We start from the raw sequence: 144,179 nt of genomic DNA, 5'->3' as shown, positions 1-144,179 counted from the left end.
TCTCCAACAGATCGAACCGGCAAATGTCTGCAACTTCTTGGGAATAAAAATGGATTCTGGATTGAAATGGGATGACCACATTCACAACTTAATGAAGAAACTCAGTAAGGCCACATTTGCAATCTCTAGACTGTCAAAAACAATGCACCAGCAAATAGTATTTTCGGCGTACTACGGTTACTTCCAGCCTCTCCTTACCTATGGGTTGCTGTTTTGGGGCACGTCACCAGAAATGATCAGAGTGTTCAGAGCGCAAAAAAGAGTACTTAGAATAATGCTGAAGAAACCACCTAGAACATCATGCAGAGCATTATTCCGAGCAACAGGGATACTCAACTCCCTGCCTCAACACCTTAAACATATGGACAATTCAGTGAATTTGAAAAGTAGACTGAAAGAATGGTTGAAAGAAAAATGCTTCTATAATTAAAATGAACTAATAGCTTTAAACAATGTATAAAATTTTATTATGTAATTGACGATTGCCATACAATTTTATTGTACATGCAGTGATGGAATAAATTCAATTCAATTCAATTCAACCGGCTGCTATGTAACTGTCACTGACTGTTCATTCTTGTTTGAAATGATTAATTATATTTTTTTTAAGTGAGAAGTCATATTTTTCAATTACTTCATGATGGATTTTCATAATTAGGATAAAATATCTTGTTAATTAAGTTAATTATCAATTCTACATTGTTAATAGACCATCTGGCAACAGAGCAATGTGAGAAAGAGATAGCGCTATCTGCTTTGTTGCATGATAGACAAGGTGGCCCAGTCAATGAAAGTCCAAAAAAGCAATTTCGAACCAAAAATTGAATAAAATTGAATGAAAGTTGAATTTCTAAACCATCGACAGAACCCTCCCAGAGGGTCATTCTCCCAAAAGCCCAAGGAATACCCCTGGAGTACCCCCCCAAGCCCCCTAAAACATGAAAAATTCAGGTAATCATGGAAAAGCAAATATCTCTGTAACCATTGATTGGATAGGGCTCTATTATATGTCATTCGATTCATTACCTATATAATGGACTACAATATTAGTGACATTCATCTTTTCAATAAAACTAACAGTTTTCTTGATAAAATAATATATTTGTAAAAATTTAGGGGGGTAGCGATTTTTTTTCTTTTCTCCAATTTAACTTCGAAGCAAGAGATTTAAAAGGAAAATAAGCCCTATATTGATGTAGCCACTTCCATTGCGAATCTATTGATGTATATTGTTTCGTATTTGTGATTTGATTTGACGCCTTGGAAGAGGAAACAGCCGACGCGGTACAGCGTGGCTGACTCTCTTTGCCATAGTAAACAGGAAACAGGAAATCAATTATCTCTATAACCATTAATTGGAAAGAAGATTGTGCCGTGCTATGAATTTAGAAAGTTAATTTTGAATTTAGAATTTAGAAGCACACACAATATAACTTAATAAAAGGGATGCTTGATAAACATACCTAGTGCTAGAGAACGGGAAACCAGAAATGACAAGAGAGACAACGAAATAGAGAGAAGGTATCAATTATATTGTCACCTCTTACAGTTAAATTCAACAATTAATAAAACAAAAGGAAGTTACATTTTGAAAACCGAACATAAAATTACTAAAATTAAAAGTTATCTCTGAAATAGTTAATACGGTAATAACCTACTCCGTATGCTCTACATTTGAAAACGTTTTAGATTGAATCATAAAAGCTTAAAGGACTCTAATTTCAAAAGAGCAATTATTGAAAATTATCATAGATATGTCTCAGAAGTTAATCATAAATGACAATTAATATTTTAAGAAAAGATCCACATAAAATTCACAAAATTCTTAGAACATTAAATTTTGAACACACTTGGAAACTTTAAAACACTATCAAAACATTATCAAATATTAATGATCCCCCCCAATAATAACTATTCAGTATCTTTATATCATGAACGCTGCAAGGACAAACATTCCTCAAGTATCACATCATGGTATACTACCTTAAGAAAAAAAAACTAATCAAAAATATATGTCATCAAAACAAATTTAGGAAAGGTTAGGGTCCTTGAAACTTCATTTGATCCTTTACAACTTTAAGATGAGAATTATTTTAAAACATTAAATTTAATCAATAAGGGACATTTAAAATTCATGTACTCATTCAACTTTTAGTAGTTTAGAAGATTATAATTATTTATAAATTTAAAGAAAACTGAAATTCCCAGCTGGATCCTTACAGAGAAAATATGGCCTCACTTTTCAATGTAAAGATACAACCGAAAATCTATTACTCAAACCAATTAATAAAATTAATAACTATCTATCCCCAATAATATCTCAAAATTATGATTTAACAAAAGTCTAATTCCGCACGTTTTACTTGATTGAAAGTCTGTCGTCACTAAAACCCATTTTGTCACATCCGGAGTTCCTGGACGTTCGTTTAATTTGGAAAAAGTTGTTACCTCATAGCTGTTTCTTCAAATTGAATCTAGGCTCGGTGATCGAGCTCTACACGTCCAGATGGACAGGAGACAGCATACCCCAAGCTAGGACGGCCATCGATTCAGAGGCGTCTCAGCGGCTTAAAGACACACGTTCATGAACCATGAAATGATGGATTCGTACGTTGATCCCCGTACTTACACCGCTGTTAGAATAAAAATAAACTAGGATAAAACCAATTAACTTAACTTCAGTTACATAATAAAAACAACCTACTTTAGGTTATATAGCTCAATTACTTTAAAACATAAGTAGGCATTACCTACTTCAATCTCTTGATTTAAAAGAATAGAATTTATTTGTAATAAGGGTTACGCCCTATACACAAAGCGATGAGTACATAGTATTCCATAATAGGCCTACATAGTACATAATTCACAAGTTGATTGAACAACCTTCCATATCAACTTTCGAGTATAGTTGTTTAATATCAAAAAGATTCTCTTGAAAAATTATATGATATTTAGGTGATTTCTCCCTAATCAAAATCATTGAAATGATTTCAAATATGACAAATAAAGATGATAAAATTACTAATAGAATTAATCATAAAATACAGTCTCTGAAAATCTCACAAATTGACAGATCTATTTTTATAAATAATAATAGCTTTCTCTTCAGAAATAATACAAGCCAAAAATATCTTAATTCCTTCTAATAGGCACTCTATATTTCTACAAAACATATACCGTTCATTTTCTTACAACATTTTTCAGTTTGAATTACGATTTCCATCTTCCATTCAAATCAAAAGGACTATTCTCAATTTTTACACTTTAATTACGGTACATTACAATAAATACTTTGATGGAAGCTTTCATTGAAGATAATTTCCTTAATTAAATTATAAATCTATGACGTACCTTTAGTAGCGGTTATAGGAGAAAAATCTCCATTGTGAGGTGACAATTTGATACTCTCTCTCTTCTTAATTAAAGCGACTACATAGGCAAAAGACTAAAAATGCTGCTGGAACAAAAGGTTCCAGAGCCAAATACTAAAAAAAGCCTAAAGCTGGCATGGAAGCCATGGTTAACACCAAGTTCTGATCAGACTACATTATTTAGTACTGCTTATGTCGGAGGACAGACGCTGAGTGAAGCCACTTCGCTTTTCTCGTCTTGAGGTGGACAGCTGTGAGATCGTCCATACTAAATAGATCTAACCAACACCAACTGTGATTGGCAGTTACTATTCTCTAGAAAAATTTCCACCAATAGAAAGGGACGTTACAACTACAATTTAAGATACATTCTCCCACCAAGTGACAGCTATTTTTCCTAGGCAGCTATAAATTCCTTGCCTTATAAGGTTGTGAACCAGACTTATATTCTAGGAAAATCGTTGATCTTCCCACAACTTCTACACACACACCTATAGAGTCGACACTACACAACGCAAAAAGCAAGGTTCATGAACTAGACTGTTGCTCCAGGAAAACTGATGTTATTCCTAGGATCCTAGCTTCTACGCACACACTTACAGAGTCAACACAACACAACACAGAAAAGCAGAACAGCAAAATCCATTTTTATAACAGCTAACTTCTCAGGCTAATTTGCATAATTCTCCAAATTTTAAATATTATAATTTTCGAGATTCAACCAAGTTGATTACAGCAATTCAGCTGTCATTGCTGGTTCAGGAAATCAATATACTTTCTACGTGAATTAATTATTATAATGCCACTATTAATTTCAATACAGTCATCATTATTGGTGTCTATGTTTTGATTGAAATGTGATAATTAACAAATCATTATGTTGTTAAATACCGTATGTGCTTAATCATGCATTCTATGACAGACAATGATATTGTTTGCAACCGATAAGATATTCATACTATTACATACCGTAATATGATAAATATTTATATATATGTGTGTATGATCATAAATCTATGTTACTATTCATCATAAGTTATGAATGTCAAAAACAGAGATAAATTATAGATTACAATAGTGTTAACAGTGGCAATTTCCTGAAAAATCATAGCGTGCAGTGTTTGCTGTTTTCCACAGTTAATATTCTCCAAAAGCCAAGTTGATAATATACCAACAGTTGAGACAAAATATATATGACGGCTCAGGCATAAAACTTATACATTGGACTTGGTGAGTTGAAACTTTCTATGATTCTCTCTGTTAAAGTAGCTTATCTTCCGTTCTTACTAGTTGAATCTACATATCTTAACAGTCCAATATGAAAATTCAGTATATTCTAAAGATGAAAGCCATGCAAACATACAAATTTAGGAAGAGTAAGCATTTATAAGAAGTAGAAAAATCATGAAAGTGTTTTACATTCTACTCTCGTAATCAAAAGTTGAACATATAGGATAAAAAATTGAATATTCAATTTATTGAAAACTAAATGTACAGTCCATTGGAGATTGAAAATTCGTAAAGAGTCATGAACCAAGTAGCAAGTACAAAGTAGCCTACCCCCTATCGTATTGGATGCATTGAAAGATGATTCATCATATTCTATTATTTTGTTAACACATCAATGCCTCAACTCCACTCATCTTGTCATTCATTATAGAAGGGCCTCAATGAGAACTTAATAATAATGGAAGTAAAGCATGAGCAGAATCATACTGGAATAACAAGGTTGGCAGAAGCTATTTTTTATGTCGATTTATATTGGTTTTGCTTCGGGAACCAAAAAAATAGACCAATTTTTATTTATATGTTGAAACAATCAAATTGAATCTATTAAACATGATTTCTTATGACTTGGTATTCACAGATTTAGTTAGTTAGGTGAAGATATTTGAAAAATGTACGGTATCTGATTATCAATATTATAGTTTTTACAGCATTCTAGTTCATTGTGATCGTTGAAGGGTTGAAGTTAGTTAGATCAAGTACATTTTATTACAAGTATTTTGTGGTTATGATGGGCTCTTCTTCATTTTCGATGGATGTTTTGCTCTAGTAGAAAAAATTAAAAATGTTAGTTTCACATTTTAAAAGCTTTGAAGGTACGGTAATATAAATTTGATAAGCCCAGATTAAATTAATCGATGTTGTTTTTCATTGTATCGCTTGTATCAATGTTACATGCACTGTTTGCAATTCATCACTATTCTCTCAAAATTTAGTTTGTTATGAGTTTCATGATCTGAAAATTCAAATTCAAATGCTATTTGAATGACGTTCACATTCCATTTGTTTTTTTTTTTTTTTACAATAATTGTTACATTGGAGACTCAAGCAATTTAATCAATTTGGAAGTAAAAGGAAATCACAGTGCAAATTGAACAGTGGATAGTCACTTTAAAATTCAGTTGCTCAATTAATTTCGGCTTGATACTATAATTTTTAATTTGAGTTGATCAGAGATATGCATTGTATATAATGTTTATATTTCAGTTTGACTGATCTCTTATCACAGTCTCGCTTTCATTCATAAACATACTAATAATCCTAAATAAGTTGATTACCTTTAAGGATGTAGCTTATCTTTCGTCTAACAATGAACAATACGAACAATTATTGTCATTAAATTACTATTATGATGATCATTGGAATATCTGCTTGTGATTGGGAAAAAGTCATTTTGAGAGCCTTGAAATTCGTACCTATTGGAAAAAGTTGCATTATTACTAGAAATGTTGTTATTTGTTTCAAATGCCTTTTACTTTTATTTTCTAAAATCTTTACTTTAGTTCTATTACCTAAATACCTACCGCTACCCTTTTATTTTCTTTGTTCACCCGATCCGATGATATTCATTCCATTATCTAGTGTTTGAATTATAAAGAGTAATCAAACAAGAAGAAACACAAAAAGGCTATGAAAAGAAATTTTGAATCCCCATTTTTCACAAAATAAGGATAAGATGAGGAAGTCGGACACGTAATAATCTGCAAACTTCATTGAAGAACACCAATATCTAAAACTAGAGTTATCATATTGTGATACGTCTGACTCGTATTGAAAAGGCACACTTCAAATTAATAAATTCTGTGAGCATACAACGAAAGCCTGATTTTTATCATCAGCGTAGTTGAATCAAGAAAATTATAATATTCTGTAGATAATTGAAAAGTGAAAATCTTGATTCAGAACATGTCAAAACAATATACAAAATTGATTATTTCGTGCGCCAAAGTGTAAAAATACGATGCAATGTAGAAAGAAGTACTATTACTGTTTACTATGGTGAAGGGAGTCAGCCGCATCGGCTGCTTCCCCTTCCAAAGCGTCAAATTGTATCACAAATACATAACAATACACATCAATGGATTTGCAATGGAAAATTAATAATTTGCCGAAATTAATAGTTTGGCTCAGTTGATTCCAATGATGTATAATTTAAGTAAAGGCCTGATTCTGAATAATATTGACAACACAAAATTAGTAAGTTGTAGCCCGACCAAGCACCGTCACCACAAAATAACAAATTAAATCAAACATTTAATATTTTAATGTGAATAATACATAAGTTTACCTCAGTTTATTATTGTCTTTTTGTTCATCTACAAATTATAAGTGTGTTTCTGGTTTATTTCTTTATGCTGGGACTCCCATATAGGCCTTTGCCTCGGGAGTACCTAATTATTTCCTTTCAGATGTTTGTGTGTGTAGAAGTGATATTTTGTTTTTTTTCACGACATTAGCTATATACAGACTTTTGTATCACTTAACTATTCATACAGTGTAATTAATATTATTTTATATAATATTGTTTTTTGTTATTTTGTACACATCTTAATGAAAATAAAAATTATTATTATTCTCTTTTTCACGCAGTTGCGGATAGCTTATGCGAAGAGGGGCAAAATTTATGCAACCTCTTGGCATTATTTTCTATTATTGATAAAGTATTTTACCAAGTATGTTGGAACGTTTGGCGTACTATACGAGCTGTATCAAGCAGAACAGACTTCTGCATTTTCCCTACCAGAGTTTCTGAGACATCAATAACATTACAGCTCTCCACTGTTGAATCAAGAATCAGACCATTCACAGATATTACGATTGGGATTATTCTAACATTCTTGAGCCCATACCTATCTTTGAGCTCAAATGCTAGCTCTTGATACTTCCTCAATTTCTCACCTCTTGTTCTCTGACAATTTTCATCTGCTGCTATGGCTACATCAATTATCAAGGCTTCTTCTTGATTCATGTTCAACATTAGGATATCAGGCTTGTTATGAATGACTTGCCTGTCAGTGATCATTTGAACATCCCAATAGATCTTAATCTGGTTTCTCTCAATAAATGCAGGAAGAGAGTAAGAATAGTATGGGGGCATTTCTTCAAAGAAGTCAAATTCCTGCTGCAATTTCAGGTGCACTATCTTTGCAACATTATTATGTCGCCTCAAATACTCTTTTGGTGCCAATATTGAGCAGCCTGAAACTATGTGCTGAATACTTTCTATTGCAGCGTTACAAAGCCTGCATTTATCACTTATGCTCAGATCTCTGATGATATGTTATTATTATTATTATTATTATTGTCATTTCATTCATCACATGACAAGTGAGTGTTTATTGCAGTCAAAGTCGGCCTTTGGCAAGACTTTGGTGCATTACTAAACTGAAATGTTCGAAAATGATCTCACAATGGATGCTGTGCTGAGAACAACTGCTTTTTCCATGGCATATTTTGCACTTTTCGATATTCCCATCTGACAAAGATTTGCTAACACTTTTCTAGTTACAACTCCAACCGTGGAGATAATATATTTTTTTTCTTTAAAATCATTTGCTTCAAAGTTAATCAGAGAAAACAAAAAATCAAATCGAAAAACCCCTGAATTTTCTCATAATGTAACGAATCGAATGACATATGATAGATCTTTCCCCGATTAATGGTTACAGAGATTGATTTCCTGTTTATTGTTTACTATGGAGAAGAGAGTCAGCGGCGGCTGTTTCCCCTTCCACGGCGTCAAATCAAATCACAAATACGTAACAATATACATCAATGGATTCGCAATGGAAGTGGCTACATTAATTATGGGGCTCATTTTTCTTTTCAATCACTTGCTTCGAAGCTAATCGGAGAAAACAAAAAAATAAAATCGCTACCCCCCCTGAATTTTTACAAATATATTATTTTATCAAGGAAACTGTTAGCTTTATTGAAAAAATGAATGGTACTAATATTGTAGTCCATTATATAGGTAACGAATCGAATGACATATAATAGAACCCTATCCAATCAATGGTTACAGAGATATTTGCTTTTATTTATTTATTTATTTATTTATTTATTATTTATTTATTATTTATTTATTCATTTATCTATTTATTTATTTATTATTTATTATTTATTTATTATTTATTCATTATTCATTTATTCATTTTTCATTTATTCATTTATTCATTTATTCATTTATTCATTTATTCATTTATTCATTATTCATTTATTCATTATTCATTTATTCATTTATTATTTATTCATTTATCATTTATTCATTTATTCATTTATTCATTTATTCATTTATTCATTTATTCATTTATTCATTATTCATTTATTCATTTATTCATTTATTCATTTATTCATTTATTCATTTATTCATTTATTCATTTATTCATTTATTCATTTATCCATTTATTCATTTATTATTATTCATTTATTCATTGATTCATTTTATTCATTATTCATTTATTCATTTATTCATTTATTATTTATTTATTATTTATTCATTTATCATTTATCATTTATTCATTTATTCATTTATTTTATTCATTTATTCATTTATTCATTTATTCATTTATTCATTTATTCATTCATTTATTCATTTTTCATTTATTCATTTATTCATTTATTCATTTATTCATTTATTCATTTATTCATTTATTCATTTATTCATTTATTCATTATTCATTTATTCATTTATTCATTTATTCATTTATTCATTTATTCATTTATTCATATTCATTTATTCATTTATTCATTTATTCATTTATTCATTTATTCATTTATTCATTTATTCATTTATTATTTATTTATTTATTCATTTATTCATTATTCATTTATTCATTTATTTCATTGAAAATTACAAATCATAATTATAATAAATATAATATGATTGGGAGAAGACAACAGGCATAGCCCAAAACTGTCTTCTCCCAAATTTTTACAAATAAAAGTTTCAAAAGAAAATAAGGTTAAGATTTCACTTTCACTTCAAAAAGTCCAATTTCCACTTCAAAACTAATGACTAAACTGAAAGTTTTGAATTTTGATATTTAAAAACTGATTAAAAACAAAAATATTTCACTCAAGTCTCTACAAATTGGATTTTTTTGAGTAATTTTGCAAAATTTTGAGCCAGAAAAGAAACCGTGATTACCTGCATTTTTCAACTTCGAGGGTGGCTAGGGGGGAAAACTCAAGGGAGATTTCTTGGGACTTTTAGGAGAATGACCCTCTGGGAGAGTTTTATCGATGGTGAGAGATTCAGCTTTTATTTAATTTTTGGATGGAAAAACCCTTTTCCTACAACTGCGCGTAAAAAAAGAATTTACATACTCAATTCTCCTCGTAAAACAGCTTATTTCTGAGGAGAATCTACTTTTTCGCTCGCTAACCATCCACGCATGCGCAGTAAATTTTTTTATGCTCGCAAATCATTTGCGCATGTGCAGAAGAGTTTCTTTACGCTCGCTAATCAGCTGATGGTAAGCAGCTCGCCAAAAGGTCAGATCTTAACCTAAAAAGTCGATAATTGTAACTCCGCTGATATAAGTAATTTAACAGGTTTGGGCAGTTGTAGATTTGCGTGTAATGCTTCTTTATCGCTCTTGCAAAATTATCACGCTTTGCTTCGTGTCGTGTGATAACTGTTTTGCGCGAGCGATAAAGTCGCGCATTACGCTCTTAATACATAAATAGCTATTATTGACTGGGCTAAGGATAACAAAACTATTGTCAATCAAATTATACGTTATAACGTGGACCTCACTATAGTTCTCTAATTTTCTTGTGTGAGAAATTGAATAAATATATCCTAAAAGGTTCTGTTCAATTATGTTCAAAAGTGAAAAGAAATATTATAAAGGTGAAGCTTCGACGTTTAAATGGATACAATTTGATAAATAGTTTGATATGATATTGATAGGTTGATAAGTTATTTCCACATATTCCAAACCAAACTCCAAACAGCACAATGGGCGTAGTTTTGAAGTCCTCTTAAGACAAGATTTTCACACCCTTGCTGAATTTCTGTATCAAATTTGAATATTTATGATCTATCAACTGACCCTCTGGGTTGGATAACTCGCTCAAGAAGTGGTGTATTATAACCTTTGAAATCCGCAACAGACTGACAACGACTCTGGCCTTCAGTAAGTTAAAAGTGAGAACTCTCTAAAGCTCGTTCATTGAGCAGCAAGATTCATTATTACTGAGAAAGCTGCTACTGTGCTTGCAGGTCAAATGCAGAAAGCTGTCATCCTGTGTTAATTACGTCTACTCAGAGCGAACGATTTGATGGTTATGAACACAGTATGATTGTTTACCACATGGACGTGTGGAGTAGTCACTCTGGTAGAATCGCTTGTCACCCTCCTGTGGAGGTCGGAACCCAGGGGAAGAGTGGTCAAGCAAACCATAGAGAAGATAATAATGAAGCATAAGCCAAGATGCTGAAAGCATAATACAGACTCTACGCAGCAAGTATAAGAGGATTCTGCTTCGGCAGCTTTGGTCATGGTTATCTGCTGAGTTGTCTGGAAAGAGAAAAGTGAATGCCACCAATAGGCCTATGCTCGCGGTGCCAGTAATCACAATCTCTTTGGAGTTGTGAAATGGGACAGGAATGAGCTGCAGGAACTGGATCAGATCAGATAGTTCTTTATCTATGTATGTTACAATATTATTACTGGCTTATACACTAATTTACATCAAATGACGATATTGCTTATTATTCAACGAATTTCACAGAGTATAAAAAATAAACAATGAGAATAAAGATTGTTTGCAATAAGAATAGCGATAATGTAATATTGTGATGTAACTTCATAAATCGGTGATGTTTCAACAAATAGTTCATGATTCATTTATTTATATGCAAATACAATCCAGGTAAAAACAACAGGTATTCGCCCAAAACTGCTTCAAACCTTAATTTGGAATACACAGTCTAAAGGTTATGTTACTTGTTACGTAACATAAATGATAACTAAATTCGCACACAATTTTGAGTTCGAAAAATGTATTTACTACAATTTTGAATTTATCAGATTGATCAATTTCCAAATACGAATCCAAACAATGATGTTCCTTCACAATTGCAAAAAATATCGAAAATTCCACTCAAATCCACAGTTATACTCATGAAATATAAGATAATAATTAATTAGTATCAATTGTTATAAAATAATATCCTTCCCATCAACACACGACCGGGAAAGAGAGACCAGGAAGAGAATGGACATAGAAAGAAGCTTGCATCTCCGCTCTTCTGTGCCTCGTACTTATCTGCTAAGACATCAAGGTGGTAGGGGCCTTTTGGGCTCCGAGTGTCTTTATAATGGAGTTGTATTACAGTTCGCTTGTAGCTTATGAAAAACGTGCTCTAATCCCCTAATGCAACTGGTTCATGACCATGAAGTTGCTGTAATAACATTATACCTCGCGAATTTCTCTGTAACTATCTGTTAATCTGTTACAGTAATCTGTATTCTACTGTATTTCTTCTGCGGTTCCGGAGGAGTGGGGGCTTTTCTATGTAAGGCAGCACAGCATGCTGCCAGTGTCCTTAGTCTCAATTTCAATATGGTTCGGGAAGATCTGCCTCCTAATTTAAGGGCTCAAGTCAAGAGTGCTGGAAACTACTATGCTGCTACTTCAGCAGCATAAGGATGTACCTATACATGACTTGTTCTACAAGCTATTATATTAAGCGAGCAATTTCTGTATACATCTGGTTATTTTTAAATCTGGTTATTTATGTTCTAAGGATCTCGAAAAAGGCTCTAACGATTTTCATGAAATTTGGAACATAGTGGGTTTATGATATAAAACTTCGATTGCACTAAGTCTCATTCTTTGGAAAACCCGCTGAACGACATTAAAAGGATAATTCATCCTTGGAAAACAGACGATAATTCCGTCGTCTCTCGATAACAGAAGATTCGAGTGCCTGTGTGGGAGAGATACAGAATTATTTCCAGCTTTGTAATCATAATCAATCAGCGAGAAATTTTATCTAGCTTGACAATTTAATCGACTTGACCAACATAATCTGATTTGTTGACATGACATGATAATCCTCCTAAACTAGAGTATATCATAATTTTCAAAGTTAATCATTATTTGACAATTTTAAGTGATTAGTAAGTGTTATTTTGATATTCAATTTGGTTTATATATAATCTAAATTATATATTTTTTGTTTTCAAATGTTTGAACAGATAATTGAACTTGAGTTCAAGTGTATGGAGCATAACCTAATTTCTGGACTACTTATAGTGTATAAATCAAAATTCGGGAAAGAAACAGTTTTGGGCTGCGCCTGTTAGTACTTCCCCAATCATTTTAAAGAATTGTGTTCGGTTTATCGAAAGTCAATAAATAAATAACGAGCGAAGCTTGGTGCCCCGATATTATTTTGTGAAGTGAACAACTACAAGATTCAACCTATTTCGGACTATGTGTAACAAGTAACAGGTAGGCAGACCGTCCCTTTACTCACACACACAAAAGGAGACTGCGCTTGTGTGTGTGAGAAGTAGCATAGAGAGACAATAGCATAAGTAGATATCCCATGGTATAGAGCGTTTATGTCGCAACTTTTACTGTTATCTCAAGCCTATAGTCCACGTAGTTCTTTCCCGTAAAGCTTTATGAAGCTGGTAGTCTATCATATTGTGCCGTTCATACAGTAATCAAAACAGTAAAAATCGACAATAATCAGCTTGAGATAGCAGTAAAAGTTGCGACATAAACGCCCTATACCATGGGGTATCTACTTACGCTATTGTTTCTCTTTGGTAGTAGTAGTAGGGGGGTCGGGCTAATCCTTCAGATCTCATGCCTGTTTGGACAGAGTAGGCCTATAAATTTGGGAGAGGAATAGCACAAGGTTACCCTATTTTTTTCTCTCCCTATCATTTTTGATGTTGTACTTGTATGAATCAATACGGTAACGAATACAGAAAAAAAGAAAGAATATAGAGATAAGATATATAGAGATAAGAGGTAATAAAGAATAAAAGGACCATGGGTTGTCAAACCAGTTGTTAATACGGCGCTGATCAGGCAACCCGCTAAACAGGCAACCCGCAATCAGACAACCCCCTCTTTATGAGGTCTGAGATCTGTGGTGCGAGTACCAAGATGGTGGAGGGCTGAACGAGGGATCCATGCAACACTGGATGCAAAAACTGAAATATTGCCATTCCAAATTACTAACAGAGAGTGTCGCAGATAGAAGACGATCAGGAAGACCATCAACGTCAAGGACATCAGAGAATGTTGACAAAGTTCGTGAAATGTTCATGAGGTGCCCTAAGAAATCACTGCATCGAGGATCTCGTGAAAGTGGTCTTTCACGTTACTTTGTTGCAACGACTCTTAAGAATGATCTCAATGTTCCATGGATCCCTCGTTTAGCCCTCTGCCACATTTTTTACTCGCACCATAGATCCCCAGAACTCATGAAGAACTGCTATTTCAGCTCGTTCTTCTACATTCAAGAGAGGGGGCATTTTAAAACTGAAACAAATAAAAATTGGTGTTGAACACAACCTCAAGGAGTGCTCTCTCTCTAACAAATGTAGTTCTAACAAAATTGGTTCATAAATAGAGAAATTATAGCTGTATAAAAATAGGGATTGCTTATAAGACATTCTGTAGATAAGAACTTGGAAGGGTGAATGTAAATCTTTTGTAAGATCTGAACATTATTTGTTCCAAGAAACTGAATTGGAATACAATAAATTATCATATCAGATACACTTCTCTATGTGGAAAATTATATTCATATTTAAAATAGACATACATTTTTTAACCCTGAGCTGCATAGTTAATCTCAATTTTTCGAGAACTGATTGATAGGAAATGTTCATATTCGGTTCAGAGGCTCAGCTAGGGTCAAAAAGTTCTTCCAGAAAGAGCTTCAAAACTTCGTCAACGTAACGACCAGAATCGGCAAATTTTCATTTATCTACTCAGTAATGTACAATTATTACACTCAGGCTCAACTCACACTCACGTGACTCAGGTCGAGAAGAGACTCGACTCTAGTCGAGAGCATGTGTTTCCAAATGGTGACGTCGCGGAGACTAGAATCGACTGGTCTGAGTGTCACCATTTGGAAACACATGCTGTCAACTAGAGTCAAGTCTCTTCTCGACCCAAGTCTCTTAAGTGTCAGTTGAGCCTTATGTGAGAAGGTACAACAGGCTTATACCCAAAACTGTCCCTTCTCAAATTTTTACTACACTTCAAATTGAATCGTAATTGAATTATATTTCAGCATTTTCTGCGTTGTCTCATTCAACTGGTAATTGAATCGAGCCTGAAAGTCTGTATTTGTTTATTCAACGGTAAGAAGCAAACACAGATTGAGAATGCAGGTGATCGAAGCGAGTCTGCTGTTCGAATTCCTGGATAATTCAGCCGGGGGTCCAGGAGGCGGAACCCCCTGGCTTGACAGACTGAAAAAGCGAGCGAAGTGAGCCTGCCATGAGCAGGTCTCTCATGCTATATTTTCTCCATGCTGCCGGCTAGTAATTTATAGATGTATGTTTTATGTAAAAGATATTATGAAGAAGCGGCTTTCTTAGATTGAAAACATTAGGTGAATAATGAGGATTGAACCTTGTGCAGACAGGTGCGATTATGACTGTGAGGTATCAATATATTGTCACGCATGGATTCAGAACATTTATTGGCTCACAAAAAATCAACACATGAACATTACTTGCTGTAATGTGTAAACACATAAAACATTTATCAGGTAACATATATATTTTTATTTATAAATTCCAATGGAATATAGAGACAATATCAATAATATGTAGAGACACTTAAGAGATACTAACAATATTATATGAATTATATTTATATAATTAGACATCCATTCAAGAATTCACAATACATTACAATAGTGAATAATAGACGATTGATTGTTGATCAATTTAGTACCATGATGAGAATTATTATTCTAGTATTTACCAATTATAGTAATTATTATAGTAATTACCTACAGGTACTTATTACAAAAAGTACCAATAATTATTGAGCGAACACAGTCTTCATTAGTTGTCCTATTAGTGCCTACCAATATTTAGATAGGTACTATTAGAGCCATTTGTTATTTCATTTGAGCAATTTACGGTTAAAATGAGTTGAGTTAATGTCCAGACAAGAAAACGACAGTAAGGTATAGCTTATTAGGTGTAGAAGTGAACGAATGATACCCATAAGAGAGACTCATAAACAGTTTACGGTACAGGAAAAATACGTCGGAAATTATATTTCGCTCTGAAAATTAGTATTCACTCATGCTGCTCAATAATTTATGATCCTTACAATATATATTATGGTTCACATAAACATTGAACATTTACCCTGAAAATACTTTATGCTAAATTTAAGGACATTTTCCTCAATGGATGCAGCAGTTTGGTCAGCAATTACCGAATTTACTGAACACTATTTCTAACACTATATACATAGATGTTTGATGAACATTGCAAAATTGGAAAGAAAAATTTTGTGAATCACATGGAATGAAAATTATATGCATGAACCACATAGAATATGGAACAACACTAAAACGTAGACTACTTGAGACAAGTTAGGTATGATTGCCTAGCGATCACATTTTACATAAAGTAGGCCTCTAGTTTTTATTGGTTTCAACTGCAGTACCGTAACTATAACTGGTAATATTCAGTTACTGTAGCTTCTACCAGTAACCAGACGGGAGTTCCTCAAGTTAGCTCTTCAGGGTCGTATACTAAAAGCTATTAAATAGCTAAAATCGTTAAATTTTAACGATATGATACTGAAATTCATTGCAATGTAACAATAACAAACAAGTGTCATTATTATCATAAATATTTCGAGAAGTAGGTACAAGAAATATAAAATATTCATGTAACGGAATGTTCGGTTTGAAAATTCATAAAAAATATGGAAGTGACTTTTAGGAACTTAGTAATATATAAAAGAATTTAATTCGTACTGAGTTATGAATAATATTATTCAATATTACATGTAAATTATTCATTAGAAATAATCGATGAATTCTAAATACGTACAAAAATGAAGCCTCAAGCTGAAAATACATCACGTGGAGAAATCCTACCATAACAAATTAAATCATTTACAAAAACTATTCAATAGAATCTATTAAAGTTAAGCGTAATTCAGTATTATTATATTTATTATAATGTTTTAAATACCTGTGTATACAAATAGAGTTTGATTGAAAAATATTCAATCAAATTTTGCTTTCATCTAAGATACTATTTTGAAGGATATCTCATATAAATTTGGTAAGTTTCAAATATTTTATTAAAATAAAATTGATATTGAATATTCATAAAGCTTTTAAATAGACATATTTTTTCAGTTCATGAAAATATTCTCTTCAATATAGAATTATATGTGATAACTTATATTATTTTAAAAATAATATCTATAGTTATACTTTCAAACCTAATAGAATATAATATAATATCCAAATTTAACGTTTTTCAAGAAATATTAAGAATACTTAAAAATCAAAATCTGCACTAGAATTTTGAGATCAGTCAGTCAATTATTTTAATTCACCTCATTTCAGGTGAATACGGTACATTAATAGGGTTTTAAATTAAGAATAGTACTCACACACAAATTCTCCAACACTACATTAAACATCAACTTTAATTTTATGATTCACCATGTATGAATGTTACAATAAATCACTTGGGAATAGGTAATGCACAACCACCAGTTTGGTTTTGATATAAGGGGGTTTCTCTACATGTTATGTCACACTGATTATCCTAGTTCTATACTACATATTCAGATGGGAATTGATATTACAATATCACATTTCCACACAGCCTTGATAATATATTGATGTAACAAAACTCAACAGATACAGGTAACAGATACCCTCGAAGGTTAGTTACATCAATTTTATGTTATTTGGGGATATGAGCTACAGTGGAAATGATATTTACAATAGTGCAACAACTGTATGGAGAATAATTTCTCAAGGAATGTAATCTATTTAAGCTCCAACAATATAACTCTTTCTGAACAGAGACAATGGAGAATACAAGACCTGACCGTTCAGGTCAGTAATGGTCACTGAAAATCCGTCAAAAGTACCCTGCACATAGGGACAATATTTGGCTGCCGTGGAAATGTCATGTACATTATTTGAGTTTCGGACATGTCTTGGACAGTTCCGGACTATAGTGAGGTCTACGTTATATGGCAGTGTTTGATTAGCAAATAGTACTGTATTGCTGTACTTGTCTTTCATTCAAGAAAGCGTATAGCGCTATCTCATCCTTCTTGCTTTGCTCTGTTGCCAGATCGTCTTTTAGCAATGTAGAATAATTTAATTAATTGATAAAATATTTCATCTTAATTATATAAATTGGTTATTAAAATTATTAAAAAATATAATTTATTATTTTAAACGGGAATGGACAATTAATATTACACCAAAATAAGCCTGTATCAGCTAACGTCTGTAGAATGCATTGACAAGACAAGGTTCGGCAACGTTTTTCTCCTATGTTTCTCCACTGCCATTATAACGAGGACTTTACTATAGTGGTAGCTACTACGTTCAGGCAACTATTTAATATACAAATAATTTTACCATACAAATTTACATTTATACAAATAATATAATAAACAAATAATTTACCTACTCATCTAATGGCAACAACTGCATAAAAGCGGCTGATAGTAGATGCCCATGTGTGTAATATGTACTCACAGGTATACTGTATCAGTGAATATATCAAATCAAATCAAATAATTTTTATTTTGCATCAAAACGAATACAACATAGTACAAGTTCCTTCTCTTGAGTATAATAACATACTGTAATTTAAAACTAAAAAATATATAGGCTATAATAAGAGAAAAGGAAAAAAACAAACTTATGATATATATGAATGTATATATATATATATATATATATATATATATATATATATATATATATATATATATATATATATTATATCTTAGAGTCAACTCAAATTTTCAAATGAGTTACAAGGGAAATTGATACTTTTATTATTTATTCTTAATACAGTACGGTAATGTAGCGGACAATTCTTCCACCTAACCTATACAGTGTGACTCTTGATTTAATATTATGTCGTCGCATTTCTTAGACATGGGCTACTGTATCGAAGTGACCCTTCATAATGGTCCCAGTAGAAAAATATCAAAATACCCTGTCATTCAACGATATTGATGATAATATTGATGTTGTTTCCAATATTATTTTCGAAGATGTAGTTTCCGTACAGTATAATATAAAACTACGAGTTAGATTATACACACTAGAAAGTAAGAAATACTTGACATATTTTCTTTTCGTTCCCTGTATCTTCTACTGCTCTTCAACCCCCCTTGATGCATTCACAATATTATTCATTGCTATCATGTGATTAAGTAGGGGATGGTAGGCCTATTGGACTCACCATTGGTCGACGGTGAAGCGGTGAGCCCACTTTTGGTATTTTTTGCTCTGATCATTATTTACAACTCAGCACTATTGCTGGAAACTCCATAATAGCCATCAGTTACAGGGTACTCTGGAGGGGATATTAAGAGATATCCTTCACCGTCAAAGCTCAGATAATATTTGGTTTCATAACTAAACATAATCTATTTTCGCATCTTGTATCAAAGATTCTCTGTGATAGGAGAATTGCCAAACGCCAATATGTCATTCTTAACTTTCAGCTCAGATAATATCTGGTTGTATATATGACTCAGCATGATCCAATTTTGCATCTTGTCCCAATGATTCTCTGTGATAGAAGAATCACCAAACGCCAATATGTCATTCTTAACTTTCAGCTCAGATAATATTTGGTTGTATATGACTAAGCATGATCTATTTTTGCATCTTGTCCCAGAGATTCTCTGTAATAGAAGGATCGCCAAACGTCAATATGCAATTTTCCACTTTCAGGTCCGATAATATTTGGTTTTATATGACAGCATGATCTTTCTCATTATTTCAACTTGTGGTCATTACGACTGCGGCTTTAGAAAACTTATGTATTCGTACTTGCATGAGCAAACATGCATACCCTCTAACCCTCTCATTGATTCTATCGAAAATTGTGTACCGTGCAGTCAATAATCGAATTCCTGACTAATCAAATCTCAGTAATATAGAGTTATTTTAATATTCTAGAATGGCATGATAAAGAGTTGATATTATAACAAAATTCATAGGTAACCCTATTATTTTCTATTAATGATCAAAGTACAGTGATCTGCTATAGGATGAGAAATTTGCAGCTACAGGAATTATTCGAAATCAGCAGCCAGTAAGCTCAACCATAGATAAACAATAGCGTAAGTTTGCTATTAGTTTATTATGCTATTGTTTCTCTATGGCTCAACCAAGTGATCAAACTATTTCTTATAATAAATTGATTCAGATTTCATATAATTGAATTTCTTATGTTATCGAGAATGCATATTCTGATTTTTTATATTGGGAATGTTTCAATCATGGCAATGAAATGTTAAACTTGGGTCTCACCTATTTTATAGCTTCATCTCTATTTTAAATGTAATATGAAGAAAGTCTTTCTTGAAATAATAAAATAATCATTTAGTAATTTCTTTCAATTAGGTATATATATTTAGTCTCTTTCGTTTCATATGACAAAGTGTTTCAACCCTATCCTATTATGATTTTTATTTCCCATTTATTCATTCATTTTTACATTAAACAATACACACTCATCAAATACATGATTAGAAAAGGATCAACAATTTCCATTGTGATACTCGTCAAAATCCAGACAGCTTTATTTTTATACTGATTCCTCAACGATTTATTCATGCCTCAACATGTATTTAGAGCAATATTATCGAAATAATAGTATCAGACTAAGCTTCATCTGGATAATATCAATTCAATATCGTCGGTTTATATCATAGCTTATAATATCAGTGATTAATTTATAATTATTATCATTATTACGATACTTTCAAAATCATTTATCCAAGTGATTTGCAAGTTATGGGACGGCAATTATGTATGGTAGCCTATTTACAATACAATTTAAATGACAACGATAACCTACAACAATAAAAGCTATTTACAAACAAGAGACAGTATTGAGACATTCTACAGTAAAATATCACAAGTACATCTATACTAAATACATTCAGTCACATGCAGTTCTACAATAGACATATAAATATCACATCGATTGAATAAAATTAAATTTGAATTGAGCTGAGCAACTCACTCACATTACACAAAACATTCGAAGATTCAATATTCATGAAAAATTATGTTGAAATAACATTAGAGAAAGTTTTTAACTTCATGCAAAATGATAACTGTTTGAGCACCAGTTAGGTAGATAGACACTCAAAAATGCACAGGTTGTCGAATTTTATAGAACACACATATATCACATATAGATAGAACAAATATATCAAATATATATGAATATTATTTAAGGAGACAACAATGGATAGAGTTATAAGTGATTTTTAAAGTCATAGGAGACTTTCTGTACAGTTCAATAAGAGTTTTGTCACAATTGATTATTATTAAATAATTGTGTGAACAATTTTGGCCTCTGATGAAAAACCTGACCTTCAACCTGGAAAACACTATTCTAAACATTGCAAACCAAAAAAATGTTTCCCGAGAAAACTTTTTCATTTTTAGCTTGATGATATACAAATCGAAAAACTTAGAAAAATATCACGAGTAGAAAGTTTATTTTTAGCCTTTGCACAACCTTAATAGGAAATGACATTGGGTAATATGGCAAGGCAGAACATCCAAAAGGATCTCTCTGCCGATAAAAGCTATATGAATGAATAAAAAAAGTTAATTCATCAGCATATTTATTATTTGCCGATCACTATTATGATACTTAATGTCAGAAACTATCCCTACACATATTTCATTCTTTAATTTCAATTTTCATTACTAGCTGCTAGTTAATGAATCACACCAACCACTTTCATAACGACATATGAAAATCCCGAATAACTGGAAAATGTTTATAAGTGACAGAAGGTATTTATATAATATACAATAGCACAATTAATATGGATTACAAGTGATAGTTATATATGAATTATTCATAACATACATTTACAAAATATATAAGGTACACGGATGCCTTTATTATACATTCGGATGCCTTTATTGTACTTCCAGTCGGATTGGAAGTTCACGTTGAAAAAAATATTTTTTTGATTATTTATATACATTATTTATCTCTATGCTTACATTGTTTTCTCGTGATATTCTCAAAAAGGAAGATAACTCGACAACTAAAGCCTTGATTGGTCCAACTAGAGTTGTAAATGGAGTTACTAAGTTAAAATATGCTTGGGAAAGCATCAGTCTTTAGGGGAAATGCTTCTAATAGTTGGCAATCATGGGATACATCATATTGGAATTACAGTACTATACATTAAAGAAAAATTAGAAGAAGTAGATGTATGATTCCATTCTGAAGAGAAATGAATCCTGTATTATGTTTCCAAAATATCAAACCTATGTATAATATAATAATATTCCAATACTCTATACACGGTTGGTACATGATACAACATAACGGAAAGAATCTTAGTTATGGGGGAGTATTGAAAGCTACTATAAGATAATAGATTGATAGCACAGCCATCTATAATGGGACCCCACATCCTAGGTAGAATGAAAACATTGCACATGTCGGTTCACTGAACTTGTCAGCCCGAGTTGAAAGCAGTGGAAAGCAAGTTAAAAGTTCAAGATAGGTTGAAACGCACAAGGTCTATAGATACAAGGTTTCTGCAGACCTTGGAAATGCATTGAATTTTGTGCATTGCTTGTAGCAGCTGACATCTAAGTTTACAGTGTTGTCAAGTGCATTTATTAAGCTGCACCAAAGTTATTAACAAAATGTTTATTTTTCCATCCTTATAGATTCTATTAGATTAAAGGTGCTTGACAAACACATATGCACATCATGTGTAGGCCTATATAGGCCTATGATAAGTTATGTCATAGCCACCCAAAGACCTTAAAGATGCATCTCTTTAAGGTCTTTATAGCCACCAATTCAAGGCCCTGACCTACTATATTGCAACGTCGCAGTGTAGACCAATAGTGTGAAAAAGTGTGATCAATACATGATTGGTGAAAAAGATCAGCTGGTATTTTTTCAAATCTTTTTTATTACTATTAAAATTTTACAAAATTTAATAGTAATGCAACATCAAAGAATGTGAGTGTTTTTTCACTTTAAAGTTTCACAAAATTTAATACTAATAATAATAGTGAAAACAAGATGGATAACCAACAACAGAAATCTTTTTTACCAATCATGTATTAGATTCTAGGCCTACACTGCGACGTTGCAATATCAAAGGCCAGGGCCTTGTATTAGAGGTGGCTATGATTATGTTCAATCCAATAGTATATAAGGACGAAAAAATAAACATTTTGTTGATGTGACTAAGGAAGTGAAGTGTTGATGATACGAATTATAGAATAATTTTGAATATGTTTATTTATATAAGCATAATAGAATAAAGAAATCATTTCAGTTATGAATTAACTTTCTCATGGAGGTTGGCGGAATTATTTTATGCACAGGTATGAGCCTAGCAAGCTGAGCCTACCTTGTGTGGGACCGTCTTCAATTAACGAGGAGAACGTGTGACTATGATCATAACAATTTAAAAAACGAATATGAATGAAGAGAAATATATACATTTCCAAAAAAAATTAATTGTAATAGGGCAATTCAAATATACTAACAGCTAGATTTGATAGATCCAAAAATTATTTACAAAACTTGTCATATAACTAAAGCTGCATTTACACCAAAGTTATTAACAAAATGTTAATTAACCCTTATCGATTCTATTAGATTGAACATCACTTATCATGCACATGATTAACATATGTTAATCATATATAATTAAACATATATATGTTAATCATGTGCATGATAAGTTATGTTCAATCCAATAGAATGTATAAGGATTGAGTTATCAAAATTTTGTTAATAACTTTGGTGTAAACGCAGCTTTACCGTACCGTATACAATATTTAATTGATCTACAACAAATCCGAATACCATACTGATTCGTCTACCCTCTCTGTCAACTATTGATCTATTCCTAAGCAATGATTTGTGCGTGATTGACAACGACGATAAAATTATTTATACAAAATTATAAGCTCATCTGACACACATTTATTCAATAAGTTGTATGAACTGTAGCTACAATGACAACAATAATATTCACAAGTTTGCTTGAATAGCCTATGTATGAATAGAGATGATAATTTATACAAAATTATAATCTCATCTGACACAGATCTATGGCCGATAAGTTGTATGGAACGGTAGACAATGAAAGGTCTATGTATAAAGGGTATGTGAGTGGTGAAATGGTGAAAATAAGGAAGTGAAGTGTTGATGATACGAATTATAGAATAATTTTGAATATGTTTATTTATATAAGCATAATAGAATAAAGAAATCATTTCAGTTATGAATTAACTTTCTCATGGAGGTTGGCGGAATTATTTTATGCACAGGTATGAGCCTAGCAAGCTGAGCCTACCTTGTGTGGGACCGTCTTCAATTAACGAGGAGAACTGGAATCATGGAGCATTTGAAGAGAAATTGGAAATTCAGTTTTGTGGTGAGAAAAAAGGGTTATCAATGAGTAAGAGCCGACCCTGGGAGTTCGAGTAGAGCAAGGTGTGGTCCATTATTGAACTAATTTAATTAAATAAAATAGTTTAAACTAAAAATAAATATATAAAAAATCTATTGTGAAAATTATAGCATCTAAAAAATTTTTATTTTTCATTTTAATAACAATTTCGGAAAAATGTCACGTTTTTCGGAAAAAATGCCACGTTCTTCGGAAAAAAATGTCACGTTGGAATAGTTCATCCTATTGGCTCACTGGTAACATTTTTAAAGAAATCAAAGCACTATCTATTCAATTTCGATTTTGATGAGATTGAGGAGTTCTTTTTCACATGAATTCTTTTTTACATTCCTTAAGGAATTTCTTCTATTGCTTCCTAGGGTTCTAACAAGATTTTTAATAGGATTTTTATTTATTATTTTTTTCTTCATTAATTTATTATGACTTTAGTTCATATATTAATATATAAATGTATATATCCTCAAATTCTTCTTAATTTTCCTAGAATTGTATTATACTTTTTGGTTTCTATAAATAACTTCTGTAATGTTCACTCCTTTCAATTCATTTTCTGTGAATAGACAAAGATTTTCTTTAAAAAGTTTTTTCGAGGCTTCTGTCTCTTGCAAAGGTCAAATAGTTCAATTTTCAAAGTAGGTAACTTCAACTCAGCTAATCGCTTATGAAGTTCCTTAACATAACTCTGACGTTACATAATGTTTTTGTTAGTTTTTAATTATTTTTATTAATATAAATGGAACTAGAAGATAATATTTCATTATGTATTTTAGTTTCTTTTTCAAAATTACTGTACTGATTTGTTAAGTTTATTTATTTTTGTTTGTGGATTGTCAGTGTTATGAATAAATTTCAATTTCAATTTCAAAAAAATTTCAATTATTGTGAGTAGTTGAAATAGTGAGGTAATTGAAGAAATGGAAGTTATGATCTATTGTAAAAACTAGAACATCTGTAATAACTAACACAGTTTAGTGAGAGAGACATTCAGAGTTATTTTAATGACCGATTCTGATAAATCTGATGAAATAAAATATATCAGATTCCGATATTTATTTGATATGTACTGTATTTACATAAGTACCTATTTGTGGAATCACAGGTGTAGCCTGATGAGCTATATACAGAATGTTTGTGTGAGTAAACATCATACGGTACCTACTTCAGAACCTGATAATGTAAAGCTGCGTCTACACCAAAGTTATTGACAATAATGTAAATAACTATATCCTTATAGATTCTATCAGATTGAATGGAACTTGACAAACACATATGTTCATCATGTCTATGATAAGTTATGTTCAATCTAATAGAATCTATACAGAGTAAGTTATTAACAAACTGTTTATTGCTCCGTCCTTATAGAATCTTTTAGATTGAACCATAACTTATCATATACTGGAATGTTTTTTTTTATAAACAGGGTTCCGGTCTGGTCTATCTGATCATTTTCGAAGTACCTTATGATACTCTCCTACGGGAACAAACTGTATATCTTCAATAGTGAATGACATATATTTGTAGAGAATAACAGCTATTGTACAATATTATTGTAATTTTTGATGGATTATTTAGTATGGATTTTGTTGAGTCTTGATATCTAATATGCAGTTGATATAAATAGTAATCAGATTTCATTCTATTATGGGGTTTATCATGAACCAGTTTACTATAAAACTTTTAATATGAAGAATTAATATGAACCAGAAGAAGATTATTATCTAGCCTACTGTGATTTTTATTCACAGTTTATTATAGAGTGATGCACACTTATTATTAAACGAAAATCCCAATTGAATGCTGTAAATCTCCCCGAAGACTTCTGCTTCTGCAAATATTGACAACAGGGTAAACAGCTAGATGGAAACTCGATTAATTGAGATTTTTGTTTAATAATAATTATTCATTAATTAGCATTTGTCCAAATGCAACTTCCAATTTATTCCCATCTGATGCACAATTATTTGCCGAATTCTTAATCTTATCGACTCTGCCATATTAGATTAGATAATTCATGCAGGTTAGAAGGGATATACCTGTATATTATGGTCGTATACAATGCATGCACATGACATTTTTTTTCAATACAGTCATGCAATGGAAAACATGATGAATGAGTTGGATAAATGCAATAGTTATAAACGTACTGCCTGTTTGGTCTGATTTCAATGTCATTACATGTATTATTATCTATATAAATAAAAATCGAGCCTCAAATTTTGACATTCAATAACTTTTTTATGTGTGCACCGAATTTGATGATTTTTGTTTAGTTGTGTTCGTTATGTTAAGGACCAGGTTTATGGCCTATCAAATTTATAATCCGACTTCAGGACTCTTTCCTACGGTCCTTCAAAGTTTACATGACAATCCTTATGGGAGAAGATTTCTGAGCTAGCCACACACAGAAATAAAAATCAGCTGTTATAATCATTACGTGATCCAACAGCCTTCGGTAGATCTGTTTTTCTACTTTCTTTCTGCTGATTCATAAAACTTTAATTCTCAATAATGCCACGGTAAGAACGACATCCAAACTTGGGTCGTAGAGCTCGGAATGCTGTAAATTTAAAATATTCACGGGAAAATCAGCTGCACGGAGATATACTATTCGATTCCAAGCAAGCTACATTCAACTATGATTGAACTATAATTCAACTATACAAACTGCTGCACAACTAACTAAGCATATAGGTAGTCCATATTGAGATATGAATGGATAATTTTCATAAAAATATTGTGCATCAGATTAAGCTAAGGCTAAGCACATCTGAGGAGGCGCAGCTTGGTGATACAAAGTGTTGATCTTATGGAGATTGCCTTATCACACCGTTCCACGACATGTCCTATTCAGTGTGTGTGAGTTCTTCCATTCAAACCAATGAGTAAGAAACACCTGGATGCAAAATGCCGCATCGCGCCTCCTCAGGTGTGCATCCAGCTAAAGTTTGTCATGAGATTTATTACCGGTACCGGTAGGTACTAACTATTTGGCGGTACGAAGATCGCCGGGCCAGCTAGTACAAAATAGATTTTATCTGTAAAATCGGTGTGTTTAATTCGAAACCCAGATCAGTATGTTTGTGATTAATTAGTTTGTCTGTTTAATGATACGATTATGAGTGCATTCAGACTGTTCCTACACATTTTTTACAAAAATTATTCTCCTATTATAATTGAAAATAGATATAATTCATCACCTAAATAATCTCATCCAACTCTAGAAATCACGTTCTCTTATTACTTTCTAAAATATTTTTGTAATCACAGCAGATAAATAAATTTCAACCCTCACAACTTGAAAAATGTAAATAATTCCATTCATTCATAAACTTTTCCATTTAATTTTTCAAGAATTTATTCATTTACTTAGTTTGATTACGGTATGGTTTTGATTCAATCCTTACAGATCGGAAAAGTGTCAACGTTCATTAAATTAAAGATTTTTTTATTTTAAATTTTCGTGAATTTATTCTTACTCAGTTTAAATAAAGTCGATTGGGTATGATTATCAAACCGATTCAAATCCGTGTGCTTTTAGGGGATCCATTATTAAATTATCGATTCATTGGTTTTATAATTTTTCTATGTTGTTAGCAAGATTTTCTGTGCGTGAGTTAGTAATAAAATGCGTAATGGAATAAGATGATAAAATTTTTCACTTTGAGCCCACACTGCTATATTCCACCAACAGTTAAGTACGGTAGTGTAAGTTATTGGAACTTTATCCAACTGAGCTATCCAAGTCCGCACTTGATTAATAGGAATATTGTTATAAAACTGAAATTTTAAAGGTTTATAGGAAAATTATCATCAACAAAAATTATAGAACTACTGAATAACAAGAGAAATGACTAAAGTTGTTCTCAGTTTTGTGCAATAACACATTATCGAACTATACTGTATCTATTTACAATCAAATGTCTGAAATAGTGGATTTATGTCTATCAATTATGTACATAATTATTTACCAACCAAAAAATAGTATTCCAAGTTTTTCAAAATAATTAAGAAAATGATTTGCTTTTTACAAAATAATTTAGTTTTTACTTTGAGAACAGGCAACAATCCTACATTCACTTCATCCAAAAAAGTGCAAGCTATATACACATGAATGATATTGCAACCAATAAACCATATTATCAAATATGAAATCAGTCCCAAAATGCGCATATAACCTGGATATATTTATAGGCTATTCTGTATATTCATGTGCTGTACAGTATTACTGAACAACAGTAGAGTATATTTCAAAGATTACTATTACGAACCAGTAGTCATGCATTGGTACTGTATCTATACTATTTACAAAAGTTTGGATAACAGAATGATATTATGGTGGTAAGTTACTAATGGAATGAGTGTTGAGAAAGATTGACTTTTATGAAAAATATCTTATCAATTGAGGTAAACATCCAATATATAAATATTAGCTTGTAACTATTAACATGTATAAAAACTAGTACTGCACCATACATAAAAATGGCAATGCATTTATCAATGTGCGAGATCTTTTATTTATTTGATTTACATAAGTGGGACAACAGTTTGTTGCCTAATGTAGGATGAATTTATTTTATGATTATTCTTTTTTACTGGAGTATCTCATGTTATTCAGGCGTTGCAAATTATTTTTTTTTCTAAATACCGTATATGAAAAATTGTGGAAAGTTAATTGTCTGTCACTTGGTAGATAAAGCTTACTGGCTGCTTTTACTGGCTCCTAGTTGATGAGCTATACTCATTAGCTTTGAATGTAGCCAGCTATGTGTATGTGCTTTGGATGAAAATAGTTTTCAAAATCAAAGCAGACTTCTGTAGTGTTGGACTCATTCTAAGCAGTTTAACAATATTGCAATATTGCGTTTAAAAATTACCGTACTTAAATATTATTTATCGAATTAATATGGCATCAGAATCAGAAGTATTAATGTTCAAAGTCAGAGGCTACCAAAAATTTCAATTTAATTTAGTGTAGCTTCAGTTGATTTCAACACAAGTGAGTAAAGAGTTTGTTCTACTCAAGGTAGAAAAATCCATCAAATGAATTGTAATAGCAATATTATCAAAGTAATCTAAGGACAAATTACATAACATTGAAAAGACGCTGCTCAAGTGCTCCGTCGCGCAATGGAATTCAATTGATTTGACCATTCACTGAATCACAGGACCCAAAATCATTTAATTCAGGCCCATGCTTTCATTATATCTTCATAGAAATTAATAATTTCAATAACATCATCAACAATTATTATGTTACTCTGGTCATCTCAAAAGTAAGTTGCACTAGTTTTTTATATCCGCGCAGTTGGCAGGATACGTCTGGCATTCGCAGTGGACTTTTGTCTGGGTGTTGTGATAGCACTGTAGAATTCCTAAGAGGCCGCCATGACTTATTTGTCAGTTGCGATCAAACCACTATGGAGCTACCACTTACTCCACCATACTCCCCTGATCAGGCTTCAAGCGACTTTCGCATCTGATTCCATAGCTGAAACAACACCTTGGGGGAAGACACTTTGCGAACGAAGGGAATCTCATACATGAAGTTCCGACATGGCTAACCAGTTTGGAGGCAGAATGGTATGACACTGAATTAAAAAAACTTATACCACGATACCAAAAATGTTTTGAAATTAAAGGAGATTATGTAGAAAAATAACTGATACAATCATGTAGTTTCTCAAAATATCCTCTTAAACGAACTATGTGCGTTATTATATTTTTTATTTAATAGTGCAACTTACTTTTTAGAATTTGATAGTTGTTCTGTTCAAACAAAGTTGTTCTACTCTCTCAGCTATAGCAGCAGCTAATCCTGCTTTATGATTTCAGATGCAATCAACTGATGAGTGTTGTAGATTTGATCAATAGGATAGGCTTCATCAATATGGAATTACGGCTTCAGATACTGATTGCCACACAATTTTTTTTAACATTTTGAGCCACAGATGCCAGTGAACATCTATAACATTTTCAACTAATTAATGACAACACGGTAGGCTACTAAAAATATCAATCCCAAGATACAAGGTTTCAGGATTTCATTCAATGTAGAACAACCTTCCGACCTATGATGCATGATAGGATGGATTGGAAGTTTCAATTGAGACTGAAAATAAATTCAATAAAGGATTATTATCCACTCTGAATTGTTATCAGTCTGTTTTCTCACAATTTTAATGGAGTTGGGTATAATTGTTTTGTAGGGCAGTGCACATAAGAAAAGTGCAGTTCTTTCCTCATCATGACTGTGATCATAAACTCCAGCTTCTTTACATTCGCCTGCAGATTTTGTTATTAATTTCCCCGAGTCTGTTAAACAAGTAACATAGGCATACGATTTTGAATTGTCAAATTCTGCAGGGAACATTTTGTCAAATATTGAGGGCTGTCTTGCTTGATCAGCACTGGATGAGGTATTTTTCGTCACCCCTTCATACCTCCAAGTAGTCTCGTTCCTTATTAACACATCAGTTTCTCCTGTGTATTCCATGGCAAATTCTCCATTTTCCGATTGTAAAATTATTCCAGGACTTGGTTTAGTGGAGTTGACTCCATTCTCTTGATTTAACTTTTCAATTACTTTATCCTCCTCAATTGTTTTTGATGTTTTGTTAGAATTTTGTTGCCCTACCTCTTTTTCATATTTAAAAAAACTACAGTCTTTCTTATTCATCGATGAATCTTCTTTTGCTCTTTTCCAAGAAATAGGACTATCCGTGGAGAAGTTTGCCTTCATTTTTTCTTGTTCTTGAATTTTCGGTTTAGCTAAATATTTAGCTTTTCGCTGGGCTGATTTGAATATGTAATCTATTGCAGTTTTCTGAGAGAACTTTTGTAAATGTTCACTTGAATCTTCACTTGAACTCATTTGATCTGATTCGTCATCTCTTTGTCTCAAATTTCTGGCAGTGTTACCAACGTGATACTTTTTTCTTGTCCCTTCACATACATTATTGTTTTGACTTATTTCTGAAGATCTGCTCTTAACTTGTTCAACAGTATCAACTGACAATCTTCTAGCATTTATTTCAACTGGGGTATTCTTGATATCAAAATATCTCATCCGCTTCCAATTGGACATTGCTGAATCATTTTCAAAAGAAGAAGCTCTCTTTCTACCAAGTATAGTTGAAATTTTTGTATTGACTACACCATTCATAGATGTATTGTCAAAATATGTGCTTGATTTCTTCTCAGCTCCATGTTTTGCTGAATTCACATTTTGGTCTGGTTTTTCAGTGAATGATTTGTGAGCAAAGGATCTTTTAGCTCCATGTTTAGTCAAATTTTCATTTTTTGAAACATATTTTGTATAACTTGAACTTGAGGGTTCTTGTGACTTTCTGCCTGTGGCTGAACGTTTCATGGATGATTTGTCAAAATTTGAAATTAAGGATGTTCCAGCTGTACATTCTACATTCTGTACTGACTGCTTATAATTTCTTGTAGCTAATTCCAAAGAATCTTTAGATGAGCTATTCTTAGCTTTATCTTTTCCATATTTGACCACATTGTCTGTTGCTGATTTTTCAAAATCAGTAACCAATGTTTTGACCAGATGTTTTCGGTTTGTTATCTTATCAACAATAGTTTTACCACTTTTCATTGTTGATGAGCCTACAACTCTGTTCCCAATTTGCTTCGGTAGTTTGACTAAAGATGCTTCTTGTTGTACTGACTTGTTGTCGGTTCTTGTTGAACTGACTTTATGCGAACTCTTTCTTGGCAGTTGAGCAGTTTTAGCATGTTTAACACTGGTAACTCTCAACCGAACATTGTCTGGATTCTTTTTTGTCGTTTTTTCCCCAGTATTATCAGCCAGTTTGCTGACACTCAGTATACCTCCACCCTCTATTTTAGCTTGACTTGAATATTGTCTTGAAGTAGTACTTCGCATTTCAGCCACTATATCCCCTTCAACATTTATTGATGGTATTTTCACAGAAAATTTTTTCCTATTCATATAAGCCTCGATTGTACCTAACTTGATGAGCTTATTCAGATCTATTTTCACCATTATTCTTAAATTATTTATATCAGTAAGTTCCACATTTGATGTAACAAAGTCAGTGTGTTTGTTTGAATGCTTTACACTACTGATGGCCCATTCTCTACCTGTGATCATTCTTTGTGTTTCTTCAGACTCGATAGCAACAACATTTTTGTTCATGTTTTTCTGAAACGTTTCTCCTTGTCTGTCACCATGTTTATCACCATTATAATTCATACTATCCGCTTCAGTTTCAATATCCTGAACAATATCCTCCATCTTGTTCTGAAAGCATTCCATTGTTTTGTCTGAAGATGTTCTTGTATTTTTTTCATCAAAATTGGAAATACTTGCCTCAATATCCTTGTCAATTGATGGCTCAACATGTTCAACAACATTATCTGTTTCATCTTCAACATCTATTGGATTTTTCCCAACTTCATCACACTTTTCACTCCCAATGTTTCTTTTTAGTTCGAAATCATCTATATTTTCCTGATCATCAGACATCACAACATTTTTCACTGACTCTTCAACATCCTCACAATCATTATCTGCTCCGAATTCAATAACATTGGAATTTTCCTCGTGAAAACCTTTCATGGAATCATCAGCATGTTCTTCTTCACTCAAAAAAACTACAGGAACACCATTATTTTCCTCAAAGATTCTTCCAACATGATCATCATTACAACATGGCTCCATTTTAAGAGAATTCTCATCATCATCATATTCATTTTTCTGTGACTCTTTAACATGATCATTATCATTCATATTGGCTTCAACCTTAGTATCTTTGATATTTTTCTCATGACCATCATTACTACATAGTTCTAATTTAAGAGAATTCTCATCATCATATTCATTCTTCTGTGACTCTTTAGCATGATCATTATCATCTACATTGGCTTCAACCTTAGTATCTTTGATATTTTTATTAATATCTTCGTCATGATGTTCTGTCCAATCAACATCCCCACAATCACCATTTTCTTCAACCAAAACTTTATTCATACTCTTGTCAACATGCTGATCATTATCACGAGTCATTTTTGAGGAAGTATTATCATTTTCTTCAATTTCAACGTTATTGATATCTCTCACTATACTCCTGTCAAAATTGTTCACTGCTGATTCCTCACCAAGCTTGCAATCACTATTTACATCAATACCAATTTCATCAATAGTTTTCTCAATGTGTTCTGGATTACTACTTATGATTACTTCAATCCCAATACCACTGATAACTGCTTCAATGTTCCCATCAAGATTTGTATTTTCTTTATTGATTCTACTATCAACATCACTGATGGGTTTTTCAATTTTCTTGACAAGATGGCTATCACTTTTGATATTCTCCTCAATCTCAACTTCATTTGTATTTCTCTCAAAATCCTTCTCCTCAACAATTTTACAATCATCATTTTCTTCAATTTCTATGATACAATCAGTGTTTTGTTCAATTTTTTTCCGCTCCTGTTCATCATCATCTCCAAGTTGTTCAATCTCAACGACATAACTATTTTTATCAATGATCTTGTAAGAATTCTTCATTGTCAAATTGGGATAATTTTCATCAGTAATGCTCAGATCAACAACTGTGTTATTCATCGTTTTTTCATAACCACCTACCTTATTCACAGTCCCACGTATTTTATTCTTTGTATCATCAGTAGTTTCATTTCCTTCTTTCCCCAAGTCTCCATTACTAGGCCTATTGCCATCACCTACAATCCTATCAATAGCTTTTTCAGTAATAGCCACGAATTTCACCACGTTTTCATAAACAATACTTATATCGTTGTCATTTTCTTCTACTGCTTCCACAATCACGTTGGGATGACTCAATTTTTGGTCTAAAGTAGTCACAGTTTTCTCAGTGCTGTTATCATCCTCCCCAGAGTTGCTCAGAATTCTTACAGTGCTTTCTGCAGTTTTCTCATTGAAGATTGCAGTGTCCTTAGAATTCTTAGCTATATCAGAGTTTTTAGTGTTGTTGTTGGAAGTGTTGTCACTAATGTAGGAGCTGTTAGCAATGTTTTTAGTATTGCTAGTAGGATTGGAAGTGTTGCTGGAGCTTTCAGCAGTTACGCTTGAACAGTTTGCAGTATTTTCAAAACTGTTGCTGATAATGTTAGAACTGTTGTCAGTATGGGTGTCAGTGTTCTCAGTGATGTTAGCAGTTTGGTCAGAACCATTGTCTGGATTCTTTATTGTGCTGTCAACAGTATTTTTAGAATATTTGTCAACATTGTTTGCAGTCTTAGTACTTTCAATGTTAACCACATCGTTTTCTGCATTTCTCGAGCTGCTATTGCGACTTTTTGCACTCTTCCCTGAATTATGTTCAATTTCACCAGAATGGTCTACCATCGTCCGAATATCCCCTCCAGAATAAAAGCGTTTCTCAACAACCTTCATATTTTTTTCTAAAGGCTTTGTTCTCATTGATTTGTTGGAAAATTTATTTTCCTCATCAGCATTGTCATTATAATCTTCTTCATTATCATCATAATCTTCATCATTGAATGATCTTCTGAAGAAAGAGCCATATCCCATATCCTTTTGCTCATGTAAATTACTATCCATTTTGAGCTGATTAAGATGTCTTTCAAAAGCAAGTGCATCGTTAGTTTTGTAACCACACTTGCAGACACGCATGTTCCAATTGGTATGCTGCTTGATATGTGCATCCATTTGTCTCAGCTCGGCACACTGATATTCACAAACTGCACAGTAGAATGACTTGCGCATGTAATGTTTCCTGATGTGAATATCCAGTTCACGCCTTCTTGATGTCTTGAAGCCACAGAAAATGCAACAGATCTGCGAACTGTCTGTGAGGTTGTGGCTTTCTTTTGCATGCTGAATCAATTGTGCTTGATTGGGATACACGCGGCCACACTTATCACATGAAAACTGAATTTGTTCATCACTGGAAGGCGTGACATTCATGTTACCAGTACATACCCTGCATTTATCCTGGGTTGTTTTGTCATTTTCACCAATGTTTCGATGTTTCAACATGTGAGAAATCATATCAAGAACTGGTAAACATTCAAAATCACATTTTCCACATTTCAGTATTTCGTACATGTGCTGGTTAAGATGTTGCTCCAACGAATCCAGCTGATCGAATCCCAAATTGCAAAGGCCACAAATATAAGGGATATTTTTGTCGATGTGCAATCTAATGTGCCCTTCCATGGTTGACTGATCAGTGCAACGGAACAAACAAAACATACAGCTATATGACGGCACAACTCCATTGATAAAGTGGTCATACATTGGATAGATATAATTACTAGGAAGAGGGCAACGCAGGTTTACCACTGTTTGGAATGTTCTGTTGAGATTCGGTTGCTGATTCAGTTGCAGTAAGGATGGAGAGGAAGAGAAGTTGCCAGGTGCTGAAGGTGTCACATCAGGTAGCACTAAGATTGGAGGGCGGAGAAGAGGGGTTGAAGTAGAGGGGGGTCGGACCATCTCTGATGTTGGAGCGTTTCCATTACCACTTCCTAATTGCTGTTCACTGGAATTTCCCCTTGGTGATTCTGGAAAAATTACAATGAATTAAATAAAAAGAATACATCTATAAACATTTGATGATACAATTCCATTTGATGTGACAAAAACAATCCCTATAGAATAAAGTGTTTTGAATACTAAAAAAGTCATGTCAAATTACTCCTCATCAATGTATTTGACTGATTTCAATCTACTATTGTATATAGTTTACGTTTTGTACTTTTAAAACTGGATTGGTAAGGTGATAGAACTGGCTTTGTGGTCTTGAAGCATCTATAGTTGATAAGACCATAAGGGACCTTCAAATTTAATCACGGTATCTGACAGAAAAATGAAACTACAGTTTTGAGAAGAGGGATGCTACAAAGTAGGCTACTGCGTGCTGGTTTCCGAGCTAAGGATTCAGCCAAGTTCTAGGCTGGAGTCAGAAAAATGGCTTTCCAAAACGGGACGTAGTCGCAGTCCACATTTGAATTAAATTTCGAAAAACTAGAAAATTGAACAAAAAATAAAATAAAGAGAAAATGGTGTAACGTTTCAGCTATTTCGATTTATTTAGGAATGTTTTATTTCGTCAAGGAAAGACGTTTCCAATTATAGAAATGAGAAAATAAAGATTAGGTAGGTACCATGAAAACTGGGACTACGCCCCGTTTCGGGAAGCCAATTTCCTGACTCCAGCTGTTTAAAGTCTAGAACTTAGCTGAATCGCGAGCTCAGAAGGTTTGAAATACGAGGGTACTGTGCTATAGTGAGGTCCATGTTATAATGGAAGTGCAGTAGCCTAATAATATAACAGCTTTGCTGATTCTATTCCTTGCTTTCTATAGAGGATATTTGATACCGGTATATCTGATGTGATATATTTATTCATTAATTATTATTCATTTATACATTCATTCATTTATTCGTTTATACAATTACAATTAAATTATGAAAATATGATAAGGAAGGAACAATAGGCTTGGCCCAAAACTATACCATTTATACATTCATTCATTTATACTGTAACATTACATTTTTTCTCGATTGGAATCGAATCTTCAATTCGAGATCTATAAAACTTTATAGTAAATATCAGAGTAATCGATATATGGACAACTTTTTGACTGAGAATTTATCGTAAATGATTGTGTTGCATGTTCCATGGTGTCACCGAGGCTGAGTTGACAGAATTAACAGATACATGGATTATTTAAATAGAGATGATATATAAATTTAAAATAACAGTTTCAAAATAAAGTTTTATTGAGAACAAATGTAAAATGTGAATTCTAAACTTGTAATTTATAATTTTTTGGTGACGTGTCCGTGAAGTCGTCACTGGTTTGAGGTGTCTTTTGCTCTTTGCTAGGAGGCTTGCTTCTTCTCTAAAAATGATGGCTGGCTGTGTGTTCTAATTTTGTGCTCTCTGAATATTTTTCTGTTTAAGTGAATTTTTAATGTTTTAAATTGAGTTTTGAACAGTTTATAGTGTTCTATTTTTGTCTATAATTATTTCTTGTGTTTACAAGCCTATAGCCATTGTTTTTTCAACTACATAAGTGGATAAGTATTTAGCTCGTAATGATTTTAGATGCTTAAGTGTGTAAGGTATTGTTCTTTGTGTATTTGTGTAGTATATTGCCAAAATTCTTCTGAAGATTATAAGTTGGTTTGCTCTGAAAACTGGATTTCTCATTCATAGGCGATAGATCCATTCATAGTTTATCAAGAATCTATTACATTGGAGCCGATAACTTTCCTTAGGTTAATAGGTAAAAAATTGCCATCCAACCGATTTAGGAGAAATTGGTAGCACGGCAAATGTTACCCCTGGTGTGGGACTCAAACTACAAAATATATCCCTGGTTATAAAAAATTATTGGTAGGATAGATATCTTGATGAATTATGAATGGTATACTGCTGAATGGGAGGTCAGTTCTGGAGTGGTCAAGTTTTAATGAATAGATATCAGTGCATATTACAAAATGGCAAACATTAAAAATGATCTGAATCTTATAGCGTTCTTAACACAAAGGTATGATGAGCAAAATGCTAAGATTGATAATTTGAAACAAGATCAAAATGCTAGGTTTGATGATATGAAGCAAGAATTTGCTAGCATTAGACTAGAGCAGGTTAGTATAAACCTTCTATTGAAAGATGCACATGAGACATTGATTGATAGTCATGAAGATGAAAACAAATTGAAGCAGGATGATAGTAGTGTTGAGATGCAAGGTCAATTAGTTCAAGTTTCAGATAATGTAGGCCTAGTTACTGTTATTAAAAAAGTAAATCCTAGTGAGATAGTAGAATTGAGTAATGTAGTAGGTAGGGAGTTGTCTTTATTGAAAGTCAACAGTAAAGAAAGTAGTATTGCCAAATTGAATGTTAGGAAAACAGTAAATAAAGTGAATGTTTACATGAGACAGGTTTCTGTAGAGGTTAGGAACAATGTAAACAAAATCAATCTTGCTTTGAATCAAGTTGATGAATTCAACTTTCAACTGAAAATTGAAAAGGTGTATGCAAAGCATTATCTAGTGAACATGACTGACTTTTGTAAGCAAAATGGCTTTGTTGAAACAAATGAATCCATGTATAAAATCATGTTCTTGAAGAAAACAAAGCACAAAGTCTCCATTGATGTGTTAGTATTCAAAGGTTGTTTCAAGTTGCTTATTTACAAGATGATGACTGTGAATTACATGATGAAAGGGTACTCCCCAGCACACAATGATTAGGAATCCTGTGTTATGCCAGGATTCAGAATAGCATAATCGCTACGCAGTGTATGGTAAGAGTCCATAATTGTGTCTTTTTTCTTTCCTGTAGTCTATTTTTCTTGGCCCTTAATCTTTTCAAATTTCGATTCTTTCCTGTCTTTGTGTAATGTTCAGTAAAATTCTTCTATGATGCATATCTTAACCAATCTTGTCCATAGTCATTTAAATTTGTATTTTTTCTGAAATAATATTGAATGTTGAAATAGTAGCTTATTTTCCTAATCTTTAAATTGTTGATAAAACTTAACTTTTCTAAAATCTATCCATTGTAGTGTAAATAATTGTTTGCTTGCGGTATATTTTTTCATCATGTATTACATATTTTAATTATGTCTATTTTTTCTTGTCAAGTATCATATTAGGTATTTAGGTTTTTCAGAGCAAATTATGTCCCATTTTCTCATCTTTCATTGCATATCGTGCCATAAGCCATATGTAATCAGGTTATAGTTTTCTTCTGGGCTTTTAACCCATTTTGCATTTTATTTTTTTTTTGCTGTCCAATACTTTGGATTTTTGGTAGACAAGTAGGTGTGATTCTTTTAGAGGTGTGGGCGTGAACCACATATGGCTGGACTCGATTATCTGACCTACTTGTTTGCGATATAAAAACTTTAAGACTGCAACATCAAATGTTTGTAAAAACTTTTGCATACTTTTGTTTTTGTGGTCCGATACTAGAGTCTGCTATCACATTGCCTTACAGACATCTAGGAACTCTCCACCCAGTCACAATAGTCAACATATTTTTTCCTTCACCAGTTGTTTTTGTGGGAGTGATAGCTCACAATTATAACAAATTAGAGTCATACTTGGAATCTACAAAATTCCATAGTAGTATATTTTATTAAATATACTTCCTTATGAAAGTTCAGTACTGACATGTAGGATAGGCTCTAATTAATCTTTCTCTTCCTTGTATTATTTAGGAAATTTATTTACCCAATTTTCTTTTTCTCTTGTTTGTATTTTTTAGGGAACTTATTTACCCATTATCCATCTTGATCATCTTTGTATTGTAATATTGAAATGTTTGTACTTATTATACAGTTTTCAAATTCTGAATTTATTTAAAAAATAAATGGTTCAATTTAGAACATGCTGAAATTTAATCTTATGTATAAATTCTTTTGTTATAATGATAAAACTTCAAAATTTGAAGGTATTAATGAATTGTGTCACCATATATATGAGATGTATTGATGAAAGTTAACTTGAATAATAATGTTTTCATTAAATAAAAACGTCTTGTCATATTATTAATTGAAATGAGTTAAAGGTTAAAATTTCACTAAAGTTTCTGTAATTGATGTCTTTTTCCAAATTTAAAAAAAAAAACTGTTTATTCTATAAATTTTGATATGATTGATTATCACTTGAAATGGATGCTGGAGTGTATGTAGAATTTTTAGTGGGGTTTGTTGATTAGAGTTTTGCTGGTATGTGATTGTTTTTTGAGATGGAAAACCATTATTGCCTAAAGAAGTGTAAAATCTGACAAAGCATTTATTGTAACGGTTCCACTTGTTACTCGTTCCACTACTACGTAGACATCATGTCATCATTTTCCGTCTGCGCTGTCCGGTGACGTCACAGTCACGGTTCTACGGCACTGCTATTATCAAGTTGGTTTCCTATATTATTCGTCGTGTTATTTGTCGTTTCAATTTTAATATTTGTACTATTCGATTTTTTGGAATTTAATTTGTCTTTAGGCATCTTACTTACTAGATATTTGTTACTTTTTCACCAAACGTTTGTAAACGTGTTATGTTCGTGGATGACATTTCCGTTTTCGTTTTTGTTGCTGAGCGTGGGTCTGTCTTCTTGTCTTTTGCAATGGTTCCTAGTCGAGAGTGCATCTACGCTCTCGGTCTAAACCTTTTATCCATATTCATCTGATCTACGAAACGTTTTTAAAGGTGGATTATTCTTTCAAATTAATTCATTTATTCTATTCTTCAATTGTGATTCAATTATTCATCGATTTCTTCACTCATTTACTCTGATAAACTTTGTCAAAATTGCAACCTCGTGTGGGCGTTTTTTGCTATTTATCGGATCTACGGAACGTTTTTAAAGGTGAATTATTCTTCCAAATTAATTCATTCATTCTATTCTTCAATTGTGATTCAATTATTCATTGATTTCTTCACTCATTTACTCTGATAAACTTTGTCAAAATTGCAACCTCGTGTGGGCGTTTTTCGCTATTCATCGGATCTACGGAACGTTTTTAAAAGTGAATTATTCTTTCAAATTAATTCATTTATTCTATTCTTCAATTGTGATTCAATTATTCATCGATTTCTTCACTCATTTACTCTGATAAACTTTGTCAAAATTGCAACCTCGTGTGGGCGTTTTTCACTATTCATCGGATCTACGGAACGTTTTTAAAAGTGAATTATTCTTCCAAATTAATTCGTTTATTCTGTTCTTCAATTGTGATTCAATTATTCATCGATTTCTTCACATATTTACACTGATGAACTTTGTCAAGTTCACAACCTCGTGTGGGCTTCAATTGCCATTCTTCTAACAATTGGCTTCACCTTGTGTAACTCAAACTTTCAAGTTCATCATCTTTACCGTTTGGAAATCATTCTAAAAATTCCACAACTTGAAAGTCGGATTATTCATTTGGGATTCTACATGCTCCTGCCTACATTTCCACTGGGGGATTGGCCTGCTGTGGTGGATGCTTCCATTCTTGTCATCGCATGGCCAGATCACATCGTCGCTTGCTGATGTCCTGTTCCTTTGGGTATTGCGGATTCATTGCCTTTCTGCCTGGCTGCATCTCCTCTTCAAAATTTTATTCAGGTTACGTAAATCGTTCTATTCAATTTTCATTTACGTATGTACTACATAATGGTTTTATTGATGTCTATCTTGACATTCAATTCACTAAGGCCACTGACGCCTATTAATTCATTGGATTTGACAGCTACCCTTTGCTTTACAAGTGATATTCTGAGGCCACTGACGCCTATTAATTGTTTTGTTGATGTCTATCTTGACATTCAATTCACTAAGGCCACTGACGCCTATTAATTCATTGGATTTGACAGCTACCCTTGGCTTTACAAGTGATATTCTGAGGCCACTGACGCCTATTAATTGTTTTGTTGATGTCTATCTTGACATTCAATTCACTGAGGCCACCGACGCCTATTAATTGTACTATTGATGTCTGTCTTGACATTTAATTCACTGAGGCCACTGACGCCTATTAATTGTTCAATTGATGTCTAACTTGACATTTACTTTATTGAAGGCCTTTGCCGCCTATATTTTAATGTACTCTATTTGTTGAGCACTATCTACAGCTCATTGTCATTCGTTATTATTCCTTTTGTACTATTGATGTCTATCTTGACATTTAATTCACTGAGGCCACTGACGCCTATTAATTGTTCAATTGATGTCTAACTTGACATTTAATTTATTGAAGGCCTTTGCCGCCTATATTTTAATGTACTCTATTTGTTGAGCACTATCTACAGCTTATTGTCATTTATTATTATTCCTTTTGTAAATCATTGTCATTTATTATTATTCCTCTTGTAATTCATTAAGATTGAATTTTGCAGCAGTAGCTTTTTCATTATAGCACTCAATTTATATTCGCAATTCAGGTATCATTAATATTACCTTTTTGATTATTGTCAGGCTTCAATGGTCATTAATGTCATTGACCTAATCTCATTTAAATTTTGTATTTCTCTAACGTTTCATCACATGTTGTAATTTTCCCAATATTTTTCAACTCAGTCTTCTTATAATTGTTTTTTGTATGTGGCCATCTGCCTATTATTATTTTATTATTATTAAATCTTATCTTGTTGACTCATTTAGTCTTTTATTGGCGTACTTACCACACTTCAAGCTATCACTATCAGTATTTTTATGCACAGAATTCAAAGATTTATTTGTAGGTATTAATACCAACTATCATTCACAGTCCACTGCCCTGACCTTGGATTCTGTCATAAAAATTGGTTCATCCGGGCCAGATTTTTTGATCCATTGTTTACCTAGGATAATTGTTAATTGGACCAATTGGATAAAAATTGGTCCTCCAGCCTGTTTATTTTTGATCCAGTGTTTACCTAGGATAATTGTTAATTTTTATTACTCATTTCTTGGTCCATTGAACCTTAGGGTTTCAGTGACCGTGTGCCTAATAGTCTAGCTTGACGCCAATGATTAGGTCCCACTCTAGAGTATATTTTATTCCATTGTACCTTTGTATGTTTATATTGTTTAATATTAAGCAATCACACACTTGTTTCAAATTTTCAGTACTGGCTGCAACTCAAAGCACGCTGCAATGTGTATGCACCAGCTATCAACTATCTTGTACCCTGAGAGACTGAACCGCACTGAACTGGTCACAGACAGCTATTGTGCATTGAGAAAACAGCACACGGCAAACTACACCGCCTTGCGAGCTCGCTACTTGACTTGCCACACAGCAAGCTTGATACAACGCGCCTCAAGCGCACAGGCGTGCCTCTCTGCATACTGGACCAGCGCCCAAAGTTGCTTATTGGCGCAGCAATTGCATTGCTACAGTGTAGTATCGTTTCGTTCACTCAGGTTTTTCTGTTAGTTTTTAAGCATGTCCGATCATGAGGAAGATTCACTTCCTGAGCCTTCTGCTCTTTCCAATGCAAGAGACAATTTACACCACGAAATAGATTGGTTCATAACCAACTATAGCGATTATGTTGTGGACACTGAAGCCACTTATTATCAATTGTTGACTGTCAAAAACGAACTAGGTTCGCTCAGAATTAAGTATGATAAGATTCATGAACAGTTATGGAATTCAGAGTTGCAAGCACAAGACACTTCAACTCATTTTGAAATACTTAATAAGTTTATCTCCATTACCTCTAAGGCAAACGCTGCATTAACTGCTTTTGAAAGCAGACAACACAACAATGAGGCCACTGCTGGTGCTTCCCAGCGGCCAACATCTCAAAACTCACATTTGGCAAATTTTCAGTTGCCTCAGATTCCACTTCCACGCTTCAATGGGGAGCTTTCAAAATGGCAAGCATTCTCAAGTGCTTTTACCAATATTATTGGTAATCAGGATAATATTAATGACTCATTGAAATTTTTCTATCTTCGTCAATCACTCAGTGGTGAAGCTCTTGCTAGAGTGGAACACATTGAAGCTGACGAAAATGGTTTTCAGCTTGCATGGAACCTCTTAAGGGAGAGGTATGACAATAAGAGATTAATTGCTGCCAGGCACGTCACAGCAATTGAATCTCCTCCTACCATAAAACGTAACTGTCCGCAATCATTACGGGCATTCATTGACTTTTGCAAGTCCCACATTACTGCGCTCGAAGCGCTTCAACTTGGAGTCCAAATCAAGGACTTATTGTACATGCACAAAATGTTGTTGCAGTTGGATACTGCTACTGTTTGAGAATGGGAAAAGAGTGTTGGTATACACAACATTCCCACCATTGATAAATTTTGGAATTTTTTGGAATCACAATGCAAAATCATGGAAGCTGTTGCTTCAAGCTCAGCTAACCATCATCAAGGAAATGTACAGCAAGGTACATCCAACTCGGTTGGTGCTCATAGCAAGCTGAAGTTCAATCAAAATCAATCGAATGTTCAAGCTAGGATGCAGGTTACTACCTCTCCTATGTCACCTTGTAGTTTTTGTAATTCTGTTGGTCATTTTCCAAATTGTTGTAATGAATTATTGAAGTTGCAGGTTACTGATCGTTGGAATGCTGTCCGTGACAAAAGGTTATGTTATAATTGCCTCAAGCCTTTCACACCCAATCATGTTTGTTCGGACAAATCGTGTACACTTTGTGGCAAGAGTCACCACACTGTTCTTCATAGGTTGTATCCTCAATCACGAGACACTCAGCCTACTTCTAAGGATAAGGTAACTTCAAATGTTATTCATTCTCAATCTTTTGCTCCCTCCAAGGGTAAGAATGCAATTTTGAATTCTGTCATGGTTCAGAATGCGGAAACAACTAAGCAAGCTGTTTCTCATGCAGAACAGCCTCAGAAGAACTCTCATGTCACAATGAGCTCCACCTCGTCACTGTGTTTGCAACAGCAATCAACTGTCGCTTTGTTACCTACTGCCTAAGTTTTGGTTCAATCTTCTAGTGGGGAATTTATTAAAGCAACCATGCTTTTAGATTCTTGCTCTGATTGTAATTTGATGTCAACTAAGTTGGCTGAAAAATTGTCACTTGTTACTTTGTATTCTGACACTTTGATTCATAGTGTAGGTGAGAATAAGACCAAATCATCTATTTCTCATTCAGTTTGCTTGTCTCCATCTGATCGTTCGTGGTCGGCTGAAGAAAATTGTATTGTAGTTGATAGCATATCATCTAATGTTCCTAGTGTGAACATTGATCTTTCTAAAATTTCAATTCCTGTTGAACTCAAATTAGCGGATCCATTGTTTGATCAGCCTAAGCCTGTAGATTTGTTACTTGGTGCTAGCATATTTGCATCTATACTTCAGCCTGGTAAATTATATCTAGCTCAAAACGCTCCCATTCTTCAGAAAACCAGTCTAGGTTGGGTCATATTTGGTTCTTGTAGAGCTATTCGTCCTATTGCAGCACCTCGTTCGTGCCTCCCCGCTTCACCTGTGGCCGCTCCCCGTGGGGTCATGTCAAATTTTCTAACTTCAAATGATGTCTCTCATCAGTTAGAGAAATCAGTTCAGGTATCAGTTCAGGAAATCAGTTCTCAATCAGTTCAGGTATTAGCTACCACTTCTTCTCATAATGATGTTATCTCAGGCATAATTAATAGTTGCTCCACCTATCACAAAATTGTTTGTACAACAGCATATGTTCTACGGTTCATTCATAATTGTAGGAAACAAAATTCAGTCGCTCCGCGCTTTGGTCAATTAGCTGTCTCTGAAATTTTAGAAGCTGAAAATTGTATCTTCAAATCCATTCAAGAAGAAGCCTTCTCTGCTGAACTTAAAGCATTGCATCAAAATCAGGAGCTATTGCCTAATAGCTCTATTAAAGCCTTGTCACCATTCATTCACTCAGATTCACTGCTCAGAGTTGGTGGACGTTTGCAGAATGCAAATGCTTCCTTTGATTATAAACATCAAATATTGTTGCCCAGCAATCACAAATTCACTCGTGCATTGATTGTTGCTCACCATCGTCGTCTAAGTCATGCTGGTGTGCAGGCCACCATGGCCAGTGTAAGACAACGATTTTGGTTTCCCTCCACCCGTCGCACCATCAAAAGTGTATTGTGGCATTGCATAATGTGTTTTCGCTTTTCGGCTCTTCGTTCTGAGCAAATCATGGGTAGTTTACCAGCGGCCCGCGTTCAGGCTAATGTTCCCTTTTACAATTGTGGTTTGGATTAAGCCGGTCCTATTTCCATTCGTGTAGGCGGCCCCAAATCTCATACTTCTTTTTTAACCACTCTTCAGAAAAAGGGCAAATGGCTAAACAATTATGAAAATTTGAAGGTCGGTACGGTTGTCATCTTGAAGGATCCTGGTTCCGCACAGTCCACTTGGAAGCTGGCGCGCATTACTGAAGTTCATCCCGGTAAGAACGACAAGGTTCGAGTTGTCACTGTTCTCACTCCCTCCGGCACTTTTAAGAGAGCTTTTTCGAGTTTAGCACCTCTTCCCATTGATGAGGATTCTAGTTAATCCCCTTGCTCTGTGGTTCATTTCGTATTTTCAGGTTTCATTGTTTTTTCCCCTGGTTCTCACATGGGACCCAGTTTTCAATTTCCAATTGCCTTGCCAGATTTTACATATTTCTTACCTTTTCTTATTGTGCCATACCCCCGTATGACACAAGGGGCCCAGTTTATGTAAAATCTGACAAAGCATTTATTGTAACGGTTCCACTTGTTACTCGTTCCGCTACTACGTAGACATCATGTCGTCATTTTCCGTCTGCGCTGTCCGGTGACGTCACAGTCACGGTTCTACGGCACTGCAATTATCAAGTTGGTTTCCTATATTATTCGTCGTGTTATTTGTCGTTTCAATTTTAATATTTGTACTATTCGATTTTTTGGAATTTAATTTGTCTTTAGGCATCTTACTTTCTAGATATTTGTTACTTTTTCACCAAACGTTTGTAAACGTGTTATGTTCGTGGATGACATTTCCGTTTTCGTTTTTGTTGCTGAGTGTGGGTCTGTCTTCTTGTCTTTTGCAATGGTTCCTAGTCGAGAGTGCATCTATGCTCTCGGTCTAAACCTTTTATCCATATTCATCTGATCTACGAAACGTTTTTAAAGGTGAATTATTCTTTCAAATTAATTCATTTATTCTATTCTTCAATTGTGATTCAATTATTCATCGATTTCTTCACTCATTTACTCTGATAAACTTTGTCAAAAGTGCAACCTCATGTGGGCGTTTTTCGCTATTCATAGGATCTACGGAACGTTTTTAAGAGTGAATTATTCTTTCAAATCAATTCATTTATTCTATTCTTCAATTGTGATTCAATTATTCATTGATTTCTTCACTCATTTACTCTGATAAACTTTGTCAAAATTGGAACCTCGTGTGGGCGTTTTTCCCTATTCATCGGATCTACGGAATGTTTTTAAAAGTGAATTATTCTTCCAAATTAATTCGTTTATTCTGTTCTTCAATTGTGATTCAATTATTCATCGATTTCTTTGCATATTTACGCTGATAAACTTTGTCAAGTTCACAACCTCGTGTGGGCTTCAATTGCCATTCTTCTAACAATTGGCTTCACCTCGTGTAACTCAAACTTTCAAGTTCATCATCTTTACTGTTGGGAAATCATTCTAAAAATTCCACAACTTGAAAGTCGGATTATTCATTTGGGATTCTACATGCTCCTGCCTACATTTCCACTGGGGGATTGGCCTGCTGTGGTGGACGCTTCCATACTTGTCATTGCATGGCCAGATCACATTGTCGCTTGCTGATGTCCTGTTCCTTTGGGTATTGCGGATTCATTGCCTGTCTGCCTGGCTGCATCTCCTCTTCAAAATTTTATTCAGGTTACGTAAATCGTTCTATTCAATTTTCATTTATGTATGTACTACATAATGGTTTTATTGATGTCTATCTTGACATTCAATTCACTAAAGCCACCGACGCCTATTAATTCATTGGATTTGACAGCTACCCTTGGCTTTACAAGTGATATTCTGAGGCCACTGACGCCTATTAATTGTTTTGTTGATGTCTATCTTGACATTCAATTCACTAAGGCCACTGACGCCTATTAATTCATTGGATTTGACAGCTACCCTTGGCTTTACAAGTGATATTCTGAGGCCACTGACGCCTATTAATTGTTTTGTTGATGTCTATCTTGACATTCAATTCACTGAGGCCACCGACGCCTATTAATTGTACTATTGATGTCTGTCTTGACATTTAATTCACTGACGCCTATTAATTGTTCAATTGATGTCTAACTTGACATTTAATTTATTGAAGGCCTTTGCCGCCTATATTTTAATGTACTCTATTTGTTGAGCACTATCTACAGCTCATTGTCATTTGTTATTATTCCTTTTGTACTATTGATGTCTATCATGACATTTAATTCACTGAGGCCACTGACGCCTATTAATTGTTCAATTGATGTCTAACTTGACATTTAATTTATTGAAGGCCTTTGCCGCCTATATTTTAATGTACTCTATTTGTTGAGCACTATCTACAGCTTATTGTCATTTATTATTATTAAATCTTATCTTGCTGACTCATTTAGTCTTTTATTGGCGTACTTACCACACTTCAAGCTATCACTATCAGTATTTTTATGCACAGAATTCAAAGATTTATTTGTAGGTATTAATACCAACTATCATTCACAGTCCACTGCCCTGACCTTGGATTCTGTCAGAAGAAATGACCAGAAGGTTATGACTTAGAGAGGAAGTAATGAGATAATATTTTTTTGTGTTGATTACTTATGTTGTTTGCCATAGATGCAGATGATTACTTATGAATATTGATTGCCTTTGAAGCAAAATATTATTGATGCTTTGAATGATTTCTTGTTTAATGATTTGCCGTGCTACCAATTTCTCCTAAATCGGTTGGATAGCTATTTTTCAGCTATTAACCTAAGGATAGTTATCGGCTCCAACGTAATAGATTCTTGATGAACTATGAATGGATCTATCACCTATGAATGAGAAATCCAGTTTCCAGAGCAAACCAACTTATAATCTTCAGAAGAATTTTGGCAATATACTACACAAATCCACAAAGAACAATATCTTACACACTTAAGCATCTAAAATCATTACGAGCTGAATACTTATCCACTTATGTAGTTGAATAAACAATCGCTATAGGCTTGTAAACACAAGAAATAATTATAGACAAAAATAGAACACTATAAACTGTTCAAAACTCAATTTAAAACATTAAAAATTCACTTAAACAGAAAAATATTCAGTGAGCACAAAATTAGAACACACAGCCAGCCATCTTTTTTAGAGAAGAAGCAAGCTTCCTAGCAAAGAGCAAAAGACACCTCAAACCAGTGACGACTTCACGGACACATCACCAAAAAATTATAAATTACAAGTTTAGAATTCACATTTTACATTTGTTCTCAATAAAACTTTATTTTGAAACTGTTATTTTAAATTTATATATCATTTCTATTTAAATAATCCATTCATCTGTTAATTCTGTCAACTCAGCCTCGGTGACACCATGGAACATGCAACACAATCATTTACGATAAATTCTCAGTCAAAAAGTTGTCCGTATATCGATTACTCTGATATTTACTATAAAGTTTTATAGATCTCGAATTGAAGATTCGATTCCAATCGAGAAAAAATGTAATATTACAAATGATTGATGGTAAAGTTTTGTCATGAAATGTAGTTTGTGTTTAGAACATTGAAAAGTCGAAATAAACTATAGTATCCAACAAACGATGATTAATAATATTGAATAATTTGCTTTTTATAAAATATTTGAACAGTGAATAAATGAAAATGAAATTATTTTTTCTATTAAAATTTTGTAATTGATGTCTTCAAATTTCACAATATATGTATTGATGACTGTATAATAAGATGTTAACAAATTTCATTTTATATTGATTATATACTTGGAAATAATTTTCATGTGTATTAGATTGTATTCATAGCCTAATCAAAATTTTCCTTTTAGTTTATAAGCATTTTAATATAACAGGTACAGCATGGACATTAACATTGAAATAATTATCACATGAATCTCGAAATCGGCAACAAGTGAACTCCATGAAGAGTGTAAAGAACATTTGGGTGATTTTCGAACTAGTGTGACTCATCAATTGAATATCTACACCAATATCTACGCTGATGCCTACACCAATACCAACACTAATATCTACACCAATAACTACGCCAATATCTGCTCTGATGTCAATATCTACACCAATAACTACACCAATATCTACGCTGATGCCTACACCAATACCAACGCCAATATCTACACTAATATCTACACCAATAACTACGCCAATATCTGCTCTGATGTCAATATCTACACTAATATCTACACCAATAACTACGCCAATATCTGCTCTGATGTCAATATCTACACCAATAACTACACCAATATCTATGCTGATGCCTACACCAATACCAACGCCAATATCTACGCCAATATCTACACCAATAACTACGCCAATATCTACACTGATGCCTATGCCAATATCAATGCCAATATCTGCTCTGATGTCAATGTCAACGCCAATATCTACGCCAATAACTACGCTGATGCCTGTGTTGATGCCAATGCCTACGACAATGCCAATGCCAACGCCGACACCAAAGCATACGCCAATGACAATGCCAATGCTTATTGCTGACCATGTAACTTCAACACTACCACATTACCTGGAGGTAATTGCCATCCATGTTCACGTTCGCAACTTTGAATTCAGAATAACAGTCACAGTATCATGAAAGAATTGATTCAAAAAAAAAATCCTCTCTTAAATTATTCCTGTATGCAGAACTCTAAACCTTGAAAGCTGAAAATATCAAAAAACCAAACCTTACCTAAATTAATCCTCACCTAAGTTAATCCTGTATGCAGCGTCTATCTCTTTTCCAAAAAACAAATTACATTGTCATTTCAAGCCTGAAATGTACATTGTATAATTACAAATATGATACAAAATTTACGTGACTCTGTATCGAGTTTGGTATGCAGCCGTCTACTACAAACATGAGGCAATGCTAACTGAGATGTCACCTGTATCGAGTTTGGTATGCAGCCATCTACTATAAGCATGAGGCAATGCTAACTGAGATGTCACCTGTATCGAGTTTGGTATGCATCAGTCGACTACAAGTATCAGCCCAACACTACGAGTATTCCGTTCAGCCCAACACTAACGTCATCACACTGGAGTCACACTTAACTGAAAATCATACTGAGTGCCATAACGGACTGTTTTCCAAAATTTGCATCGATAAAATCAACTGCATCAATAGTGAAAGAAATGAACATTTTTTGATTTATTGAAATTTTATGTGAAAATTAAATGTAACAATTCATCAATTCATTTAAAAAAAAAATAATAATAATTTTTTTACTCAACATACTAAATTTTTTTTATACAATAAAAATTGAATTTTTCTATCTATTAAATTTATGTGCAATTTCAAAAAACTATTCTTTATATATTAAACTTTCTGTTGAGATATTTTCCTTTAAATTATAAAGCTAAATCAAAAGTAATTTTGATACTCTATACTTTGAAATATTGTTTGGAAACATATAACAAATGCTATTGATGAATTTTTATAATAATTTTCAATATTATAGGACAACATGTAATGTTTTTATCGAAAAAATTGTTACTGTTCTCGAATTTACAATTCAACAATTTCCATTTGGGTCAATGTAATTTTTTTTCTTTAAATTTTCAAACAGTAAAATTTTTTATGTCAAGAGAGGGGTATTTGTAATATTACATTTTTTCTCGATTGGAATCGAATCTTCAATTCGAGATCTATAAAACTTTATAGTAAATATCAGAGTAATCGATATACGGACAACTTTCTGACTGAGAATTTATCGTAAATGATTGTGTTGCATGTTCCATGGTGTCACCGAGGCTGAGTTGACAGAATTAACAGATAAATGGATTATTTAAATAGAAATGATATATAAATTTAAAATAACAGTTTCAAAATAAAGTTTTATTGAGAACAAATGTAAAATGTGAATTCTAAACTTGTAATTTATAATTTTTTGGTGATGTGTCCGTGAAGTCGTCACTGGTTTGAGGTGTCTTTTGCTCTTTGCTAGGAGGCTTGCTTCTTCTCTAAAAATGATGGCTGGCTGTGTGTTCTAATTTTGTGCTCTCTGAATATTTTTCTGTTTAAGTGAATTTTTAATGTTTTAAATTGAGTTTTGAACAGTTTATAGTGTTCTATTTTTGTCTATAATTATTTCCTGTGTTTACAAGCCTATAGCGATTGGTTTTTCAACTACATAAGTGGATAAGTATTCAGCTCGTAATGATTTTAGATGCTTAAGTGTGTAAGGTATTGTTCTTTGTGTATTTGTGTAGTATATTGCCAAAATTCTTCTGAAGATTATAAGTTGGTTTGCTCTGAAAACTGGATTTCTCATTCATAGGCGATAGATCCATTCATAGTTTATCAAGAATCTATTACGTTGGAGCCGATAACTTTCCTTAGGTTAATAGGTAAAAAATTGCTATCCAACCGATTTAGGAGAAATTGGTAGCACGGCAATACAATTACAATTAAATCATGAAAAAAGATAAGGAAGGAACAACAGGCTTGGCCCTAAACTATTCCATTCCCAAATTTTGATAATAAATAACATGTCCAAACAGAGATTCGAACAACCCAGGCATCTACAAATTCAAATGTAATGGCTTTAATAAACTGTACATCAGACAGACTGGACGTGACTTTCAAACAAGATACAAAGAGCACATCAGAGCCATTAATCTGACAATATTATATCAACAGACCACACATACACTGACATAGCCACCAATCTTGAAATCCTCCACATCTCACAAAAAAGCAAAAACTCAATGTATTGGAACAATACAAAATTTACAACCACACAAAACAATTTCCCAACAGTCTCCTCAATGCTCAAATAAATTTCTCTTCCCAAACACTCTTTGAAAAAATAGTCCACAATTCAAAATTACCGCCCTACTAAAGCATCCACCACCACCTATTCCTCCACCTTCATCCCTTACCACACATAAACTTGACATTAGAGTAAATCCCTACAGTCTGATGATGACCAACAACAGGTCGAAACGATCGTCACTACCAATGTAAGTGCATTTTCACTCCATAAGTGTTTTTTTTTTCAAATTCAAGTTTAATTATAAATATCCGGGGACCGATCGAGCTTTGCTCTGGAGTGTAGAAGCATAGAAAAATTGTAAGGAAAGATTGAATTCATAGAAAGATTGCAAGTTTATATCTATTTATTCATTTTCTCAGACGTACAATTATTTTTATAGTTAGGGGAGAGTAGGGAGACTTGATCCCATTTAAAAAAAAAAATTGAGTGCAATTTTATAAGTCCTCCATCCATTTCAATTTTTTTCCAACAATCAGAATACATTTCTGCATCCTGACCTCCTGCTAAAATTGTATAATATTTGTTATATGATGAGAAAAAAATGTTTTATTTAATTTTGACAAATGAATCATGTCTCCCCTAGTGTGGGAGATTTGATCCCACATGTGATTATTAAAACAATGTTCATTAATTTGTTGATTATAAAAACATAACATTAGGTTTTAATGTTATAATGATCATATTATTATATTTTTAATAAGTCAACACTGATGTTCATTTATTTTGAATTTCCACCTAGAGATGGGAGTAAGTCCTGGAATTTATAGTGCTTTCAATTTTTAATGGTTCTATAATTTTGGATGTTTATTGTATTTAAAAAAGAAGTGAAAGGTCTTTTTGAAAATGCTGTACTATTTGTTCTTCATTTGCATTATCTCTATATTAGTTATTAACCAATTAATTTATTTATTATTTATTACTGCCGATGAATAATTAATCCCTTCAATAATTGTGATTTTTATAATAATTGCTCTGACATCTGGTATTACAAAAAACTTTGAAAATTCGAAATTAGAACTTTTATATCACGATTACTGACCAGGTTGCCCAAGCCGCGAAAATTGCTGAGTACAAATTGACGTCGCTCGACAGTGAGACGCTGTCGATACGCACAAGTGTGCACTGAACTGAAATTGGCTGCCAACAGAGAGTTGCTCCACTCCGCAACTGGCTTGCGTCGCAAATGTGCATCGAGCCTAAGTGTTTTTTTTTTAATTCAAGTTTTATTATAATTATAATTATTTTGCATAGCCTACTGTTTACAACTGATGGCTACCTGTTCTTGGTTGTTCAAGTATGCCGATGTGAGCTGCTCGGCTGACTTTGTATTTGTCAGCAATTTGTTGATCAATGATGATAGGAGACAACTGCGGCTTCACAGAAAGAGGCATCATATTGAAGCTCCACTGAGGGATCATTATGTTGGCTACATCTGAAAACAATCACATTCATTCAAGCTCTAGTTTCCGCAGAAAATTGCTCTCACAACATCAAATTGAAAAAAAATAATGGAAAGAAACATGGGGATTAATGGCACCCAAATCGCTATCAATTAATCATTTTCACAATTTTTCTCTATGTATTTAACACGACATGCAGTCAAATACATAGAGAAAAGTGTGTTAATACATCGCAGTTCGGAATGGATCAAGATACCATCATATTTAATCATTTTCATCAGAGACAAAATGAAATAAGAGCAGGTACTCCAAACCATACAACCACCTTGTCTTTTTTCTTTAGGGCTACTTTTAATATAAATAAAAATAAGAATCTCAGTATCCTTAAAAATTATTTTGTCACATGTTTCGGACATTAATGCCATTTTCAAGTGATTTGAAAATAAATAAATACGCTCCAGAGTACCTAGATCTATAAATGGAGGAAGCTCCCGACAGATGTTGGATGTTTGTGAACGGGTAGTGTTGTAGTCTAGTTGCTCTCTGCCGTTAGGCAAAGTTACAGAACCCAGACTGTACTGTATTGAAATTTTGGGCCGATTTTTGGGCTCGGGATCTAGCTTAGTTCTAGACTTTAAACAGCTGGAGTCAGAAAATTGGATTTCCGAAACGGTTATCACAATCAACGTTTAAATTAAATTTTGAAAAACTAGAAAATTGATCACAAAATAAAAAAAAGAGAAAATGGTGTAAAGTTCCAGCTATTTTGAATTATTCAGGAATATCTCATTTCATCAAGAGAAAACTTTCCCAATTATAGAAATGAGAAAATAAAGATTATCATAAAACTGCGACTATACGTTTCAGAAAGCCAATTTTCTGACTCCAGTTGTTTGAAGTCTAGAACTTAGCTAAATCCCGAGCTTGGAAACCGCGGCCCTAAATGATATGATACAATTGACCAGAAAAACAATAAAATTAACTAAAAACACGTTTATATATCCTTCCGGTAGTCGCGCCCTACTCAATCACACGAGCAGTCGCGTGTTGTATTTTTTACAACATCCAATTTTCCAAGTGTTATGTACTCTGTTTTACTGTCAAAACATATCGATTAATTGTATAATTACTTTTTCCTACAGTTACCTTGAAAAGTGACCATTCCTGCACTGATTACAGAACGCAAAGAATCACTTTTCCGCTCTAATGCGCAAAGTATTACTTTGCGCACTCTTAATACTTTGCGTATTATCTTGCATCCCAATTAGATGTTGACATTGTTGGTGTGTATTTTGAATGCGAATATGTTCTATCTATATTTTTTCTGATTTTCAAATAAATAAAAATGAAAACTCATTATATTATACATTTTGAATACTAGTAGTTCTGTGAACAGTAGACCTCGCGCAGTTATAACGACGTCCCAAACCATAAGCACATCCACACTGATACACTATTTATTTGATCAGATCATGCTTACACAAGATTTAATTATCATATAACGCTTTCCGGAATTTAGCGCGAGAAAACCAGAAGACACCTAGGCGCCCAGACGATCTGTTTATAAGTTCTTTGCATCCTATTTAATAGTGCATAAAAATAGCATTCAATGAGGCATGCAATTGAGACGGTAGGTGCAATAAGGGCTGTAACTCAAAACTATCATTCTGAGATATGAAGATCCAAAGTTTTTATACATATATCTTGTAACATTCGGTTAACATTGTTGAAATATGAATGGTTTTAATTCTTTTGAAAATATGTTCTCTATTGTAATTTAATAAAAACAAATTTTATTTCAAGATACTTCATTTTCAATTTAATATAATATGGATGTATGTTGAAAGCCCTTATTCGGGAGAATACTCTTTTTGACATTCTATACAATAAGGGCTTATAAATCTGTTCTCCCCAATAAGGTCTTGGGTTATTTTAATGAGTAAATTTCGTATAGATAATAAATATTACAATACTGTTTAATATATTTAATTATTTATCTCTTATTGAGTTCTTATTATTTACTTATTGAGTTCTCCCCAATAAGGGCTTATAGGCCTATAGGCCCTTATTGCACCTACCGTCTCAATTTATAGTCTACACAGCTGCTAATTTTTTGCCAAGTTACATTGAGATACCGTATTGAATTGCATACGTCATGGCATGCAATTTATAGTAGACTCGACAGCTGATTGAATCCTATAAGAACAGTAAACTGATAATATCGACCAAAGACCTTGAAGATGCAAGGTCTATATCTCTTTAAGGTCTTTGATATCGACCATACCCTATCGTTACGATCTATATGAGAGCTCTACTGAAAATAGATCTATAGCAGCTATGAATATAATCATACGAGGGTTTCCCAGATTATACTCAGTGAATATTTTGGAGCTGTGGTCTATTGAGCGGCGATTCCACACCAGGCATGGTCTTCATTTGAATAAGAGAGGTAAAATGCTTAGCGCAGACAGAATTCACAAAATTGTTATGGCGCTGGATCTCTATGTGTCCTTGATTGTACAAGTGCTGGTAGGTCAGGTAAAATTGATAACTGTGGTCGGGAGTATAATGCAGTAACTGAATCGTCTGAGATATTGGATGCTCCTCTTTGTGACTTACCGGTGTTGTCTATTACCGGTGAAGACAGTACTTCCATTTCTGTTGGGAACGGATTTGGGGAAAATGTTAGTCATGGACCTGGTCCATTAGCATCTAATTATGAAGCAGTTGACCATGTCAACCATGAGTCACAAAATAATATTATCCAGAGTATTCCAGTCTTGACTTCTTACAGACCTATTAATTTTTTAGAATGAGGAAGCGAACGGGAGCACCTGTGAACCAGATTCAGTATTCAAATCTCATTGACTGTACTCCCGAGGCTGAAGTGGGACAAGATGAAGGGGTTGTGCACATGCCGAAACATGAAACATTGAATGTCTTGCACTACAATATTTGTAGTATTTGTAACAAAAATACAGAATTGGCTCTACAGATTGAAAGCTTACAGGCCAATAATCTTCTTAGTAGGATTGACCTCCTTTGCCTTTCTGAAACTTGGCTAAATGGCAGTGAATCAGTAAAGGTTAGGCTTCAACCTTGTATGTTGTTTCAATAGAGAATTACATAAAGGAGGTGGTGTTGCCATTTATGCAAGACATGAACTGTCATCCTCTGAATTTTCCCTGACAGGTGTTTGTGAGTCGGTCTTTGAGACAACAGCTGTAACGGTAAATAATAGTTTTTTAATTGTTTGTATTTACAGATCTCCAGACAGTTGTATTGATGTATTTATTAAAAAAGATTGACATATTCTTGTCCTCCGCATTCAGGAGATTCAAAGGATTACTTATACTTGGTGACTTCAATGTGAATTTTATGTGTAACTCTAGCTCCAAGCGGGAGGTGTTGTCTGTATTTGGGGCCTATGGCTTTCAGGATCTTATTAGGGAACCTACTCGAGTGACATCACATTCCTCTTCCTTGTTGGATAATGCATTTGTTACTGACGACCTTGCCGGCGCTGTATCTTCAGGGGTTGTGAACCTGTCTTTGTCTGACCACTTTGCTCAGGAAGTGATCATTCCATTGCCTCTTCATCCCGCAAATCCTCATGAATTAGTTAGGAAGAGATCCTTCTCAAATCGAAGCAAGGCAAAGTTCTCAGCCTTTCTTAGCCAATGTGAAGTTATCTTTCTGGATGAAATGTGCCTGGATGCTAAAAATGAATTACTTTGTCAGTAGCTTTAGTTGGGCTTTTGAAATGGCATTTCCTGTGAGAGAGTTAAAGGTTCACAAGCACAATAGAGGACCATTATGGTCAAATGCTCATCTTAGTTATCTCTGTAATAGGAAGAGAGACCTTCATTTGTTTGTGGAAGCATTTCCTTGGAATGAGCTCTATCGTGAACTATATATCGTGATCAGCTCTGAAATCAGGCAACTTATTCGATCTCTCAAGACAGATTACTCAAGAAGATTGATTGATGAAGCTGAGAACAAATCAAAGGTGATTTGGATGTTGATTAAGAAGGAACTCCCTTCCAAAAACGGTGTCAACTATCCAATTGAGACTGGTGGTATCACAGTTGACTCTCTGAGTGAGGTTGCTGAGGCGTTCAGTGATTACTTTTCCGTAGTGGCCTCTTCTGGACATGACGATGATCATGTGGATAAACCCTCTTTCATTACACTGCTTGCGAACTCAGATTCTGGAAATGACGTTATTTGCGAGCCCTCAGTGTGGACTGAACAGGAGGTTGTGTATATGGCTGTTAGGTTTGAAGAAGAAAATGTCAAGTGGAATAGATGACATACCATCAAGGATACTGAGGGAATTCTTTCAATGTGTCAGTGGTCCTGTGACCCAGTTACTAAATGAGTCACTCACCTCTGGATCGTTCACGTCTTGCTTCAAAATTTTCAAACTCAAACCAGTTTTCAAAAAAGGCTCTCGGAAGGAAGTTAATAATTATAGACCAATAGCTAACTTGAACTCATTGTCAAAGATTTGGGAGAGAGGAATTTATGACCTTTTGTTTGCACACTTTCAGGGAAACAATCTCTTTTCAGGGTCTCAGTATGGATTTCAGCCTAAGAAGTCAACTGTTGATGCTCTGGAGGACTTCATAAGTAATATTCATTCATCTCTAGATCGTGGTCACAAAGTACTGGGTTTCTTTGTTGATCTTAAAAAGCATTTGACAGCCTGAACCATGAGATTCTTATCAGAAAGCTTTATTACTATGGGATCTACAGTAACTGCCTATCTTTGATAAGATCCTATCTGAGTGGGAGGAGCCAAGTTGTGGAGATTGAGGGTATGGAGGGTGCAGTTGTGAATGCTAAATTTAGATCTAAGCTTTGTCCTATATGAAGGGGAGTTCCACAGGGTTCAATACTGGGTCCACTGCTGTTTCTTATATATATGAACGACCTCCCTGCTAATGTTCATTCAGCCAAGTCTGTTCTTTTTGCTGACAATTCAAATTTCCTGGTAGCGGCTGAAAATAAAGAAGAACTTCAGTTGACTGGAAATGCTGTTCTTTGTGAGGTGACCAACTGGTGCAGGGCAAATAAGTTGGAGGTGGATATTACCAAAACATATTTTATTGAATTTCAGATTCATAGATCACCTCCAAGCTTGGTCCAATTCAGTATAGATGGTGAGGATGTGCAGTCCTCCTCTTCTGCCGGTTTCTTGGGATTGGCAATTGACCAGGGCTTGTCATGGACTGTTCACATTCATTCACTCCTGAAAAAACTGAATTCTGCAGCTTTTCTGGTGTCAAGGCTTTCTAGTATGCTCGACCGAGATGCAGTTGTCACTGCCTACCATGGATACTTCGAGCCTCTACTGTCCTATGGAATACTTCTTTGGGGGGGCTCAGGAAACTCTCTGCCGGTCTTTAGGGCACAAAAGAGAATAATTCGAATTATATTTAGAGAGCCACCAAGGTCCTCATGCCTTTCTCTCTTCCAATCAGCAGCAACAATGACTGTCCCTGCTCTTTATATATATAACGTATCTATCTTTGCCTTCAAATACAAGACAAATTGGACAACAGGGTCAAATATCCATAGTCATAACACAAGATCAAGAGGTGCGTTGAGAATTGAGCCACACAGAACGACCTTCTACAAATCTAGCTCACAGCATATGGCTAAGAAAGTATTTAATTGGTTGCCGAACCACTTGAAAGAGGCTCAAACACTGACAGTTTTCAGGACAAGACTGAAAATCTGGTTGATAGCCCAGTGTCCCTATAGTTGGCAATCCCTAATAAACTGATTAGAGAAAAACAAAATAAGACTGAAAAAATGTATTAAGAATCTATTGTGTTACTTTCGAGTGCAATGTTAGTGTTTCCAGATTTTATCGTTTCTATATAAGTATGAGTTGTAACTGACATATTATTTATAAGTTTTCAAATATTTATATTTTCACAATTCTGAAAATTTATCCAGCATTACTTTGTAAATGAATGTTGAAATTTGAATGTATGTGACTATGATTGTCTATGCTTACCATTGTTTAGCCATGACAAGTAATAAATTGAATTGAATTGATTTATGATGAATAATTCTATAGTCTGATTTTCACTCTAATATTGACATATGAAGGAGGCTCCTTTTTCCTTTTATATTATCCTTGAAATGCAAAATTTCCAAAAACCTTGTATATACGTCGACGAGCAATTTAAAAAGGAACATACCATCCTGTAAAATTTCATGAAAATTTATTACCGCGTTTTGCCTTAAATGCGCAACATATAAATATTTAAACATTAAGAGAAATGCCAAACCGTCGACTTGAATCTTAGACCTCACTTTACTCGGTCAATTATTCATTATTTCAAATAATATTTTTCTCATTCATGAATTGATTGGTTGAAAAATTATTTAGAAATTTAGATTCACTCAAAATTATTCAAACTAATTGGATTAATTTAATTTTTAATTTGAATAAATTATCGATTATTAATTTTCAATGGGATTATCAAGTTTAAAATAAATTAAAGTTGTTATCAATAACAAAATTATACTATTAGAATGTCCTATTCCACCCTCTAGGTTTCCTAATAATTGTGAAGTATTGCTACGACGCGGACTAGCTACAGCCGGGTATGGGTCGGGGTCGGTGACCGTACTGACTGGTGGGGATACCGGACCTACACTTCTCCCCCTATCCTGATTCTTTACCCTCTGTCTTTGGCGGGAGATATTTAACTTGAAGGGAAGAGGTGTGCCCGTGCCGTTGCTGGCCGATTCGGCCCTCGGCTCTTGGAATTCAGGTTGGGTGTTAGGGAGAATTGAGGTAACCCTAACCAAGGATACGGATCCGGATATCACATCCCCACAAATAGTTATATTTGTAAAGGTAGTACGGAATCTGAACCAACTGCGAGTTGACGGCGAGCAAAGCTGTACCTGCAAGCCCGGAATAAAGGTTGTAGGAGGAGGAATTCGGGATGGAGTCCAACAAGGAATGATATAGAATTTTTGTTACGGTTTTTGCAATTTGTGACTGCGGGCTGTTGGTGTGCAGACTGAACCTGCGCACCCGGTATTAGATTAATATGATTGGAGAGACGTAAGTGGTATAAGGTACAGGATATGGTATACCGAGTTTGAGGTATAGGGAATATTTTATCGGGCCTGGGGAATGGAGATTCGTTAATAGGATTGTTCCTTCCTGTAACTATTGGGGTTTTGTTCAATAACTCGCGATCTGTGAATCGCGATATAGTTCTCAGCAAGCTGAACCTGCTAGCTAAAGATAGTATATCTATTTCTATTTTATGATAATTAAAGCTCAGAGGATGAGGTTTCGGGTGTCGGATTTCTGAATCGCGAGCCTGCAGCTGCGAAAGGATTTTCAGCAATTCTGAAACTGCTAAATAGGATTTCTGCGCTAATCTGATGACTGCGCGCCGGTTATTAAGGGCCAATCTGTGACTGCCCTTAAGGGTATGGGAATCACTCTCAATCGTCCGAAACGATTTTAAATTAGTAGTCAGTATGTCGACTATTGTGAGAGGATGAGGAAAGGTTTACAAGGATTCTCCTAAGCTTATCGCTGGTCGAAGGACCGCGACTGGGTCGATCTCTAATCTGTGACTGAGATCCTGCTCTACACAAGGTTTCCTACACCTCTCGCTGGTCTGAGGACCGCGACGGGAACGATCTCTAGTCTGGAACTGAGATCTCGCGCTAAACAGGGTAGGAAAAATTAAGAGGAAGAAAGAGAGAGGATGCCGCAGTCTGGGAACTTCGGCAAGGGAGTCCTCAAGCTGTACCTGAGAGCTAGAAGGATTATAGAATAGGGAAAGCTAAGAGAGAGACTGAAAAAATGTATTAAGAATCTATTGTGTTACTTTCGAGTGCAATGTTAGTGTTTCCAGATTTTATCGTTTCTATATAAGTATGAGTTGTAACTGACATATTATTTATAAGTTTTCAAATATTATATTTTCACAATTCTGAAAATTTATCCAGCATTACTTTGTAAATGAATGTTGAAATTTGAATGTATGTGACTATGATTGTCTATGCTTACCATTGTTTAGCCATGACAAGTAATAAATTGAATTGAATTGATTTATGATGAATAATTCTATAGTCTGATTTTCACTCTAATATTGACATATGAAGAGGGCTCCTTTTTCCTTTTATATTATCCTTGAAATGCAAAATTTCCAAAAACCTTGTATATACGTCGACAAGCAATTTAAAAAGGAAAATCCTGTAAAATTTCATGAAAATTTATTACCGCGTTTTGCCTTAAATGCGCAACATATAAATATTTAAACATTAAGAGAAATGCCAAACCGTCGACTTGAATCTTAGACCTCACTTTACTCGGTCAATTATTCATTATTTCAAATATATTTTTTTCATTCATAATTGATTGGTTGAAAAATTATTTAGAAATTCAGATTCACTCAAAATTATTCAAATAATTGGATTAATTTAATTTTTAATTTGAATAAATTATCGATTATTAATTTTCAATGGGATTATCAAGTTTAAATAAATTGAAGTTGTTATCAATAACAAAATTATACTATTAGAATGTCCTATTCCACCCTCTAGGTTTCCTAATAATTGCGAAGTATTGCTACGACGTCCGCGTATGGGTCGGGGTCGGTGACCGTACTGATTGGTGGGGATACCGGACCTACACTTCTCCCCCTATCCTGATTCTTTACCCTCTGTCTTTGGCGGGAGGTATTTAACTTGAAGGGAAGAGTGTGTGCCCGTGCCGTTGCTGGCCGATTCGGCCCTCGGCTCTTGGAATTCAGGTTGGGTGTTAGGGAGAATTGAGGTAACCCTAACCAAGAATACGGATCCGGATATCAGATCCCCACAAATAGTTATATTTGTAAAGGTAGTACGGAATCTGAACCAACTGCGAGTTGATGGCGAGCAAAGCTGTACCTGCAAGCCCGGAATAAAGGTTGTAGGAGGAGGAATTCGGGATGGAGTCCAACAAGGAATGATATAGAATTTTTGTTACGGTTTTCGCAATTTGTGACTGCGGGCTGTCGGTGTGCAGACTGAACCTGCGCACCCGGTATTAGATTAATATGATTGGAGAGGCGTAAGTGGTATAAGGTACAGGATATGGTATACCGAGTTTGAGGTATAGGGAATATTTTATCGGGCCTGGGGAATGGAGATTCGTTAATAGGATTGTTCCTTCCTGTAACTATTGGGGTTATGTTCAATAACTCGCGATCTGTGAATCGCGATATAGTTCTCAGCAAGCTGAACCTGCTAGCTAAAGATAGTATATCTATTTCAATTTTATGATAATTAAAGCTCAGAGGATGAGGTTTCGGGTGTCGGATTTCTGAATCGCGAGCCTGCAGCTGCGAAAGGATTTTCAGCAATTCTGAAACTGCTAAACAGGATTTCCGCGCTAATCTGATGACTGCGCGCCGGTTATTAAGGGCCAATCTGTGACTGCCCTTAAGGGTATGGGAATCACTCTCAATCGTCCGAAACGCTTTTAAATTAGTAGTCAGTATGTCGACTATTGTGAGAGGATGGGGAAAGGTTTACAAGGATTCTCCTAAGCTTCTCGCTGGTCGGAGGACCGCGACTGGGTCGATCTCTAATCTGTGACTGAGATCCTGCTCTACACAAGGTTTCCTACACCTCTCGCTGGTCTGAAGACCGCGACGGGAACGATCTCTAGTCTAGAACTGAGATCTCGCGGCTAAACAGGGTAGGAAAAATTAAGAGGAAGAAAGAGAGAGGATGCCACAGTCTGGGAACTTCGGCAAGGGAGTCCTCAAGCTGTACCTGAGAGCTAGAAGGATTATAGAATGGGGAAAGTTAAGAGAGAGACAGAGAAAGGATGCCGCAGTCTGGGGACTTCGACAAGGACGTCTCAAGCTGTACCTGAGAGCAGGAAGCGTTGCAGTCTGTGACTTCAACAAGGACGTTCTCAAGCTTTACCTGAGAGCAGAAGCGTTGCAGTCTGTGACTTCAACAAGGACGTTCTCAAGCTGTACCCGAGAGCAGGAAGCGTCGCAGTCTGGGAACTTCAACAAGGACGTTCTCAAGTTGTACCTGAGAGCAGGAAGCGTTGCAGTCTGTGACTTCAACAAGGACGTTCTCAAGCTGTACCTGAGAGCAGGAAGCGTTGCAGTCTGTGACTTCAACAAGGACGTCTCAAGCTGTACCTGAGAGCAGGAAGCGTCGCAGTCTGGGAACTTTGACAAGGACGTTTCAAGTTGTACCTGAGAGCAGGAAGCGTTGCAGTCTGTGACTTCAACAAGGACGTTCTCAAGCTGTACCTGAGAGCAGGAAGCGTTGCAGTCTGTGACTCAACAAGGACGTTCTCAAGCTGTACCTGAGAGCAGGAAGCGTCGCAGTCTAGGAACCTCGACAAGGACGTTCTCAAGTGTACCTGAGAGCAGGAAGCGTTGCAGTCTGTGACTCAACAAGGACGTTCTCAAGCTGTACCTGAGAGCAGGAAGCGTTGCAGTCTGTGACTTCAACAAGGACGTTCTCAAGCTGTACCTGAGAGCAGGAAGCGTTGCAGTCTGTGACTTCAACAAGGACGTTCTCAAGCTGTACCTGAGAGCTAAAAGGATTATAGAATAGGGAAAGTTAAGAGAGAGAAAGAGGAAGGATGCCGCAGTCTGGGGACTTCAACAAGGACGTTCTCAAGTTGTACCTGAGAGCAGGAAGCGTCACAGTCTGGGAACTTCGACAAGGACGTTCTCAAGTTGTACCTGAGAGCAGAAAGCGTTGCAGTCTGTGACTTCAACAAGGACGTTCTCAAGCTGTACCTGAGAGCAGGAAGCGTTGCAGTCTGTGACTTCAACAAGGACGTTCTCAAGCTGTACCTGAGAGCAGGAAGCGTTGCAGTCTGGGAGCTTCGACAAGGACGTTCTCAAGTTGTACCTGAGAGCAAGAAGCGTTGCAGTCTGTAACCTCAACAAGGACGTTCTCAAGCTGTACCTGAGAGCAGGAAGCGTTGCAGTCTGTGACTTCAACAAGGACGTTCTCAAGCTGTACCTGAGAGCAGGAAGCGTCATAGTCTGGGAACTTTGACAAGGACGTTCTCAAGTTGTACCTGAGAGCAGGAAGCGTTGCAGTCTGTGACTTCAACAAGGACGTTCTCAAGCTGTACCTGAGAGCAGGAAGCGTTGCAGTCTGTGACTTCAACAAGGACGTTCTCAAGCTGTACCTGAGAGCAGGAAGCGTCGCAGTCTGGGAGCTTCGACAAGGACGTTCTCAAGTTGTACCTGAGAGCAGGAAGCGTTGCAGTCTGTAACCTCAACAAGGACGTTCTCAAGCTGTACCTGAGAGCAGGAAGCGTTGCCGTCTGTGACTTCGACAAGGACGTTCTCAAGCTGTACCTGAGAGCAGGAAGCGTCGCAGTCTGGGAACTTCAACAAGGACGTTCTCAAGTTGTACCTGAGAGCAGGAAGCGTCACAGTCTGGGAACTTCGACAAGGACGTTCTCAAGTTGTACCTGAGAGCAGGAAGCGTTGCAGTCTGTGACTTCAACAAGGACGTTCTCAAGCTGTACCTGAGAGCAGGAAGCGTTGCAGTCTGTGACTTCAACAAGGACGTTCTCAAGCTGTACCTGAGAGCAGGAAGCGTTGCAGTCTGTGACTTCAACAAGGACGTTCTCAAGCTGTACCTGAGAGCTAAAAGGATTATAGAATAGGGAAAGTTAAGAGAGAGAAAGAGGAAGGATGCCTCAGTCTGGGGACTTCGACAAGGACGAGCTCAAGCTGCACCTGAGTTCTCTAGGAAAAGGATTGGGCTTTTCCTACTTGGAATTACAGCAAGTCTGAATTTGCTAAATAAGTTAAAATACAGGGCCACCTAATGATATGAAAATTAAATAAGGAAAATACACCCCTTAAAACTGAGATTACCTTATTACAGAAGAGGAAATGCACACAAGTGACCAGTCCTAACATACAGTTACTTGAATCACTGCAGAGCCAAATATGGAGAATAGCAAACAAATTCCCGCACTAAACTTAAACGTCGTGAAGCGACAGAGTCGAGACTTAAGAATTAAGCCCTCAAAAATAATCTGCTATAAGAGCCTAGCTAAATTTCCCACTCAACTATTTGTAGCACAAACTTGAGATCCCTTACAGGTTTCAAACCAAGGATAACACGTTCACCCCCAGTGATACGAATTCAGGAAAAATAGCTGAGAAGAAAGAGAAACCCACAAGGGAGTTCTAACTCCAAGTTGTTTGGAACTCGTCCTACAATATTCTATGTTAACACAAAATAGAATAATAATTAGTATCGGGAACGTCATAAGGAGAGGAGATTCGCGACCCGATCTCATGCTCAACCACCGAACAACTGCTTCTCTCCCAGGTCTTCTTGAAGCAGCACCGGGTCGCTGAAAGTTAGGAGGCCGGGGGAAAAGAGATTGCCAACCAATGGGAGTCTGAAAAGACGATCACACCACTGGTCATGTGACAGGGTTTGACTCAGCTACTCCTGATGTTAAGGGTGCAGCTAATGATGACAATGATACTAATTACTAAACTAAATTAGGCCGGTAAACAATCTTTCTATTCCAGAAATTTCATGAAGAACGATACCGACCCGACTCGGTAGCCGCTTATCGTTTTGATGATACGGGTGCTGCTAATGTAATACAAGATACGAGAACGCTCAGAGTGGCAGACAAGATCTGGAAATTTCTGGTTATGATGAATCTGTTGCTGATGATTTATAGGGGTTGACAGCGATGGTGATAATGCATATACACAACTACAAATCTAACAAAATATATCCAGCAGTCGATCCTATTCCTATTCTAAAATAGAATAATTTCGCTAATTTTACGCTGGACGACGGCTCTCAATCCGTCACAAAAATTCACTTTGTGACAATACAGACAAACATTTGATGGATTACAGGCATTATTTTACCCATAATCAACCACTTTTCATATTGAATGGTAACTGTAGGGGAAAATTTAATGTGAAATATGTGTCCAAAGTTCCTCTGCTGCACTCAAGAAACCATAACGCCCTCGCCTACGGCTCGTGCGTAAACGTTTCTTTTTGGTGCAGCAAACTGTCACTTTGCGCACTAGTTGCACAAATAACTATTTACGCCCGAGCCGTAGGCGAGGGCGGAATGGTTTCTTGAGTGCAGCAGAGGAACTTTGCGCACGTATTTCACATCAAATTTTTCCTACAGTTACCATTGAATATGAAAAGTGGGTAATTATGGGTAAAATGATGGCTGAAATCCATCAAATGTTTGTGTGTGTGATGCTGTTATTAATAAAAACCTTAATTTATTGTCAAATTGAATAATGTAGTAGGGTTTGAATGAAGAGGCGGCTGTCACTCATGTTGCTGTCCACGATGTCCTTAATATTATTATAACGTGCACCAAAGTCAAAGTTACCAACTTAATTTTGATTTTGCTGCACTGGTGCTTCATATTACCTACTAATTATTAAGCGTTGTCATGCTGCAAATCTGGAGTACTCAAAGTACTCACTCTGCGCACTAGTGTGGAAAAGTGATTCTTTGTGGCCTGCAATCAGTGCAGAAATGGTCACTTTTCAGGGTATCTGTAGGAAAATAACTATATCCATCTTCTTGGATTATTTTACGCCAATGAACATTTGGATGATTACCATTTCATAGCCCAATAAGGTACATGAAGCAAAGCCATCAATTCTGTGTTATTGGTTTGTTTACAGTCCCCATATACAGTCTTTCCCTATCTTATGCACAGTGCGACATATGCACTGACGTAACTAAATGGCACCTAAAGACTGAACCATTGCTCGGCTGGGCGCAAGTTGGAGATTCCCACAGGAATAGGACATAAATAGGACATACACAATTAGCGCCCAGTAGTCAAATGGGAATGATACATGGCTCTGATACACGGTGACCACTTTTTCACACGGAGGAGAGCAGAGTCACGAAGTCATGATAAAATGATGTCATGGATACTTATATCGATATCCAAGTTGCTTAGAAACGATAGTTTGTTGATTTGACAACGATACGATATTTTGATTTTGATTTTTGTTGATTGGCAGTGACAGTTGCATGTTGTAAGAATTGGTTATGTTTATGTTATGATGCTGAAAGTGCCTTGAAATTTAAGAATCATGCTCTGATAAAACACTTTGATTAATTTTCTTACTTACTGTCCACTTGTCATTCATGTTAATGACTCGATAACTTTTAGACTACAGAGACTTCATGAAAAATTTCAAAAAATGAAAATGCAAGATTGTAGCCTAACCCTATTCAGTTGTATTCATTTTGCCTACCTGTACTTGTCATTTATTTTATCACCTTAAATTATTAAGATAGGCTACTCTTAACCACATTGTGAAAGCACCTTAAATTCATTTATTTCAAGAACAAGAGAATAAACAGCTTGTATCTTAATAATAGTAAGATTGTTCTTTGGTAATGCGTTTGGTAATAAGGGTGATGATGAGTGATGAAAAGTTTTAGGTCGATTCCGAACCACCCTCTACTAAAAAAAGCCCAATTGAATGAATAATATCACAAGAGAATAAAAATAACTCATTCATTAGGTACTACCTAAAGCTACGTTTACACTGTGTAACTTTGTTATAAAACATTGGTTATATAACAACTTTAACAAAAATGTTATGAATTCATTTAACTTGTTACATGTAGCTTCGTGTTTTAAAACATAATTTCGTGTTATATAACAAGTTTTTCCTTTAGCTACGTTTAAACTGTGTAACTTTGTTATAAAACGTTATGGTTATATATCAACTTTAACAAAAATGTTATAAATTCATGTAACTTTTTTAACATCTAAAGTAAGCCATGGTTCTATGGCTTATATTTTATCCAAAATGGTGGCTGATTGAAGTTTTAGTTTTCAAAGAAATAATTCATAAAATGTATTCAGCTGACATTTATTTGGATGAGAGTACCATAGAAAACTTTTATTAGTGTCATCTTTCTCGTTCTGGAAAGGCCTTTGAAATGATGTATCACACAATGGATGTTTACATTTAAAATATTCGAGTTACAACCCCTCAGTAACCCCTTATGAGCGGTTGAAATTCCGTTGTACGTCAAAAGGTTTTGTATTTGACCAATAACTTATACTGAAAGTTACAGTATTATAATATATGCAACAGTCTCCAATTTATTAGAGGGTTCCCATATATGTGACTTACTCTGCATAATTGTGTCTGAAATAAATAGGCCCACTGACGAAATTGTCTAACCTGACACTTTTTTGGAGGCATTGACGTGTACTGGAGTTGGAGCACGATTTGTTGAGTGTTGTGTTCCCCTGAAGTGTGCTCCACCATCCGCTGAGCTGGTCGTGGGCTCTGGCCTTCGACTATCACCTCTCTCTTCAGAGTTGGCCATCTGAAATATATTCACGAGCTATGACTCAAACCATAGAGAAAGGATAAGCGTATGATAGGATAGCAATTTTCTATATTGCTTGTCTGCTTGAACGCATCAAGTCACTACCTTTGTAAACAAAGCCGTAGTGCATTCGTGTGACGTCAGCACAGGTAGGACTCCTACACCAATAAAAACACTAGCTGATTTAGATCAGCTGAAATCAACGAATTGTTATTGGTGTAGGAGCCCTACCTGTGCTGACGTCACACGAATGCACTACGGCTTCGTTTACGGAGGTAGTGGTGTAAGCCTGGTTTCCTATTCCTATAAATAAATAAACAATCATTCTCAGCTTAGACGGAGAAGAAGAAGAAGGAGAAGGAGTAGAAGGAGAAGAGGGAGAAGAAGAAGTAGAAGAAGATGAGGGAGAAGTAGGAGAAGAAGGAGAAGAGGGAGAAGTAGGAGAAGAAGGAGGAGGAGAAGAAGGAGAATAAGAGGAAGGAGAAAAAGAGGAAAGAGGAGAAGAGGAAGGAGAAGAAAGAGAAGAAGGAGAAGAAAGAGAAGAAAGAGAAGAAGGAGAAGAAGAGGAAGGAGAAGAAGAGGAAGGAGAAGAAAGAGAAGAAGGAGAAGGAAAAGAAGGGGAAGAAGAAGAAAAAGAAGGAGAAAAAGAAGAAGAAGAAAGAGAATCTATTCATCCATTCTCTATCTATTCGCAGATTGCGAAAATGAATGTAATGAGAGAATGAGACAAAACTGGACATAAGAACACCTATCCCCTCATTACATTCATCTTCATCATCTATTCCTCCATTCTCTATCTATTCGCAAATTGCGAAAATGAATGTAATGTGAGAATGAGACAAAACTGAACATGAGAACACCTATCCCCTCATTACATTCATCTTCATCATCTATTCCTCCATTCTCCAGCTATTCGCAAATTGCAAAAATGAATCTATTGTGAGAATGAGACAAAACTGAACATAAGAACTTCTATTCCTTCATTACATTCATCTTCATCATCTATTTTTTACTTTCCTTGCCCTATTAGGCTACCATAGGTAAGGAAAGTATTGCTTTCCAAAAAAAATTAAGGTACCCTAATTTCAAATTTTCTATACGTTTCAAGGTACCCTGAATCTAAAAACATAATTTTTGGGTGTTGGTCTGTGTGAGTGTGTATGTGTGTGTGTGTCATCGACAACCTGTCTCCCCGACAACTAACTATTCTCCTCGCTATTTTGATCACAGGCATCAGTAAATCCCCTGGCAAAATATACCATTGCTGTCAACTAGTCTCCCCGACAGTAAATCCACTGCTGGATATGCCTATGAGGGGTCTGGTTGTCGTGATTGTACCCGACAACTAATCTCCCCGACAGTAAATCCCCTGCTGGATAGGCCTACGAGGGGTCTGGTTGTCATGATCGAACCCGACAACTAGTCTCCCCAACAGTAAATCCCCTGCTGACGCCTATGCAGGGGGGTCTGGTTGTCATGATTGTACCTGACAACAAATCTCCCCGACAGTAAATCCCCTGCTGGATAGGCCTACGAGGGGTCTGGTTGTCGTGATCAAACCCGACAACTAGTCTCCCCGACAGTAAATCCCCTGCTGCATAGGCATATGAGGGGTCTGGTTGTTGTGATCAAACCCGACAACTAATCTTCCCGACAGTAAATACCCTGCTGCATAGGCGTATGAGGGGTCTGGTTGTTGTGATCGAAGCCGACAACTAATCTCCCCGACAGTAAATCCCCTGCTGGATAGGCCTACGAGGGGTCTGGTTGTCGTGATTGTACCCGACAACTAGTCTCCCCGACAGTAAATCCCCTGCTGCATAGGCGTATGAGGGGTCTGGTTGTTGTGATCGAACCCAACAACTAATCTCCCTGACAGTAAATCCCCTGCTGGATATGCCTATGAGGAGTCTGGTTGTCGTGATTGTACCCGACAACTAGTCTCCCCGACAGTAAATCCCCTGCTGGATATGCCTATGAGGGGTCTGGTTGTCGTGATCGTACCCGTCAACTAGTCTCCCCGACAGTAAATCCCCTGCTGGATATGCCTATGAGGGGTCTGGTTGTCGTGATCGTACCCGACAACTAGTCTCCCCGACAGTAAATCCCCTGCTGCATAGCGTATGAGGGGTTTGGTTGTCGTGATTGTACCCGACAACTAATCTCCCCGACAGTAAATACCCTCCTGCATAGGCGTATGAGGGGTCTGGATGTCGTGATTGTACCCGACAACTAATCTCCCCGACAGTAAATACCCTCCTGCATAGGCGTATGAGGGGTCTGGTTGTCGTGATCGTAACCAAAAACTAGTCTCCCCTACAGCTGATCCCCTATTGAACATTGGAACCAGCTTGAAGCGGGCGGGGAAGTAGTACAATCACAGATACTGTTGTACACATTCTAAGAATTCGATTATTAGAAGAAAAGCTTGTTGAAGTTGCCACTTCTATCACTGCAAACATAAAATTAAAAAAATAAACTATTTCACTTTCCGAATTCAACTGACTTTGAAATGCTCCTTATTGAATTGGCAAGCAGTTTCAGAATGAGTTTGTACATCTCGAAAGTGATTCCTGCATGTTTGCATAGAATATAACATATATCATCGCTTACCTCACCTAATTTTTTTTACCATTTTATATAACATATTTTGAACTCATATATGAGTTTCAATTTCGTATATATTCTTAACATCTATTTCACTCAATTTCCATTCTTTATGATTTGATACAAGCCATATAAAAAAAATGCACCTTTTTCATATATGAAGTTTGAACTATTGGTTCTTGAAAAATATGATATAACTCTTAAAAAAGCTATGAATGACTGGGAAAACAAGGCGTGATTTGAGGAAATCCATAGAGTAAGTGCATGAAATATATATGTCAGTTTACTTGCAAAAACTCCGCCACTCAGAGCGAGCGAGGAGCTTGGTTGTCGGGTTCGGTGAGGACAACCAAACTCCTTGCACGCTAGCGTCAACTAGTTTCCCCGACAGTAAATCCCCTACTGGTTCAGAGGGGACTAGTTGTCGGGACCGTAGATGACAACTAAGCTCCTCGGTCGCTGACGACAACTAGTCTCCCCGTCAGTAAAGCTCCTCTCTCAGGAGCTCAGTTGACGCCGTCAGTAAATCCCCTCGGATGTGGTTTTAAAAGGAGCTTTACTGTCGGAGAGACTAGTTGTCGGGGAGACTAGTTGGGGTGTTCCCGTGTAGGTCTGTGAACACGATAACTCCATTCCCATTGACTTGAAATTTTAAACTTGAGGTCGTTATATCATGAGGACCCGACAATAAGAAATTCAATGAAATTCAATCCAAGATGGCGGAAAAAATGACGGATGATTACTAAAAAACCATGTTTTTCACGGTTTTCTCGAAAACGGCTCCAACGATTTTCTTCAAATTTATACCATGGATAGCTATTTATAAGCCCTATCAACTGAAATGAGTCTCATTTCTGAGAAAATTGCAGGAGCTCCGTAATACTCTTGAGAAAAATGGCAGATAATTACTAAAAAACCATGTTTTTCTCAAAAATGACTTGACCGATTATTTTCAAATTCATACCCTGTATAGTTATTTATCAGCTCTATCAACTGGCATGAGTCTCCTTTCTAGGAAACTAATGGGGGGTCCACCCTATCCTTGAGAAATGGACTTTGTAACCTCGCTCCTTCTCGTGCATGAGGTAAGTAGGTAGAGCAGTTTATAAAAAGAACACAGTAATAGTCGAGATATTTCATCTGTAGAACAGCTGTTCCAACGAATTTTAAAAAATCATCGAATTTCACAGTTTACACAAAGGAAAAAAAAACTCTGAGAACAATTATATATACACATATTTTATACAGCATGTGTAATATGTGTCTGATCGTATATGTTGCCGCCAATCGTCATTATATTATTCCCCTAAATATTATTCTTGTTTAAGAATGAGGCTTACAGTTCAATGAGCAAGAAACGTTGTGTGAGTGTACCACACCAGATTATTCCTTTTAAATTTTATAAGACAATCACCCCATCTGGAAGAAACAAAGCAATAAGATGTATGACATTCACGGGAATTGCTTCAATTTTACTTCAAACTTCAGGGGTCATCATTTCAGATTCAATCTGTATAATATATGACAGTTGTTATTGGACAGTACATACCGGTAATTCTCATGCAAGCACTTACTCAATTTTTAAGGCCAATTTTATTATTTTTCCTTTCATATCTTCCATTCCCATGCCTATTAACTCCCGAGCAGAGCTCGGTTCCCTGATATTTATATTTTATTTATCAAAAAATAGCCTATATTATTCAATGATTTAATAATAATCTTCCACATGATTGAGATTTGATATTTGTTAATTGACTATATTTCTACATTGTTAAAAAACGATCTGGCAATGTTGCGGAGCTGGAAGAGGATTGCGCTATTTGCTTTGTCGAATGATAGACAAGGATAGCAACACAAAGACACCATCAAATACTGCCATTATAACGTGCATGGACCTCACTATGATACAAATAATATCATAATCTTTGTCGACAGTAGTACTAAATGCGTAGGGGGAAAATTTGAAAGGAAATAAGAATGTGAATTTCTAGTAAAGTCAACATTGAGTATTTCATGAATACTGATAGCATTATAGATGTAGGTACCGGGTGTTTTAAAAAGAATGACCCAATTTTTAACAGTTATATTTATTTTAAAAAATGGTGCACACAACACAATTCTACATCAAATTACTCATAAAAGTATCAAGTTTATGATGATGTATTATAATAAGTGTTGTATGTGTCCTCCTTTTGAGGCTCGGACGACATCTGGGCGGTAGCCAAATTCATCCCAGACTGTTCACAAGATGTCTTTCAGACTGTAGCTACTGCATCGCAGTCATCCTGGGTTTTACCTCCTCAATATCAAGTGTTAAGGGAGGAACATAAGCACGATCTTCAACGTATCCCCACAGGAAAAAATCACACGGTGTTATGTCAGGAGACCGTGGAGGCCAGGAATGCATAGCCTTGCGGTCCTGTGCGCTCTATCCATCGTTGAGGCAAGTTGGTTTTGAGGAAATGGCGTACATCCTTGTGCCATCAAAAAGAGGGCATATAGAACACTTATCATAAACACATCATCATAAAACATTATCATAGAACACATCATCATAAACTTGATACTTCTGTGAGTAATTTGATGTAAAATTGGGTTGTGTGCACTATTTTTTAAAATAAATAGGCTATAACTGTTTAAAATTGGGGCATTCTTTTTGAAACACCCGATATTATTGAGTTAATAGTAGGTTCCCGTGCTTCGCAAGGGTCTAGTTCAAAACTGCAAAATGAAAACTTGACGTAATAGAAAATTCGAAATTTGAAAATAGGCCTAACCATCCTCGGTTAATGAAGAATCATTATGCAAAATTTCAAATCAATCAGTGCAGTAGTTCAGACGTGATGATGTGTCAACATAATTTTCCTACATCACGTACGTGTATGAGCCAGCTCTTTCCATTATTATAGTAAAGATGATGGATAGATGGATGATTTATCAGTATCTTTGAATGAGAATAACTTTTGAACGGTTTGAGAAATCGGTGCGGTTTTGATGTGACAGAAAATCAGTTATTTTTATCCGAATAGGATCCCCAATCATACCTATCATCTAGTGTACTTTTAAAAGAAATATTCAGCTGCTTCTATACAACAACTGGCAGCATGACAAATTGAAAACTTGACGTAATGAAATTTCGAAGAACTGAAAATAGGCATTAATAACCATCATCGGATAATTAAGAATCTATATGCAAAATTTCAAATTAATCAGTTGAGTATATTTCAGACGTGATGATGCGTCAAACATAATTCCCTATTCCTTACGTGTATAAGCCAGTTCTTTCTTTATTATAGTATAAAAACTGAAGAATACATGATACTGAAAACCTCACTGAATCATATTAATTTTTCCAATATATCAATAAATTTTAGTTCGATTAGGATCCTCCTCAATTTGAATCAGGCAGCCTTTTGTTTTCCCAATTCAAACAAAATACCTAAAATACTCGTTTCACTGCGAATTCGTGTCTGATAGTACATTATAACTGAAGAATATAAATTATTACTCATTTTATTGTGATCTATTCATGTTTTGCCAATGATCCATGATTTGATCCATGGAAAGCATGTTAATTTCCAATAAGAGAGCAACAGGTATTCGATGTGCCGGCTCTTACAAAATCGATCATTCTGAAAGATCCAGCCGTACAAAAGTATTAAATTTCTAGAAAAATTGAAAATAAATACTGTGTGAACCGTAGGAGAAGTCGATGGGACTTGAACGTAATTTAGTTTTTGAGAAAAAGACTTACAAAGTTGCTCAATTTAACATTGAAAACATAGGAAGAATGAAGATATTTAGAGCACCAAGTCAGGTTGGTATCGTTCTTCTTGTAATTTCTGGTGAGAAAAATTGTTTACCGGCCTGATTTAGTGTGGTAATTAGTATCATTGTCATCATTAGCTGCACCCTTAACATCAGGAGCAGCTGAGTCAAACCCCGTCACATGACCAGTGGCGTGATCGTCTTTTCAGACTCCCATTGGTCGGCAATCTCTTTTCCCCCAGCCTCCTAATTTTCAGCGACCCCGTACTGCTTCAAGAAGACCTGGGAGAAGCAGTTGTTCGGTGAACGGGTTTGTGTACGGCTGCATTCAGAGCGGCGCTCCTAATAGTGGTGTACTAGAGGGTTAATATTCTGTTCTGTATTTTAGTGAATGGAATATTGTATATCGAATTGCCGACTGTATTTGAAGGTGGATTTTCCTGGGGGATTCTCTGTCCTTGTAGGTTTCATTTAGGGCAGTTGTTCGGTTAACAGGTTGGTGTACGGCTGCGTTCCGAGCGGCGCTCCTAATAGTGGTGTACTAGAGGGTTAATATTCTATTCTGTATTTTAGTGAATGGAATATTGTATGTCGAATTGCCGACTGTATTTGAAGGTGGATTTTCCTGGGGGATTTCTGTCCTTGTAGGTTTCATTTAGGGCAGTTGTCAGTGGTTGAGCGTGAGATCGGGTCGCGAATCTCCTCTACTTACGACGTTCCCGATACTAATTATTATTCTATTGTGTTAACATAGAATATTGTAGGCCAGTTCCGACAACTCAGAGTTAGAAATCCCTTGAGGGTTTTTCTTTCTTGTCAGCTATATTTCCTAAATTCGTATCACTGGGAGTGAACGTGTTATCCTTGGTTTGAAACCTGTAAAGGATCTCAAATTTGTGCTACAAATAATTGAGTGGGAAATTTAGCTACGCTCTTATAGCGGATTATTTTTGAGTACTTAATTTATAAGCCTTGACTCTGTTGCTTCACAACGTTTTTAATTATAATACGGGAAGTGGGAATCGGTTCACTATTCTCCATATCAGTATCCACGTCGAACTGGTAGTACGTATATTTTTCCATCTCTGTAGTAAGGTAGCCTTTAGTTTAAAGAGTAATTTTTCTCCATTGAATTTTTATTCTTGTAGGGAAATCCCTGTCCTTTTTAAGAATAGTTTTTCTCAATTAATTTTTATTCTTGTGGGAAAATCCCTGTTCTTTTTGAGAAGAGTTTCTCGATTAATTTTATCCTTGTAGAGAGATTATTATCATTTATGGTAAATTTTCCTTGCTTAGTTTTCATACTATAGAGTGGCTCTGTATTTTAAATTCGCTTAGCAGTTTCTGACTTGCTGTAATTCCAAGTAGGAAAAGTCCAATCCTTTTCCTAGAGAACTCAGGTGCAGCTTGAGTTTGTCCTTGTCGAAGTTTCTAGACTGCGACGTTCCATTCTTTCTCTCTCTTCACTTTCCCTATTCTAAAATCCTTCTAGCTCTCAGGTACAGCTTGAGGACTTCCTCGCCAAAGTTTCTAGACTGTGGCATCCTCTCTTCTACTTTCTCTTCACTTTCCCTATTCTAAAATCCTTCTAGCTCCCAGGTACAGCTTGAGGACTTCCTTGCCGAAGGTTCTAGACTGCGGCATCCTTTCTCTTTCTTTCCCTTAATTCTTCCTGTGTTGAAATCCTTCCTGATCTCAGTTCCAGATTCGAGATCGTCCTAGTCACGGGTTTTCAGACCCGCGAATCCTTTCTAAAATTCTTAGAAACCTGTCTTCTTTAATAGCAAATATTATTGCTGGTTTACCTGTGGAAAATTCACGGATTTCCGTGATCTCAGTTGCAAATTAGAGATCGAACTTGTGGTAGCCAGACTGGCAATTACTTGGAAAGTCTATTGAAATTTCTCTGAATTAGGAGTCTCTGACTCGATATTTTACTTGTGGAAAATCCTGGAAAAATCCTTTCCTACCCTGACAACGACAGACTGTTGTCTTCCCAATATTATTCTACAGACTGTGTCTGTGAAAAATCTTTTCTATCCTCTCATAATAGTCGACATACTGACTATTAATTTAAAAGCGTTTCGGACGATTGAGAGTGATTCCCATACCCTTAAGGGCAGTCACAGATTGGCCCTTAATAACCGGCGCGCAGTCACCAGAGTAGCGCGGAAATCCTGTTTAGCATTTTCAGAATTGCTGAAAATCCTTTTGCAGCCGCAGGCTCGCAATTCAGAAATCCGACACCCAAAACCTCATTCTCCAAACTTTAATTATCATAAAATTGAAATAGATATACTATGTTTAGCTAGCAGGTCCAGCCTGCTAAGAGCTAGAGTGCAATTCTCAGATTGCAGATTATTGAGCAGATATTTATTTGCTGTAGAGAATAATAACCTTATTGATTCTCTGTTCCCTATACCCTATACCGTATACCTCATACCCTGCACCCTATTCTCTATAGCTTACACCCTATACCGTGCCCTATTTAACCACATCTCAAATACTGCTAATAACTCCATAGTTCCGACATACCTTTACCTCATAGCTCTCACCTTAAACCCCATTGAAAACCCACATCCCGGGCTTGCAGGTACAGCTTGCTCGCCGTCAATTCGCAGTTGGTTCAGATTGTGTACTACCTTTATAAATAGAATTATTGGTAGGGATCTGATAGTCAGATCCGTCTCCTTGTGTAGGGTTATCTTAATATCCCTTAACACCCACCCTGTATTCCAAAGGCCGAGGGCCGAATCGGCCAGTAACGCCACGGGTAAACACTCTTCCCCTGAAAGTAAAAATCTCGCGAGAGAAGCAGAGGGTAAAGAATCAGGATAGAGGGAGAAGTGTAGGTCCGTATCTCCACCAGTCAGTACGGTCACCGACCCCGACCCATACCCGGCTGTAGCTAGTCCGCGTTGTAGCAATACTTCGCAATTATTAGGAAACCTAGAGGGTGGAATAGGTCATGCTAATAAAACTGACGTCTCCGAACGTGGGGCTAAGACGTCTGGCGCCCAAGAAAATCGCGAAGAGGGTTTAGGTGAGTCCCAATTCGCGATGAGTGTACACGGAGAAGAGACTACTCATCAGGATGATGAAGTTGTACAGGCGGTCCGTCGGGAGGACCTCGCGGAACGCGAAGCCGACCCCAGAGTGCCGTGGGTGTATCGGCTGAATAAGGAGGAAGCGGTCGGCTACCTAGAGAGTCTCGGCCTGTCGGCAGCGGGGACTGTGGAGGAGCTGAGGAGGAGGATGGTCGAGCACCTTCGATCCCGGACCGCTGCTGCCTTTCAACCAGGTACAGAGCCGGCACTGTCCCGCTCTTCAGGCACGTATAGTCAGGAGAAGTCTGCGACAAGGTAAGAAGTTGGAAATTTACATTTTGATGGTGTATCGGATGCTCCCAGTTTCATCGAGAGAGGCTCGCGGAACTCCAGGGCGCATATGGGATCTCTGGGGAGCAATCTCTTATAGCCTTGCCGGAGCTGATGGAGGGAGGGGCTCTACTTTGGATGCGGATCGTCTCTCCAGTGGAGGACGTGGGCTGATTTTGTAGAGGCATTTAAACACTCGTTATTATCCTCATTTTATAGTAACGACCTTGAGAGTCAGATCATTGCAAGGAAGCAGAGGGAGGGCGAATCGGCTGATGAGTAGCCGAAGCCTTGCTTACCTTGATGAGATAGTTAGGTGGTAGTTAGGGGGATAGGATGTTCCAAAGGTTGTATTTAAATTTATTACCACAGTATAATTATATGTTCGTAGTGTAGGGGTTAAAAATGTAGATGAGTTGTTAGATGTAACCAGGAGATATGAGGCGATTCGTGCTGAAGAGAGAAACGGGAGGTTATCTCTGAAAAACACGAAAAATGATGGGGAAAAACGGAGTGATTTTCAGTCTAAAGCTGCACCGAAAACGCGAGAAAATAGGGTAGGAGAAATCCAAGAGCCTAAGTGTTGGAATTGTAATAAAGTAGGGCATTGGAAGTCGAATTGTCCCGAAATTTCTAGTTGTCAAAAGTGTAAAGAAATTTATGATTATTGTAAATGTGTCTCACAAACCAATAAGATATCAGGAATCGTTGTAGTGAAGTCATCACATGTTTTAAGTACGAGGTCAAAGTTGGGGGATGAGCGCATTTTATTGATGTAGAAATTGCAGGGCAAAATTATTGCACTATTAGATATGGGAGTAGAGTATCATGTATTAGCGGAAGAGCTCTTAAAGTGTTAGAGCAAGTAGGGTGTGTTAGAAAAGAAAATTGTAGTTGCCATGAATATTATCCAATGGGAGTATAATAATTTTCCACAAAAATTATAACCAATTTAAAAGTAGAAATATTTTAGTTTCATTTCAACCGGTAGTTGTAGAGGGGCTTTCCCACGATGTCATTGGGTATGTCATTTATGAAGCATCATAATATGAATATTCAAATGTGTGATAGAATTGTAGAGTGGGAACCTAGTATAGTAGATAATGGAGTAACATGTAGCTTAAAGCGTGAAGGGATGTCTAAGTCTTGTATCTCAAAAGTTGCTACAGTAGCTAGCAAGAGACGGGAGAGTGAGAGTGATGGAGGTGGAATTTATGTCCATGTGGGAGTAGGTGGAATGGATCTTAAAGGTTCGAACCCACTAGAACGTACCAGACACGGACCGTGTCAGACCATGCCAGGCACGTAGAATAACAACTATGCCCACTACAACGGATCAACAGCGTTCTATGCCAGTACATTACGCGTATGGTACGCGTATGGTACGCGTATGATACGCGTATGATGCCCGGTCAGAAGTTGTTGGGAACGCGTCAGTTAGCAAGAGAATGTAGCAGTGAACGGGTTACCAACGCGGTGCATGCGCGGTTACAACGGGGTTTGCAGGCGTCACGTGCCATGCAAGGAGCGTTCCGTCACAGACAAAATATACTGGCCGACAAATGTTGACCTGGACGTGCATGGCACGGTCCGTGCTTGCCGGTGACGGACGGTCTAATGGTTATATTACTTCAATGATGCAAAGAATATTTTTTTGCATGTGTCGGTACGGGCACGGTCATGGTATGATACGTTCTAGTGGGTTCGAACCTTTATGCTTTAATTGATACGACGACAGATAAAACATTTATCTCTTCTGAAGTAGCTAACCGGCTTGGAGTAGAAGGGGAGCCCATATTACCGGTTATCGTTTGTGGGAAAAATTATAATTGGAAAGTATCTATCACATCTAATATAAACTCGCAAATGGTTTTAGGATTGGAAAATCTCTGTGATATGAGAGCTGTAATAGAGTTACAGCCTCATGGTATTCGCTTGAGGAGTAGGGATGATGAGGGAAATTATCAGTGTCTCCGGGATGGAGAAGGTAGAAAATCCCCTGTAAGAAAACTTGAAAAGTTTTCACCTATCTCTGAACAAGCTCCTGTAAGCAGGAAAAAAGTAAAACTCCATAAAAGAGTTGAATCTATTAAACTTTATACCTGTCCTAGAAATATAAAGAAGGCAGGGGAGTGCTTCAAATATTAAGAATAGGCAGGACAAGGTTGTGGTACGGATGTACTGTCACGATTTTCTCATAGAGAGGGGGACGAGTTGAATAGAGCTAACTCAGGTTGTAGTGCAACTCATTCAATTGGAAATCGCCGTAGCGGTAGCGAATTTAGTAGGAAAGGAGAGCTGAAAACCCGATCCGAGATAAGGAGATCAGGGGTGAATGATTTTGACAACAATTCATTGTATTCCAGCTGTCAACAGTACAGGAGCCGATGGAGAAGAGCGAAAGAAATAGGTAGTATTGCTGATGTGTGGAGCGGGTTGCCGAATGTGCGTTTCAAGCTGCTCGAGTGTAGGAGCAGTACTAGGTAGATTTCTAATGTGTTCCGTATGAGGGGTGAATGGTTCTCTTTTCATCTTTCATCTTTTTCTCCTTTTTCTTTTCATTCTTCACAGGTGGTGCGCCGTTTTACTTTTCCTTTCTTTCAGGATTATTAGGGAACCTACAGGAGGACATCAAATTCCTCTTCCTTGTTGGATAATGCATTTGTTACTGACGACCTTGCCGGCGCTGTATCTTCAGGGGTTGTGAACCTGTCTTTGTCTGACCACTTTGCTCAGGAAGTGATCATTCCATTGCCTCTTCATCCCGCAAATCCTCATGAATTAGTTAGAAAGAGATCCTTCTCAAATCGAAGCCAGGCAAAGTTCTCAGCCTTTCTTAGCCAATGTGATGTTATCTTTCTGGATGAAATGTGCCTGGATGCTAAAATGAATTACTTTGTCAGTAGCTTCAGTTGGGCTTTTGAAATTAATTTTCTTACTTACTGTCCACTTGTCATTCATGTTAATGACTCGATAACTTTTAGACTACAGAGACTTCATGAAAAATTTCAAAAAATGAAAATGCAAGATTGTAGCCTAACCCTATTCAGTTGTATTCATTTTGCCTACCTGTACTTGTCATTTATTTTATCACCTTAAATTATTAAGATAGGCTACTCTTAACCACATTGTGAAAGCACCTTAAATTCATTTATTTCAAGAACAAGAGAATAAACAGCTTGTATCTTAATAATAGTAAGCTTGTTCTTTGGTAATGCGTTTGGTAATAAGGGTGATGAGTGATGAAAAGTTTAGGTCGATTCCGAACCACCCTCTACTAAAAAAAGCCCAATGAATGAATAATATCACAAGAGAATAAAAATAACTCATTCATTAGGTACTACCTAAAGCTACGTTACACTGTGTAACTTTGTTATAAAACATTGGTTATATAACAACTTTAACAAAAATGTTATGAATTCATTTAACTTGTTACATGTAGCTTCGTGTTTTAAAACATAATTTCGTGTTATATAACAAGTTTTTCCTTTGGCTACGTTTAAACTGTGTAACTTTGTTATAAAACGTTATGGTTATATATCAACTTTAACAAAAATGTTATAAATTCATGTAACTTTAACATCTAAAGTAAGCCATGGTTCTATGGCTTATATTTTATCCAAAATGGTGGCTGATTGAAGTTTTAGTTTTCAAAGAAATAATTCATAAAATGTATTCAGCTGACATTTATTGGATGAGAGTACCATAGAAAACTTTTATTAGTGTCATCTTTCTCGTTCTGGAAAGGCCTTTGAAATGATGTATCACACAATGGATGTTTACATTTAAATATTCGAGTTACAACCCCTCAGTAACCCCTTATGAGCGGTTGAAATTCCGTTGTACGTCAAAAGGTTTTGTATTGACCAATAACTTATACTGAAAGTTACAGTATTATAATATATGCAACAGTCTCCAATTTATTAGAGGGTCCCATATATGTGACTTACTCTGCATAATTGTGTCGGAGATAAGAGCGACGAAGTCATTGCTAATATTCCTGTTATAATCGTTGGAGCAACAGGTTATTTCTTTTTCAGCGTTAGGTGATGCTTATCTTGTGGCTTCGAGAAGCCTGACCTACTGCACTAATTATTCTTCTTTTCACTTGACATTCTTCTTTCATCTCTCTCTTTATTCGTCCTGTTATCTTCTCTCTTTCACTTCCTTCTGTTTTCTTGAGTGCTGTACTTCAGTGTGTGATCATGGTTCAACACAGAGTCAACCGTACCTTGGATGCTGTATTTTCTTCTCATCGCCAACCCCCCCCCTCCTTAGTAGGAGTGGGGTGTCACAAAGTGAATTTTGTGACGGATGGGAGAGCCATCGTCTAGTGTAAAATTAGCGAATTTTTCTGTTTTAGAATTAGAATAGGTTGACGCTTCCAGATTATCTTGTTGGACTTGTAGTAGTGTATGCACATCATCACCATCGTCGCCAATCCCTATGAATCATCAGCAGCGGATTCATCATAACCAGAAATTTCCAGATCTTGTTTACCACTCTGAGTGTTCTCGTATTTTGTATTGCATTAGCAGCATCCTTATCATCAAAACGATATGCGGCTACCGAGTCGGGTTGGTATTGTTCTTCTTGTAATTTCTGGTGGGAAATATTGTTTACCAGCCTGATTTAGTGTAGTAATTAGTATCATTGTCATCATTAGCTGCACCCTTAACATCAGGAGCAGCTGAGTCAAACCCCGTCACATGACCAGTGGCGTGATCGTCTTTTCAGACTCCCATTGGTCGGCAATCTCTTTTCCCCCGGCCTCCTAATTTTCAGCGACCCCGTACTGCTTCAAGAAGACCTGGGAGAAGCAGTTGTTCGGTGAACAGGTTTGTGTACGGCTGCATTCAGAGCGGCGCTCCTAATAGTGGTGTACTAGAGGGTTAATATTCTGTTCTGTATTTTAGTGAATGGAATATTGTATGTCGAATTGCCGACTGTATTTAAAGGTGGATTTTCCTGGGGGATTCTCTGTCCTTGTAGGTTTCATTTAGGGCAGTTGTTCGGTTAACGGGTTGGTGTATGGCTGCGTTCCGAGCGGCGCTCCTAATAGTGGTGTACTAGAGGGTTAATATTCTATTCTGTATTTTAGTGAATGGAATATTGTATGTCGAATTGCCGACTGTATTTGAAGGTGGATTTTCCTGGGGGATTCTCTGTCCTTGTAGGTTTCATTTAGGGCAGTTGTTCGGTGGTTGAGCGTGAGATTGGGTTGCGAATCTCCTCTCCTTATGACATTCCCGATACTAATTATTATTCTATTTTGTGTTAACATAGAATATTGTAGGCCGAGTTCCAGACAACTCGGAATTAGAACTCCCTTGAGGGTTTTTCTTTCTTGTCAGCTATTTTTCCTAAATTCGTATCACTGAGAGTGAACGTGTTATCCTTGGTTTGAAACCTGTAAGGGATCTCAAATTTGTGCTACAAATAGTTCAGTGGGAAATTTAGCTAGGCTCTTATAGCGGATTATTTTTGAGTACTTAATTTATAAGCCTCGACTCTGTCGCTTCACGACGTTTTTAATTATAATATGGGAAGTGGGAATCGGTTCGCTATTCTCCGTATCAGTATCCACGTCGATTCAGGTAATTGTATGTCAGGACTGGTAGTCCGTATATTTTTCCTTCTCTGTAGTAAGTGGCCTTTAGTTTAAAGAGTAATTTTTCTCCATTGAATTTTTATTCTTGTAGGGAAATCCCTGTCCTTTTAAGTAGTTTTTCTCAATTATTTTATTCTTGTGGGAAAATCCCTGTTCTTTTTGAGAAAAGTTTTCTCGATTAATTTTTATCCTTGCAGAGATTATTATCATTTATGGTAAATTTTCCTTGCTTATTTTCATACTATGAGTGGCCCTGTATTTTAAATTCGCTTAGCAGTTTCTGACTTGCTGTAATTCAAGTAGGAAAAGTCCAATCCTTTTCCTAGAGAACTCAGGTGCAGCTTGAGTTTGTCCTTGTCGAAGTTTCTAGACTGTGACGTCCATTCTCTTTCTCTCTCTTCACTTTCCCTATTCTAAAATCCTTCTAGCTCTCAGGTACAGCTTGAGGACTTCCTCGCCAAAGTTTCTAGACTGTGGCATCCTTTCTCCTACTTTCTCTTCACTTTCCCTATTCTAAAATCCTTCTAGCTCCCAGGTACAGCTTGAGGACTTCCTCGCCGAAGTTTCTAGACTGTGGCATCCTTTCTCTTTCTTTCCCTTAATTCTTCCTGTGTTAAAATCCTTCCTGATCTCAGTTCCAGATTCGAGATCGTCCTAGTCGCGGGTTTTCAGACCTGCGAATCCTTTCTAAAATTCTTAGAAACCTGTCTTCTTTAATAGCAAATATTATTTGCTGGCTTTACCTGTGGAAAATTCACGGATTTTCCCGTGATCTCAGTTGCAAATTAGAGATTGATCTTGTGGTAGTCCTTAGACTGGCAATTACATGGAAAAGTCTATTGAAATCTTTTCCTGAATTAGGAGTCTCTGACTCGATATTTTCCTTGTGGAAAATCCTGGAAAAATCCTTCCTACCCTGACAACGACAGACTGTTGTCTTCCGATATTATTCTACAGACTGTGTCTGTGAAAAATCTTTTCTATCCTCTCATATAGTCGACATACTGACTATTAATTTAAAGCGTTTCGGACGATTGAGAGTGATTCCCATACCCTTAAGGGCAGTCACAGATTGGCCCTTAATAACCGGCGCGCAGTCACCAGATTAGCGCGGAAATCCTGTTTAGCAGTTTCAGAATTGCTGAAAATCCTTTCGCAGCGCAGGCTCGCGATTCAGAAATCTGACACCCGAAACCTCATCCTCCAAACTTTAATTATCATAAAATTGAAATAGATATACTATGTTTAGCTAGCAGGTCCAGCCTGCTAAGAGCTAGAGCGCAATTCTCAGATTGCGGATTATTGAGCAGATATTTATTTGCTGTAGAGAATAATAACCTTATTGATTCTCTGTTCCCTATACCCTATACCGTATACCTCATACCCTGCACCCTATTCTCTATAGCTTACACCCTATACCGTGCCCTATTTAACCACATCTCAAATACTGCTAATAACTCCATAGTTCCGACATACCTTTACCTCATAGCTCTCACCTTAAACCCCATTGAAAACCCACATCCCGGGCTTGCAGGTACAGCTTGCTCGCCGTCAATTCGCAGTTGGTTCAGATTGCGTACTACCTTTATAAATAGAATTATTGGTAGGGATCTGATAGTCAGATCCGTCTCCTTGTGTAGGGTTATCTTAATATCCCTTAACACCCTCTCTGTATTCCAAAGGCCGAGGGCCGAATCGGCCAGTAACGCCACGGGTAAACACTCTTCCCCTGAAAATAAAAATCTCGCGAAAGAAGCAGAGGGTAAAGAATCAGGATAGAGGGAGAAGTGTAGGTCCGGTATCTCCACCAGTCAGTACGGTCACCGACCCCGACCCATACCCGGCTGTAGCTAGTCCGCGTTGTAGCAATACTTCGCAATTATTAGGAAACCTAGAGGGTGGAATAGGTCATGCAATAGCATAGATAGACACTTATAATACATCATAAACTTGATACTTCTGTGAGTAATTTGATGTAAAATTGGGTTGTGTGCACTATTTTTTAAAATAAATAGGCTATAACTGTTTAAAATTGGGGCATTCTTTTTGAAACACCCGATATTATTGTGTTAATAGTAGGTAACCCGTGCTTCGCAAGGGTCTATTTTAAAACTGCAAAAATGAAATAAAAAATTCGAAATTTGAAAATAGGCCTATAACCATCCTCGGTTAATGAAGAATCATTATGCAAAATTTCAAATCAATCAGTTCAGTAGTTCAGACGTGAAGATGTGTCAAACATAATTTTCCTACATCACGTACGTGTATGAGCCAGCTCTTTCCATTATTATAGTAAAGATGATGGAGAGATGGATGATTTATCAGTATCTTTGAATGAGAATAACGGTTTGAGAAATCGGTGCGGTTTTGATGTGACAGAAAATCAGTTATTTTTATTCGAATAGGATCCCCAATCATACCTATCTCTAGTGTACTTTCAAAAGAAATATTCAGCTGCTTCTATACAACAACTGGCAGCATGACAAATTGAAAACTTGACGTAATGAAATCTTGAAGAACTGAAAATAGGCATTAATAACCATCATCGAATAATTAAGAATCTATATGCAAAATTTCAAATAATCATTGAGTATATTTCAGACGTGATGATGCGTCAAGCATAATTCCCTATTCCTTACGTGTATAAGCCAGTTCTTTCTTTATTATAGTATAAAAAACTGAAGAATACATAATACTTGAAAACCTCACAGAATCATATTGATTTTTCCAATATATCAATAATTTTAGTTCGATTAGGATCCTCCTCAATTTGAATCAGGCAGCCTTTTGTTTTCCCAATTCCAAACAAATACCTAAAATACTCGTTTCACTGCGAATTCGTGTCTGATAGTACATTATAACTGAAGAATATGAATTATTACTCATTTTATTGTGATCTATTCATGTTTTTCTTATGAAATTCAATGATAGGCCTACAGCATGAAGACTATGTCCATTTCATTTGTACTGGTGGCAAAATTTTACATTAAAATAATTTTTTGATAAAATCCAAGTTCAATATTGTAATGAAAACGAATTCCTTCAAAAAATAATTGATAATAATACGTTTCGAGGGAAAAAATTAACAAAAAAATTGGGAAGCATCGGGATTCAAACCGAGGAACCATCGCGCCGTGAGCTAGCGTTTTACCGTTGAGCTACACGGCCGTTCGAAAATGATAGTCTTGTAACAGCATTATAACCTCCTCATAAAAAAACACACTTAGGGCTCAACAATGTAGCCTATGGAACTTCATGTACGGTAGCATAGATGATTTGAACATTATTCTGAATAAAACATCTGGTGTGGTGCACTCACACAACTTTCCTTGCTCCCCGACAGTAAATCCCCTGCATCATAGGCGTATGAGGGGTCTGGTTGTTGTGATCGAACCCGACAACTAATCTCCCCGACAGTAAATCCCCTGCTGGATAGGCCTACGAGGGGTCTGGTTGTCGTGATTGTACCCGACAACTAATCTCCCCGACAGTAAATCCCCTGCTGGATAGGCCTACGAGGGGTCTGTTTGTCGTGATCAAACCTGACAACTAATTTTCCCGACAGTAAATACCCTGCTGCATAGGCGTATGAGGGGTCTGGTTGTTTTGATCGAACCCGACAACTAATCTCCCCGACAGTAAATCCCCTGCTGGATAGGCCTACGAGGGGTCTGGTTGTCGTGATTGTACCCGACAACTAGTCTCCCCGACAGCTAATACCCCATTGAACATTGGAACCAGCTTGAAGTGGGCGGGGAAGTAGTATAATCACAGATACTGTGTACACATTCTATGAATTCGATTATTAGAAGAAAAGCTTGTTAAAGTTGCCACTTCTATCACTGCAAACATAAAATTAGAAAAATTAACTATTTCTCTTTCCGAATTCAACTGACTTGGAAATGTTCCTTATTGAATTGACAAGCAGTTTCAGAATGAGTTTGTACATCTCGAAAGTGATTCCTGCATGTATGCATAGAATATAACATATATCATCGCTTACCTCACCTAATTTTTATTACCATTTTATATAACATATTTTGAACTCATATATGAGTTTTAATTTCGTATATATTCTTAACATCTATTTCACTCAATTTCCATTCTTTATGATTTGATACAAACCATATAAAAAAATGCACCTTTTTCATATATGAAGTTTGAACTATTGGTTCTTGAAAAATATGATATAACTCTTAAAAAAGCTATGAATGACTGGGAAAACCAGGCGTGATTTGAGGAAATACATAGAGTAAGTACATGAAATATATAATGTCAGTTTACTCGCGAAAACTCCGGCACTCAGAGCGAGCGAGGAGCTTGGTTGTCGGGTTCGGTGAGGACATCCTTGCACGCTAGCGTCAACTAGTCTCCCCGACAGTAAATCCCCTACTGGTTCAGAGGGGACCAGTTGTCGGGACCGTGGACGATAACTAAGCTCCTCGGTCGCTGACGACAACTAGTCTCCCCGTCAGTAAAGCTCCTCTCTCAGGAGCTCAGTTGACGCCGTCAGTAAATCCCCTTGGATGTGGTTTTAAAAGGAGCTTTACTGTCGGAGAGACTAGTTGTCGGGGAGACTAGTTGGGGCGTTCCCGTGTAGGTCTGTGAACACGATAACACCATTCCCATTGACTTGAAATTTTAAACTTGAGGTCGTTATATCATGAGGACCCGACAATAAGAAATTCAATGAGATTCAATCCAAGATGGCGGAAAAAATGGCGGATGATTACTAAAAAACCATGTTTTTCACGGTTTTCTCGAAAACGGCTCCAACGATTTTCTTCAAATTTATACCATGGATAGCTATTTATAAGTTCTATCAACTGACATGAGTCTCATTTCTGGGAAAATGTTAGGAGCTCCGTAATATTCTTGAGAAAAATGACGGATAATGACTAAAAAACTGTGTTTTTCACGGTTTTCTCGAAAACGGCTCTAACAATTTTCTTCAAATTTATACCATGGATAGCTATCCATAAGCCCTATCAACTGACATGAGTCTCATTTCTGAGAAAATTGCAGGAGCTCCGTAATACTCTTGAGAAAAATGGCAGATAATTACTAAAAACCATGTTTTTCTCAAAAATGACTTGACCGATTTTTTTCAAATTCGTACCCTGTATAGTTATTTATCAACTCTATCAACTGGCATGAGTCTCCTTTCTGGGAGACTAATGGGGGGTCCACCCTATCCTTGAGAAATGGACTTTGTAACCTCGCTCCTTCTCGTGCATGAGGTAGGTAGGTAGAGCAGTCTATAAAAAGAACACAGTCATAGTCGAGATATTTCATCTGTAGAACAGCTGTTTCAACGAATTTAAAAAAATCATTGAATTTCACAGTTTACACAAAGGAAAAAAAAACTCTGAAAACAATCATATATACACGTCATATACATCATGTGTATCGTATATGTTGCCGCCATTCGTCATTATGTTATTCCCCTAAATATTATTCTTGTTTAAGAATGAGGCTTACATTTCAATGAGCAAGAAACGTTGTGTGAGTGTACCACACCAGATTTTTCTTTTTAAATTTTATAAGACAATCCACCACAATCACCCCATCTGGAAGAAACAAAGCAGTAAGATGTATGACATTCACGGGAATTGCTTCAATTTTACTTCAAACTTCAGGGGTCATCATTTCAGATTCAATCTGTATAATATGACAGTTGTTATTGGACAGTACATACCGGTAATTCTCATGCAAGCACTTACTCAATTTTTAAGGCCAATTTTATTATTTTTCCTTTCAAATCTTCCATTCCCATGCCTATTAACTCCCGAGCAGAGCTCGGTTCCCTGATATTTATATTTTATTTATAAAAAAATATATTATTCAATGATTTAATAATAATCTTCCACATGATTGAGATTTGATATTTTGTTAATTGACTATATTTCGACATTGTTAAAAAGCGATCTGGCAATGTTGCGGAGCTGGAAGAGGATTGCGCTATTTGCTTTGTCGAATGATAGACAAGGATAGCAACACAAAGACACCATCAAATACTGCCATTATAACGTGCATGGACGTCACTATGATACAAATAATATCAATGTTTGTCGACAGTAGTACTAAATGCGTGGGGGGAAAATTTGAAAGGAAATAAGAATGTGAATTTCTAGTAAAGTCAACATTGAGTATTTCATGAATACTGATAGCATTATAGATGTAGGTACCGGGTGTTTTAAAAAGAATGACCCAATTTTTAACAGTTATATTTATTTAAAAAAATGGTGCACACAACACAATTCTACATCAAATTACTCACAGAAGTATCAAGTTTATGATGATGTATTATGAGTGTTGTATGTGTCCTCCTTTTGAGCCTTGACGACATCTAGACGGTAGCCAAATTCATCCCAGACTGTTCACAAGATGTCTTTCAGACTGTAGCTACGCAGTCGCAGTCATCCTGGGTTTCAGCTTCTCAATATCAAGTGTTGAGGGAGGAACATAAGCACGATCTTCAACGTATCCCCACAGGAAAAAAATCACACGGTGTTATGTCAGGAGACCATGAAGGCCAGGAATGCATAGCCTTGCGGTCCTGTGCGCACTATCCATCGTTGAGGCAATTTGGTTATGAGGAAATGGCATACATCCTTGTGCCATCAAAAAGAGGGCATATAGAACACTTATAATACATCATCATAAACTTGATACTTCTGTGAGTAATTTGATGTAAAATTGGGTTGTGTGCACTATTTTTTAAAATAAATAGGCTATAACTGTTTAAAATTGGGGCATTCTTTTTGAAACACCCGATATTATTGTGTTAATAGTAGGTAACCCGTGCTTCGCAAGGGTCTATTTTAAAACTGCAAAATGAAATAAAAAATTCGAAATTTGAAAATAGGCCTATAACCAAAATAGGCCTATTAATCGGTTAATGAAGAATCATTATGCAAAATTTCAAATCAATCAGTCCAGTAGTTCAGACGTGATGATGTGTCAAACATAATTTTCCTACATCACGTACGTGTATGAGCCAGCTCTTTGCATTATTATAGTAAAGATGATGGATAGATGGATGATTTATCAGTATCTTTGAATGAGAATAACTTTTGAACGGTTTGAGAAATCGGTGCGGTTTTGATGTGACAGAAAATCAGTTATTTTTATTCGAATAGGATCCCCAATCATACCTATCATCTAGTGTACTTTTAAAAGAAATATTCAGCTGCTTCTATACAACAACTGGCAGCATGACAAATTGAAAACTTGACGTAATGAAATCTTGAAGAACTGAAAATAGGCATTAATAACCATCATCGAATAATTAAGAATCTATATGCAAAATTTCAAATTAATCAATTGAGTATATTTCAGACGTGATGATGCGTCAAGCATAATTCCCTATTCCTTACGTGTATAAGCCAGTTCTTTCTTTATTATAGTATAAAAAACTGAAGAATACATAATACTTGAAAACCTCACAGAATCATATTGATTTTTCCAATATATCAATAAATTTTAGTTCGATTAGGATCCTCCTCAATTTGAATCAGGCAGCCTTTTGTTTTCCCAATTCCAAACAAAATACCTAAAATACTCGTTTCACTGCGAATTCGTGTCTGATAGTACATTATAACTGAAGAATATAAATTATTACTCATTTTATTGTGATCTATTCATGTTTTTCTTATGAAATTCAATGATAGGCATACAGCATGAAGACTATGTCCATTTCATTTGTACTGGTGGCAAAATTTTACATTAAAATATTTTTTTGATAAAATCCAAGTACAATATTGTAATGAAAACGAATTCCTTCAAAAAATAATTGATAATAATACGTTTCGAGGGAAAAAATAACAAAAAAATTGGGAAGCATCGGGATTCAAACCGAGGAACCATCGCGCCGTGAGCTAGCGTTTTACCTTTGAGCTACACGGCCGTTCGAAAATGATAGTCTTGTAACAGCATTATAACCTCCTCATAAAAAACCACACTTAGGGCTCAACAACGTAGCCTATGGAACTTCATGTACGGTAGCATGGATGAATTTGAACATTAATTCTGAATAAAAAATCTGGTGTGGTGCACTCACACAACTTTCCTTGCTGTTATGAAAATTGATCAACTGACGCTAGTGTTCCCGCGCATCTCAAGTCAACTTTTCTAAGATCTGAGCCAACTGGTGACAGGACAATAGCGCTGCAGACACACGAAGTCTGCTATCTCTTCATAGTGAATGATTTAATAGAATCAACAGTTGCCAACAGTTTGCAATTGAATAATCTTATTTTCTATAATTTCGAGCTTATTTTCAATTTTAGGTGAAAATGCTACAAGACATTAATTGTTGAGATTTTCATGCTCAATATTTTCCATTTGAAAGTTTTTGCTTAAATTGTATCTGGAGCCTGATAATTGGGAATATAAAATCAAACTTTGCATAGATGGTGCAGTGCTCCTGAAATTTTCACAGATATGAGACTGGTGGTAGTTGATAGAGCTTATCAATAACTTTCCTAGGTATGAATTTGATCAAAATCGTTGAAGCCGTTTTCGAGAAAATCGCGAAAAACCCTGTTTTTGACAACATTTTCGCCATTTTAGCCGCCATATTGAATTGCATTTGATCGAAATTGTTCGTCTCGGATCCTTATAGTGTAAGGACCTTAAGTTCCAAATATCAAGTCATTTCGTTAATTGGGAGATGAGATATCGTGTACACAGACGCACATACACTCATACACACACACACACACATACAGACCAATACCCAAAAACCACTTTTTTGGACTCAGGGGATCTTGAAACGTATAGAAATTTAGAAATTTTGGTACCTTAATTTTTTTTCGGAAAGCAATACTTTCTTTACCTATGGTAATAGGGCAAGGAAAGTAAAAATCTAGAAGGAAAATTGAAATTTGGGCTTCCAGGTGCACGAGATTGATATTTTTAGAATCTATGTGCAAAATTTGGAGATCTTAATCATTCCCGTTTTTCCGGTATGCAATCCACAAGTTGACATGTTTTGATGCGAACAAACGAACACACGAACAAACACAACCCTACTCTCTCTTATTATATAGATGTGTAAGCTATGCATCCCCTATATGGAATGTGTTATTGAACGAAGACAATCAAGGATGGAATCCGCATGGCATCAGGAGTTAACCGCCAAAACAGTCATTGAGTGTCATCAAAGAGTTGGCCACATCATAGAGGTGTTTTTTATGTTCCTGGTTTATTTATGTTGCCCGAGTGACCCCCCTGGGTTCGAGAGCTCGCTCAAGAACTGTTGTATTGTTATCTTTGAAGCCCGCAACTTTTAATTATACATTTAATTATACAGAGTTGATGAAAACAGCTAAATATTTCTCTATAATAATAATAATATCGAGTGACCTGGCTGGCTGAGGTCTGGTGTCAGAGTTTTCAGGTCGCAACTGATCAATATCAGGTCCTCTGACATGACCTTACGACTGCTTTTTCGGCAGCTGGGACCGACAGCTTAACGTGTCCATCCGAAACACGGGAGTGGCCCGAGATAATATTTCTCTATGAAGAATAATATGACAGTAGGTTTCATTTGGGAACCTATTTGAAATGATAAATCGCTTCTAAATCTTTGACCCTCATATGAATCGAAATAATTTTTTTTAAATGAGAAGGTAGTCATGTGATACATGATTTAGATACAGAGTTCCAAGAAAAAGTGAATGGCGAAAGCTGCACATTGATATCTCAATCCGTATCTTTCACCTGTTAAAGTTATGAAGTATGTTGCATATCAACCAGCTGAAATCATGTGTCAGCACATGTACTGTCTGTGTGTCCCCAAATAGTTTCAACTGATGTTATAAATTATTAATGATTGGAAAACCTGTAGAGATTGCATGCAAGGTACGTAGAATAGAAGGTACTGGCCCAATACCTACTATTACTTCAGGCCCCACAACTGATCTCTAATAAACTATGACGTCATCACATGTAGATCATCGATGATCTACTGGCGGTAAGCAAGCAAAATAAGAGCGCTGATGCTTGTTATCACATATGATAATGGTAATCAACAAAATTAGAATTATTACAAATTCAATTTTCACAGTCTCCCATTTCAATGTATATGGTTTGTTTATCATTCTTCTAATATTCGTTTGTGAAAGTAATAATGAATTTGGGGTTTTAAATCATGGGATACAGACTGTTGTGTACCTAATTGTCGCGGAAATTATAACAAGACTCCAAAAGTTTCTGTAGGTACGGTATTTTCTTTTTTGAAAGATGAAACTTCGAAACGAAAATAGATACAAGTGAGAAGAAGGAAGAACTTCAATTCTACAAAACAACGGTTTACATGAAGTGTGGAAAAACAGTGTAAATAAAGTGTGAGTGGAAAATTTAATTGAAGTGTGAAAGAACAGTGTAGATAAAATGTGAAATAACATTGTAATTAGAGTGTGGAAGAACAGTGTAAATAAAGTGTGTAAAAGAACTTTTAAACGAATAAATTAAAAAGTAAAAGCCAAGTGTTGGAACTGTCCATAAAATACTAATATTAAAAGTTTTACCTAACTGAAAACATTCTCCTGATGGGTTTCTTAGTACGACAGATTTATTGTGTTCAAGTTTGTGGGAGCCTTTTTCCTAAAAAAGTGTTACATCTAATTTGGTTTATCTTTGATTTACCTCTCCCTCGATTCTGATAGTGTACAGGTTATTGTTAAGTATTTTTTTTTGACATGAATTTATCAATAGCTCTATCACTGAATCAAGTACTCCTATGTCTATCAAGCTGAAAGTATGGATAAATTATTGCATTTGTGGAATAAAGTGTTTTTATTTCAATAAAATCTATATTTAATAAAATACAAACGTCTTTAATATGAAATTTATGTAGTATTCCATCCAATAAAAAATTGATACAGTAACAAAAGTTACATTGATAAGCTAGTATAAACTACTACGACCTAGGAAGAATCAATCTACATGTTATGACGTCATTAATTAGTTGTGAGGCCTGAAGTAATAGTAGGTATTGACTGGCCACGCGCATCTCGATCTTTTAATGATCAGAGTCAGATGATCGGTATGACGTAAATTGGTGTTCGTGCCCGTGTTATCGGATGGGCACGTTAAACTGTCGGGTCCCGGCTGAAGTATGACAGTCGTAAGGCTCATTGACGGCTCAAATGATATATTCAGGCGAGGTGGAACTTCCGTCAGGAACTCCCCGCCAATAAAAGCCATACGAATATTATTATTGGTGCTCTAAATATCTATTCTTCCTATCTTTTCAATGTTAATTTGAGCAAATTTGTCAGTCTTTTTCTCAAAAAGTACGAAATAACATTCAAGTCCCATCGACATCTCCTACGATTCATACAGTATTTATTTTCAATTTTTCTAGAAATTTAATACTTTTGTACGGCTGGATCTTTCAGAATGATCGATTTTGTGAGAGCCTGCACATCGAATACCTGGGGCTCTCTTATTGAAAATTAGCATGCTTTCCCTGGCTCTTTTGTAATTCAATTACTCAATGCTAATGAATTTGATAAATCGATCATTGTATAAGGAATTAAAAACGCAAAACCATGGATGGTACTATAATATTATTTCTCTCACAATCCTTTATCATGTATGTGTACTGTATATTGTATGTAAAATCAATAGAACATCTCGCCTGATCCCTGAGGAGAATCTATTTTTTCAGGAAAATTATGGCTTTCACATACTCGATCAGGAAATAGTTTTCTGGTTGAGTATCTCTAATTGGAAGCTACAACAAAATATAAGGGCGAATATTATATTAAAACATATATACCGCGTGGGGAATTCTCAATACTTGAGAATTGTATTGAATACTTGCTCTCGTATTGAAACACATATTTCTTATTTATTATTTGTAAGAGGAATTCTCAATTGATACTTGTTCTCTTATTGTTAAACTCTCATTTTTTATCTATTTGTGAAAGGGAAAATCAACTCTTCATGATCCAATAATAAAGTATTTAATAAAAATGAATCATACATTGAAAAGTATACTTGTGAATATGAATTCGTACTATAAGTATTCTACAATATATTCCTTCTGATAAAGTTGATAATTCTTTAAGACAAGTGATCGGTTAATTGCCTGTTTAAAAGGATGACAATCTCCTCAACCAACTCGGAGGGCATTTCTATTCTAGAAATTAAACTCTCTTACACTAAGATGGACTATTGGTAAGGCTGAGGAAAAGACTCTAAATGCTTTTGAAGTGTGGTGTTGGAGGCGAATGCTCAAAATAAAATTGACTGACAGAGTTACGAATGAGGAGGTATTCCAGAGGGCGGTGGAAAAGAGATCTCTTCTGAATTTTCTCAGGGACAGACGACATTCTTGGATTGGACACATAATAAGACACGACGCATTCACGTCAAGTATTCTAGAAGGTACAGTTGATGGACAAAGGGGTCGTGGCAGACCCCGGCTACAGTATCTAAGACAAATGACGAAGGATCTGGGTGCTATAAACTATATACAATGGAAGAGAGTAGCAATGGACAGATTTGGATGGAAGGCTGCCAACCAATCAAATGATTGAGCTGTAAGAAGAAGACACTAAGAACATCATTGAACATGATAATGTGTGGTGAATTCCAATTCTTTTCAATCTCCACATTATTCTCCTATAACCAGAGAGATAATAGTTGGGCATTTTCTAATATATCTTTCCAAATTGCAATTTATTCAGTTTATAATGCATTTATGATGTGGGTGTTATACTATCACCCCATACTCTCTTTCGTTCCATATTGGGACTTTCTACCACATTGAGTGTGAGTGATGTATATGTGATAGAAATTATGTTTCTAGATTGTGCCTTGGTCACTGAGTAGAAATAATTTTGAATCCAAAGTTCGTTATCGAGAATTCAATTAAAATTTGATTGTTGATCAATCGAATTGATTGTTTATAACAAACAAAATCATCAAATATCATAATATAATATCATAAGGAAGGAAAGTGGCGCGCTTACCATCTTCATCCACATCCTCCTTCCAAGTCACTGATATGGAATGCCCTGCACTAACAACCTTTATTCTCTGCAACCACTCTTGATTTTACTTTTATCAAATTAATATAAGCTTTTCCTTTATAAGTCTTCTGCATTGAGATTGGTATTAGAATCAATTTTGAAAGGATAGATATTGTTTGAGTTTGCAGAAGAATATCACAATGAACAAAGAAAACAGCTCGAATACAACGTATAAATAACGAGAAAGCTCAAGATAACTATAAAAGTATTTAAGCCAAGCCTAATTATTATTATGATAAAACAGTGATTGGAAAAATAAAGGCCTATATAATCATTCAAAGTATTACTAGGAGGAATAGGCTACATTCAGTACCTTCTTTCAACTTTATAATTGTTGGGATATTAGAACTTTGAATAAAAAACCTCCAGTGGAAAACCTTTGAAGCCATTCATCTTTTCGAATGTTGCCAAATTAAATCTATTCATTCCTTCTACGAGTATCCCTTCTCGAAGTATCAAATGAGATCTCTCTATCTCCAAACCGGTATGCCCTTACATTATCGAGCATTCTGGAAGATCTAGGAGTTCAAAAGTCATTAGTTTCTAAAAAAAATTGAAGATAATATTATTGTATAAATCGTAGGAGATGTCGATGCGATTTGAAAGTTATGTACTTTTTAGAAATAGACTTACAAATTTGCTCGAGAAAGATAAAGATAAATTAATATTTTAGGTGTATGACCGTAACACACAACTTTCACCTGGTTAAAGTATGTGGATATGTGTATATCATCTTTTCCTGAATTAAGAGTGCACTCCTAAAGGAATAAAGATGTTGAACCGGCAAGATGTTCTACTGACTCTATGTAATATACAGTAGGCTACACATACAAGATATCAAGGATTTTGAGAGAAATAATATTATACTCTGATTAATGTTCCACTTTTTAATTCCTTGTTCAATGATCGATTTATCAAATTCATTAGCATTGAGTAATTGAATTACAAAAGAGCCAGGGAAAGCATGTTAATTCCCAATAAGAGAGCAACAGGTATTCGATGTGCCGGCTCTTACAAAATCGATCATTCTGAAAGATCCAGCCGTACAAAAGTATTAAATTTCTAGAAAAATTGAAAATAAATACTGTATGAATCGTAGGAGAAATCGATGGGACTTGAACGTAATTTAGTTTATGAGAAAAAGACTTACAAAGTTGCTCAATTTAACATTGAAAACATAGGAAGAATGAAGATATTTAGAGCACCAATGACGTCAAACCGACCAGCTGGTTTGGATTTGTTACTGCGCATCTTTTCGTGGCCACTACCTTGTATTCTAGGTACATTGATTGCATGCAATGAATTTTTCAACTGACTGAATAATAAACCACAACCAATTTTTTCTTTTGCACTTTCAATGTTATTTTTATATCCTGAAAACGGAGTGGCCGTTGTCGAGTGGATCAGATGCTGGCTTTATGATTCAGAGGCCCGGGTTCAAATCCCGGCCAGAACAAGATATTTATCTCGGGCCACTCCCGTGTTTCGGATGGACACGTTAAGCCGTCGGTCCCGGCTGCCTAAAAAGCCGTCGTTAGGTCATGTCAGATGCCCAGAAATTGATCAGTTGCGACCTGAAAACTCTGACAACAGACCTGAGCCAGCCAGGTCACTCGATATTATTTTTATTATTATTATCCTGAAAAGGACGAAAGGAGTGAGTCAATTTTGTAGTCTAACGAACTTGATCTGCAAAAAGGTTCAAAGAGTACGAGTTGAGAATTGGCCTTCAGTGAGTCAAAAATAAGAACTCGCTAACGCTCGTTAAGAAAAACTTCACAAAGTTGATGATGTAATCACAATAAAAATTCTATTTGTACAACTACAGTTCTTCAATTTCTCCTCAGGTATGAGATTAAGGAGAAATAAATCATTCCTCCCACGACACCTGAATTTAACACTATGTTGGGCCAAAAAAATGAAACAATATTCAATTGTAGTTTTCAATCAGAATATTTAATTATAGCTTCGATAACAATATTTGAATGGAAAAAATCTGGTGTGGCGCACTCACACAACTTTCCTTGCCGTTATGAAAATTGATCACCTAACGCTAGTGTTCCCGCGCATCTCAAGTCTACTATTCAAAGATTTGAGCCAGCTGGTGACAGGGCAATAACGCTGGAGACACACGAGGTCTGCTATCTCTTCATAGTGAATCATTTAATAGAATCAACAGTTGCCAACAGTTTGCAATTGGATAATCACATTTTCTCGAATTTCGAGCTTATTTTTAATTTTATGTGAAAATGTTACTGAACATTAATTGTAGAGATTCTCATGCCCAATCTATTCCACTAGAATTTTTTTGTTTAAATTGTATCTGAAGCCTTATAATTGAGAATCTAGAATCAAACTTTGCATAGATGGGGCGGAGCTCCTGGAATTTTTACAGATATGGGACTTGTGGCAGTTGATAGAGCTTATCGATGACCATTTCAGGTATAACTTCAATCAGAATCGTTGGAGCCGTTTTCGAGAAAATCGCGAAAAACCCTGTTTTTGACAACATTTTCGCCATTTTAGCCGCCATCTTGAATTGCATTTGAACGAAATTGTTAGTGTCGGATCCTTATATTGTAAGGACCTTACGTTCCAAATTTCAAGTCATTCCGTTAATTGGGAGATGAGATATCGTGTACACAGACGCGCGCGCGCGCGCGCACACACACACACACACACACACACACACACCACACAACACACACACACAACACACACACACACAACACCACACACACACACACACACACACACACACACACACACACACCACACAACACACACACACACAACCACACACACACACACACACCACACACACACACAACACACACACACACACACACACACACACACACCAATACCCAAGAACCACTTTTTTGGACTCAGAGGCCTTGTAACGTATAGAAATTTAGAAATTTGGGTTTCTTAATTTTTTCGGAAAGCAAAAATTCCTTACCTATGGTAATAGGGCAAGGAAAGTAAAAAATTGATAGTGCTGGAAATAGGCTGAAGTTGCCCTGGACTCAACTTACTGTGAATCGGGTGCTGGATGAAGGACCACCTCAAGAGTTAACCCTTAACTCCACCTCAAGAGTTAACCCTTAACTCTACCTCAAGAGTTAACCCTTAACTCTACCTCAAGAGTTAACCCTGGCCAGGTGCCTGGCATGAAAAGACAACCAACGCTCACCACGAAATAAGCCGCACTAGCTATAAGATTGTGTTTTCTTCTCTCCAGATTCTGCAGTAGTCTATATAATAATTGTACGGGTATACTCACGCGGTTCATTCTCGATGCAAAATTAATGACATCATGAGTCAAGGCTAGTTATGAAGAAGCCATTTAGATAAAAGAGTTCAATCTTAAATGTGCATACTGTACATACACACTGTAATAGTTCTTTAATGGGTGATTTCAGCACGTACGTGTTGATGGATGCTTTATTCGCAGGTCCACACAAATACCACACATCAACTCTGCGTAGTATATAGTGAAGATGATGCTGTGTTAGATTGTATTAAAGGATTACATAGATGAACATGAAAGATAAACTGCTGTTTTGGGACTATTTTTGGGACTAATTTTAATAGACTCGATCAAAATAATCTTATTTGTTGACATGACATGGTATATCATAATATTCAAAGTTAGTAATTATTTTACAGCTTTAAGTGATGAGTGAGCGTTATTTTGTTATTCAAAATGGTTTGTAAACAATCCAAATTAGAACTTTTCTGTTTTCAAATATTTGGATTGAAAATTGGACCTGAATTCAAGTGTATGAAAAACCTACTTTTTGACCATTTATAGTGTATAAATCAAAATTTTGTTTTAGAAACAGTTTCTGTTAGTCCTTCCCCAATCATTTTGAAGAATTGTGTTCTGTTTATCAATAAATAAATAACGAGCGAAGCTGAGCGATAAGCTCGGTGCCCCGATATTTTCTATAAGGTAGGGTTTCATTATTTTTATGATGCGTGCCCATCAAGTATACATTTTCTCACATTTGAAAAACATATTTCATTCAATTCAATTCAGTTTATTTCCAAGAAGCATAATACACGAATAAGAAATACAATATACAACATATTTTGGAATCCCCCTACTAGACTATCCATCTGTGTGTAGGGGGGGGGGAGTTCCACTTTATACATAATAAGCTTAATCTGCTCTTAGAAGTGAATAATAGAGAATACACTTATATTATGGATGTATTATTAATATTCTGATTATAAAATGGATAATATTTTGTGCTGATGTATATTTAAGAATGAGTATGTAGGAATATGTATGTAGGAATAAGTTTACTTAATACATTGGTTGATTGAAAGAATAAAGAAGAAAAAACAATATTTTATTGACGACCACAGTGGCAGGGATTCAAGAAATTCTCAGAAGATAGAATGAAAGAAACCATAAACCAGAAAGGCAAAACAGTCAAATCGGTTATATCAATGATAAAATAAATACCAATCAATTGTCTGGAAACCTTGAAGTCGTGTTGGTCACCAAGCATAACGAGATTGGAGTAGTTCTTCTGAAGCTTCTCAACCAATCTGGTACAGCCACCTGTCCACCCTCTTCCTAAACACTACCAAACTAAATGCCTCTGCTTCCCTAATCACCCCAGGCACATTTCTGTACAATAAATGGGCCAGGCATGAAGGATTTGTCAATTCAGAGCCGTAAGTCAGCTGAGGTATCTCAAAGCTGTAATTGGTTCTGTGGCGAGTTGAGTAGCTATGGTTAACTGTTTCTCCCAGAAGTTCAGTTTTGTATTTTTTGATGTGGATCAAAAAGGTTATTTAAAGGATATTTAAAAGGTTATTGAGAATAAGATAAAAAATCTGGTGTGGCGCACTCACACAACTTTCCTTGCCGTTATGAAAATTGATCACCTGACGCTAGTGTTCCCGCGCATCTCAAGTCTACTATTCAAAGATTCGAGCCAGCTGGTGACAGGACAATAATGATGAAGAAATATTATAATAATCTTGATTGAAAAAAAAGTAATTTTAAAACAGTTGAGAAATATTTTTATCAAATGGAAAGATTTTCACGGAACTGTATAAACTATCATATGGGATACAAATTCAAAGGTGAACTGAGTTCATTAACATGAGTGAGTTTTTGATCTTAGAGAAAAGAAATAACACTTTTTAAGAGCAAATTATCATTCAACTGTGAATATTGTGATTCAAATGAATCAACTAGAACAGGTCACATCAGATACTTGTGGATGAGAAAACTGCGTGAGCTATTCTGTTCACAGAACTACTAGTTATTATTATTATCATATTGGAGGATTATTCTGAAGAAAGTATTATAATTTATTGATCTATTTCTAAAAATGAAATTAAACTGATTCATTGATGTCTTGAATATTCATTGACGTAATGAACGAAGAGCAAAATGGAAGGATGACGAGCTGGGTTGCCGGGATCAAAGGAGGAAAGGTGTGCAGCTCCGGTATCGTAGCAACGGGAAGCTGTTATTGATTGATTCCATGCCATGCGTGGCTCCTCATATTGCAGGTGGAAGAGTGCCTGCCGGAGGCGGAGAGGTCACGGAAATATTGCAATAGAGAGAGAGAGAGAGAGAGAGTGAGTGAGAGAATCGCAGTGTGGTAGATTACAGAGAGACCAAAGAGTAATGAAAGTCGAGCTGACAGACGCAGATATCGATTTTGTCAAACGATTATAGCAAGTGCTAGTACCGGCGTCGAAAGCTCAATAATAATTAAACGAGCGTTAGCGGGTTCTCACTTCAAATCAAATAATTTTTTATTTACCAATAAAACAATGCATTATGAACAACTTACAATATCCATCCAAAATTTCAGATAACAATTATTACTAGTAGTTCTGCGAACAGAAGACCTCGCTCATGATTACAACTTTCAAATTGATTATTATTATTAGCGTATGGGTTTGAATGAAATAAAACAATGCATTATGAACAACTTACAATATCCATCCAAAATTTCAGATAACAATTATCACTAGTAGTTCTGCGAACAGTAGACCTCGCTCATGATTACAACTTTCAAATTAATTATTATTATTAGCGTATGGCTTTGAATGGTGGGGAGACCCAAGGGTAGTTCCACCTCGCCGTATATAGTCCAAAGCTCCCTTATGGGAAACCGGACACTAAGGTTATAGTGAGCACAATACTTCAAATGTACACTTTTCACTTCGGAATAAAGTTCATTTTGATGTTAAAAAGTCCAAACATATAAAAAACCGAAAACCACTAAGTCAAATTTAAAAAATAATAAATTTATAGCACGTTACAATTTTGTCATGGCAACTTTTCAAATTAATGAGAAGGGCCATAAAGAAAGTACAGTATAAATTGTGTTTAATGTTATTATATGTTTCCCATTGAAAGTGCTCGAGACATTGTTTCCAGGACACCGGACTTATAAATGTTCTCAAGGAGGTACCTTTACATCGTCTCCATATTTAAAATATTTACATATGTTACAACTTTTCTAATAATTCATTATAAAAAATCTGTCAAACTGACGGAAAAATGGAATATGCAGTTGGCAATTTAGACGATGAATCGTCTCACAGACGATAGTCAGACAGAAAATAATTCTAGATAATATGGTTTTGTTGGTGACAATGACAGGAGGTTGCTAATGTTTTTCATGAAAAGTTGATTTAATGTTATGGCTTGTTATGCTATGCATAATTTTAGCTAACTAAGCGGTGATGCCTCCGGCCGGCTCCGGCAAAATCTGTTGAGCTCTCTATTTTTCATGCGTTTTGTATGTAATTAAGGATTATTTTTTCAAGGCTGCATTTGTCAATTATAGACTTATTCTAAATCTTACTCTTCGAAATAAAATTTTCTATAAGTTCTGTAAGAAAATATTTTGTGTTCATTGTACATTTGACATAGTAAATCTGCTTCAAACCTTGAACAAACTTTTTTTTCGGGACCAAGTTTCGCGTATTTCTTCACATATCTTAAAAATTACTGTAGCTAACGGTCTGGAAACGGCTTTATTCAATTCCTCAGTTCATTTTACATAAAGTACGCTAAATTGAACGTAGAGGAGGAGGAGTAGAAGGAGGATTGATTGATTTATTTGTTTTATTTCTTTTGCCAGGTCCACCTATGACTAACATCGAATTACAAAAAAATATATTACAAAATCGAATCACAGGTATAAATAAGAAATGAAATTACTTCATGTTTTTTGAGTAGTATAATGATTATTATGTTCTCAGAATGAATACTTTTACATACGGATGTGAGCATCGAAAAAGTAAAAAAATCATCAAGGTATTTGATGAAAGATTATAATATTATTGTTGATCATGAGCGTGTTGTCGCTCGCCGCCATCAGCACAGCACACTCTGCAAAAGCAGCTAAGCCTACCGACCGCTTGCCTTCATTCACAAACATTATTTTACCCTCGTTGGTCCAAACATTTCGTACACCGTATTTTATAATTGTGTCTGTGTATAGAGCCATCCGCCTCTTGGTAAGGCTTCACGAATAAGGACGCCGCTTCCCCCGTCAGTTTGCGCTATGCAGAGACACTAGCGGCCGAACATTGATTGAACGGGGTCGTGGATCAGCAGGTCGAACACGGCCGACACTATAAGATTAGTCGATTAGTAAGATTGGAAGAGGAAGAGGAGAAAAAGGAAAAGAAGGAGGAGGGGGAGGTGAATGAGGAGGTGGAGAAGAAGAAGGATGAGAAGGAGGTGGATGAGGAGGAGAAGGTGGAGGAGGAGAGGAAGGGGAGAAGAAGGGGAAGGAGGAGGAGGAGGTGAATGAGGAGAAGGAGAAAGGGGTGAGAGGGAGGGGAGAAGAAGGAAAAGAAGGAGGAGGAGGTGAATGAGAAGGATGATCATGAGGAAGAGGATTTGAGAAAGAGGAGGTAGATGAGTAGGAGGAGGAGGAGGAGGGGAAGGGGAGAAGAAGGAAAAGGAGGAGGAGGTGAATGAGGAGAAGAAGAAGGAGGAGGAGAAGAAGGATGAGGAGGAGAAGGTGGATGAGGAGAGGAAGAGAAAAAGGAGGAGGAGGTGGAAAAGGAGGAGGAGAATGATGAGGATGAGGAGGGGGAGGAGGAGGACGAGGAGGAAGAGGAGAGGAAGAGGAGAAGGAGGAAAAGAAGGGAGAGGAGGTGAATGAGGAGGTGAATGAGGAGGAGGAGTGGGAGGTGGATGAGGAGGAGAAGGGGGAAGAGGATCATGAGGAGAAGGATCATGAGGAGGAGGAGGTAGATTAGGAGGAGGAGAGGAAGAGGAGAAGGAGGAAAAGGAAAAGGAGGAAGAGGAGAAGGAGGAAGAGGAGGAGGAGGAAGAAGATGAGAAGGTGATGAGCAATGAGATGATAAATACTGTAGATTGTTGAGAGGAAGAGGGTAACAGATAATCTATAATATGTTAATAAAAGAAAGAATTGGCTTATACACGTACGGGAGAAGGAATTCACGAATGACGACCTATCATCACGTCTCAACTACTCAACTGATCAACTTTAAATTTTGCATAAGATTCTCAACTTACCGAGGACGGTTATAGGCTTATTTTGAATCCTTCAAGATTCTAGCAGGTCAAGTTTTCAGTTTGTCAAGCTTTCAATTGAACCCTTGAAGAGCACGGGTTACCTGCCAGTATAAAATAATTCATAATAATTGTTCCAATCCAATCACAAAATATTGTCTTGGTCAAATTGGCCTCCCTTAGCAAGATAGGTAGGCCTACTTTGATTAAACAAGCAATCCACTTGAAGCAGTTTTGTAGAAATTTCATGGTTGATGCCATCGAACATCCGTCCTTATCACTATTGTTTGTTATGCAAAAAGTTCATAAAGATTGATAAAGTTCAATCAGCCGCCATTTTGAACACCCATAGAACACCCACAAGTACCCATAGAACATTTTTATTGATGTCACCTGTCTTGTTTTGAAAGGCCCTTTAAAATGATGTACCACACAATGAGTGTTTACATTAAAAATATTCGAGTTACAATCCCTAAGTCACCACCTTATGAGGGGTTGAAGTTCAATTGTACGTTAAAAGGTAGAGTATTCAACCAATGATGAATCCTGAAAGTTACAGTAGCCTATATTATATCTACAACAGTCTTCAACTTATGAAGGGTTGCCATACTTACCACTCACTCGGTATCATATTAAGAGTAGGCATATCCAAGAAGAGTGAGTAAAAATACAAGTACAACGCTGCAATATAACAGTACTGAGAACTTCCACTTCCAAAATAGTTATTTTCCTACAGTTACGTTGAAAAGTGGCCATTGCTGCACTTATTACAGAACGCAAAAAGGGAAAAATTTTTCCTGCACTCCAGATTTGCAACATGGCAACGCAAAATACTTAGTAGGTTATATGGAGCAACAGTGCAGCAAAATCAAAATGAAGTTGGTAACAGTGACTGCTGTGGCTGCTATAGTGAGCAGAGGTGCAACGAAGCACAACGAGCACAGCATTATAGTTATTTGTGCAACTAGTGCGCAAAGTGACAGTTTGCTGCACCGAAAGAAACGTTTACGCCCGAGCCGTAGGCGAGGGCGGAATGGTTTCTTGAGTGCAGCAGAGGAACTTTGCGCACGTATTTCACATTAAGTTTTTCCTACAGTTACCATTGAATATGAAAAGTGGGTAATTATGGGTAAAATTGCCTGAAATGCATCAAATGTTTTTCTGTGTAATTTTATTATTGATAAAAACCTTAATCCTAAAATCCTAAAGTCCTCGTTGTCGTTGGTTATAATATATAATAGTAATAATTAGCGCGTTGTGCTTCGTTGCACCTCTGCTCACTATAGCAGCCACAGCAGTCACTGTTACCAACTTCATTTTGATTTTGCTGCACTGTTGCTCCATATAACCTACTAAGTATTTTGCGTTGCCATGTTGCAAATCTGGAGTGCAGAAAAATTTTTCCCGCACTAGAGCGGAAAAGTGATTCTTTGCGTTCTGTAATCAGTGCAGCAATGGCCACTTTCCAACGTAACTGTAGGAAAAGTATATATCATAACCAAGGACAGCGACAGCACAGTGCCACCACAGCACACACCACACAGCCGCTTCGCCATTCAAAAACATTTGATGGATTTCAGGCAATTTTACCCATAATTACTCACTTTTCATATTCAATGGTAACTGTAGGAAAAATTTAATGTGAAATACGTGCGCAAAGTTCCTCTGCTGCACTCAACAAACCATCCCGCCCTCGCCTACGGCTCGGGCGTAAACGTTTCTTTCGGTGCAGCAAACTGTTACTTTGCGCACTAGTTGCACAAATAACTATTGCGTTGCCATGTTGAAAATCTGGAGTGCAGAAAAAAATTTTCCCGCACTAGAGCGGAAAAGTGATTCTTTGCGTTCTGTAATCAGTGCAGCAATGGCCACTTTTCAACGTAACTGTAGGAAAAATTAATTACCCACATTCTAATATAAAGAAGTTTTATTGGATTTTTCTTAAAGTGAAAAGGACTTTGAGCACCATAGTGAGGTCCGTGTTATAATAACAGTGGAGAAAGATAGGAAAAAACGTTGCCGATCATCTGTCTTGTCAATGCCTTCTATAGACGGTAGCAGATACAGGTTTATGATGTAAAATTAACTGTTCATTCTTGTTTAAAATAATCAATTTTATTTTAATATATTTCTCAATAATATCATAATGAATTTTCGTAATTGAGATGAAATATTTTGTTAATAAGTGATTAATTTTACATTGTTAAGAGACAATTTGGCAACAGAGCAAAGCGAGAGATAGATAGCGCTATCCGCTTTGTTGTATGATAGACAAGAATAGCAATACCATTGCTATTATAACTTGGACCTCACTATACAGCAGAACTTCTCGACACATTCACGACATAATATTATGGTCACTTTCACCGAAAATCAAAATGGTGGATTAGGGTAATGAAATACTTGATAAATGAGTCAGAACTTCTTCAAATACATCTCGAAAGTCTTTCGAACGAATATCATAGGCTCTAGACCAACATTTAGATGAACATTTCTTTCTTTATACTCGAAATATATCTTAATGTAAGTCGGAAAAGTAGCCTTCTCCTGATTTGGCCAAAGTTTCTTCAATAGTTATTTCTACTACTTGAAAATATATTTTTATAAGCTTGATGAAGATTTTTTGATAGTTCAAAAATATTTATTTAGCGTATGGCAGATACACAACACATATAAAGCTCATGAGTCTCAAATGTCTACATAATTATACACAAAATATTTACAGATGGAATTAATAATAGAGAATGCATTTATTCAAATGCTAATTAATATATAATTATTATTCAACGAAAATCCTAAATAAATGCTGTAAATCACCCCGAAGACTTCTGCTACTGCAGACATTGACAACAGGGTTAACAGCTAGATGGAAATTCCATGAGAACTACAATAGTAGTTCTACTAGTAGAGAACATCTATAATAGTAGTTCTCATCGAATTTCTATAGTTCTACTAGTAGAGAACTACTATACTAGTAGTTCTCATCGAATTTCCATCTAGCTGTTAACCCTGTTGTCAATGTCTGCAGTAGCAGAAGTCTTCGGGGTGATTTACAGCATTTATTTAGGATGTTCGTTAAATAATAATTATATATTAATTAGCATGTGAATAAATGTATTCTCTATTCAATTCCATCTGTAAACTAGTTGGCCGCTATGGCTTCGTATAAAATGAGCGCTGCTATCCAGAGATTGTCAGTTTGGTGTAAGGGTAAGCATTCCTGACTAGCAATTGGGAGGTACCGGGTTCGATTCCCGGGCTGGCAAATAATTTTTGGATAGTAGTTCTCATAGAATTTATATCTAGCTGTTAACCCTGTTGTCAATGTCTGCAGTAGCAGAAGTCTTCGGGGTGATTTACAGCATTTATTTAGGATTTTCGTTAAATAATAATTATATATTAATTAGCATGTGAATAAATGCATTCTCTATTTAATTCCATCTGTAAACTGGTTGGCCGCTATGGCTTCGTATAAAATGAGCGCTGCTATCCAGAGATTGTCAGTTTGGTGTAAGGGTAAGCATTCCTGACTAGCAATTGGGAGGTACCGGGTTCGATTCCCGGGCTGGCAAATAATTAATTTTGGATAAATTAAATTAGGTTTTTGGAAGGTGAGAATATTGATACTAATGGGCACGCATAATAATACCATGACTGCAAAACAAAATATTGAAACCAAAGACCTTAAAGCTGCGATTAGACCAAAGTTATTAACAAAATGTTAATAGCTCAATCCTTATAGATTATATTAGATTGAACATAACTTATCATACACATGACGAAGATGTGTGTTTGTCAACATCTGTTCAATTTAATAGAATCTATAAAAATTAAGTTATTAACATTATGTTAATAACTTTGGTGTAAACCCAGCTTAAAGATGCATACCTCTTCAAGGTCTTTAATTGAAACTATGGACCTTATACAAATACAGTAATAGACTGGCTTCTCCACACATCTGTGTAATCACTTGTCAGCTGATTTATGATGAATAATTCTATAGTCTGATTTTTACTCTAATATTGGCGTATGAAGGAGGCTCCTTTTTCCTTTCATATTAGGTATCCTTGAAATGCAAAATTTCCAAAAACCTTTTATATACGTCGACGCACAATTAAAAAAGGAACATACCTTTCAAATTTCATGAAAATCTATTACCGCGTTTCGCTGTAAATGCGCAACATTCAAACATTTAAACATTAAGAGAAATGTTAAACCGTCGACTTGAGTTTGTCTGACTTCTCAGGGCCGGTTTCCGAGATCGGGATTTAGCTAAGTTCTAAACTTCAAACAGCTGGAGTCAGAAAATTGGCTTTCTGAAACGGGGCGTAGTCGTAGTCACCGGCAAAGTAACGTTTAAATTAAATCTCGAAAAACTAGAAAGTTTAACACAAAATAAAATGAAGATAAAATAATGTAAAGTTTAAACTATTTAGGAATGTTAAATTTCTTCAATGAAAAACGTTTCTAATTATAGAAATGAAAAAAAAAATGTCACAAAAACTGTGACTATGCCCCGTTTCGGAAAGCCAATTTTCTGACTCCAGCTGTTTAAAGTCTAGAACTTAACTAAATCCCGAGCTCGGAGACCGGCCCTTAATGATAGCTTTTTCTGGCCAAAGTGTATTAACCAGTAATTGAATTTTCTGCTTAGATATGTGTTTTTGACAAAGGTTTCGAAACTTTTCCAGGAGAAAACAACTTTACCCACCCACAGCGACCTGGGAAGCAGTCTTGTTTGGAAGTCATTCACCAAAACCTACCTCAACGAATTCCATTGAAGAGTGGCTACGGTCTTTTCATTTCACTCTTCTGCGCAATACATCGTACAAAAAACAGCAGGACTTAGAATAACTAGAAGATGAACATACAGATATATCTTATATATTTGAACTTCTAGGTACAGAGGTACATCATCAACCATTACTCATATTATGCACATCCACAGAACAATCAATAATAATCTATAATAAGTTAGTTATCTGGAGTATTGTAAAAACACGTAGGATAATTTTTGCTGGTTGCATTTCAAAAATTACAAAGTTCAATTATTAACTTACCTGTGGATCTTGATTGTTGATGTCTGCCCGTTGACTGTGATTCGTATCTTCTGAATTGGACATTCCAACAAGTGTTGCCGAGCGCCGGCTGCACGAGACACGTTTCTGTAGGCCTAGTCTACTGTAGCAATGATTGAATAGAAAATGAACTGGCTCTATTGTGCAAGATCAGGGCACCGGAGAACCGGAGGTCTTCCCATGGCTCCCTCATGCGCATCAATAACTTATATTTAATTCCGATGTCAATAATTCAACCCGGGGCAGTCTTGCACATGCGCTTATCAGGTGCGAGACCTGGGCCAATTTATTTTCAGACCTCAGACCCCCAAACCCCCAGACACCGCCGGGCAAATATCAAAAGTCAATAATCTGGAAGCAGTCATTCCAACACTACAGTTCAAAACAATTCCTAATAAGTGAATCGAATGTAATGATATTCGTTGATACAACATGTAATATTATATTATTGATACCACATCTAATATTATCTAATATTACTGGAATATCGTGAGCTTTTCCGAGCCAAATCTCTAAGATGCATCTTGAAAATACAATTCTACGACGTGGGTAGCGTCCGAAATAATTGTCTCCGTATCCACGCATACATAGAGCTACAGGTGGGAATTTTGAGAACCTGGAAGGTTGATTGATACTGTTTATCTCAAAGACAGGATTACGATTACAGAATAATATTGGAATCACTACAACTGCAATGATCTAGTATTCTTATATAACTGAAATTGATACTGCAGTATTGCTACAGTGAGGTCCACGTTAAAATGACAGTACTTGATTAACGTTGGTGTTGTGTTGTTATACTTATCTTTCAATTGACAACCCATGTACTGAAAATTTGCAGGGAAATTAGTTCAGGAATTTATGCACTTAGATGGCTAGCACCTATTTGCAACCCAGTAACTTTGAAATCTGCTTATTTTGTCCCTATATACGCACATATTGCATATGGAATTGAAGTGTATGGAGGGACAAGTATAGCTAATTCAAACAAGATAATCAAACTACAAAAAATAAGTGAGAATAATCTTGAAAATTGATGATGATAACAGTCATGTAGGTAATTTTCCAAGAAACTAGGATTTATGACTGTGTATTACATTTTTACAGAACAATTTTACATGTAAAAACTAAAGTCGTGTTCACACTGAACAGTTGAGGAGCTCAGGGACAAAAAATTTTCAAAGTTTGGACAATCATTGTTTGTCAAACAAAAAGTTAGTGTTTTTCCAAACATTTCCAGTGTTTGTTGTGAAACATGAAAACCTGAACTCCTCACTTACAATATTTTGTATGGTGACACGTCCACACTGGCCATAAGCAAACATCGTTTGTCAAACATAATTTGCCCAAACTGTTTCAAAAAACGTGTTTGTCGAACATTTGTTCAGTATGGACACGACTTAACGAGCACTTATTCAATAAGCAATCAAATGTTCACAATAACCATACAAGATATAGAAATGATTTTATTATAATGGAACATGGAAGAGAAAAACTCAAACAAAATCCAGCATTTATGAGGTAATTCCGGAGTAGCATCAGAAGCGAGACGAAAAAGGCAAGATTCAAAATCAATTTGAAAAAGTACCTTATACTGTAGTTGGAGACTTAGAGTTTTGAAGAATTATGTCAGGGGATTTAGGGATACAGTACCCACCTTGATTGTTATTTTTCTTTTTTGTTGTTGCGTTTCTTCCTATCTTTCTGGATTATGTTTAATATTACAAGTAGTGTTTATAGAGATGACACATTCAAGTAAAATATACATCGAATGTCTTGAGTAAAGAGATTGATTGATCACATTAGCTGCTGAACCCAAAGTGTGCAGCCTTATAAAATCTTATTCAATAAAAACTAAGATCGATAACATAATTTTAAAAAATGCCAATCTCAGAAAAAATCTTAATAGCTCTACTGGAGTAAAATTATAATATTCATCCCAATTTCTGGATACACAATCAAGTTTCTCCTCCATTGAGAGGAATACAAGTTGGCAATTAAAAGAGAACCAGTTTGAGGTATAATTGCATTTTTAAAGCATTATTATTAATTCAAAATCATACTATTCAAGTAATTATTATTGGCATGAACAAATATTATGGCTATACAGGTAAGGTTGAGGATCCCAGTCAAATTGACATACATGTTTGAAAAGGCGGAGTTCTTTAAAAGGTTAGGTTTCCAAGTTGCAATCGTTCAACTGAGAACTAATTCAGTTATTTGGCTCCAAAGTGAATTCTGCCCGATTCATAAAACAATCCGAAATCAATTCATGAAACAAAATATTATAATAATTTATTGACACTACTTGCAATAAATTCTTCGATTAACTAAATTAGGTCTACTCTTTGCTCGAGCAATTTAAAAGATTCACTGTCAGACAAACTGCGCCCAGAAGCACTCTGCTTATCTATTGTGTTATCAATGATCATATCCACTGATTAATGATTTTTAATTAAAACATATATAATAATTATTAATTATTATTATAATATACAAATTTGCACTACAACTCATTCCTCTTCAAATATTTTTAGAATGAAAGTTGACTTTGTTAGGTTGGCAGTAGATCATATGACTGATTCGACATCACTTGAAGTCATATGATCGATTTTGACTGAATTTCTGGTTTCTGCTTTGCTCTGCATACAGTAAAGACATTATTCTTTAACTTGTCTGACAAACTTGTACTATAAAGAGGTATTAATTTTTAAAAACATAATGGCTAGTCAAACTCAAGGTATCCAACAATTGTTAGCAGCAGAGAAAAGGGCAGCTGAAAAAGTAGCTGAGGCCAAGAAGAGTAAGTAAATTTATTAGCCTACTATTAGTTTCACATTGCTATCATTAGAAACGTTCTATTAAAAAATTTAAAGTTTATTAATTGGTCACGCTCCTAATAAATTCATTCTTATTCATATATACATATTGATTTTTAAATGAATAATACTATTTTGGGTTCTGGTACATCTATTGGTCAATTTTAAAGTTTCATACTTTTAGGCGTGGCATGCAATTTATTGATATAAGGCTCTTGCAAGTACTTTAACTGTCAATCGCACAATCTATATAGGCTTTTTGGGCAATAATTTATAGTCTAAAATTGAAGTTGTTTCAACCAAGAAACAATTTGTAAACTTTCTAACTAAGAATTCTATAGCCAAATGTCAAAGCTAATTTTTCTGTAAGTTTCAATTTTTTATGTAAGTAATATTTTCTTGCCTGACATTTGAATTCCACTATCTAAATAGCTATAATCTTGTCTGAAATATCAATATTATTATGTGGTACATTGATGGGTGTGTCAAAATGAAGACACATGACCTTTGACGTTAAGCCTTAACGTCTGCATGTGATCAAAAATAGAAAGTGTGATGAAACTAAATTAATGCTTCAAAATCTAGCTAACCTAATTGTTACTTCCTGTTTTCAAAATGAAACTACTAGCAATACCAATCTGTTTAGATTGAATTATATGTTCTTTTTTCTTTATAGATGAATATTTGATCAGTCACTTTGAGGTTAGTAAGATATGATGTTTAGGTTGAAGAAGCTAATAATTGACCGATCGAAGTGAGGTCGAAGATTCAGGTCGACGTTTTTAATTTTCTCTTTATGTATTCATGTTTATATGTTTCGCATTTACGGCGGAGCTTCTTCAATAGATTTTCATAAAATTTGACAGATGTATGTTCCTTTTTGAATTGCGCGTCGACGTATAATATGAAAGGTTTTCCTGAAATTTTGCATGTTGAGGATTCAAAATTCAAAAGGATTCATGTTGTGGATTATTAATTTATTTATTTATACGTGGATACAATAACAAATCATATAAATATGATTGAGAAGGAACAACAGGCTTGGCCCAAAACTATTCCATTCCCAAATTTTGATTACATGTCCAAAAAATAGGTTATGTTTGTTCTGTAAGAAGTTCAAGGTCAACTTTCGTCCAAAAATAAATATGAGATGCAAATTTTAAATTTAGAAAAATTAAAACACTAAATTATAGTTAAATATTACACTTAATTATCACTGCACATTGTATTAATTAAGTTATTTTATGAATTTTGAAGCAGCTTTTTACAAGATGGCGGATGTTGGTAAGGTTGCAGTTTCCTCAGCTCCCGATATTAGTAGCCTAGAGTTTTAAAATATAAAATGTGTAAAATGCAATAGAAACGTTCGGAATGGCATTCTTTGTAACAAATGAGATCTTGGAACCATTTTAGATGTGCTAATGTTGACGGAAAACAGTGAATGATGCTGTCCATCATGTAGGCCTAATGGTGATTCTAACCTTAATAATGTCACTACGGACTGTTCAGATTCTATTATACAGTCCTCAAAGGAAGAAAATGAACGTTTGATCGATGAAATTAGAAGACTCAAAGTGTTCTGTGAACAAAGTGACCATGAACTCTGCAAAAGATTAGTAAATGAGGAGCTATCTGATAATGACAATTCTACTAGATCTGACACAAGAAGATGGGAGACTGTTACTCGTAGGAAGAGATTTAAGTAACAACAGCAACAACAACCAAAAGGACTTCCCACTACTGAAAAACAGGTATGAATTACTTTATCAAAAAGACAGTAATCAGAGTGAAAGAACTGGGGAACAAATTAACCCTTGTAAGGTTAGCCTAAGTAGGCCTACTAGGAATTATACAAACAGTACTGCTACAAATATTAGTGGTAAGCCTGCTGTAAGGAAGTGCTATAAATCTTTGAACATTCAACTGTATTCTGATAGTCATGGTCGTAATGTGCATCATGAGGTTTTGAATAATAGTTCACAAAAGATGACTTCAGTAGTTAAACCTGGTGCAAAGCTGTGGTTCCCACTAATCCTACGTATGAGGCTGATGACTCCATTGTGATTATGGCTGGAACTAATGATGTGGCATCAAATGAAGCTCACTGTATTCGTACATCGATCAGACAAAAACTTGAAAAACTAAGGTCAGCAAATGTTATTGTTTTTTTCTGTGCCCCATCGTCACGATTTGCCAGACTGGTCCTGTGTAAATCAAGAAGTAAAAAAGACCAATGATGAAATCGAACAAGCATGCAGATACTTCAAAATACCACGTACAGAGACATAAGCAGAATAGGAAGGAGGTTTCATACAAACAACGGGCTCTACCTGAATAGTATTGGTAAGAAGCTCATTGGCAATCAAATTCTTAATTGTGTGAATAAATATTTAGATTGTAAAAATAAAGTTAGTCCTTATATCATTCCTCTTCAGCCATGTAATTTTTTATAGATAGCCTAGCTCTGTTAATAGGTCCAAAGATAGGAATGGATATGCAAACAATATTTAATCATGGGCCTAGGACTAAGGATAAATTAACAGTTTATGAAAATTTTTTAAACACTATATTTTGGAATGTCCAGGGTATATCAAACAAATTAGAATATATTTCCCTTTTATGTAATAACTACAATGCTAAGATAATTTCTGTTGCTGAACACTGGTTAACAAACGATGACTGTAGCTATCTCACAATACCTGGTTATGAACTTTGGTCCTTTTATGGAAGAAAAAATTCCATTCAATTGAAAAAAATTGCTGCTCCACCAGAGCAGCAATTTTTTTCAATTATTGGATTGGAATTCAAAGAATTAAGCATAGTAAAGAGACTTTCCATAGAAATGGTTTGTGAAGCTGCTGCAATTGAACTTCCAAATGAAAAAAAAAATTGTTTTGTCATTGTACAGACCCTATAATAATGATGTTAGTTTTTTAACAACTTTCTATTCTGTCTTAATGATATATTATGTGCCATTCATAAATGTAATTATAATTTAATAGTATGTGCTGATTTCAATGTCAATTTTAATGTAAATGATAATTTTAACAGAGATCTTTGTAATTTGTTTGAATGTTTTGGTATCCATATTACTACAAATGAAATCACTAGACCAGGTACACTGAATGAAGGCTACTGTATTGATAATGTTGTGACTGATATTTATGATTATCATGTGACCCAAGTTATCAATACACATCTGTCAGATCATCCAAATCTTTAATAAATTAATGTGAAAAATGACTCTCAAAGTTCTTCTACTGTAAACAAACAGCTAGTTTGGTTAGTTAATGATCAGAACACTTATTTATTTGTTAGCTTAATTTGTAACATAAACTGGAGTGTGGTGTATTTGCCTAATGATGAAAATGATGAGTTTAAGAAGTTTTTTGATTTGTATATGTCAGCTGTTAATGCTGCTTATCCTCTAAAAGTTAAAGTTCTTTTCTAAAATAAGTCTAAAAGTTAGTAAGCCAAAGTTGGATGATGGATGGTATACTGCTGATTTAGTAAAACTCAAACATAGTTGTGATAAATATTATAGCTTACTAAAAAATCTGGTGTGGTGCACTCGCACAACTTCCCTTGCCGTTATGAAATTGATCAACTGATGCTAGTGTTCCCGCGCATCTCAAGTCCACTTTTCTAAGATCTGAGCCAGCTGGTGACAGGACAATAACGCTGGAGACACACGAAGTCTGCTATCTCTTCATAGTGAATGATTTAATAGAATCAACAGTTGCCAACAGTTTGCAATTGGATAATCACATTCTCTCAAATTTCGAGCTTATTTTTAATTTTAGGTGAAAATGTTACTGAACATAAATTGTAGAGATTCTCATGCTCAATCTATTTCACTTGAAATTTTTTGTTTAAATTGTATCTGAAGCCTGATAATTGAGAATCTAAAATCAAACTTTGCATAGATGGGGCGGAGCTCCTGAAATTTTTACAGATATGGAACTTGTGGCAGTTGATAGAGCTCATCGATGACTATTTCAGGTATAACTTTAATCAAAATCGTTGGAGCCGTTTTCGAGTAAATCGCGAAACCCCCTGTTTTTGACAACATTTACGCCATTTTAGCCGCCATCTTGAATCGCATTTGATCGAAATTGTTCGTGTCGGATCCTTTTATTGTAAGGACCTTACGTTCCAAATTTCAAGTCATTCCGTTAATTGGGAGATGAGATATCGTGTACACAGACGCACATACACACACACACACACACACACACACACACACACATACAGACCAATACCCAAAAACCACTTTTTTGGACTCAGGGGACCTTGAAACGTATAGAAATTTAGAAATTGGGGTACCTTAATTTTTTTCGGAAAGCAATACTTTCCTTACCTATGGTAATAGGGCAAGGAAAGTAAATTCTTTAAAACTAATCAGCTTAGAGATAAATATAAAAGCTGTAAGAAAAAATATAGAATTGCTATGAAGAATGCAAAAATATTTTTTCTCAATAACAAAATAGAGGACTCAAAAAATAAAACTGAAGCTGCATGGAAGGTAGTTAAAATTCTTACAAATGTCAACAATAAAGCTATTGATTCACATGATGATAACAATGCTGATTTATTTAACAACTCCTTTATTGAAAAAGTTGAGGAAATTAGGATGTGCCAGTTAGCGAACTTCTCGGCTGGCTCTCACTACATCAATAAGTGCAATACGCCTAATGTAACATTCTGTTTCCAACCTGAGTGTGACTGCAGATTATGTGTACCAGAAAATAATTAGTCTTAGTAATTCAAGTTGTTTAGATATATATGGTATTAATTCTAAGGTCTTGAATATATCTGCCCCTTATATATGTGAAGTTCTGAGCTACCTTTTTAATGATTGTTTAGTTTGCAAGGGCATTTTTCAAAGTTTATTGAAAAATATTAAGTTAATACCTATACATAAAAAAGGTGATAAGGAAAACTTGAACAATTTCAGGCCAATATCAATTGTACCTGTGATATTCGAGGTATTCAAAGTATTCGAGGCCATAATGCAAGACCAGATATCAAATCATTTTGAAAGCTTTGGTATTTTTACTGAAAAACAATTTGGCTCCAGGCCATGTAGAAACACTAGTAACGCAGTTACAAGTTTAGTAAATAGTGTTGTTGATGATTTGGAAAAGGGTCTTTCTGTGAGCTTCAGGTCATATGATAATGTCTAAAGCTTTTGATACTGTTAAGCATAATATACTTGCTAAAAAACTTTCTTATTGTGGCTGCAATCCCAAATCAATCAATCTGGTTATGTCTACAAATTTGTAAATTTGTAGCTGAGTCAACTACAAGCAGAATTAATGAAACTCAAAAATCGAACTGTCAACGCGGTAATAGTACACTGTCTTCCATATTAATGGAAACTTGTGACAATGATGAATCATCTATCAGCTATAACGACTGTAATAATTGTGACAATTTAGATGCAATAATCTGCAACAATGAATATGAAGTGTCTCCAGCATCGGCTCTATTACCCGTTGATCCTCTAATAATGTCTTTGGACCAATCAATATAATTATGCTTCAAGAAGGTCTCTTCCAAATTCATTGTCCTCTCTTTCTCCTATTGCAGAAAATGAACTAAATGTTACAGATAGTTCGTACAATGATTTTTTAGGTTTCAATACTCCTCCTGGAGTAGCGGTGTTCAAGCTCCAGTAGTAGAGGATACTGCTGAATCAAATTTCCTGAGTTCTCAATCCAACGAAAGACACGGCAGAAATATGAATAATTTGATTTATGTACCATATCAGCAGAAAGCAAGAAGGAGAGCATCCAACATTAATGAGATCAGTATAATGCATTACAACATTCGCTCGAAAGATAATGAACTCACCCTTCAACTGGGAACAATGCAAAAGGATGGTGCATTACCGAAATTGGATTTTCTTTGTTTGTCAGAAACTTGGCTCTCTGAGCAGGAAACGGTTCAACTGCATAATTATAAACTCATATCTTTCTCAAATCGATCTGGTCAGCGAGGAGGGGGAGTGGCAATATTTGCTAGAAAAGGAATAGCATCGTCGGCTTCAGTCTTTGATTGCTCCCTTGAACTGGAATTTGAGAGTACTGCAATAGTGTTTGAGAAAAAGTTTCTTATTTTATGTTTATATAGACCACCCAGCGGTGATATTCTCCATTTCTTCTCTGATCTAGAGAGATACTTGGATCTGATTCAACAGAGATTCAAGGGAATCATTCTAGTTGGTGACTTCAATGTGAATTTCCTAGTTAATTCATCACACAAACAAGAATTGTGTGCACTTCTCTCTGCTTTTGGATTCACCGGCTTCATTGATACTCCTACAAGAGTCACATCACTCTCTGCGACCTTGCTCGATCTGCTTTCTCTCTTCAACAATTGAATACGTCTCATCGGGTGTACATTCTTTGGCTCTGTCTGATCATTATGCGCAACTAGTTACTGTGAAATTGCCGCATGGCCTAATGAACTACAACAGAGATGAGTTTCTTGTAAAGCGAGTTTTCTCGGCAGAAAATAGGACAAAGTTTGAACAGAGTTTGCAGAACTGTGATTGGAACTGTATACAACTTGTACCAGGGACCATCAATGATAAGTTGGCTGTATTCATGAAAATGTACTCTGCGGCTTTCAATGAAGCATTTCTTCTCAAGAAATTCAAAGTAAGGAAGAAATCAGAAACTGAAAAATGGTCTTGCCCTTATCTGAATTATTTATGTTCTTTTAAGAGAGATATTCAGCTGTTTACGAAACTATATCCCAATGATATTTTGTTGAAGCATAGATATAAGCAAATTTCTACTGAAATAAAGTCACAGATACGTTTATTAAGAACAGAATATGCCAGCAAACTGATTAGTTCATCAGAAAATAGGCCAAAAGCAATCTGGGATGTGATTAAAAAAGAGATAGAAGATAATAATAGAGTGAACAGCTATAAATTAAAATTAAATGAATCCTACACTGAGTCACCAAGTGAAATAGCCAATTTATTCAACATGTTTCTCGCTAAGGACAGACCACATATAATCGGAAAACGAGATGCAAATTATATGGACTTGTTAGAAAGGGCGAATTCAGGAAACTGTCAATTGAATGATGTGACAGTTGAATCTGTAGAGGATGTAAAGAAAAGGGTAAGATGTCGAGTGGTTTGGATGGTGTTCCATCACGAATAATGAAGGATTTCTTTCACTATGTGGCAGATACTGTGACTTACCTTTTAAACTTGTCTATGTCATCAGGAATCTTTCCATCCTCATTCAAGACTGCCAAAGTCAGGCCACTCCATAAAAAAGGATCAAAGGAGCTTATTGAAAATTTTAGGCCAGTTTCAATGCTATCATCATTTTCAAAAATCTTTGAAAGGTCAATTTATGATGAGCTTCACAGACACCTCCAAATGGGAAATGTACTGCATAAAAATCAATTCGGATTTAGAAGAAATAAGGCAACAGTTGATGCCATAAATATGCTTTTGGATGAGGTCTATCGTTCATTGGATGGTGGCGTGAAGGCGGCTGGATTCTTTGTGGATTTGAAAATGGCATTTGACATGCTCAGTCAGTCATGATATAATCTTCAATAAGCTGAGTAATTATGGTATCAGGGGGAACTTCCTGCAGCTGATACAGTCTTATCTGAGAGACAGGTTTCAAGTTGTGGAGTTGGAGATTCAGCAGGATCGAATTCAGAACTATCATCATCGCTCACAACCCCAGACTGTAAAGAGAGGAGTGCCACAAGGTTCTATTTTGGGGCCATTGCTCTTCCTTGTTTTCATCAATGACTTGCCCGCGAATGTCCTTTTGGCACAAACTATACTCTTTGCAGATGATGCAAATTTCATCATAACATCTGAGGAACCAGAGAGCTTGAAGACTAGTGCGGAAAATGTCTTGAGGGATGTTGAAATATGGTGCAGGGCTAATGAACTTCTAGTTAATGTCTCAAAGACAAGCTTCATTAACTTTTTTGATCAGAGAGCAACAAGAACACGCATCACTTCAATTTAGAATGTGTGATGCTGCTGTTGAACGGGTGGAGAACACTAAGTTTCTTGGCGTATTCATTGATCAGTGCCTGACCTGGAGACCACATGTAGAGATCCTTATAAAGAAATTAAAATCAGCTATTTACACTCTTCACAAATTGGTTAGGATGTCTGATGAGAAAGTTGTTACCATGGCTACTTTGAACCCCTTTTAGTTTATGGTATAGTTGCATGGGGGGGGGGGAGCTTCAATCCATGGACGTCGTGTCTTCCTCACCCAAAAGAGAGCCATCAGAGTGATGTTTCGAAAACCGCCACGCCATCCTTGCAGGGACTTATTTGTGTCAGCGGGCATTCTTCCGGTTCCCTGCCTGTACATTTATTTTTTGGCAAGTATGGCACTGAAATGTAGAAGTAGCTGGACGACTGGTGCAGACATTCGCTCTCACAACACACGCAACAGGGAGATCGTGAGACTGGATGCCTACAGAACCACGTTTTTTGAGGCGAGCCCACAGCATATGGCCAAAAAAGTGTATAATGCTATTCCAATTGAAATTGAAGAACTGAATTCTGAAATAGTCTTCAAGAAAAAATTGAAATTGTGGTTAAGTAGAGATGTTTTTATGACATTGGTGATCTTTTGATTCAGTAATTTATTATTAGAATATTGTGATTAAGTAAAAACTTGAAATTTAAATTAACTGTATGATCTTTACTTTTCAAGTAATTGAGACTTTTGATTCCACTGTTTTTAGTTTATTCAACTACAATAATTCCATCTGTGATATTAAATTTGTTTTTTAATTATATAGACTATATTACATGTATATTGAGGTGACATTTGTAATGTATTTATGATATGTATTGTTTGATGAAATGTTTATGACCTGTGTTAATATTGTATTATATACGATGCATAACATAAAAAATAAAATTGAATTGAATTGAATGTCATATTTAGAGGACCGCAACCAGTTTGTTTATAAAGATGGTCAATTCTGTAAGGGCAGAAAGGTTCATTATGGGGTCCCTCAAGGCTCCATACTTGGACCAATACTCTTTAATATATATATATATATATATATATATATATATATATATTAACGACATCATTTGTAACATAGAAGGTAATCATAAAGCAGGATTTCTCTTTGCTGATGATTTTGGTCTCAAAGTTAGTTGCAAATCCAAATCCAAATCCAAAAGAATGTTCTATTACAAGAGCGTATTGTACGAACAATTTGTAGAGCACCACACCTAGCACATTGTAAACCGCTATTCCAACAATTAAATATATTGTTTTTACCAGCAATGTTCATTCTGGAATCGGCCTGTTTGAATTGTTTGTGAGGAATGAGGAAATCCATGAGCATAACACTCGCCAAACACAGATGATCCATATAGAGCAGGTGACATCAACCCTAGCCAGGAATGCGCCTAAATTCCTCAGCTCAAAAATATACAGGGTGTTCACCAACTCCCTTCCAATGCTCTAGGGCATTGTTCCTCAATTAGAAACATATTTAAATTGTCCGCAAGTCTTCAGTTACTCAAATAGCGGCCATTTTGCTTTTCTCACTTTTTTCTAAATAATGATTAAACATACGAAATTAAAACTTTGCACAATCATTTATAACATCTAGACAAAGGTACACAAAATATGATAATTTTTTAAACTCATAATACAATATGGCGGTCATTCAAAATGTTGTTTCTTAAATAACTCAGATACCGTTGGTTCTACAAAAAAAAATACAAGAATAACTTTTTTTTAGTAAATTTAATTACCTATCGGTTGGTACCCGATTTCTTAAGATTGGGCCAATATTTACTGAGATATGGCAGCTTTAGTGGTTGGTGACCCACCTTTAGAGGGTTATGTTACTTGTTGTTCGAAATGACCTGAAATCGCATATTAATAACATACAATGCAAATAGAGATTGTTGCATCATTGAGGCGACTTCATCAGCATGTCTTGGTGTGCACTGCAACAAACTTTCATTGGTTACCTATCACTAAAGCAGCCATATCTCAGTTAATATTGGTCCAATCTTGAAAAATCAGGTACCAATCGATAAGTAATTGAATTTACTAAAAATGTTATTATTGTAATTTGTTTGTGAAACCAACGGTTTCTAAGCTATTTAAGAAACAAAATTTTGAATGACCGCCATTTTGTTTTATGAATTTGAAAAGTGATCATATTTTGTGTATCTTTGTCTAGTTGTTATAAATGATTGTGCAAAGTTTCAATTGCGTATGTTTAACCATTATTTAGAAAAAATAATAAGTGAAAAAAGCAAAATGGCCGCTGTTGAGTACTGAAGACTTCCGGAAAATTTGAATAGATATGTTTCTTACCCAGGAACAATGTCTAGAGTATTGGTAGGGAGCTCTGTAGGCAACACTGTATAACAATGTTCCGGCTAGCATGAGAAGTATAGTGAGATTGATTGATTGATTGATTGATTGAGTACTTTATTTATGTAGATTACAATATATACTGGCTTATATACTTAAATATCTATAAAAGGCTAAGCCCCGACAGACTGAAATCACACCACAGCCCAAACTACTGAGCCTATGAACTTGAAATTTTGCACAATTGTTTATGGTAGCCTGTAAACATCCACTAGGAAAGGATTTTAAAAAATTTGCCCCCCTGAGGGAGCTGGAGCCTCCCCAAAATTTTGTACTTTTTAACCGCTTATTGCACAGCAAAGTCATGAGGAACTTTTTTGTTCAGCTACGAAAAATAATCAGATCTGTGCAAAAAAATTTCGATCAGGAGCACAGGGGGGGTTCAGGAGAGGGCTTTTTTCGGAAATGTTTATGTAAAATCACACTACAGCTCAAACTAATTGTCCTACAGACTTAAAAATTTGCACAAATATTCTTCAAACATGCTAGATGCGCACTAAGAACGGATTTTGTGATATTTTGTCTCTAAGGGTTTCAAAGGATGAAAAAGGATCCTATTAAGTGAGCTTATGAACATTGTAAGGTGAACGCCATATGGAACTGAGATAATTTATTGATTGACATGAGATATTCTAACATATGGTTTAATCATTGGAAATTACAAACTCATATGATAGAAATTCAAAAAAGAACATCTGTTCCATTATTGCTTTCTACCTGATTCCACTTAACCTCAATAATATCGTTCTGATAATTGATAAATATGTTATTGTAATACAGTATTATTAATATAATATTGAAATTGTTTCGGTAATCAATATTTTTTTTCACAAACTCTGAATAATAATAATATGGCAAATGTGAAACAGCTGCATCAAAGAAATTATCTCAAAAACATGATATGTTTAGGAAAACCATAGTTTTGAACTTCGTTTTCCTGATGCCTACACATGACATGGATTATAAATTTATCAGCTAGAACAGTTTTTTGAGACTGCTAAATGAACGTCTACAGTTTTATCAATGCTGTATCGGAAATATTAAAATGCATGCAGTTAATATGTCTTTAAATAAAGGTGTTGATATTCACATGAATTAATTATTCTCTACCATTTTTATTTAATTACAATAATTTCAAAATTATTCGAGCCATGATAGAATGATTGACTCACTGTACAGTCAGTCGAAAATTTTAATATTGAAATGAGGGGTATTTTTGAGCAAGCTGAACAAAAAATAAGATCCTATGCACCATTTCGATATTTCCTCAAATGAGAAATGAATCGAACTCTTAGTGAATTTAGATATGACCTACACTTTAGATTTATATAATTCTATTAATAAAATTCATGGTAATTGAAGAACTTTTTTTTCAATCAGTTTATGATTAGTTGATGAGATTGATTATCAATAAAGAAGACAAATGATTATATTTGTACCTATACAATCAGTACCTACAGAGTTAGTTGAATGAATTGTCGATGTACTGAGTTCTTGGTCAACAATATTTTAATATTGGTATTTATCCATTCATTATAGATAGGATAAATCAGTGGTTCAAAGATGAATTCAATGTTTTCATAGTTGTTGATTGTACATAGATGGTCCAGGAAATATGCGATGTACGATGAATCACCAGGAATTACATATTCTTTCCATCTTCCATTCTAGGATGAATATAAGCTAAGCTACATTTGAAAAAAATGTAAATTATTCTGCCATTAATGAGTGCAATATGAACAACTCTCTTCCATGAGGTGAATATTTTTTTTCCAACATTTTCCGATTACTCAATGATAGAGGAGTGATAATTATTTGTATAGGTCTTCTAAGTAACCATTATCTACAGCTGGTATCAATCAACTACACTTGAACTCCAAACTACCGTTGTAATACCAGTAGCCTACACAATTTATCATAGGGTGACGTGTTTATTACAGCTGGTAACTTTAGATGCTGAATCATATTATCTCAATATGATCTTGAAACGTGATTGTCTTTCCGTTCTTCGGTAGCCGCTAGGCCGACAATTTCGAAAAACATAGGTCTCTAAAATGGATTAATAAATAATCATTATTAGCCACCCTATTGAAATTTCTGGTCAGAAACCATACTCAATATTCACACAACATATTCCCAAAGTTTCATGCCGTTATGTCAAGTATTTTTCAAGTCATAGGGAACAAACACACAAACAGACATTCATTTTTATATAATATATATATATAGAAGATAGAAGATTTCATTCGGCTCAAACAAAAGCCTCTCTAAATGGAGGTAGAATGATAAGGTTGACAACTTTCAGTTCTGTTGTTTTAACATTTTTTTTTTCAAATCACTTTCAAAAAGTTCATGTAGTACCTTCTATCGTGTTTGAGACACTTCTGGCGCTATCATAGTTTCACAACTATTCTGTTCCACACTCCTATCTCTTGCAGTCGTTAACCATATCTATAATAAAATAAAGAGTTGGCTTATACACATACGGGATAGGAAAATTAGGTTTGACGCATCATCACGTCTGAACTACTGGACTAATTAACTTGAAATTTTGCATATAGGCTAGATTATTAATTAACCAAGGATGGTTATAAGCCTATTTTCAATTCTTCAAAATTTCATTACGTCAAGTTTTCAGATTATCAAGTTTGAAAATAGTTCCTTGCGAAGCACGGGTTCCTGCTTGTACTTATATACAATAGCTTACAATACAGCAAAATTATAGATGAATTTACATAATATAGACTAAGAACTAACTATTGAACTGTATATGATATGAAAAAGCAATTTGTAATATAATAACTATAGATAATAATCATATTGTTATGCATCTACATAAATTGGCGGAGCTTTGGACATATCAATGTCCATTCTTTGGGAAGAATATTAAAAATATCCTCCCCACTAACTCTCTACCAAAACGTTAATTTCGTTATTTAAACTAAGGATTTATTTATTAATGGAAATATTGTAAAAGTTTTAATCAATATGAATATTGAAGAGAAAAAAAAACAGAAAATTGATAAAGTAAAATAATTATATAGGTAGATAAGATCAAATAATTGATTAATAAAATGAAGTAGGCTGAAAGTAGATCAGGGTTATCAAATTTCAGTAATATACAGCAGTATGCAGTGGATAATTGAAATAACATGAGTTTATATAATATATATATATACAATTCGTTCTATAACATGGTTTAAAGGTTTATATTGGTGGAATGGGTGAGGGATGGTTGTCATGTGATCGTTCTAGGGCCGAACAGTTTCAGTCATTTGTTCCAAAATATGTTTTTTTAAAGTCAGGTTGAAGCTCGCTCGGCTCTCGATAGACCTGATAGAAACAGGAAGTGTATTCCATGCACGACAGGCACTGACTAAGAAGGATTTTTTGAAAATAGTAGTTCGATGATTGGGTATCCTTAAAGTACTTTCTCCGGTTCTAGTATGTGAAGCATCTATCCTCCTACCTTCAGAGACAAATTTGAAATCATCTTTAAAATAGTTCGGATTACCGTACCTTCAAGATATCTCTAACAAGCTTGACTATTCGAAAAAGCCTCTGATCGGGAAGCTTCAATGTTGAACTAGCAATGTGGGCTGGGGTGATATGATCATGGCGTTGGAGAGAGTAGACGAAACGTAGACAATAATTAATTTTGGCAACGCTGTAGTTTATCATTCAGAGTGACTTGCATATCGTTAAGAACAGAATTACAATACATTAAATGTGGGAAGATGAGAGATTGGACCAATAATAATTTAATGTTTCTAGGGAGGATATCGTGCATTTTCTTCAATGCATGCATGGCTGAGAATACCTTTTTACAAGTTTTGTTCACTTGTTCTGACCAGTCAAGAGTATTATTCATAATAATGCCTAAATTTTTAACTGAGCTACAGTAAGGAATGTCATTACCGTCTACACTAATTTTGTGAATCGATTCAAGGTCAATATTGTTTATAAGACGAGAATATCCAATTATAATGGGTTGTGTTTTGATGGGATTAAGCTTAAGGCCATTATAAGAGAGAGAGAGAGAGAGAGAGAGAGAGAGAGAGAGAGAGAGAGAGAGAGTGAGAGAGGACAGATTCATGAAAGCATTCAAGAGCTATTTGTTAGCAATCTATACTACTCGGTAGGAGAATATCTACAAAGTGACGACCGTCGACCGCGACACAGCAGCGTTTCCAGTGGGATAACTGCAAGTATCAAATACTCTGATGAACAGTATTGGAGGAGGCTGTGGTTTATAATTAGTATTCACAAAACTACTACTATCCTATCATATTAAGCGAGCAATTTCAATATTTTTATAATATTATATTTATATCTGGTTATTTATGCTCAACGGATCTCGAAAACTGCTCTAACGATTTTCACTAAATTTGGAATATAGTAGGTTTATGATATAAAAATTCGATTGCACCAGGTCTCATCCTTGGGAAAACTCGCTGAACGACATTAAAAGGATAATTAATTCATTCTTGGCTGAAACAGCTGTGGATAGTAAAAAAGTGAGCGAGTGAGTATGTGAAAAATCAAAATATCGCATCCCCTATACTGTCCATCTGAGTAAATCCTGTCTGTATGACGTATCGGCGAGATATTGGTGTGAAAACGGCTAATAGCTGTTGGGGTTGGTGCATCAAAAATGTTAACATCAAACGCTAATCACCTTCAAGACATACTGGCAACAGGTAAGCCCGAGTTGAAGGCAGAGAAAGGTCGAGAGAAAATAGTAACCTATTTTTTTTTAGTTATTAATTGCATGCAATTAATAGTCCACACAACAGCTGATTTTTCACCAAGTTACATTGAGATATTAATTGCATGCAATTAATCATCCACTCGACAGCTGATTTATGATGAATAATTAAATCCTATAATCAGATTTTTACGGTAATATAGGCGTTAGAAGGAGACTCCTTTTCCTTTTGTATTGTCCTTACAATGCAAAATTTCAAAAAACCTTTTATATACGTTGACGTGAAATTCAAAAAGAACATACCTGTCAAATTTCATGAAAACTTACTGCCGCGTTTCACCGTGAATGCGGATCATAAATAAATACAAACATAAAGAGAAATGCGAAACCGTCGACTTGAATCTTAGATCTCACTTTGCTCGGTCAAAAATTGCTTATGATTAATTACTTATTTTATATATATTACACGTTTTTCAATATAAGTTTCCAATTTTATAACTAATTCATCTTATTTTATGATCTTCACTTTAAGTTGATTGTATACCTTGAAAATCTAAAAAATATTCAACTATACTTATTTCCAGGTAACTAAAACACAATATGATTATTGGATGATTCTAGATATTGAAAGTGAAATATTTAGGTAGCGTATTTCAAATAGATTTAACTTGGAATTATATTGAACAATTTTTGAACGAGCGTAGCGACTTTGAAACTATTAGGCTCAACTCACATTACGCGACTCTGGTCGAGAACATGTGTTTCCAAATGGTAACACTCAGATCAGTCGATTCTAGTCTCCGCGACGTCACCATTTGAAAACACATGCTCTCGACTAGAGTTGAGTCTCTTCTCGACCTGAGTCGCGTAAGTGTGAGTTGAGCCTTACTGTAAACTGTTACTCCTGACTTGAAAATCAAGTTGGTGTCCGTTTGTTTGCCTGACGATAACTTTTGAATACTATCAAACAACTTGGAATTTATAACACGTATTCTTTAAACCATTATTTATCTATTTATTGAACAACAATGACAAAACAACTTAAATCATAGAATGATTGCAAACTGAATGTACAGATTATAAATAAACAATTATACAGATCGAGTTCGTTAGCCAACGACATTATTTTAATACCTCCTTTAGAGGATATAACAGGATAACGTTAAAAATGCATGAAAAAAGGTAATTTATCATTACAAATCAGTTGGATTTATCAGTATTAAATGCAGTGATGCATACGAATTCTATGCAATTTGAACTATTCCTCTTGACTATCCACTGATAACATCTGAGAGAATATCAGCGGTATTTCAAGCGAGTTCTCCAGCTTGGAGACTGGCTAGACTTATTTGATAGTATCAATTAGCTTTCCGTTTTTCATTCAATTCATATACAGAGTTTTGTAATAATTGTATTTAACATGAGAAAGAATAGGACTATCTCACACACCTTATTTTTCTCGATTCAAATGGAAATAAATGAAGTAAATTTTTCACACCTTACAAAATCTGATTACAAAACATTTGGTTTTTTATATAAACTTTCAATGTACAGGGATTCTGTTATTGTCTGAGGTGTCATTGTCTGTTCAATAGTAAATATCGGGGACCGAGCTTCGCTCTGGAGTACAAAATCATAAAACATTCATTACGAAAGAAGAAATTATAATAACATTCATAGTTCATACAGAAATGTTGTATCTAATCACAGTAAATTGAGATTCATTCCCAGAGGAATGCAAAAATTTCCCTTACAAAGGCCCGGTTGCAGAAAAGCCGGTTGAATTTTAATCCTGATTAATTTCACTTGAACCAAATGAGAGAAGACCATTTCAAAAAGATGGATCTATTGGAATTAATCAGGATTGAAACTAACCCGGCTTTTTTGCAACTGGCACTAAGTACCTGATTGAATGATTACAAAAGTTCAACAGCTGAGTCATTATTTTGACACAGTCCCTCACACATGAAATTGCTCACTCACTCCCATCATAACAGACGACGGAATAATTATTATAAGCTGTTTTTCCAAGGATGGATAATAATTATCATTTTAATGTCTTTCAGCAAGTTTTCCCAGGGATGAGACCTAGTGCAATCGAATGTTTATATTATAAACCTACTATGTTGTGAATTTTGTGAGAATCGTTAGAGCCGTTTCCGAGATCCGGTGAAATACAAACATATAAATATCTAAACATAGAAACAGAAATTGCTCGTTTCATAGTATAGGATAGTAGTATACTCGAAAAGGACGAACATCTGGATCAATTTCGTTGGTAAACGAACTTACCAGCAGTATACTGCTGATAAGAATATATTATGTTGAAAATAATTAATTTATTTATACCACATTGATACATACTCTATCATTTTCAATTATAAATGATTAAGAAAGGAACAACAGGCTTAAAGCCCAAAACTGTTCTTTTTCCAAATTTAGATAGAAATTGTCCAAACATAGGTAATATTATAAAGAATAAAGTATAATATGTTGAGGAAAGATTCTATGTCGATGTATCGTATCGTAGAATACGAGAGAGTCTAAACTGTAACTCTGCTTTGCTAGTTCAACAACAATAATGTTTGTTTTGGCGCAAACCGCATCGAAATAGTTCCAATTGGGAGGTCACTTTGATTTGGTTAAACTCTTAATAAAATGTTGCATTGATTTGTGTTTGTTAGAGAAGGCCCGTCGTCTCAAAGAAGCCAAGGAGGAGGCTCAGGAAGAGATCGAGAAGTACAGAGCCGAGCGGGAGAAGCTGTTCCGCGAATTCGAGGCTAAAGTAAGTCACTAATCAGTTGAATTATCACAGTCCAAATAAAATATGATTGATTATATTATACAAGAATAAACAGCAAGATCTGTAGATCAGTACATCAGATGTACTGGTATCAAATATCCTTCATAGAAGGCAGTGGCAAGGCAGAGAACCGGCAACTATCTTTCTCCATTGCCATTATAACGTGGACCTCACCTAATAGTATCATAGAGTATATATACCGTTAAACATTATCTTTCTCGTTCAATAATAATTATTTATTAATTAGCATTTTAACAAATTCATCATCCAATTATTTCCATCATTCTGTATACAAATAATAAAGTTTGTAATTGTGTGCGTATTATAAGCTAATATTGGGGCACCAAGCTTCGCTCGTTATTTATTCATTGATAAACAGAACAAAATTCTCTAAAATGATTGGGGAAGGACAAACAGGCACAGCCCAAAACTGCTCCTTCCCCGAATTTTGATTTATACACTATAAATATTCCAAAAAGTAGGTTATGTTCCATACACTTCAGGTCCAATTTTCTGTCCAAACATTTGAAAACAGAAAAGTTCTAATTTAGATTGTTTACAAATTAAATTGAATAACAAATTGTTTACAAATTAAATTGAATAACAAAATAACACTCACTAATCACTTAAAACTGTAGAATAATGATTAGCTTTGAAAATTATGATATACTCTTATTCAGAATGATATACCATGTCATGTCAACAAATCAGATTATTTTGATCAAATCGATTAAAATTTATAGATTAATATTTCTCGTGAATAAGCTGATTGATTACAAATAGTTGAACAGCTGAACATGATACTGTCTCTCTTCCACACAGGCACTCCCATCTTCTGTTATCGACAGACGACGAAATTATAATCTGTTTTTCCAATGGTGAATAATTATCATCCTTTTCATGTCCTTCAGCGAGTTTTCTCAGGGATGAGTCCTAGTGCAATCGAATTTTTATATCAAAGCATTTTTATATCATTACTATGTTCCAAATTTCGTGAAAATCTTCAGATCCGCTTTTGAGATCCGTTGGACATACATAACCAGATAACCATATACAGAAATTATTGCTAGCTTAATAAATAGGATTATTCAAATCAGACGTTAATTGCTGGACTCGTTTCACAATGCTTTCATTTAAACCGATTATTGAGTTCAGTATCTGACAAAGATGTTAGCAAAGCTAAACGCTAATGTGAATTGGTCTCGCTGCTTTACTCTCACACGCGGATGTTCGTTTACAACGTCTCTCAGCTCCCAGAACAGACTATAGTACTTATATCTATTATAATCAATAATTAAATAAATAATTTACCAATAAAAATGTTTGTTTTTGCAGCACATGGGCTCCAGAGAAGATGTGGCTGCTCGCATTGAGGCCGACACCAAGATTAAAATTGATGCCATGAACAAAGCCATTGTGGAGCACAAGGAACAGGCAAGTTTTTCAATTTCATTTATTATTTATTTGATACATTCAGGGACGTTTTGTGAAAGCAAGCTAACCCACATTAAATCACAGTAAGGTAACATACATTAAATTAGACATTATTATATGATATTACTAGCTTGCCCGGCGAACTTCGTACCGCCAAAAAGTCAATGTATCTCATGTCACACTTAACTTTATTTTGTGAATCATGAAATTTATCTGACAATCAATATTTCCATTTACATCTCAATACGGACTTCCTATGTTCTTAGTCATGCAGCATTTATTATTCGGAAAACGTATTCTTCTCAATCAATTGGTAGTAATATTTATCAGTAAGTGTTGAATTAAAAAATATGAGTTATATCAGTGTTTCAAAGATGAATTTAATGCGTTCATAGCTTTTGATTGACAATAGATGGTCCAGGAAATATGTGATATACGATGAACCACACAGAAATCCATATTATTTCCATCTTCCATTTTAGGATGAATATCCTAAGCTGAGCTAAGCTAAATTAAAAAAAAAATGTAAATTATTCTGTCATTCTTCAGTAATTAATGAATTCAATATGAACAACTCCTGTCTTTCATGAGGTGAATCATTTCTTTCCAACATTTTCCAGTTTCTCAATGATACGGGAGTGATAATTATTTGTATAGGTCTTCTGACTAATCATCATCTACAGTTGGTACCAATCAACTAAACTTCAACTCCAAACTACCGTATCAATACCAGTACACAATTTATCTGTTCATTACAGCTGGTAACTTTAGATGCTAAAATAATATTATCACAACATGATCTTGAATCATAATCATCTTCCCGTTCTTCGGTAGCTGCTCGGCCGACAATTTCAAAAACATAGGTCTGTAAAGTGATGAATAAATAATTTTTATTAGCCTCCCTATTAAAATGTCTGGTCAGAAATCATTCCCAATATTAACACAACATATCCCCAAAGTTTCATGCCGTTCTGTCAAGTAGTTTTCAAGTCTATAGGGAACAAATAAAAACTAACACACAGACATTCATTTTTGTACGTGTAGATTAATAATTAACTAATTAACTTGATTGCAAAATTTTGCATCAAATTTTATTTGCATTAAAAGATTATTTGATGAGATCAAAGTTCAATCATAATGGAAACAACTTCCTTCAAAAAATAATTTATAATAATACGTTTCCAGGGAAAAAATTAAGGACAAAAAAAAATTCAAAGGTTTCAGGATTCGAACCGAGAATCTTTCGCTTCAAAGCCGAGTGCTTTACCACTACGTCACGACTACGCTTGGAGATGAATGTCTTGTAACAACGTTATAACTACCATTGCATTATCCTTACTCTTATTTTGCTTCAGTATCTTTTCAGTGATAAGAATGGAAATAAATGTAGTAGCCTATATTTCATTTAAAAAAGATTTAATTCGTTTCTGTCTGATAATTCATATTGATATTCATTAATTTTCGCATCTATTTGTGAAGTGATACAAATAAATTGCAGAAAATTCCGGCAATATTCAAATATACTATTAAATTTTAGGTTGGGCCGCAATTTGATTCGCCACCAAAATAGATTGAAAACGGTTATTTATAGCACTTTGTTCAAAATAATTCGACACATATTATTTTAAATGTTTTGTTCAAAAAGCTGAATAATATAGCTTTTCAATTGTGTTCAACAAATTTTCGTTCCTGATAATCAGATTTCAGTACATACGGTACCTAACCTCATCGTACTTGAAATAAATCTCTTAAGTTAAAGAAAAAGTTGTCAATATTTCACGAATTTAGGAATTTGTCAGTGGAACAATATTGTATGTTGGCTAATTGGCTATATTATTGTATTGATTTCATTTAAAATCAAAACTCTCACATACTTTTATAACATAATTTAACTTACTACTTGTACCGGCTCCGGTAGTGTTGTATGATAAGTTAGATGATCTTCAATGTTTGATATTGTATTACTAAAACAGCTTTTTGAAAATTTATAAGATTGAGAATCAATAGGTTGTTACTTGAAACTTAACAACTCACAATCATATAATATTTATAATATTTGAACAATTTCCTGATATTCAGATTACCTCAGATTTGCTAGAGCCATGACCTTCCACTTCTGCTTTCGGAAGTGCTTAGTAAACAATTATTATTATATATATTGTTTATTTTTCTGTGTGGAGAAAAATAGCGTTCGCACCACGGGCAAAAATGTTTTTCCGGCTCTCAATCTTTTCTAGTCCTCGGCCTACGGCCTTGGACTTGAAAACCGATTTCGAGCCGGAAAAGTCTAATTTTCGACCTTAGGTGTAAAATATACTATCTCAAGGAACGTCAGCGAATCTTCCCAGAGTTGAGACCTGTTCCAAAATATTTTTTTTTCGCATACACACTATATTCCTGATTCAATCAAAATCGTTAGAGCCGTTTTCGAGATCCGTCCGACATACATACATACATATCCACAAACACACATATTCAAACAGAAATATTGCTTTCTTAGTATAGTTGACTTCAATGATTATGATTCCATTCAATGAGAGCTTATTTCACATAATAATAACAGCTGGCATCAAAAGTAAAAATGTTAAACATGATTGAAATTGAACCAGTAGCGATCATCTACAATAATGGTTGAGTTCAAAGCCACTGATCAATTCCATCGGGTTTTTTTACGTTCAGTAAAAAACCTGATCACAGATTAGTGATCACAGATGAACCACAGAATGGAAAGTCGGCTAGTATCATGACGCCATAATCCGCCATCTTGAAAGAAATTGTAGCATTGTAATACAGCAGTAGTTTTAATTTCTAACAATTTGATACATTCAGGGACGTTTTGTGAAAGCAAGCTAACCCACATTAAATCACAGTAAGGTAACATACATTAAATTAGACATTATTATATGATATTACTAGCTTGCCCGGCGAACTTCGTACCGCCAAAAAGTCAATGTATCTCATGTCACACTTAACTTTATTTTGTGAATCATGAAATTTATCTGACAATCAATATTTCCATTTACATCTCAATACGGACTTCCTATGTTCTTAGTCATGCAGCATTTATTATTCGGAAAACGTATTCTTCTCAATCAATTGGTAGTAATATTTATCAGTAAGTGTTGAATTGAAAAAATATGAGTTATATCAGTGTTTCAAAGATGAATTTAATGCGTTCATAGCTTTTGATTGACAATAGATGGTCCAGGAAATATGCGATATACGATGAACCACACAGAATTCCATATTATTTCCATCTTCCATTTTAGGATGAATATCCTAAGCTGAGCTAAGCTAAATTAAAAAAAAAAATGTAAATTATTCTGTCATTCTTCAGTAATTAATGAATGCAATATGAACAACTCTATTTCATGAGGTGAATAATTTTTTTCCAACATTTTCCAGTTTCTCAATGATATGGGAGTGATAATTATTTGTATAGGTCCTCTGACTAATCATCATCTACAGTTGGTACCAATCAACTAAACTTCAACTCCAAACTACCGTATCAATACCAGTACACAATTTATCTGTTCATTACAGCTGGTAACTTTAGATGCTAAAATAATATTATCACAACATGATCTTGAATCATAATCATCTTCCCGTTCTTCGGTAGCTGCTCGGCCGACAATTTCAAAAACATAGGTCTGTAAAGTGATGAATAAATAATTTTTATTAGCCTCCCTATTAAAATGTCTGGTCAGAAATCATTCCCAATATTCACACAACATATCCCCAAAGTTTCATGCCGTTCTGTCAAGTAGTTTTCAAGTCTATAGGGAACAAATAAAAACTAACACACAGACATTCATTTTTGTACGTGTAGATTAATAATTAACTAATTAACTTGATTGCAAAATTTTGCATCAAATTTTATTTGCATTAAAAGATTATTTGATGAGATCAAAGTTCAATCATAATGGAAACAACTTCCTTCAAAAAATAATTTATAATAATACGTTTCCAGGGAAAAAATTAAGAACAAAAGAAAATTCAAAGGTTTCAGGATTCGAACCGAGAATCTTTCGCTTCAAAGCCGAGTGCTTTACCACTACGTCACGACTACGCTTGGAGATGAATGTCTTGTAACAACGTTATAACTACCATTGCATTATCCTTACTCTTATTTTGCTTCAGTATCTTTTCAGTGATAAGAATGGAAATAAATTTAGTAGCCTATATTTCATTTAAAAAAGATTTAATTCGTTTCTGTCTGATAATTCATATTGATATTCATTAATTTTCGCATCTATTTGTGAAGTGATACAAATAAATTGCAGAAAATTCCGGCAATATTCAAATATACTATTAAATTTTAGGTTGGGCCGCAATTGATTCGCCACCAAAATAGATTGAAAACGGTTATTTATAGCACTTTGTTCAAAATAATTCGACACATATTATTTTAAATGTTTTGTTCAAAAAGCTGAATAATATAGCTTTTCAATTGTGTTCAACAAATTTTCGTTCCTGATAATCAGATTTCAGTACATACGGTACCTAACCTCATCGTACTTGAAATAAATCTCTTAAGTTAAAGAAAAAGTTGTCAATATTTCACGAATTTAGGAATTTGTCAGTGGAACAATATTGTATGTTGGCTAATTGGCTATATTATTGTATTGATTTCATTTAAAATCAAAACTCTTACATACTTTTATAACATAATTTAACTTACTACTTGTACCGGCTCCGGTAGTGTTGTATGATAAGTTAGATGATCTTCAATGTTTGATATTGTATTACTAAAACAGCTTTTTGAAAATTTATAAGATTGAGAATCAATAGGTTGTTACTTGAAACTTAACAACTCACAATCATATAATATTTATAATATTTGGACAATTTCCTGATATTCAGATTACCTCAGATTTGCTAGAGCTATGACCTTCCACTTCTGCTTTCGGAAGTGCTTATTAAACAATTATTATTATATATATTGTTTATTTTTCTGTGTGGAGAAAAATAGCGTTCGCACCACGGGCAAAAATGTTTTTCCGGCTCTCAATCTTTTCTAGTCCTCGGCCTACGGCCTTGGACTTGAAAACCGATTTCGAGCCGGAAAAGTCTAATTTTCGACCTTAGGTGCAAAATATACTATCTCAAGGAACATCAGCGAATCTTCCCATAGTTGAGACCTGTTCCAAAATATTTTTTTTCGCATACACACTATATTCCTGATTCAATCAAAATCGTTAGAGCCGTTTTCGAGATCCGTCCGACATACATACATACATATCCACAAACACACATATTCAAACAGAAATATTGCTTTCTTAGTATAGTTGACTTCAATGATTATGATTCCATTCAATGAGAGCTTATTTCACATAATAATAACAGCTGGCATCAAAAGTAAAAATGTTAAACATGATTGAAATTGAACCAGTAGCGATCATCTACAATAATGGTTGAGTTCAAAGCCACTGATCAATTCCATCGGGTTTTTTTACGTTCAGTAAAAAACCTGATCACAGATTAGTGATCACAGATGAACCACAGAATGGAAAGTCGGCTAGTATCATGACGCCATAATCCGCCATCTTGAAAGAAATTGTAGCATTGTAATACAGCAGTAGTTTTAATTTCTAACAAGATGATGCAGTCATGTGTCGTGGTCTTGGTGCACTCAAATCTTGGTTAGATTGATACCTTCCATTTTGTGTGTATTCTGTGGCTGAACGGTTGCTCATGAGTCATGACTGACAGATGTTTCCCCTGTTGATCATATTTTGTAAACAAAACTAGAACTTAACCTATTTCATTGTAATCAATTAAAATGGAAAACCATCAGGTGATTGGAGTAGTTTTAAATGCTTTGTGAAATATTTCAAATGTTATTGAATTTATGTAATCATGCACTTCTCTGCTCCCAAATACATTATAATGGAGTCCATCATTTGTAAACAACCTCATATTCAGCCATATCTGTTTAAGTTCAGCTACTCTATTTACGTTCTTTTCCATCGGTGGATCACTGAACGAACCGGATATGACGTATTTTTTTTCTTATCAGTTAGAACAAAGACCTTGAAACGCACAATACCTATGCCTTCCCAATGCTAGCTCTTACTTGAAAATAAAGGTTCCATTGAGGTATTTTAGCGCGAGATATTATATAATATATATTTTTTGTAATATTATAGATCACAAAAATCTTCAAGATCTTTAGTATGAAATAATCTTCCAGGCTGTCCCTTAATGGCCGATTTCAATTCCAAATAATCTAGCGCTGCATGTGAGTCTATGCATCGTTCAACGACAAAACAGTACTTCATTCAGAGCCACGTTCACTCACCGATCTCATCGTTCACTCACCGATCAGTGGCTTTGAACTCAACCAATATCTTCATCTGATCTAAAGTAACCAAATTATAGTAAGATTCACATCAATGTGTCAGCATTGTGTGAATGGGGAGCATTGATGCTTTTAATGAGGAATACTGACAGTCAACGAGCTGTTATGCATATTCTCCAATATTTTTTTCGAAAGCTACCTTCTATTTTCTCAATGTTTGAGAATCTCAATGTTCAACAATCAATGTTTGAGAATAATAAATTGATTCATGGGAAAAGCGCCTTACTTCTATGGAAGATATTTTTAAATTAGGAAAAGCAACAACAGCTATTTGGCCGTTTTAATAAATAACCCCTTTCTTTCGCCCAAGTTACATTTTGGCCGAATTTCCTCATTCTTTGCAAACAGAGTCCACAACGGACACCTCTGAAGTTTTGAAAAAGCCCTCCATATATCATACTGAATTATTAAAATTTCATCGAAATTGTTTAAGCAGTTTTCGTGACCTGTCGGATATACTAACAAAATTAGTCTTGATAGAATAGGATCAATCGATAGAAGCAATTCCCGTCATAAAAGTTTGTCTTATGAAAAATTAAAATTATCTATACTCCCAGGAATAGCTCTGATTGAAGCAGCAGTGCCCAATCAATTTATTCTCGATAAATGCATTTCAATTAGTTCTTTAACTTGGTGCCGACCTAATGAAGTCATCTCAACTTGATGCCAACCTGACAAAATTATTAATTTAGTTGCCAGTTAACAACTGTTTCGAAGAGGGTACTCTCTCTACATTATAGTTCTATAGTAACATATGATATGGACATTTCTATTATAATTAAGAGATTGGGAGAAGAAGAATATACATGCTAAAAGACGAACTTTAAACCCTTAGAAACCACCCTTAGAGTTGAAATATCGCCAAAAGATTTCTAGTGAGCACCTAGGACGTATAAGGAAGCTATATTCCAAGTTTTGTTGCAATTCATCCAGCAGTTTTCCAGAAATCGTGATCAGTGAGTCAGTGAGATAAGAATTTTATAAGTATAGATAGACATTGGACAGAGTGAAAATAGTCATTACATATAGAACTATAATGTAGAGAGAGTACCACTGGACATTTAAAAAATTTTAAAGACCTTCCGGCAGTCGCGCTGTTGTAAAACGTACAACAGTGTCAGTTTTTTGCTGCAGAAAACTATTGAATGGGGTGGTGTCAGTGAATGAGTCATCCATGCATTCCAAAACTTTCTCCCCATCACTCCACTGAGTTGCAGAACCAACCGAGCAATGGTTCAGTCTTTAGGTGCCATCTAGTCACGACAGTGCATATAAGTAGTGCATATGATAAGGAAAGAGACTGCCAACGAACCAATAACACAGAATTGTTTGCTTTGCTTGGTGTACCTTATTGGGCTACGAAAAGGTAATCATGTAAATGTAAAATAATTCAATGAGATGGAAATATTTATTATACAATTAATTAATATGTTTTGTCAGTGAACAGAGTACATAACACATAAAAAATAGGATGTTGTAAAAATTACAACACGTGACTGCTCGTGTGATTGAGTAGGGCGCGACTACCGGAAGGTTAAATCAGATTTATTAGACATTTGATATTATTAGACACATAGTTTGTTGATGTATAGATTCAAAGTTTGAATATTGTGTTTCACTACTATTATATATTTTATAGTGAATGTTGTTTGTGACCTGGCTTATATGTACTCTGGCTCAAATAAAAATCATTGAACCTGAGAATGGTTTGACAAAGTTGGGTTGAAAAATAATTCCGTACTCATAAAGGCACCTCGACTTCTTCTCAAATATTCTAATAACTTGAATACATTCCTGTTTATTTATTTGATTTACGTTTTATTTTGCAGGTAATCAAGAAAATTCTTGAACTGGTCTACGATATCAAACCGGAAGTTCATGTCAATTACAGAGCCGGAGAGCACTAGTGGGTAAAAACGTTTTGGGCTATAATTCTGTGTTCAATAACTGTTGTTGCGATTAGAAAATATATCTATATACTGAAAAAATATTGAATGTACAGTATTTTATCCAATTTATTGTAAACTATAATTATAAATTAATATATACATATTTTGTTGGTGATGAAGTTTGAGTGTGAAAATTTTGGTAATTGTCAAAATTCATTAAGATTTTTCATATATTGAATTGATTACTGCTTCAAATTTGGTTTCAGAGTACATATTGTATTTCTGTGTTCAAGCCGGTTGTGTGATGTATGTCACTAAACCCACCTTGAAATTGAATAATATTGAAGCAATTCACGTAATTTGGAAACATATGTATGTGATAATTTTAATAACGATTCATAGTTTTGAATACTCCTTGCATAGTATGAATTCAATCTCCTTGTGTAGTTTGAATTCGGACGTTTGGAAAACAATGTTCTTTTAAACAATTGAGTGGGTCTTATCAGCAGTACAAGTCAAAAACTAATTTGCTTTCATTGTAATCGTGAGTATGTAAACTTCAATAATAGAATGATTCAAATGGCTCTAATATGTTTCTGATAGAGAATTGATGTGAAATATAGAATATTTCAAAATTGCACTTTCCTGTTGATGTAACAATATATTGTAATATAACTATAAATAGTTTATAGTTGTTGATTTTAGTTCAACTGTCAATATGTTTGAGAAGGTATAACTTCCTAGGCAACTCGCCTCTTTCAGTTATGGTGCTGGTTGATTTTCTGAGTTTCAAATTTCTTGATATACAAACTCAAATTAATTAAATTATAATTAAGTTGCTTCATTTCTACTTCATATTATCATTTATCTGTAGGTACCATTTTTGTAGAATTATTTCTTCTTGTTGAAATTTATCTGTCAAGCTAGAACGCTTTGATTTTCTTTCTCATACAAATATCATAAATCTGTTTTTGGATATTTTTTGCTTATGAGAGATTAAAATCATTCATTTGATTGACAATAAAATAATTGAAGTTGATGTTTCAACATAGCTTCATTCATTTAAGTGTCTTATTTCAATGTGTTCCAGTTCTCAATTCTTATATTATTTTGTTGGATATGTAAAAGAGAAATTCAAAACTTGTACAACATTTTAAGAAGCCTAAAGTGAGTTCCATGTTATAATGGCGGTGGAGAAAGGTATGGAAACAGCGTTGTCGATTCTTTGCCTTGCCACTGCCTTCATAGAGGATAGCTGATACCGGACCGGTTTATTCTAACGTTTTATTCTTGTTTAGAATAATCAATGATATTTATCTATATGTCATGATTGAATGGTATATTTTTTTAATTGAGATAAAATATTTTGTTGATTCATAATATTCTGTTTAAAAACCATTTGGCATCGTTGCAGAGCTAGAGAAGGATACCGCTATCTGCTTTGTCGAATGATAGACAAGGATAGCAACAAAAATGTTAACCAAATACTGCCATTATAACGTGGACCTCACCATGGAGAATGGCCGTTTCCACACTTGGCGACTCTCGGCGGATATCATCACTACAACCAGATGCCCTCCGATTGGATAATTCTCACCAACAGCTGATTCTCAGCCAATCGCCGTTTTCACACTCACTGATTGTCGGCCACACTCAGAATTATATTGTCCTTTAATTGGCTAATTCTTAACAACAGCTGTTGATTCTCAGCCAATCAATGGACAACTCTGAGTGTCGGCCGACAATAGGTTGGAGGACATTATGAGTTTCTTTAATATAAAAATAATGTCGGCTGACAATCAGTTAGTGTGAAAATGGAATTCGATAATTTGAATTTGGCTATCGTTAGATTAATGTTAAGTTGACTTTGAAAGCTTCATTCTTGTTCGAATTACATGAATAAGTCGAACGTGGCCTGCTATGAGGGAAGTGGGTCTCCAAAAACATAGGGGGATGTTATCGAAGGTTAAAAGTATTCCATAACAAAACCTTTTCTTGCTTTCGGAAGGAACGTGGTGCTTTTCTCACATGAGGGCTTATTGTCTGTCCAGTCTGCAATCTGGAAGGTGTC

At 35.2% G+C, this 144,179-nt stretch overlaps 2 protein-coding genes across 3 annotated transcripts; one reads left to right on the top strand and one right to left on the bottom strand.

Annotated features, from left to right (window-relative positions):
- Positions 1-29,328: 29,328 nt before the first annotated feature.
- Positions 29,329-111,961, bottom strand: LOC111059875 (MATH and LRR domain-containing protein PFE0570w-like). 2 transcript variants are annotated; one of them, XM_039435630.1, is made up of 5 exons: positions 111,656-111,961; positions 69,494-69,641; positions 54,120-54,275; positions 33,292-35,930; positions 29,329-33,162 (listed from the first exon to the last, which is right to left on the bottom strand). In XM_039435630.1, exons 1-5 carry the CDS (start codon positions 111,716-111,718, stop codon positions 30,505-30,507), a joined length of 5,664 nt encoding a protein of 1,887 aa, XP_039291564.1. In that variant the 5' UTR covers positions 111,719-111,961; the 3' UTR covers positions 29,329-30,504. The 2 variants fall into 2 exon arrangements, with proteins under 2 accessions (XP_039291564.1, XP_039291562.1); XM_039435628.1 differs by having other exon boundaries at positions 29,329-35,930.
- Positions 111,962-114,219: 2,258 nt separating this feature from the next.
- Positions 114,220-143,169, top strand: LOC111059876 (V-type proton ATPase subunit G). Its single transcript, XM_039435627.1, has 4 exons — positions 114,220-114,476; positions 132,306-132,406; positions 133,760-133,858; positions 142,049-143,169. Exons 1-4 carry the CDS (start codon positions 114,395-114,397, stop codon positions 142,124-142,126), a joined length of 360 nt encoding a protein of 119 aa, XP_039291561.1. The 5' UTR covers positions 114,220-114,394; the 3' UTR covers positions 142,127-143,169.
- Positions 143,170-144,179: the final 1,010 nt, after the last annotated feature.

Source organism: Nilaparvata lugens, chromosome 9 (genome assembly GCF_014356525.2).
Source record: "Nilaparvata lugens isolate BPH chromosome 9, ASM1435652v1, whole genome shotgun sequence".
Lineage (NCBI taxonomy): Eukaryota > Metazoa > Arthropoda > Insecta > Hemiptera > Delphacidae > Nilaparvata > Nilaparvata lugens.
This window is presented reverse-complemented; position numbering and strand designations above follow the sequence as displayed.

Coding starts and splice junctions, on each gene's coding strand:
- LOC111059875 (XM_039435628.1), bottom strand. CDS start 111,718: ATGTCCAATTCAGAAGATACGAATCACAGTCAACGGGCAGACATCAAC. Junction 69,642..111,655: donor TCAACAATCAAGATCCACAG/GTAAGTTAATAA, acceptor AATATATTTCAG/ATGGCCAACTCTGAAGAGAG. Junction 35,931..54,119: donor ACTTGAACAACCAAGAACAG/GTAGCCATCAGT, acceptor TAATTTTTCCAG/AATCACCAAGGGGAAATTCC.
- LOC111059876 (XM_039435627.1), top strand. CDS start 114,395: ATGGCTAGTCAAACTCAAGGTATCCAACAATTGTTAGCAGCAGAGAAA. Junction 114,477..132,305: donor AGTAGCTGAGGCCAAGAAGA/GTAAGTAAATTT, acceptor TGTGTTTGTTAG/AGAAGGCCCGTCGTCTCAAA. Junction 133,859..142,048: donor TTGTGGAGCACAAGGAACAG/GCAAGTTTTTCA, acceptor TTTATTTTGCAG/GTAATCAAGAAAATTCTTGA.